The sequence below is a fragment of the Oncorhynchus kisutch genome, linkage group LG27 (genome assembly GCF_002021735.2).
Source record: "Oncorhynchus kisutch isolate 150728-3 linkage group LG27, Okis_V2, whole genome shotgun sequence".
Classification (NCBI taxonomy): domain Eukaryota; kingdom Metazoa; phylum Chordata; class Actinopteri; order Salmoniformes; family Salmonidae; genus Oncorhynchus; species Oncorhynchus kisutch.
Window position 1 is genome coordinate 38,772,634 of NC_034200.2, and position 144,179 is coordinate 38,916,812.

At 43.5% G+C, this 144,179-nt stretch overlaps 1 protein-coding gene across 3 annotated transcripts; it reads left to right on the top strand.

Annotated features, from left to right (window-relative positions):
* The first annotated feature begins 31,416 nt into the window (after positions 1–31,416).
* LOC109871900 (myosin heavy chain, fast skeletal muscle-like) lies at positions 31,417–99,067 on the top strand. 3 transcript variants are annotated; one of them, XM_031806367.1, is made up of 41 exons: positions 77,265–77,327; positions 77,820–77,866; positions 77,983–78,210; positions 78,558–78,701; positions 78,939–79,095; positions 79,313–79,340; positions 80,190–80,298; positions 80,425–80,517; positions 80,690–80,750; positions 82,574–82,672; positions 83,019–83,122; positions 83,375–83,513; positions 83,743–83,861; positions 84,020–84,169; positions 84,264–84,434; positions 84,662–84,965; positions 85,108–85,172; positions 85,266–85,353; positions 85,470–85,587; positions 85,758–85,881; positions 86,320–86,456; positions 88,168–88,423; positions 88,617–88,859; positions 89,194–89,370; positions 89,467–89,612; positions 89,787–89,877; positions 90,180–90,569; positions 90,691–90,817; positions 91,136–91,254; positions 91,389–91,585; positions 91,710–91,893; positions 92,027–92,192; positions 93,967–94,091; positions 94,417–94,725; positions 94,943–95,146; positions 95,254–95,379; positions 95,533–95,703; positions 95,996–96,100; positions 96,196–96,291; positions 98,542–98,673; positions 98,950–99,067. In XM_031806367.1, the coding sequence occupies exons 3-41, from the start codon at positions 77,995–77,997 to the stop codon at positions 98,968–98,970; spliced, it is 5,811 nt and encodes a 1,936-aa protein (XP_031662227.1). In that variant the 5' UTR covers positions 77,265–77,327; positions 77,820–77,866; positions 77,983–77,994; the 3' UTR covers positions 98,971–99,067. The 3 variants fall into 3 exon arrangements, with proteins under 3 accessions (XP_031662226.1, XP_031662228.1, XP_031662227.1); XM_031806366.1 differs by lacking the exons at positions 77,265–77,327; positions 77,820–77,866; positions 77,983–78,210; positions 78,558–78,701; positions 78,939–79,095 and adding exons at positions 31,417–31,455; positions 31,588–31,815; positions 32,153–32,296; positions 32,534–32,690; XM_031806368.1 differs by lacking the exons at positions 77,265–77,327; positions 77,820–77,866; positions 77,983–78,210; ... (36 more) ...; positions 98,542–98,673; positions 98,950–99,067 and adding exons at positions 31,600–31,815; positions 32,153–32,296; positions 32,534–32,690; ... (34 more) ...; positions 52,988–53,119; positions 53,437–53,557.
* Positions 99,068–144,179: the final 45,112 nt, after the last annotated feature.

A 144,179-nucleotide genomic window follows, 5' to 3' on the forward strand; every position in this document is an offset into this window, starting at 1 on the left:
AACAATATGACCCCACTGGGGAAACAATATAACAATATGACCCCACTGGGGAAACAATATAACAATATGACCCCACTGGGGAAACAATATGACCCCACTGGGGAAACAATATGACCCCACTGGGGAAACAATGTGACTCCACTGGGGAAACAATATGACCCCACTGGGGAAACAATATAACATTATGACCCCACTGGGGAAACAATATGACCCCACTGGGGAAACAATATGACCCCACTGGGGAAACAATGTGACCCCACTGGGAAAACAATATGACCCCACTGGGGAAACAATATAACAATATGACCCCACTGGGGAACAATATAACAATGTGACCCCACTGGGGAACAATATAACAATAAGACCCCACTGGGGAAACAATATGACCCCACTGGGGAAACAATATAACAATATGACCCCACTGGGGAAACATTATAACAATATGACCCCACTGGGGAAACAATATGATCCCACTGGGTTAACAATGTGACCCCACTGGGGAAACAATATAACAATATGACTCCACTGGGGAAACAATATGACCCCACTGGGTTAACAATGTGACCCCACTGGGGAAACAATATGACCCCACTGTTGAAACAATATGATCCCACTGGGGAAACAATATGACCCCACTGGGTAAACAATATGACCCCACTGGGTTAACAATATGACCTCACTGGGGAAACAATATGACCCCACTGGGGAAACAATATAACAATATGACCCCACAGGGGAAAACAATATGACCCCACTGGGGAACCAATATGACCCCACTGGGGAAACAATGTGACCCCACTGGGGAAACAATATGACCCCACTGGGGAAACAATATAACAATATGACCCCACTGGGGAAACAATACGACCCCACTGGGTTAACAATGTGACCCCACTGGGGAAACAATGTGACCCCACTGGGGAAACAATATGACCCCACTGGGGAAACAATGTGACCCCCACCGGGGAAACAATATGACCCCACTGGGGAAACAATATGACCCCACTGGGGACCAATATAACAATATGACCCCACTGGGGAAACAATATAACAATATGACCCCACTGGGAAAACAATATGACCCCACTGGGGAAACAATATAACAATATGACCCCACTGGGGAAACAATATGACCCCACTGGGGAAACAATATAACAATATGACCCCACTGGGAAACAATATAACAATATGACCCCACTGGGAAACAATACGACCCCACTGGGTTAACAATGTGACCCCACTGGGGAAACAATGTGACCCCACTGGGGAAACAATATGACCCCACTGGGGAAACAATGTGACCCCACCGGGGAAACAATATGACCCCACTGGGGAAACAATATGACCCCACTGGGGACCAATATAACAATATGACCCCACTGGGGAAACAATATGACCCCACTGGGGAAACAATATGACCCCACTGGGGAAACAATGTGACCCCACTGGGAAAACAATATGACCCCACTGGGGAAACAATATAACAATATGACCCCACTGGGGAAACAATATGACCCCACTGGGGAAACAATATAACAATATGACCCCACTGGGAAACAATATAACAATATGACCCCACTGGGGAAACAATTTAACAATAAGACCCCACTGGGGAAACAATATGACCCCACTGGGAAATAATATAACAATATGACCCCACTGGGGAAACAATATAACAATATGACCCCACTGGGGAACAATATAACAATGTGACCCCACTGGGGAACAATATAACAATAAGACCCCACTGGGGAAACAATATGACCCCACTGGGGAAACAATATAACAATATGACCCCACTGGGGAAACATTATAACAATATGACCCCACTGGGGAAACAATATGACCCCACTGGGTTAACAATGTGACCCCACTGGGGAAACAATATAACAATATGACTCCACTGGGGAAACAATATGACCCCACTGGGTTAACAATGTGAACCCACTGGGGAAACAATATGACCCCACTGTTGAAACAATATGACCCCACTGGGGAAACAATATGACCCCACTGGGGAAACAATATGACCCCACTGGGGAAACAATATGACCCCACTGGGTTAACAATATGACCCCACTGGGGAAACAATATGACCCCACTGGGGAAACAATATGACCCCACTGGGGAAACAATATAACAATATGACCCCACTGGGGAAACAATATGACCCCACTGGGTTAACAATGTGACCCCACTGGGGAAACAATGTGACCCCACTGGGGAAACAATATGACCCCACTGGGGAAACAATGTGACCCCACTGGGGAAACAATGTGACCCCACCGGGGAAACAATATGACCCCACTGGGGAAACAATATGACCCCATTGGGGACCAATATAACAATATGACCCCACTGGGGAAACAATGTGACCCCACTGGGGAAACAATATGACCCCACTGGGGAAACAATATAACAATATGACCCCACTGGGGAAACAATATGACCCCACTGGGGAAACAATGTGACCCCACTGGGGAAACAATATGACCCCACTGGGGAAACAATATAACAATATGACCCCACTGGGGAAACAATATGACCCCACTGGGGAAACAATATGACCCCACTGGGGAAACAATGTGAACCCACTGGGAAAACAATATGACCCCACTGGGGAAACAATATAACAATATGACCCCACTGGGGAAACAATATAACAATATGACCCCACTGGGAAACAATATAACAATATGACCCCACTGGGGAAACAATATAACAATAAGACCCCACTGGGGAAACAATATTACCCCACTGGGAAACAATATAACAATATGACCCCACTGGGGAAACAATATGACCCCACTGGGGAAACAATATGACCCCACTGGGGAACAATATAACAATGTGACCCCACTGGGGAAACAATATGACCCCACTGGGGAAACAATATGACCCCACTCGGGAAACAATGTAACCCCACTGGGGAAACAATGTGACCCCACTGGGGAAACAACATGACCACACTGGGGAAACAATATGACCCCACAGGGGAAACAATATGACCCCACAGGGGAAACAATATGACCCCACTGGGTTAACAATATGACCGCACTGGGGAAACAATATGACCCCACTGGGGAAACAATATAACAATATGACCCCACTGGGGAAACAATATGACCCCACTGGGGAAACAATATGACCCCACTGGGGAAACAATGTGACTCCACTGGGGAAACAATATGACCCCACTGGGGAAACAATATAACAATATGACCCCACTGGGGAAACAATTGGACCCCACTGGGGAAACAATATGACCCCACTGGGGAAACAATGTGACCCCACTGGGGAAACAATGTGACCCCACTGGGGAAACAATATGACCCCACTGGGGAAACAATATAACAATATGACCCCACTGGGGAAACAATATGACCCCACTGGGGAAACAATATGATCCCACTGGGGAAACAATGTGAACCCACTGGGAAAACAATATGACCCCACTGGGGAAACAATATAACAAGATGACCCCACTGGGGAAACAATATAACAATATGACCCCACTGGGAAACAATATAACAATATGACCCCACTGGGGAAACAATATAACAATAAGACCCCACTGGGGAAACAATATGACCCCACTGGGAAACAATATAACAATATGACCCCACTGGGGAAACAATATGACCCCACTGGGGAACAATATAACAATGTGACCCCACTGGGGAAACAATATGACCCCACTGGGGAAACAATATGACCCCACTCGGGAAACAATGTAACCCCACTGGGGAAACAATGTGACCCCACTGGGGAAACAATATGACCACACTGGGGAAACAATATGACCCCACAGGGGAAACAATGTGACTCCACTGGGGAAACAATATGACCCCACTGGGGAAACAATATGACCCCACTCGGGAAACAATGTAACCCCACTGGGGAAACAATGTGACCCCACTGGGGAAACAATATGACCCCACAGGGGAAACAATGTGACTCCACTGGGGAAACAATATGACCCCACTGGGGAAACAATATAACAATATGACCCCACTGGGGAAACAATATAACAATATGACCCCACTGGGGAAACAATATGACCCCACAGGGGAAACAATATGACCCCACTGGGTTAACAATATGACCGCACTGGGGAAACAATATGACCCCACTGGGGAAACAATATAACAATATGACCCCACTGGGGAAACAATATGACCCCACTGGGGAAACAATATGACCCCACTGGGGAAACAATGTGACTCCACTGGGGAAACAATATGACCCCACTGGGGAAACAATATAACAATATGACCCCACTGGGGAAACAATTGGACCCCACTGGGGAAACAATATGACCCCACTGGGGAAACAATGTGACCCCACTGGGGAAACAATGTGACCCCACTGGGGAAACAATATGACCCCACTGGGGAAACAATATAACAATATGACCCCACTGGGGAAACAATATGACCCCACTGGGGAAACAATATGACCCCACTGGGGAAACAATGTGAACCCACTGGGAAAACAATATGACCCCACTGGGGAAACAATATAACAAGATGACCCCACTGGGGAAACAATATAACAATATGACCCCACTGGGAAACAATATAACAATATGACCCCACTGGGGAAACAATATAACAATAAGACCCCACTGGGGAAACAATATGACCCCACTGGGAAACAATATAACAATATGACCCCACTGGGGAAACAATATGACCCCACTGGGGAACAATATAACAATGTGACCCCACTGGGGAAACAATATGACCCCACTGGGGAAACAATATGACCCCACTCGGGAAACAATGTAACCCCACTGGGGAAACAATGTGACCCCACTGGGGAAACAATATGACCACACTGGGGAAACAATATGACCCCACAGGGGAAACAATGTGACTCCACTGGGGAAACAATATGACCCCACTGGGGAAACAATATGACCCCACTCGGGAAACAATGTAACCCCACTGGGGAAACAATGTGACCCCACTGGGGAAACAATATGACCCCACAGGGGAAACAATGTGACTCCACTGGGGAAACAATATGACCCCACTGGGGAAACAATATAACAATATGACCCCACTGGGGAAACAATATAACAATATGACCCCACTGGGGAAACAATATGACCCCACTGGGGAAACAATATGACCCCACTGGGGAAACAATGTGACTCCACTGGGGAAACAATATGACCCCATTGGGGAAACAATATAACAATATGACCCCACTGGGGAAACAATATGACCCCACTGGGGAAACAATATGACCCCACTGGGGAAACAATGTGACCCCACTGGGAAAACAATATGACCCCACTGGGGAAACAATATAACAATATGACCCCACTGGGGAACAATATAACAATGTGACCCCACTGGGGAACAATATAACAATAAGACCCCACTGGGGAAACAATATGACCCCACTGGGGAAACAATATAACAATATGACCCCACTGGGGAAACATTATAACAATATGACCCCACTGGGGAAACAATATGATCCCAATGGGTTAACAATGTGACCCCACTGGGGAAACAACATAACAATATGACTCCACTGGGGAAACAATATGACCCCACTGGGTTAACAATGTGACCCCACTGGGGAAACAATATGACCCCACTGTTGAAACAATATGATCCCACTGGGGAAACAATATAACAATATGACCCCACTGGGGAAACAATATGACCCCACTGGGGAACCAATATGACCCCACTGGGGAAACAATGTGACCCCACTGGGGAAACAATATGACCCCACTGGGGAAACAATATAACAATATGACCCCACTGGGGAAACAATACGACCCCACTGGGTTAACAATGTGACCCCACTGGGGAAACAATGTGACCCCACTGGGGAAACAATATGACCCCACTGGGGAAACAATGTGACCCCCACCGGGGAAACAATATGACCCCACTGGGGAAACAATATGACCCCACTGGGGACCAATATAACAATATGACCCCACTGGGGAAACAATATGACCCCACTGGGGAAACAATATGACCCCACTGGGGAAACAATGTGACCCCACTGGGAAAACAATATGACCCCACTGGGGAAACAATATAACAATATGACCCCACTGGGGAAACAATATGACCCCACTGGGGAAACAATATAACAATATGACCCCACTGGGAAACAATATAACAATATGACCCCACTGGGGAAACAATACGACCCCACTGGGTTAACAATGTGACCCCACTGGGGAAACAATGTGACCCCACTGGGGAAACAATATGACCCCACTGGGGAAACAATGTGACCCCACCGGGGAAACAATATGACCCCACTGGGGAAACAATATGACCCCACTGGGGACCAATATAACAATATGACCCCACTGGGGAAACAATATGACCCCACTGGGGAAACAATATGACCCCACTGGGGAAACAATGTGACCCCACTGGGAAAACAATATGACCCCACTGGGGAAACAATATAACAATATGACCCCACTGGGGAAACAATATGACCCCACTGGGGAAACAATATAACAATATGACCCCACTGGGAAACAATATAACAATATGACCCCACTGGGGAAACAATTTAACAATAAGACCCCACTGGGGAAACAATATGACCCCACTGGGAAATAATATAACAATATGACCCCACTGGGGAAACAATATAACAATATGACCCCACTGGGGAACAATATAACAATGTGACCCCACTGGGGAACAATATAACAATAAGACCCCACTGGGGAAACAATATGACCCCACTGGGGAAACAATATAACAATATGACCCCACTGGGGAAACATTATAACAATATGACCCCACTGGGGAAACAATATGACCCCACTGGGTTAACAATGTGACCCCACTGGGGAAACAATATAACAATATGACTCCACTGGGGAAACAATATGACCCCACTGGGATAACAATGTGAACCCACTGGGGAAACAATATGACCCCACTGTTGAAACAATATGACCCCACTGGGGAAACAATATGACCCCACTGGGAAACAATATGACCCCACTGGGGAAACAATATGACCCCACTGGGTTAACAATATGACCCCACTGGGGAAACAATATGACCCCACTGGGGAAACAATATGACCCCACTGGGGAAACAATATAACAATATGACCCCACTGGGGAAACAATATGACCCCACTGGGTTAACAATGTGACCCCACTGGGGAAACAATGTGACCCCACTGGGGAAACAATATGACCCCACTGGGGAAACAATGTGACCCCACTGGGGAAACAATGTGACCCCACCGGGGAAACAATATGACCCCACTGGGGAAACAATATGACCCCATTGGGGACCAATATAACAATATGACCCCACTGGGGAAACAATGTGACCCCACTGGGGAAACAATATGACCCCACTGGGGAAACAATATAACAATATGACCCCACTGGGGAAACAATATGACCCCACTGGGGAAACAATGTGACCCCACTGGGGAAACAATATGACCCCACTGGGGAAACAATATAACAATATGACCCCACTGGGGAAACAATATGACCCCACTGGGGAAACAATATGACCCCACTGGGGAAACAATGTGAACCCACTGGGAAAACAATATGACCCCACTGGGGAAACAATATAACAATATGACCCCACTGGGGAAACAATATAACAATATGACCCCACTGGGGAAACAATATAACAATATGACCCCACTGGGAAACAATATAACAATATGACCCCACTGGGTAACAATATAACAATATGACCCCACTGGGGAAACAATATAACAATATGACCCCACTGGGGAAACAATATGACCCCACTGGGAAACAATATAACAATATGACCCCACTGGGGAAAAAATATAACAATATGACCCCACTGGGGAACAATATAACAATGTGACCCCACTGGGGAACAATATAACAATAAGACCCCACTGGGGAAACAATATGACCCCACTGGGGAAACAATATAACAATATGACCCCACTGGGGAAACAATATAACAATATGACCCCACTGGGGAAACAATATGACCCCACTGGGGAAACAATATAACAATGTGACCCCACTGGGAAACAATATAACAATATGACCCCACTGTGGAAACAATATAACAATAAGACCCCACTGGGGAAACAATATGACCCCACTGGGAAACAATATAACAATATGACCCCACTGGGGAAACAATATAACAATATGACCCCACTAGGGAACAATATAACAATGTGACCCCACTGGGGAACAATATTACAATAAGACCCCACTGGGGAAACAATATGACCCCACTGGGGAAACAATATAACAATATGACCCCACTGGGGAAACAGTATAACAATATGACCCCACTGGGGAAACAATATGATCCCACTGGGTTAACAATGTGACCCCACTGGGGAAACAATATAACAATATGACTCCACTGGGGAAACAATATGACCCCACTGGGTTAACAATGTGACCCCACTGGGGAAACAATATGACCCCACTGTTGAAACAATATGACCCCACTGGGGAAACAATATGACCCCACTGGGTAAACAATATGACCCCACTGGGTTAACAATATGACCTCACTGGGGAAACAATATGACCCCACTGGGGAAACAATATAACAATATGACCCCACTGGGGAAACAATATGACCCCACTGGGGAACCAATATGACCCCACTGGGGAAACAATGTGACCCCACTGGGGAAACAATATGACCCCACTGGGGAAACAATATAACAATATGACCCCACTGGGGAAACAATACGACCCCACTGGGTTAACAATGTGACCCCACTGGGGAAACAATGTGACCCCACTGGGGAAACAATATGACCCCACTGGGGAAACAATGTGACCCCCACCGGGGAAACAATATGACCCCACTGGGGAAACAATATGACCCCACTGGGGACCAATATAACAATATGACCCCACTGGGGAAACAATATGACCCCACTGGGGAAACAATATGACCCCACTGGGGAAACAATGTGACCCCACTGGGAAAACAATATGACCCCACTGGGGAAACAATATAACAATATGACCCCACTGGGGAAACAATATGACCCCACTGGGGAAACAATATAACAATATGACCCCACTGGGAAACAATATAACAATATGACCCCACTGGGGAAACAATACGACCCCACTGGGTTAACAATGTGACCCCACTGGGGAAACAATGTGACCCCACTGGGGAAACAATATGACCCCACTGGGGACCAATATAACAATATGACCCCACTGGGGAAACAATATGACCCCACTGGGGAAACAATATGACCCCACTGGGGAAACAATGTGACCCCACTGGGAAAACAATATGACCCCACTGGGGAAACAATATAACAATATGACCCCACTGGGGAAACAATATGACCCCACTGGGGAAACAATATAACAATATGACCCCACTGGGAAACAATATAACAATATGACCCCACTGGGGAAACAATTTAACAATAAGACCCCACTGGGGAAACAATATGACCCCACTGGGAAATAATATAACAATATGACCCCACTGGGGAAACAATATAACAATATGACCCCACTGGGGAACAATATAACAATGTGACCCCACTGGGGAACAATATAACAATAAGACCCCACTGGGGAAACAATATGACCCCACTGGGGAAACAATATAACAATATGACCCCACTGGGGAAACATTATAACAATATGACCCCACTGGGGAAACAATATGACCCCACTGGGTTAACAATGTGACCCCACTGGGGAAACAATATAACAATATGACTCCACTGGGGAAACAATATGACCCCACTGGGTTAACAATGTGAACCCACTGGGGAAACAATATGACCCCACTGTTGAAACAATATGACCCCACTGGGGAAACAATATGACCCCACTGGGGAAACAATATGACCCCACTGGGGAAACAATATGACCCCACTGGGTTAACAATATGACCCCACTGGGGAAACAATATGACCCCACTGGGGAAACAATATGACCCCACTGGGGAAACAATATAACAATATGACCCCACTGGGGAAACAATATGACCCCACTGGGTTAACAATGTGACCCCACTGGGGAAACAATGTGACCCCACTGGGGAAACAATATGACCCCACTGGGGAAACAATGTGACCCCACTGGGGAAACAATGTGACCCCACCGGGGAAACAATATGACCCCACTGGGGAAACAATATGACCCCATTGGGGACCAATATAACAATATGACCCCACTGGGGAAACAATGTGACCCCACTGGGGAAACAATATGACCCCACTGGGGAAACAATATAACAATATGACCCCACTGGGGAAACAATATGACCCCACTGGGGAAACAATGTGACCCCACTGGGGAAACAATATGACCCCACTGGGGAAACAATATAACAATATGACCCCACTGGGGAAACAATATGACCCCACTGGGGAAACAATATGACCCCACTGGGGAACAATATAACAATGTGACCCCACTGGGGAAACAATATGACCCCACTGGGGAAACAATATGACCCCACTCGGGAAACAATGTAACCCCACTGGGGAAACAATGTGACCCCACTGGGGAAACAATATGACCACACTGGGGAAACAATATGACCCCACAGGGGAAACAATATGACCCCACAGGGGAAACAATATGACCCCACGGGGTTAACAATATGACCGCACTGGGGAAACAATATGACCCCACTGGGGAAACAATATAACAATATGACCCCACTGGGGAAACAATATGACCCCACTGGGGAAACAATATGACCCCACTGGGGAAACAATGTGACTCCACTGGGGAAACAATATGACCCCACTGGGGAAACAATATAACAATATGACCCCACTGGGGAAACAATATGACCCCACTGGGGAAACAATGTGACCCCACTGGGGAAACAATGTGACCCCACTGGGGAAACAATGTGACCCCACTGGGGAAACAATATGACCCCCACTGGGGAAACAATATGACCCCACTGGGGAAACAATATGACACCACTGGGGACCAATATAACAATATGACCCCACTGGGGAAACAATGTGACCCCACTGGAGAAACAATATGACCCCACTGGGGACCAATATAACAATATGACCCCACTGGGGAAACAATAAGACCCCACTGGGGAAACAATGTGACCCCACTGGGGAAACAATATGACCCCACTGGGGAAACAATGTGACCCCACTGGGTAAACAATGTGACCCCACTGGGGAAACAATGTGACCCCACTGGGGAAACAATATGACCCCACTGGGGAAAGGAGAGACTGTCACAGGACATGATGATGTTCTCCATTTTGTTCTATGACCCCATCAGTGTCATGGGACTCGTCTGAAGGTATCCCATTAAAATGAATGGAAGTATGGATGTCGTTTCGGGCCTACAAAAATATGGGTTTAAATATTTGTAAATACTATACATATATCTTTTCCTGAGCTTTCTTATATCTCCTAGATATGGACAGACACTTTTTCACTGTCTTTTTTCCCATTCATGAATGTTATTCAATGCATTTCTCTGTGCTATAGTAGTAAAGGCCAGAAGCAAATATTTATTTTTTATTCCTAAATTGGTCCTAAAATTCTGAATCAAATTGCTAAATTATCCATGGTATGACCATCTTTAAACAATTCCATATGGTACCTTAGTAGAATCAAACCTACATTGCAAGCTCCATGTTCTACTAACCTCCTGAGCTACAGAGGACGTACAATATTATAGTATTTTGCACGTTGTAATACATTATTATAGACATAATAATACAAAACCAGTCAAAAGGTTGGACACACCTACTCATTCAAGGGTTTTTCTTTATTTACTATTTTCCTACATTGTCGAATAATAGTGAAGACATCAAAACTATGACATAACACCAAAAAATGTGTTAAACAAATTCTTCAAAGTAGCCAACCTTTGTCTTGATTTCTGAATTACCCTAGAGGCATCAACTCCACCAACTTTAAGCTCTTTTGGAGATCATTCCACATGAGAGGCGCAAAAAAAACTAACATCGGATTTACCGGTGGAGATTGAAGGGATTCGTCTCCAGGGTTAGCCATCCCTGAGTCCAGGTCTGGTAACTTACCTGTCTGAAGGTTAATAATGAGCTACGGTATGGCGGACGTTTATGCAAGAGGGCTTTATAGACAAAAAGAACGTAATGCATCGATCTATGCGACTTAAAGGAGGGCCAGCCTACTTGCTGATACCAAATGCAATGATGTTTACTGGACCTATCAGATGTAATAAAGAGCTATGATAAACTGAGTCCAAATGGCTTTAATACAGTGGCGTCTTCATTCATATCGACTACATTGCCATAGCCAATAACCGGAATGAATGTTGACTGAATGGTTTGTTTTCTGCTATTTAACAAAAGGCTGATCCCAGAGAAGAGGCCTATTTGAATGAGTACATTTCCGGTGGTGAGAAAAAGTACCCAATTGTCAAACTTGAGTAAAAGTAAAGATACCTTAATAGAAAAGTACGTGTTCTTGTTTTGTATCCCGTTAATAGAAAATTACTCAAGTAAAAGTGAAAGTCGCCCAGTAAAATACTACTTGAGTAAAACTCTAAAAAGTATTTGGTTATAAATACACTTAAGTATCAAAAGTACTTAAGTACTTTTTACCACTGGTTATTTCTTAACTGAGTTGACTAGGAAGTTGTCCCTGAGTGCTTGGTGTGTTCAGTAATAGTTCTATAGCCTTGACCGCTATGGCAGCTGTTGTTTCTGTTGGACACTGAGGATACCAGTTTGATTGAAGATGTGATGAAAGGATCTATTTAGTCCTGAAATCCACCCCACGAACAGAGCCAATTTCTGAGGGACTGACTGCCATTAACTGTTAAAACTGTCATAATAACTGTCAACGTAATTCAGCTACCATCTTAATTAATAATGTTATATGGAATAGATCGTGAAGATGAAGTGAGGTTCATTTGTTGGATCAGAATCAGATTTACTGCATTCATTGGTCTGTGATCTCTGTAAGGTTGTCCTAGTGTAGTAGTTCTAATAATGTGGGATACAATTCTCTACACTCTTAGAAAACTCTACACTCTCAAAACAGTTAATCAGCTGTCCCCATAGGATAAAGAAAAGAAAAGAAAATGTATTTATATAGCCCTTCTTACATCAGCTGATATCTCAAAGTGCTGTACAGAAACCCAGCCTAAAACCCCAAACAGCAAGCAATGCAGGTGTAGAAGCACAATGGGTAGGAAAAACTCCATAGAAAGGCCAAAACCTAGGAAGAAACCTAGAGAGGAACCAGGCTATGTGGGGTGGCCAGTCCTCTTCTGGCTGTGCCGGGTGGAGATTATAACAGAACATGGCCAAGATGTTCAAATGTTCATAAATGACCAGCATGGTCAAATAATAATAATCACAGTAGTTGTCGAGGGTGCAGCAAGTCAGCACCTCAGCAGTAAATGTCAGTTGGCTTTTCATAGCCAACCATTAAGAGTATATCTACCACTCCTGCTGTCTCTAGGGAGTTGAAAACAGCCGGTCTGGGACAGGTAGCACGTCCGGTGAACAGGTCACGGTTCCATAGACGCAGGAAGAACAGTTGAAACAGTTGAAACTGGAGTAGCAGCACGGCCAGGTGGACTGGGGACAGCAAGGAGTCATCATGCCAGGTAGTCCTGAGGCATGGTCCTAGGGCTCAGGTTCTCAGAGAGAGAGAAAGAAAAAAGAGAGAAAGAGAAAATGAGAGAGAGCATACTTAAATTCACACAGGACACCGGATAAGACAGGAGAAGTACTCCAGATATAACAGACTGACCCTAGCCCCCAGACTGGAGCACTGGAGTAATAAGATCACATTTTTTGGTTCTAGTCAGGATTCTAGCAGCCGTATTTAGCACTAACTGAAGTTTATTTAGTGCTTTATCCGGGTAGCCGGAAAGTAGAGCATTGCAGTAGTCTAACCAAGAAGTAACAAAATCATGGATTCATTTTTCTGCATCATTTTTGGACAGAAAGTTTCTGATTTTTGCAATGTTACGTAAATGGAAAAAAGCTGTCCTTGAAACAGTCTTGATATGTTCGTCAAAAGAGAGATCAGGGTCCAGAGTAACGCCGAGGTCCTTCAGTTTTATTTGAGACGACTGTACAACCATCAAGATTAATTGTCAGATTCAACAGAAGATCTCTTTGTTTCTTTGGTCCTAGAACAAGCATCTCTATTTTGTCCGAGTTTAAAAGTAAAACGTTTGCAGCCATCCACTTCCTTATGTCTGAAACACAGGCTTCTAGCGAGGGCAATTTTGGTGCTTCACCATGTTTCATTGAAATGTACAGCTGTGTGTCATCCGCATAGCAGTGAAAGTTAACATTATGTTTTCGAATGACATCCCCAAGAGGTCAAATATATAGTGAAAACAATAGTGGTTCTAAAATGGAACCTTGAGGAACACCGACATTTACAGTTGATTTGTCAGAGGACAAACCATTCACAGAGACAAACTGATATCTTTCCGACAGATAAGATCTAAACCAGGCCAGAACTTGTCCGTGTAGACCAATTTGGGTTTCCAATCTCTCTAAAAGAATGTGGTGATCGATGGTATCAAAAGCAGCACTAAGGTCTAGGAGCACGAGGACAGATGCAGAGCCTCGGTCTGACGCCATTAAAAGGTAATTTACCACCTTCACAAGTGCAGTCTCGGTGCTATGATGGGGTCTAAAACCAGACTGAAACATTTCGTATACATTGTTTGTCTTAAGGAAGGCAGTGAGTTTCTGCGCAACAGATTTTTCATATTTTTTTGAGAGGAATGGAAGATTCGATAGAGGCCGATAGTTTTTATATTTTCTGGGTCAAGGTTTGACACGCTCTGAGAAGGCTTCTACATGGATCCCAATATGGTTCTACCTGCAACCAAAATAGTTAATCGAAGAATAATCCTATGAGGATAGCCATATAACCTTTTTCAACAAGTGATGGTTCTCACACACACATTGTAAAGTGAGATGACCTAAAACAACAACCTTCAAACACCATGTGTTATTTTAACTACAACTGTCTGCTTGGCCTTGAAGACAACTCTTCCTGCCTCACTGGATTCTATGTTTAGCTTTATCTCATAAATGTCTGAAGTGTCCACTAAGTATGTGGCATAGTGGAGATCTGAGATCAGACAATTTTGATTTAATACTTGCTGACAAAGATCTACAGGCTGGGCTCATTGCAACTTGAAGCCCCCTATATACGTGTAACATTACTGAATACATGAATTGCTTTTATCTTGGTCTTAAACAGGTGTAGATTAATTGAAAGCTTGGGACAATAAGGTTCTTTCTGCATTTTTTTGTAAAAGCCTTGTTCTGGTCAATATTCTTACCCAAAATACCCAAATAAATACCCAAATAAAAACACCATTCAAACCAATCACGGTTACGAACTTTAAAGCCAATTATCTCAGAATCATATATTTTGAAGATAGAAACGTATAGTCCCAAGCTGTCATAATGTTGTCATTATAGGAGCTTGTTTCAAGTTGACAGCATAATTCCACCGTGTCTAGTTTTGATGAATGCTATAATAAATGTATCATCATTTTATAATTTATGGTCTGAGGACAGCGGAAGGCAAGTTGATGAATACATTTGTTGGGATAATTGAGAGTAACATTTAGGTTATGTCTCTGACTCACAGAAAGCCTGGAGGAGAGGTTATGTCTCTGATTCACAGACAGCCTGGAGGAGAGGTTCTGTCACTGACTCACAGACAGCCAGGAGGAGAGGTCCTGTCTCTGACTCACAGACAGCCAGAAGGAGAGGTTATGTCTCTGACTCACAGACAGCCAGGAGGAGAGGTTCTGTTACTGACTCACAGACAGCCAGAAGGAGAGGTTATGTCTCTGACTCACAGACAGCCAGGAGGAGAGGTTCTGTCTCTGACTCACAGACAGCCAGAATGAGAGGTTCTGTCTCTGACTCACAGACAGCCAGGAGGAGGGGTTCTGTTACTGACTCATAGACAGCCAGCAGGAGAGGTTATGTCTCTGACTCACAGACATCCAGGAGGAGGGGTTCTGTTACCTACTCACAGACAGCCAGGAGGAGAGGTTCTGATACTGACTCAAAGACAGCCAGAAGGAGAGCTTCTGTCTATGACTCACACACATCCAGGAGGAGAGGTTCTGTTACTGACTCACAGACAGCCAGAAGGAGAGGTTATGTTACTGACTTACAGACAGCCAGAAGGAGAGGTTCTGTCTCTGACTGACAGACAGCCAGGAGGAGAGGTTCTGTTACTGACTCACAGACAGCAGAAGGAGAGGTTCTGTCTCTGACTCAAAGACAACCAGGAGGAGAGGTTATGTTACTGACTCACAGACAGCCAGAAGGAGAGGTTCTGTCTCTGACTCACAGACAGCCAGGAGGAGAGGTTATGTTACTGACTCACAGACAGCCAGAAGGAGAGGTTCTGACTCTGACTCACAGACATCCAGGAGGGGTTCTGTTACTGACTCACAGACAGCCAGAAGGAGAGGTTCTGACTCTGACTCACAGACAGCCAGGAGGAGAGTTCTGTCTCTGACTCACAGACAACCAGGAGGAGAGGTTCTGTTACTGACTCACAGACAGCCAGAAGGAGAGGTTCTGTCTCTGACTCACAGACAGCCAGGAGGAGGGGTTCTGTTACTGACTCACAGACAGCCAGCAGGAGAGGTTATGTCTCTGACTCACAGACATCCAGGAGGAGGGGTTCTGTTACCTACTCACAGACAGCCAGGAGGAGAGGTTCTGATACTGACTCAAAGACAGCCAGAAGGAGAGCTTCTGTCTATGACTCAAACACATCCAGGAGGAGAGGTTCTGTTACTGACTCACAGACAGCCAGAAGGAGAGGTTATGTTACTGACTTACAGACAGCCAGAAGGAGAGGTTCTGTCTCTGACTGACAGACAGCCAGTAGGAGAGGTTCTGTTACTGACTCTCAGACAGCCAGAAGGAGAGGTTCTGTCTCTGACTCAAAGACAACCAGGAGGAGAGGTATGTTACTGACTCACAGACAGCCAGAAGGAGAGGTTCTGTCTCTGACTCACAGACAGCCAGGAGGAGAGGTTATGTTACTGACTCACAGACAGCCAGAAGGAGAGGTTCTGTCTCTGACTCACAGACAACCAGGAGGAGAGGTTCTGTTACTGACTCACAGACAGCCAGAAGGAGAGGTTCTGTCTCTGACTCACAGACATCCAGGAGGGGTTCTGTTACTGACTCACAGACAGCCAGAAGGAGAGGTTCTGACTCTGACTCACAGACAGCCAGGAGGAGAGTTCTGTCTCTGACTCACAGACAACCAGGAGGAGAGGTTCTGTTACTGACTCACAGACAGCCAGAAGGAGAGGTTATGTCTCTGACTCACAGACAGCCAGGAGGAGAGGTTCTGTTACTTACTCACAGACAGCCAGAAGGAGAGGTTCTGTCTCTGACTCACAGACAGCCATGAGGAGAAGTTCTGTCTCTGACTCACAGACAGCCAGGAGGAGAGGTTCTGTTACTGACTCACAGACAGCCAGAAGGAGAGGTTCTGTCTCTGACTCACAGACAGCCAGGAGGAGAGGTTCTGTTACTGACTCACAAACATCCAGGAGGGGTTCTGTTACTGACTCACAGACAGCCATGAGGAGAGGTTCTGTCTCTGACTCACAGACAGCCAGGAGGAGAGGTTATGTTACTGACTCACAGACAGCCAGAAGGAGAGGTTCTGTCTCTGACTCACAGACAGCCAGGAGGAGAGGTTATGTTACTGACGCACAGACAGCCAGGAGGAGAGGTTCTGTTCCTGACTCACAGACAGCCAGAAGGAGAGTTTCTGTCACTGACTCACAGACAGCCAGGAGGAGAGGTTCTGTTACTGACTCACAAACATCCAGGAGGGGTTCTGTTACTGACTCACAGACAGCCAGAAGGAGAGGTTCTGTCTCTGACTCACAGACAGCCAGGAGGAGAGGTCCTGTCTCTGACTCACAGACAGCCAGGAGGAGAGGTTCTGTTACTGACTCACAGACAGCCAGAAGGAGAGGTTCTGTCTCTGACTCACAGACTGCCAGGAGGAGAGGTTCTGTCACTGACTCACAGACAGCCAGGAGGAGAGGTTCTGTCTCTGACTCACAGACAGCCAGGAAGAGAGTTTCTGTTACTGACTCACAGACAGTTCTGTACCAGTTTGCTCTGTCAGTGTCCAATATTTCTTTCAGGCATGCCTAGGTGAAATAATTAGCAATGAACATCAGTCGTCATCAGCAGAACTAACACTGCCTTGTCCTCTCTTTCATGTTATGCTACCTGAATTCTGAGTGCTGGTGACACCAGGCAAACCTCTGTTCAACATAGATGCTGGCAACCAATGACAAGACACTGGAACTCATCATTGCTCTGGTTCCTCTGTCAGCACTGCGGGCTAGCGATGAGCTGTGGCCTGCCCAATTTAGCATTGGCACCGCTACAACTTCTCAAATCGGTCCCGTCTTCACCGGGCCCACGATCCTCTGCTGCTATAATGTTATGTTTGATTGATTGTGAGATTGTGGAAACTACATGAGTTCATGCAGTATTGCTATATGATCATGTTTGTGTCAGCCCTGTGTCCCAGTAGCTATGTTGCATAGGTAGAATAGCCTCATAGACCAAGATGACAGCTCATCCTGCCTTAGCCTAGCCAGCCGGTGATGCAGCTATATGGCAGGTGGTTGGCTAGGTTCATCGCAGGTGTGTTCATACACCTTACGGTTTCCAAGTTAGATAGGAAGAATATACCCATGTACCAAGATGACGGCCCATCTTGCCTCATCGAGGGCGGTGCGTCGCATTAGAAATACGTATGGCTGCTGATGCTAGCTGATGCTACATATAGTTAGTATTCACACATAGGCCTAGTACTCAGTCATGTAATATAATTAACTTAGCTGGTCTATAGAGAGCTCCTAAACGGAGTTTACATGGCTGTACCATGCCTCATTAAGCTAACTAGTGCATGAATAGCCGACATGTTGCCATCTTTGCTGTCTACTTGATATAAGTACATTGCATATATCAACAGGTGGTTGGGCTGGGTCATATTGCTTAAGGTTGCTTGTTAGATAAGGAGATATTTTAATATAGACCCTCCAGATGATTCGTCATTTAGTTTCAGCTACAGCACCCGGCAATGGGTCTCCAGGGCAACTGAGTTCGTACTCCTTACGGTTGCTAGTTAGATGGGTAGAATATTCCCATGTAACAAGATGACAGCTCATCTTGCCTCAAGTGAGGGTGGCCAGCGGGGAGTCATATGAGATGAGACATGCGTTGAAACTCTTACTATACATGGTAAATATTCACACAGAGTCCTGTAATGGTAGGATGACTTTAGCTGGTGTATAGTATACAGTCTTGTAATGGTAGGATGACTTTAGCTGGTGTATAGTATACCGTCTTGTAATGGTAGGATGACTTTAGCTGGTGTATACTATACAGTCCTCTAATGGTAGGATGACTTTAGCTGGTGTACAGTATACAGTCTTGTAATGGTAGGATGACTTTATCTGGTGTATAGTATACAGTCTTGTAATGGTAGGATGACTTTAGCTGGTGTATAGTATACAGTCTTGTAATGGTAGGATGATTCTACACGGTCTATAGTATACAGTCTTGTAATGGCAGTGGTGTATAGTACTTAATTCAAAATACTTTAAAATTCTACTTCAGTAGTTTTTCAGGTATCTGCACTTCACTATTCTATTTTTGACAACTGTTACTTCACTACATTCCTAAAGAAAATTACTTTTTACTCCATACATTTTCCCCTGACATCCAAAATGACTCGTTACATGTTGAATGCTTAGCAGGACAGAACACGGTCCAATTCATACACTTATCCAGCAGTGGGAAAAGTACCCAATATTGTCATAATTGAGTAAAAGTATAGATACTGTTAAGGTTTTCTTCCTTCGAAGGAGAGGATGACCAAAATGTAGCATGGTTATCTCGAGACAGCTTTAATAAAGAATATAACGAACAATACAAAAACACATAACGTGAAAAAAAAAAAAAAAATATTTAAAAAAGAATAAAAAAAATATTTAAAAAAAATAAAAATCTGTAAAAATAAAAATAAATAAAATCCTATCTGGTGAACAACAAACACAGAGACAGGAACAACCACCCACGAAACACTCAAAGAATATGGCTGCCTAAATATGGTTCCCAATCAGAGACAACGATAAACACCTGCCTCTGATTGAGAACCACTCTTGGCAACCATAGACTTTTCTAGACAACCCCACTAACCACAATCCCATAACCTACAAAAACCCCAAGACAAAACACACCACATAAATAACCCATGTCACACCCTGGGGCCTGTTGCACAAAACTAGGATAAGGGATTAAGCCAGGATATCTTGGTGATCCTGGCTCAATTGATCCGTAATCCGGTTGCACTAAAGATGGATAGGGGGCAGGAGGATATGTTATGGTATAAATTACCATGGAGATTTATTCTGTGGAGCTAGCCTGCTCCAGACCAGGCTAAATTCCAGGATCTATTTAATCTCATCCCTAATGTCAGTCAGCAGTCACCACAAATGGAAACCAATAGTTATTTCACTGCTCACTATACATTGTTATCACATATAACGAGACCCACTGTTATTAAACGTTTGTGATCATTAATTTCAATGATTTTGGATAAAAAATGATTTTTAGATGATGTTGCTATCATTAGATAATTTACAGTTTCCCATAGACTATAAGGCTATATATAAAATATTAGGGCCACAGAGGTGAAAAAAACACAAGTCATAATATTGTAACCAGTTGTTTTAAAGGAGGACAGTTGTTAAAATGACAGATGTGGGGCATTTCGTGAAATTGCACTTCAGTATGGTTTCATAAACAAAGACATGCTGATGTGCCAGAATATTAAGTATCACATTGTCATAAGTATCAAAACTGTAAAAACAATATGTAGCTTTTCTGCAGAAAGAACCAGCCTCATAAATTTATGACTTTATCCTTTTTCTTCAGTGTGGCCCTAGTACTGTCATATAAACAAATACACATTCCATATGAATATAAAAACACAATGTGTAACATTATGTTCCTTTATTGAATAAGGACAAAACAAAGCAGGTAAACCATCAGCTCCTTTCGAAACTGAAGTCACAGTGACTCTACAAGATGGAAAGCACAGAATCCAAGCATATTATACAAAATGATACATACACATTCAAAGGTCTGTATATAACACACCCTGCATGTCTGCACACTAAAATAAATGCAGGACAAATCCATACACATCAACTGAACAGACAAATGAATGGATGCAGTAGCCTCCCTGCAGCCTTGTATTACACACAGTATACCGCACAAACATCATAAGAGGCCAAATTCGTCAAAAAACGAACCCAAAAAAAACCAAATTCCTCTGCCACCGCAGGACATATTTAACCAAAATTGAAAGCACACATACTAAAATAATTCAACACATATTGGTCCCTCAGCAGCCGACCACTGTCGTCATCAGGGAAGATTGCCGGATTGTCCCAGTCCATGGCTGGTGGCACTCTGGGGGCCCTCTCCTTCCTCAGGCAGGCCACATTGTGGAGGACAGCACAAGCCACAGTAATATCACATGCCCTAACAGGGCTGACCCTTAATTTGTGAAGGCAGTGAAAGCGTGCCTTCAGGAGGCCAAAGGTCATTTCAACTCTGGCCCTGGTCCTGGCATGGGCATGGTTGTAGGCCTGCTGTGCTTCCTGGGGGTCTGTGAAAGGTGTCAGGAGAAAAGGCTGGCAGCCATACCCCCTGTCTCCCAGCAACACACCAGAGAATTCACCTGTCAACACAAAATCTCATCATTACTACCTCATAAACACAGTGATATTCTTGACACAGCCATGATGGTTATAAATAGGGGTTGTGTGGCTTACCTTGTGATAGGCACTGATAGATTTCAGAGGCCCGAAAGATTCTGGAGTCATGGACTGAGCCAGGCCATTTTGCCACAACATTGCTGATCACACAGTCAGCATTGCAGACCATCTGAAATCATAAGATGAGGAATATTACACCAATCAATGCACATCACTGGCAATGCAGAGTGTTCGTCAATGGACAATATCAAAAAGTTATGTTCACCTGAACATTAATGCTGTGAAAGGATTTCCTATTCACAAAATCGGCCTCATGGGCACCTGAGGGGGCTTTTATCCTTATGTGTGTGCAGTCCACTGCACCAATGACATTGGGGAAACCTGTCACACAAAGTAATGAGTATCCTACTATGTGTTAACAGTTGTCCTGTAATTTGTAGATCCTCTTACCTGCAATCCTATAGAACTCCTCTTTGATGTCACAGAGTCTTCTGTGGCCAGGGAAGGAGATGAAGACATCTGCTAATGCTTTGATAGCCAGACACACACTCCTTATTGTGCGGCAAATTGTGGCCTTGTTCAGCTGTTCTGCATCCCCCACTGAGTACAGGAAGGCTCCACTAGCAAAAAAGCGCAAGGCCACACAAACCATTTGCTCCACACTCAGTGCATGGCTCCGTGCAGTGCGGTGCTTAATCCTGGGACCCAGTAGTCTGCATAGATACCTGATGCCATCTGCAGAAAACCTGTATCTTTCATAGAGATGGTCATCAGGGAAGGCCAGTGGGTCCAACCGGTCCCTGAAGACCCTTTCTCGCCTGAAGGCTCTCCTCAGCACAAGTGCTTCTTCATCCAGCACATCTCGCACAAATGGGCATGCCATTGTCAGAGCAGAAAGGAACACACAATTTTGGGCCTTCATATAGGCTAGTGGCCACACCTGGTGCTGGGGGGGTGGGCAAAAGAGGGCGATGCCTTATAACGATGACTTGGTTGTACTGATTGCTGGGAAAATAAACAAAACCTTAGAAAGATGCCACCGTCCTGTGTGCTCACAATAAGAGCTCATATGTCATGGCTCTCTTGACTTTACGAGAATATACCTAATTTTTATTTTGAGCTGTGTCATCTTCTTGGAGCTGGGGGAGGAAAGAAAAATAATGATTAATACATTTGTGTTACAGTTAGCATACAGTGTACATTGAAGGCATATCTCACCTCCCTCTCAAGTTTTTTTTATTTCAAGGTCCAGTTTCCTAATTGTCCTCTTTTTTATTTCGAACTCCAGTGCAAGATTTTCCATCTTTTTCTTCTTGTACTGAATGTCTATGTCTGCCAGTTCTATTTGGCGCCGGAGGTGGTTGCCATACAACTTTCTGATAGCTTGTGAGCTCTGTGAACACAATACAATTAGCGCAGCTGGAATTTGGCAGGATGTGGTGTCCTTTTATTAATACGCACTATGTTGCCAGGCTGGTTTTCCCACTGTATAGCATCTGGGTCCTGTAAAAGAAATTAGATTTTTTGATTTTGATGAGGACTCCTCACCATTGTAGAGTAAATAGTACTTTCACAGTCTTAACATGATACCTCATGCCTTCTGGAATCCAGAGAGATGGTCTCCTCCTCATCATCATGTGCTGTTGCTGCTGCACTGGGGCCTTCACCCTATCACATTTAATCGGATTCATATTGAAGCTAGTAGACAAGACATGCCAGGCCTACAGTATGCCTTTGATGGAGTACTCACTGGATCAGCATCGTCTGGTGCTTGTGCTGGTGGCTCTAACAGGCAATAGGTAAGGCAATAGGTAAACCAAAGTCAGACAGTCCAAATTGATTCAATATGAATGTGGTTGTATCCCATGTAGAGATGGAAGGACATACCTTGAATGAAGCGGGTGGCATCTTGGGAGGAACCTATGCTCGTCTCTTTCCCCCCAGGGATCCCCTCTAAGACGGGCCTGCCTTTATTTAGCTCCAAGGCCATGTCCTCTGCTGGGGTAAGGTCAGCCTTTGGTGACCCACCACCCGTGCCTTGTCTGTGGGTATTCTTTTTCACTGCTAAAACAGTACAGACAATGTGTGAGCAGGCACCTTCTGGGTACAATATATGCTTGTGCTTTGTTAAATATTAGTCAGGGACCATACCATTCTGCAGAATGTTCTTGTATTTGATTTTGACCTGCTGCCATGTCCGTTTTGGCCCGTTCATGTTTAATCTATACACACACACACACACACACACACACACACACACACACACACACTTAATGGAGTCACACTGCAAAAAATTACTTGGTATTTTTGTCTTGTTTTCAGTAAAAATATCAAAAAATTTATCATAGCTTTATACAGTGTGATGGAGTTACTTTACACAATTTCACTCATATCTGCAGTGCATTTCAATAAAAAATTTAACCGTTTCATAATTACAGTACAACTGCATTTTTGGAGATGTGAATTAAATATTTGAATTGTAATTGTGATGTTTCAGCGGAGCGGTGAGTGTGTAATTGTGCACTACTTACGCATTCAGGCGGTCTGCAATACTTTGCCACGCTTTTTCTCTTTGCTTTATCACTGTGGCGGTGTTGCCTTTCTTCTTAATTATATCTTTTACCTCCTCGTATGCCTCCATGAGGATTTGTGCTTCCGACGGGGAAAAGTACGCGGCTCTAGTTGCCATGGTAAATCAGTTAATCTGTGATCTGTGGCGGGGTCTATTTGAGTGAGCCGTGAGCGCGCACCTATCCAGGATTGGTTTCACCTGGCTTAATGAATCCGTGTCTGCTCATCCTGGCTTGGTCTTTGTGCAACCAATTAAGCCTGGACGCACATGTTTTGGCTTCATTGAGCTCAGCTGAGTCATTTATCCCGGATGTCTTAATTCTACTTTTGTGCAACAGGCCCCTGGACTGACCAAAATAATGAAGAAAACACAAAATACTAAGAACAGGGCGTGACAGATATCTTAATAAAAAGTTACTCAAGTGAAAGATGAAAGTCACTCAGTAAAATAGTATTTGAGTAAATGTCTAAAAGTATTTGGTTTTAAAAATACTTCAGTATAAAAAGTACATGTAAATGCTAAAATATACTTAAGTATCAAAAATAATTTCAAATTCCTTATGTTAAGCAAAGCAGACGACGCCATTTTCTTGTTTTTAAAATGTACTAATAGCCAGGGTCACACTCACTCCAACACTCAGACATTATTTACAAAAGACGCATTTGTGTTTATTGAGTCCACCAGACCAGAGGCGGTAGGGATGACCACGTTTTCTCTTGATATCCGTGAATTTAGCCATTTTCCTGTTCTGCTAAGCATTCAAAATGTAACAAGTACTTTGGGTTGTCAGGAAAATGTACAATATTTTCTTTAGGAATGTAGTGAAGTAAAAGTAAAAGTTGTCAAAACTATAAATAATAAAGTAAAGTACAGATACCTCCCAAAAAATACATAAGAAGTACTTTATAGTATTTGTACTTAAGTACTATACACCATTGCACTTGTCAAGAGGACATCCCTGGTCATCCCTACTGCCTCTGATCTGGCGGACTCACTAAACACAAATGCTTCGTTTGTAAATGATGTCTGAGTGTTGGAGTGTACCCCTGGCTATCCGTAACTTTAAAAATATTGTGCCTACTGGTTTGTTTGTTATAAGTAATTAGAAATGTTTCATACTTTTACATTTACTTTTGATACATACTTAAGGATATTTAAAACAAAATACTTTTATTCAAGTAGTATTTTACTGGGTGACTTCCACTTTTACTTGTGTCATTTTCTATTAGGGTATACTGCTACTGCTTCTACTTCCTCCCTGATACTGTTGCTCACATGAAGACCTCCTCCTGCCCCTTGGACATGGTCCCTACAAGACTACTACAAGACGTTATGCATACTGTTGACCCCAACATTGGCTAATAAAAATAGTTCACTGACCTCTGGCTCCGTTCCAGTCCACTTTATAAATGTTTTGTTTAACTTCTCCTTAAAAAGTTATTTTCAAGCAATTGCTGGCTCATTTGAGCATTAACAACTTAGTCAAAAAAATTCTGTTGGGTTTCCGATCATTACACAGCAGAGAAACTGCTTCATTAAAAGTCCGTAATGATCTTCTGTTGGCTACCGGAACTGGTGAATTCAATATTCAAGTTATTTTGGATACTTTTGATTCTAACATTTTTGTTGACCGGCTGGAGAGGTGGGTGGGAATCTCCTGCACTGCATTGAACTGTTTCAGGTCATATTTGTGTGGCAGGCATTTCTCAGTGAGCATTGGTGTTTCAGGATCGTCCCCAGAACCTATTCACTATGGTGTACCTCAGGGGTCAAATCTGGGCACCATAATTTTTTTATCGTATATGTTTTCATTTGGTGACATCATCTGCAATCATAACATTCAGTTTCTCTGCTATGCAAATGATACACAGCTCTATTTACCAATCAGACCCAGTGACCAAGCTAGCGTAGCTACCCTTCATCATTGATCAAGCTAGCTTAGCTACCCTTCACCAGTGACCAAGCTAGTGTAGCTACCCTTCATCATTAACCAAGCTAGTGTAGCTACCCTTCACCAGTGACCAAGCTAGTGTAGCTACCCTTCACCATTGACCAAGCTAGCATAGCTACCCTTCATAAGTATCTTGCTGACATCAAATGTTAGATGTCTGACAGTTTTCTCCAGCTCAATGACAAGAAATCCGAGGTTGTTGTATTTGTTCCTCACCTTGAAGGGAGTCAGGTTGTAGATGACCTTAGAATTTTTCCCACCAACGTAAAGCATACGTTCGGAAACCTTGGTGTCTTCTTTGACCCTGACGTTAAACCTGGAGTTGCGTGTAAAGAAGGTTGGCCAATCTTGCTTTTATCATCTAAGAAATAGAATTCAAATCAAGACTTTCATCTCCGTCACTGATCTGGGAAACATGTAAATGCTTTAATTTCCTCATGTCTGGATTACTGTAACTCTTTGTATAAGTGTCTCAGTCAGAAATCAATCCATCGCCGACAGTCATGAGTGAATACTATAAATGTTTTACGTTTGGCTGGGGGTTCAGTATGTTAGTAGCTACAGCAGTTGTTGTGTATATCTGAGAGTCCTCTCCTGTGGTGTAGCTGGGTATTAGTGGAACACAGAGGAATCCAGTGCAGGATAGCACAATATTTTGAAAATGTATGTCGACCCTGTCCTCACATTGCTGACATTGGCTACTGTAAAAGATTTAACACTGAGATATGTTGCCTGGAAAACAAGCTCAGAATTTTAGCACAGTTATTGTCAGCTGGCATTTAACAACAGTATCAGGGTTTGGCAAAAGGTTCTGGACAGCTGGTGGTTAACAATAGCATCAGGGTTTGACACTGTGATATCGTTGATGTCCTTATGATGTTACCATCACGGTTCTGGGCAGCAGCAAGGTGTACAGACTTTTGTTCCACAGCAGCTCTACAACAGCTGATTCAGCGAATCAACTCCTCATAGTCCTGATTCAAATCAATCAGGTGTGTCAGCTCTATAACAGCTGATTCAGCGAATCAACTCCTCAAAGTCTTGATTCAAACCAATCAATTGTGTCAGCTCTATCACAGCTGATTCAGCAAATCAACTCCTCATAGTCTTGTTTCAAACCAATCAGGTGTGTTAGCTCTATCACAGTTGATTCAGCAAATCAACTCCTCATAGTATTAATTCGAACCAATCAGGTGTGTCAGCTCTATCACAGTTGATTCAGCAAATCAACTCCTCATAGTATTGTTTCAAACCAATCAGGTGTGTCAGCTCTATCACAGTTGATTCAGCTAATCAACTCCTCATAGCATTGATTCGAACCAATCAGGTGTGTTAGTGAAAAAAGCCTGTGCACACTGCCAGCAGCTCTACAGGCCCGGGCTTGGTCCACCGCCTTCATCTACAGCACACCTTAACCCTTTCCTGTCCAGCTACTGTTTTACCACTCAGTTACAGTGCTCACCTCAGTATGAGAAGCCTCAGCTTTGGCCTTTGTGGCCGAGTGTACAAGTGTGCCCTCTATCATGGAGTGTCAGGTAAGCACAGAATAACTTTGATATTGATCTAAAATCAATCTAATGATCTGTTTTATAATTTCCCCCGTAATGGTTAAGTTGAGGACTTGAGGGTAAACTGATTCTAAGGAAAGCTTATACCCAACTGTGGATCTAAGAGAAACATGTCCCGCAGATACAATGACAAGTGGTTAAATATCATGTAAAATATCTACACACCTACCCATTAAAATATATTTAATGTCATGTAATCCTTTTTAATAACCTTCATTGTAAGAAGACTCTCTCTACCCACAAACGTGTCTAGAAAATATGTTGTGGCAGCTGTTTGGAAGAGTTGGCCGTTACTCAATCACTTCAAAGGCTTTAAACAATAAGCCTCGACTGCTGAGATGAGAATAGCATAGCCTAAGAAATTAAAAGATTGTTTGCCTACTCATCATGTGTCTCCTGCAACGCCCCCTATGATGTTTCCAACAGTGACTTTATTAATACAGGACATTGTCACATTGTTGCTAATAAGTTGGGAGAACGTTGTGACATCATCATTTTGCTCATAGGGGGATGGAATGAGATGCTGCATCTGAAATAATCAGAATGCCACATTAATTCATCTGAACCAATTGGAAATAAATAACTTTTACACAGCAGATGTTTGACAGAAAATATACAATGGATATTAAAAGCTGTGACGTGATTGACTTGAAAAAAGAAGTGTTGATTTGATACCAAGAACCTATGTCTTTTAACAACTACAAAACTCAGAAGTATATATAATGTTAAGGATACATCTCACATGTAATCTCCAATTTGGAGAAACAAATGAATTGTTTCAGTATTAGTGGTTCTTTTGGTAACACTTTATTTGTAGGGGCTCATAACACTTTTGTGAAACCATCATTACACCTTTAAGCCTGTGTTGTAGTACCATTCATTACACCTTTAAGCCTGTGTTGTAGTACCATTCATTACACCTTTAAGCCTGTGTTGTAGTACCATTCATTACACCTTTAAGCCTGTGTTGTAGTACCATTCATTACACCTTTAAGCCTGTGTTGTAGTACCATTCATTACACCTTTAAGCCTGTGTTGTAATACCATTCATTACACCTTTAAGCCTGTGTTGTAGTACCATCATTACACCTTTAAGCCTGTGTTGTAGTACCATCATTACACCTTTAAGCCTGTGTTGTAGTACCATTCATTACACCTTTAAGCCTGTGTTGTAGTACCATTCATTACACCTTTAAGCCTGTGTTGTAGTACCATTCATTACACCTTTAAGCCTGTGTTGTAGTACCATTCATTACACCTTTAAGCCTGTGTTGTAGTACCATTCATTACACCTTTAAGCCTGTGTTGTAGTACCATTCATTACACCTTTAAGCCTGTGTTGTAGTACCATTCATTACACCTTTAAGCCTGTGTTGTAGTACCATTCATTACACCTTTAAGCCTGTGTTGTAGTACCATTCATTACACCTTTAAGCCTGTGTTGTAGTACCATTCATTACACCTTTAAGCCTGTGTTGTAGTACCATTCATTACACCTTTAAGCCTGTGTTGTAGTACCATTCATTACACCTTTAAGCCTGTGTTGTAGTACCATTCATTACACCTTTAAGCCTGTGTTGTAGTACCATTCATTACACCTTTAAGCCTGTGTCGTAGTACCATTCATTACACCTTTAAGCCTGTGTTGTAGTACCATCAATACACCTTTAAGCCTGTGTTGTAGTACCATTCATTACACCTTTAAGCCTGTGTTGTAGTACCATTCATTACACCTTTAAGCCTGTGTTGTAGTACCATTCATTACACCTTTAAGCCTGTGTTGTAGTACCATTCATTACACCTTTAAGCCTGTGTTGTAGTACCATCAATACACCTTTACGCCTGTGTTGTAGTACCATTCATTACACCTTTAAGCCTGTGTTGTAGTACCATTCATTACACCTTTAAGCCTGTGTTGTAGTACCATTCATTACACCTTTAAGCCTGTGTTGTAGTACCATTCATTACACATTTAAGCCTGTGTTGTAGTACCATTCATTACACCTTTAAGCCTGTGTTGTAGTACCATTCATTACACCTTTAAGCCTGTGTCGTAGTACCATTCATTACACCTTTAAGCCTGTGTTGTAGTACCATCAATACACCTTTAAGCCTGTGTTGTAATACCATTCATTACACCTTTACGCCTGTGTTGTAGTACCATTCATTACACCTTTAAGCCTGTGTTGTAGTACCATTCATTACACCTTTAAGCCTGTGTTGTAGTACCATTCACTGTAACAATCAAAACACATGAATTCAGCGTCATTCATAAGGAATCTTCAAAATACAAGTCTTTATTTTTACGGTGAAAACTTGTCATTTTTAAAGTCCATGTACCCAACACCCTGACAGACACTATTCAGTCAACAGGCTGGGGGTAGTGTAACAGGGTTGGTTTTGCTTCTACTAGACTCTTCAGAAATATGCATTATAACATTTATGTATTCAGAAAATAAGAATTTGTTCATAAATGACTTGCCTGGTTAAATAAAGGTAAAACAAATAGGAAAAAAAGAAATGTGTATTCTAACGTTTATAGTATTAAGATTGGTTGGTTGAATTTACATGTCAATGAGGTGTTATGCCATTGGCCAAACTTGTATATAGCGGGAGATCACATTTTCCCAGTCTGAGATTTACATGAAACCAGTAGTTCAAGTTCTAAACAAAATGATTGTGTTTTATTTATGTAAATGACAGTGTGTACATGTTTAGTATGTACAGCAGCTCAAGGTCAGCCACAGAGCTCTACTCTAGGAGCACGTTAGATGGACATGTCATTTGTAGACATTCCTGCAGTAGGCAACCTGATCCTCCTTAAGGTCTCAAAATAGTCTAGAACAATCCATGGTAAAAGAATAAGGAGTGTGGAGCTCCTCGAAGTGGGTGGGGCTAGAGATACACAGACACACAGAGGCCTCTCGTCCAATCCATTTCCTTTACCAGAGGTGTCCATAATTAACTTCTGCTTGGTTGTCCCTTCCAACCAGATATAAGGAGGCTGAGGCCCCTGTATCCATGAGTCAGATACCTTCTTCCTCTGTGGTAAGACTCCTTAGATTTTTACATTTGTCTCATATTTGTCCTCAGCATCTGAGGCGGTAGCTAACTGCATTGTTTGAGTTCATAATTGAATGTATTGTAAGGCTTTACAATATGCAATCAAGTGGCATTGATTTAAAATGTACTTTAAATGTGTTTTGCTTCAAATCTGTCACTTTCATTCAAGGTGAAAAGTGCTGCACCTGCATTAGTTTGTATTCAGGGGGTGGTCAAGAATGTAGCTGGATTGTCAGGGCTACTTGACAGAATGTACAGTAAAGTAGGAAAATGAATGTTACCAGTTGCAACTGTAGTTGAATAGGACATGGCTGTAATGATGGAGTTGAATGATGCCATTCAAAATGTTTCTTGCCCTTCAGGGGCCAAATTACAAGGTTTTAGACTTGTGTGTATTCACAACACCCTGATGTTTCACAGGATCCTCCAAGACATACAAATTAAACTGTAGGAGGGGAAAAAGGTGAGACATGGTTTGTCTTCACATAAAAAGTGCATAAAAAAATTCTGTGTGAGATACAGTACCGCTCACTCTGTTGACTGTGGAGGAAGCACCACAGAGTCAATCATGTTTCTTGGTTCATCTCTTTCCTAGTGAACCGTCACCATGAGTACGGACGCGGAGATGCAAATCTACGGCAAGGCAGCCTTGTACCTTCGTAAACCCGAGAGGGAGAGGATGGAGGCACAAGCCACACCCTTTGATTCAAAGAACGCCTGCTATGTGACAGATGTCAAGGAGCTGTACCTTAAGGGTTTGATCACTGGCAGGACAGAGGGAAAGTGTACTGTCAAAGTCACAAATGCTGACGGCACTACAATGGTAAGTATGATCTGAAAATTATTAAAGTAAAAAAATGATCCAAATTGTCAAAAACATGCCGAAAGCTAATATGAAATCAGTAACGAAAAAAAGATTAAGAAGCATTTCTTTGTTCTCCTTTTAAGCAGAATATAACCTTCAAACAAAGCATTTTTATTGCTGCTATTTAAAACTGTCATTGAATTATTGATAATGACAAGTCAAGAATCTCCATGTATTTGTCAGCGCGTGATAACAAAGTAGTTGGATTAAATGGGGGTAAGCATTTTAATGAGCAAAAAGCATTGAGTCATGACCAGTTCGATCCGTGTGAAATCTAGATTTCTGACTGTTTCAGGACAAAGAGTTCAAAGAAGCAGACATCTACCAGATGAACCCCCCTAAGTACGACAAGATTGAGGACATGGCCATGATGACCTACCTGAATGAAGCCTCTGTGTTGTATAACCTCAAAGAGCGTTATGCAGCATGGATGATCTATGTAAGAAACCTGCATAAACATACACACATACTGTAAATGAACATAAGAAATTCCTACATGCATGAACATGAGAAATACACACGTAAAGTACTACACTCAAATGAATAGTAGAAACCAAAACATACCAATACAGTAGACCCACATTAGTATACCATAGTACACCCACATCCTCACATAAATCCAGGTAAAAGTCAATCTAACTCAGCTAATCTCCTATTTGAAACCCATTTCATCCAGACCTACTCTGGGCTCTTCTGTGCCACGGTGAACCCCTACAAGTGGCTCCCTGTGTACGACGAAGTGGTTGTCAACGCCTACAGAGGGAAGAAGAGGATGGAGGCTCCACCCCATATCTTCTCCGTCTCTGACAACGCCTTCCAGTTCATGATGATTGGTACGAGCTCTCATGGAGAAATGGATGGATGGATGGATGCATGGATGGAATCTACTGTCTTCTAGTCTAAGTTAGAACAGTTTGCTGGGAATCTCTCATTTCACTAGCCTTGAATGGAAAATATTCCAAAATGAAATTCATGATGATGCTTTTGAATACAATTATGTACTCCAAATGTTGATTGGTAATAATAAGCAGCATTGTTTTTGGTTCCAGATAAGGAAAACCAGTCCGTCCTTATTACGTAAGTTGTATTTTATCATTTCACTTGAGAAGGTGTTTCTATTCTAATATTTTGGGTGACTTGGGTGTTATAAAATACAGGACATTATGAATGGATTAGGCTTTCTGTAGTAATGACTTGGGTGTTATAAAATACAGGACATTATGAATGGATTAGGCTTTCTGTAGTAATGACTTGGGTGTTATAAAATACAGGACATTATGAATGGATTAGGCTTTCTGTAGTAATGACTTGGTGTTATAAAATACAGGACATTATGAATGGATTAGGCTATGCTTAACAATGACTCGATGAGTGGGAATATTCATTAATTATTTACTTATGTTAGAAAACGTGTCTGCAGTGTATTTTTCAAAGCTATTTCCTAGTGAAAGCCAATCTGACATTCAAACATGTGACTAAACCAATCTTTCTCTGTTATATAAACCAGTGGAGAATCCGGTGCAGGAAAGACTGTCAACACCAAGCGTGTCATCCAGTACTTCGCCACCATTGCTGTTTCTGGTGTCAAGAAGGAAGTAGACCCCAGCAAAATGAAGGTAACACATTTTAGTTTGGTTTTCTGTGTAAACTTTGTTTTTCAAGCGGTGAATAGTGTTTTAATTAAAGTGTTTTCTAGTTTCTGAGCAACTTGTGTTTGTCTCAATCAGGGGTCTCTTGAAGATCAGATCATTGCAGCTAACCCTCTGCTGGAGTCTTACGGTAATGCCAAGACAGTGAGGAACGACAACTCGTCTCGCTTTGTAAGTATGAAGTGCATACTGTGGAAGTGACCTTCAATTGGAAAAAATATTTTAGTAGTTCCCTATAGGTGTCATAATACCCATAAAACCTAGCGGTCAAACAGGGAAATGCTTCCAATTGTTTTTCCACCTTTTATTTCTCCCATAGGGGATTTTAGAAATAAAGTAAAATGTTAGATGTATTTAGTTGACCTCTAACCCCCATGCTTTACAACAGGGTAAATTCATCAGGATTCACTTCCAAGGAGGAAAACTGGCTAAAGCTGACATTGAGACCTGTGAGTTGGTTTTCCTTGTTTCTCAATGCTTTCCTTAAATCACACAGAATATTTGTTGGAGATTGAATCATCAAATGTAATGTTATCTTATGTTCTCTCTCTCTCTCTCTCTCTCTCTCTCTCTCTCTCTCTCTCTCTCTCTCTCTCGCTCTCTCTCTCTCTCTCTCTCTCTCTCTCTCAGACCTGCTAGAGAAGTCCAGAGTGGCCTTCCAGCTGCCCGCTGAGAGAGGCTACCATATCTTCTACCAGATGATGACCAACCACAAACCTGAGCTAGTTGGTAAGGCAAAGTACAGGTTAAGGTGAAATTATTTACACCGCCATCTGTGGAACTTATTCAAATGTTTCCTAGTCCACACTGTTAATATTATTATAATGAGTACTTCCAAGGTAACAAGGCATCTAAACATGGGTCAGGTCTTTCAAGGTCTTTCATGGGAAAGATCAAGTAATGCACTGTGATGCACAAGTCCAGGAGCATCAGTCCCCCTCTTTTGATGCTATGCATTATATACTGCATGTATCCTTGAGTCCATCTATTGAGTAAAGGAGGGAGAGATACTGTAAAGGTAGGAAAGCAGAATTCTCAGTGATTTAACTGACAAGACATTCTCTGTTGTCCACAGAAATGACACTCATCACCACCAACCCTTACGACTTCCCCATGATCAGCCAGGGTCAGATCAGTGTGGCCAGCATTGACGACAAGGTCGAGCTGGATGCCACCGATGTGAGTGATACAAAGTGTGAACCAAACTCTAGATATGGAATGGGTAGGACCACAATACACACTGAATGCATTGCTCAAATCCAACTTGATGGCAGCTGGCCATCTTGTGTTAGTTAGTCATGTGCTTCAAGGCCATTCTTCATGCCTTCACACTTCACCTTGAGGCATACACATGTAAGACACCAGAGACTGCCACTAAGTCCCCTGTGGAACTGTGTAAAACTCATATTGTGCTGTCATATACTAGTGTGTTGGCCAAACGTAATCATGTGGAACTGAGAAGCCAGTTCATTCTAACCATCCCATTTGTTCTCGACTGAATACAGAACGGTAGTGTACTGTAACTGAGCAAACTACCGTTCAGTTCCTCACTGTTGTACTTCCTGTTTAATACCAGGATGCAATTACAATCCTGGGCTTCTCTAACGATGAGAAAATGGCCATCTACAAGCTGACAGGAGCTGTAATGCACCATGGCAACTTGAAATTCAAGCAGAAGCAGCGTGAGGAGCAGGCCGAGTCAGATGGAACCGAGGGTGAGTCCCACTCGTAAGACGTAATATATGGAAAGCATTAGTCCCATTAGTTCCCCAACGTAGAAATAACAACGTAAGAAGTTCAATCCACGGAAACGGATGTGTTGTGATTTTCATTTAAAATGTATGACTAACAAAAATCATACATTTTACAGTTTAACTCTATGTACAATGAACGCTTTTAACAATTTACACTGAACATGTCACAAAAACACATTTACTGGAAGATATGTGCAGATGCTAAGTTTGGTAACAAGATATTTGGTCAAATCTCCCTCAGTTTTTCTGTGCCCACTTTTTCCAAAAACACGCTTAAATATCTGCTCTGAATTAAGATTCAACAATGTCTGCAAATAGCACAACTGGTTGATTTGAGAAGTCATAGTAAATCAATAATATAATAATCCTCTTAGCAAAAATGTTTAATTTCACATTATTTAGAAACTGTGAGAATAAAAAGGTACTATACACTACTGTACTGAACTATACACTACTGTACTGTACTATACACTACTGTACTGTACTATACACTACTGAACTATACCCTACACTACTGTACTGAACTATACACTACACTACATTACTGAACTATACACTACACTACTGTACTGAACTATAAACTACTGAACTATAAAAAACCCAAACAGCAAGCAATTCAGGTGTAGAAGCATGGTGGCTAGGAAAAACTCCCTAGAAAGGCCAAAACCTAGGAAGAAACCTAGAGAGGAACCAGGATGTGAGGTGTGGCCAGTCCTCTTCTGGCTGTGCCGGATGGAGATTATAACAGAACATGGCCAAAATGTTCAAATGTTCAAAATTGACCAGCGTGTTCAAATAATTATCACAGTAGTTGTTGAGGGTGCAGCAAGTCAGCACCTCAGCAGTAAATATCAGTTGGCTTTTCATAGCCGATCATTAACCTTTCTCTACCACTCCTGCTGTCTCTAGAGAGTTGAAAACAGCAGGTTTGGGACATGTAGCACGTCCGGTGAACAGGTCAGGGTTCCATAGCCGCAGGAAGAACAGTTGAAACTGGAGCAGCAGCACGGCCAGGTGAACTGGGGACAGCAAGGAGTATTCATGCCAGGTAGTCCTGAGGCATGGTCCTAGGGCTCAGGTCCTCCGAGAGAGAGAGAAAGAAAGAAAGAGAGAAAGAGAGAATTAGAGAGAGCATACTTAAATTCACACAGGACCCCGGATAAGACAGGAGAAGTACTCCATATAAAACAGGCTGACCCTAGCCCCCAGATACATAAACTACTGCAGCATAAATACTGGAGGCTGAGACAGGAGGGGTCAGGAGACACTGTGGCCCCATCCGATGACACCCCCGGACAGGGCCAAACAGGCAGGATATAACCCCACCCACTTTGCCAAAGCACAGCCCCCACACTCCTAGAGGGATATCTTCAACCACCAACTTACCATCCTGAGACAAGGCTGAGTATAACCCACAAAGATCGCCATGGCACAACCCAAGGGGGGGGCGCCAACCCAGACAGGAAGATCACGTCAGTGACTCAACCCACTCAAGTGACGCACCCCTCCTAGGGACGGCATGGAAGAGCACCAGTAAGCCAGTGACTCAGCCCCTGTAATAGGGTTAGAGGCAGAGAATCCCAGTGGAAAGAGGGGAACCGGCCAGGCAGAGACAGCAAGGGCGGTTCGTTGTTCCATAGCCTTTCCATTCACCTTCCCACTCCTGGGCTAGACTACACTCAATCATATGACCTACTGAAGAGATGAGTCTTCATTAAAGACTTAAAGGTTGAGACCGAGTCTGCGTCTCTCACATGGAAAGGCAGACACTTCCATAAAAATGGAGCTCTATAGGAGAAAGCCCTGCCTCCGGCTGTTTGCTTAGAAATTCTAGGGACAATTAGGAGGCCTGCGTCTTGTGACCGTAACGTACGTGTAGGTATGTACGGCAGGACCAAATCGGAAAGATAGGTAGAAGCAAGCCCATGTAATGCTTTTTAGGTTAGCAGTAAAACCTTGAAATCAGCCCTTGCCTTAACAGGAAGCCAGTGTAGGGAGGCTAGCGCTGAAGTAATATGATCAAATGTTTTTGCTCTAGTCAGGATTCTGGCAGCCGTATTTAGCACTAACTGAAGTTTATTTAGTGTTTTATCCAGGTAGCCGGAAAGTAGTGCATTGCAGTAGTGAACTACTGTACTATACTATACACTACTGTATTGAAATATTCACATTCTATACTGTATAAACTTGTGAACCCAACTGTGGTTTATGACTACTATGATTTCCCATTGTAGCCAATTCAATTTCATTCAAGAAATTCTGTTACCGATTAATAATTCATAAACAAAATTGATATGAGTAAAAACACTAACTAACTAATCTACCTTTACTAGCTAAATAATCTCCCTTTACTAGCTAACTAATCTACCTTTACTAGCTAACTAATCTACCTTTACTAGATAACTAATCTACCTTTACTAGCTAACTAAACTACCTTTACTTGTTAATTCTGTAAAGTTTCATTGTTCTCCTGCGTCATGAGGTAGCAGAATTTTAAATGATTTGAATAATGGATGTGGGTGAAAATGAAAACTGAACCGATAAAAGATGTCAGAATCAAGTGATCTGTTGTTGTTGGTTTTCTCTCCAGTGGCTGATAAAATCGGCTACCTGCTGGGCCTGAACTCAGCTGAGTTGCTGAAATGTCTGTGCTACCCCAGAGTGAAGGTCGGCAATGAGTACGTGACCAAGGGACAGACTGTGCCTCAGGTAAAGCGGTTAAATACACAGCATCAAATATTTTCTGACCACCTGAATTATTTTGGGGACAATTGTATTTTCTTTAAAAAAATAATCATGTTGTCTCATGTATTAATTTGAGGTATTATCATTGAAGGTTTATAATGCAGTCATGGCTTTGGCCAAGTCCATCTATGAGAGGATGTTCTTGTGGATGGTCATCCGTATCAACGAGATGTTGGACACCAAGAATCCAAGACAGTTCTATATCGGTGTGCTCGATATTGCCGGATTTGAGATCTTTGATGTGAGTATGAGTCCAGAACAAGACATTTAGTTGTGATTGAGAAGGGTTACAGCCTTGTATCATGAAATGATCCCATCTGAAATTCCATCAACAGTACAACAGCATGGAGCAGCTGTGCATCAACTTCACCAATGAGAAACTGCAACAGTTTTTCAACCACACCATGTTCGTCCTGGAACAAGAGGAGTACAAGAAGGAGGGAATCGTCTGGGCCTTCATTGACTTCGGCATGGACTTGGCTGCCTGCATTGAGCTTATTGAGAAGGTAAGTTGTCTGTAAGGATTATAATGGGATGCAACATCAAAGCTCATATTGCATATTGAGAGATATTATCACAATGGTACAACATTTCTGACTGTTGAGAACTCAATATGTTTCCTATTATGTCCCCCTAAATGAATATAATCCTATAAAATGATGTTTGCTAAAGGAATAAATGTTATCCTAAATGTAAATTGACACTCTTTTGTTAAACATCTCTTTTTGTAAAGCCATTGGGCATCTTCTCCATCCTTGAAGAGGAGTGCATGTTCCCCAAGGCTTCAGACACTACCTTCAAGAACAAGCTGAACGACCAACATCTTGGCAAAACCAAGGCATATGAGAAGCCCAAGCCTGCCAAAGGCAAGGCAGAGGCCCACTTCTCCCTGGTGCACTATGCCGGCACTGTGGACTACAACATCACTGGCTGGCTTGAGAAGAACAAGGACCCCTTGAACGACTCAGTTATTCAGATGTACGGGAAGTCCTCAGTCAAACTGTTGGCTGCCCTGTATCCTGCTGCCCCACCTGAGGGTAAGACCAGCATCAAGTCAAAATATTAAATTAATAAGCAACAGTTACAACTCAGACCCACATTGTCTTTAAAGCACTGGCCACCAACCTTTTCTGATTCAAGATCACTTTGTGAGTCAAAATGCAAGCTAAGATCTACTGCTGAGAATTGTTTTAACAACGACTTAGAAAACACAAGCTTATGCAACATGAATCAATTAAAAACAGATCTGTAGCGAAGAGATTTGTGCAGTAGGCTATCGACCTGGTGATACTCAAGTCGCACTGCATTCTTTCTGCCTCATGCACCAATTCATGTTGTTACTGCGGTGACCAGAGACCTGAAATATTCCTCGATATTAAATAAGACACATGCCACTAATAATAACAACACAAGTGTATCAGAACACTTTGTTTTTCTCATTGTATGCAGCTACAGTGCAGGTTGTAGTCATTCATTACAGCTGCAGTGCAGGTTGTAGTCATTCATTACAGCTGCAGTGCTGGTTGTAGTCATTCATTACAGCTTCAGTGCTGGCTGTAGTCATTCATTACAGCTGCAGTGATGGTTGTAGTCATTCATTACAGCTGCAGTGCAGGTTGTCCTCATTCATTACAGCTGCAGTGCTGGTTGTAGTCATTCATTACAGCTGCAGTGCTGGTTGTAGTCATTCATTACAGCTGCAGTGATGGTTGTCCTCATTCATTACAGCTGCAGTGCTGGTTGTAGTCATTCATTACAGCTGCAGTGATGGTTGTAGTCATTCATTACAGCTGCAGTGCTGGTTGTAGTCATTCATTACAGCTGCAGTGATGGTTGTCCTCATTCATTACAGCTGCAGTGCTGGTTGTAGTCATTCATTACAGCTGCAGTGATGGTTGTAGTCATTCATTACAGCTGTAGTGATGGTTGTCCTCATTCATTACAGCTGCAGTGCTGGTTGTAGTCATTCATTACAGCTGCAGTGATGGTTGTCCTCATTCATTACAGCTGCAGTGCTGGTTGTAATCATTCATTACAGCTGCAGTGCAGGTTGTAGTCATTCATTACAGCTGCAGTGATGGTTGTCCTCATTCATTACAGCTGCAGTGCAGGTTGTACTCATTCATTACAGCTGTAGTGCAGGTTGTACTCATTCCTTACAGCTGCAGTGCTGGTTGTAGTCATTCATTACAACTGCAGTGCAGGTTGTAGTCATTCATTACAGCTGCAGTGATGGTTGTCCTCATTCATTACAGCTGCAGTGATGGTTGTAGTCATTCATTACAGCTGCAGTGATGGTTGTCCTCATTCATTACAGCTGCAGTGCTGGTTGTAATCATTCATTACAGCTGCAGTGCAGGTTGTAGTCATTCATTACAGCTGCAGTGCAGGTTGTAGTCATTCATTACAGCTACAGTGATGGTTGTCCTCATTCATTACAGCTGCAGTGCAGGTTGTACTCATTCATTACAGCTGTAGTGCAGGTTGTACTCATTCATTACAGCTGCAGTGCTGGTTGTAGTCATTCATTACAACTGCAGTGCAGGTTGTAGTCATTCATTACAGCTGCAGTGATGGTTGTCCTCATTCATTACAGCTGCAGTGATGGTTGTAGTCATTCATTACAGCTGCAGTGATGGTTGTCCTCATTCATTACAGCTGCAGTGATGGTTGTAGTCATTCATTACAGCTGCAGTGATGGTTGTCCTCATTCATTACAGCTGCAGTGATGGTTGTAGTCATTCATTACAGCTGCAGTGATGGTTGTCCTCATTCATTACAGCTGCAGTGCTGGTTGTAGTCACTCATTACAGCTGCAGTGCTGGTTGTAGTCACTCATTACAGCTGCAGTGCTGGTTGTAGTCATTCATTACAGCAGCAGTGATGGTTGTATTCATTCATTACAGCTGCAGTGATGGTTGTAGTCATTCATTACAGCTGCAGTGCTGGGTGTAGTCATTCATTACAGCTGCAGTGATGGTTGTAGTCATTCATTACAGCTGCAGTGCTGGTTGTAGTCATTCATTACAGCTGCAGTGCTGGTTGTAGTCATTCATTACAGCTGCAGTGATGGTTGTATTCATTCATTACAGCTGCAGTGCTGGTTGTATTCATTCATTACAGCTGCAGTGATGGTTGTATTCATTCATTACAGCTGCAGTGATGGTTGTAGCTTGAGTGGAAGTAGGGAGAACATGCATTTTATGTCTCATAAAAGTGTTGAACAAAATGTTGAATAACAACTTAAACATGAACTAACTCATTAAAACAGCACCCTCTGCTGTATTTGTCGAGTCTCTCTCTAGTCATAGTTTATATCGTTTTTACATCTCGAAGTAGTAACTTTGTTGTGGGTCCGATTCTTGTTTTCACAGTCTATGGCTCGAGGAAACTGTACAGGCACGGTGCTCTGAGCTATCTGATTGGCCAGCAGTAGGCCTATACGTGCAGTTGATTTGCTCTCTACCTTCAGACATGAAACGGTTTAAAATCCCGATCGACATGTTGGTGACCAATGCTTTAAATTCTTTGAATGAATCACAAATTATCAGGGTTATTTACTGGGTTCATTTACTCATTCAATAGGTGTTATTTTGCACAATCCCGTTGGCAGCATTTGATTCTCTTATTTCTAATGATCTTTTACTTACTTACATGTGACAGATACAACCAAGAAAGGAGGCAAGAAGAAGGGTGGTTCCATGCAGACTGTGTCGTCCCAGTTCAGGGTGAGCTTTTGAAACGTGTATATTCAGTCCTCCAAAAGGTGCATTGATTACCATAAATGATTTCTGAGAAAATGGTTTGTAACTCTCTTCCAGGAGAACTTGCAAAAGCTGATGACCAACTTGAGGAGCACTCATCCTCACTTTGTGCGCTGCCTGATCCCCAACGAGTCAAAGACTCCAGGTACAAGAAATATTAAGTTAAATATGATATCCTATCAGTACAGTATCAGTAACCTTAACAAGCCCAATCCTTTAATCTGTTAATAAGTATTAAAGAGACATGGTTTGTGTTTCCAGGTCTGATGGAGAACTTCCTGGTTATCCACCAGCTCAGGTGTAATGGTGTTCTGGAGGGTATCAGGATCTGCAGAAAGGGCTTCCCAAGCAGAATCATCTATGCTGACTTCAAGCAGAGGTACACTCACACAACACACATACACACACACTTAAACACAACACAGCACACACACACACCTGCTCCAAGGGTTTTCCCAGCATCAGAATAGGCTTACTTTTTATGTAATATAACCAACCTATTACAACTTGACATGTGTTAAAAATGTCTCCTCATTCAGGTACAAAGTACTGAATGCCAGTGTCATCCCCGAGGGCCAGTTCATGGACAACAAGAAGGCTTCTGAGAAGCTGCTTGGATCCATTGATATAAATCATGACGATTACAAGTTTGGACACACCAAGGTCAGTCAAATACCACCCCCCCCCCTGCTCCCGCAAATGCTGACATCCAAACACAACTTCAATGATAATTTAAACATGAACCATTCAAACATCTCTCCAGTTGATTTATCCATCCTTTCATTCTTTCTTCTTCATTTAAAGGGTCAATCAGCAGTTGCAACCATTTTTTTGGGAATGATACATTAATGATATTGAATGACATTAATGATATGTAGCCATTGATTCTTGAAGAATATAACGTATAAATGCCTCATGAGCTTAGTTCAACTGTGGAATCCGAAGGATAAGCTTGTTTTACTCTAATGGTGTGTAAACGAAGTAAATGTAAACTAACACTATATAGCCTCAAAAAATTGTTAAACCTATCATTTAATAGCATGGATGGTCAGTTCTTGCATCCTGTCTATGAATTTGAGAGTTGTTCCATCCCTCTTTTTTACTGAAATAGGGGCAGGGAGTACATTTTGTTATTTCTTCAACTGCTGATTGACATTTAAACTTGTGAAAAAGGTGGAAAAAGTTTTCAAATTCGTACAAATATTTATTATTATTTTTAAATATATTTTTTATTTCACCTTTATTTAACCAGGTAAGCTAGTTGAGAACAAGTTCTCATTTACAACTGCGAACTGGCCTAGATAAAGCAAAGCAGTGTGACAGAAACAACAACACATAGCTTCACATAATAAACAACCGTAAAATCAATAACACAATAGAAACAGAAAGTCTATATGCAGTGTGTACAAATGGCGTGAGGAGGTAAGGCAATAAATAGGCCATAGTAGCGAAGTTATTACAATTTAGCAGATTAACACTGGAGTGATAGATGAGCAGATGGTGATTTGCAAGTAGAAATATTGGTCTGCAAAAGAGCAGAAAAGTCAATAAAAACAATATGGGGATGAGGTAGTTAGATTGGGCGGCCTATTTACAGATGGGCTATGTACAGCTGCAGCTATCGGTTAGCTGCTAAGATAGCAGATGTTTAAAGTTAGTGAGGGAAATATGTCTCCAGCTTCAGTGATTTTTGCAATTCGTTACAGTCATTGGCAGCAGAGAACTGCTGTGTACATTATTCATCGACAACTCCAGAATAACTTCCAACTGACAAACAAGCTATCCCATGGTGTGTTAGTTAGCACTGCAATGTTAATGTTGTTCAAATGAATCTAGTGATGTTGTTCCCCTGTTCTGATCCAACCCTTTCTATCTGTCACCATCTGCCTCTGGTTCCAATGGCCATGTTGACCTGTGTCTCAGGTGTTCTTCAAAGCCGGTCTGCTGGGTGTCTTGGAGGAGATGAGAGATGAGAAGCTGGCTGTTCTGGTCGGCATGGTCCAGGCTCTCAGCCGTGGATTCCTCATGAGAAAAGAGTTCACCAAGATGATGGAGAGGAGGTGAGGAAGCGTAGACATCTTGGAAAAGCTTTCTGTGAACCACCTGAATGTAATGCATTATGATCACATACTGTATATGCTGTGAGTTGATCAGAATGAGAAAGTAGGTCTTATAATGCTCTATTAGTGCTGCAGTTTGGGATTTGGCAAAGCTGTTCAGTTGTCATTTATATTGGTGATATTTACCCATTCATTATTAAATAACATAAAATGCCTCCTGATTTAAGCATGACCTGTCAGTCCTTGCATCTAGAACTCTGTCTATGAATGTAAGAGTTGTTCCATTTCCTTAGCTCCGTTCCTCAGCTGTATACTCAAAGTGTTGGGGGGGGGGGTGTTGTTCTTCAAATCCCAGAATGTAGCTTTAAGCATGTCACTCACCATGTCACTCTATCCTCTCTGTCGACCAGAGATGCCATCTTCACCGTCCAGTACAACATCCGTTCATTCATGAATGTGAAAACCTGGCCATGGATGAAGGTGTACTTCAAGATCAAGCCCCTGCTGAAGAGCGCTGAGACGGAGAAGGAGCTGGCCAACATGAAGGAGAACTTTGACAAGATGAAAACAGACCTGGCCAAGGCTCTGGCCAAGAAGAAGGAGTTGGAGGAGAAGATGGTGTCCATTCTGCAAGAGAAGAACGACCTGGCACTCCAAGTTGCATCTGTGAGTGAGAAATGATCCTCATAAGGTCATATTTTCATACACATGAATACACCTTTTTTTTATTGCACATGTTAAACATATATTTTATGAATATTGATTTGCTCTGAACTCTATGACTAAATCATTTCCATATTTTGATAAACAAAGTGAGGAGGCTGATTTTTCTCCTGTTCTGAAATCAGGAATCAGAGAATCTGAACGATGCTGAGGAAAGGTGTGAGGGGCTCATCAAGAGCAAGATCCAGCTGGAGGCCAAAATCAAAGAGACGACTGAGAGGCTGGAGGATGAGGAGGAGATGAATGCTGAGTTGACTGCCAAGAAGAGGAAGCTGGAGGATGAGTGCTCTGAGCTGAAGAAGGACATTGATGACCTGGAGCTCACCCTGGCCAAAGTGGAGAAGGAGAAGCACGCCACTGAAAACAAGGTCTTGTGTCTTACCAAAGACAGTTTAACCAAACAATAACTCATACCATAATCAACACAAAACATAGCTCAACAGAAAATGGAAATCCAGATGTATTGTGGGTGGCGGAAACATGAAGACACAAAATAGTAGAATAGTGGTACTCTCCACATTTATTGTATGTTCAGCTGCCCCTCATTCTGAACTTCCATTCAGTACACTGGCATGGAGTACACTGCCACCTAGTGTTGAATCTATAGAACAGTACCTGTTGACACATTTCTAATCTGAATTAAATGAATGCAATACATATTATACTAAATCTCCCCTTTATGTGAAGTAACAAAAGGCTAATTATGTGGTGGCCGTTTTCAGGTTAAAAACCTGACAGAGGAGATGGCGTCTATGGATGAGAGTGTTGCCAAGCTGACAAAGGAGAAGAAAGCCCTCCAAGAGGCCCACCAGCAGACACTGGACGACCTGCAGGCAGAGGAGGACAAAGTCAACACTCTGACCAAGGCCAAGACCAAGCTGGAACAGCAAGTGGACGACGTGAGTGGAGTTTGACATTTTGGCCACGATAGTATTTAAGATGTTATTATCTTCAGTTGTTTAGATTTGAACAAGACATGTGTGTTTTTATCTTGTAGCTTGAGGGTTCTCTGGAGCAAGAGAAGAAGGTCCGTATGGACCTTGAGAGAGCCAAGAGAAAGCTGGAGGGAGATCTGAAACTGGCCCAGGAGTCCATAATGGACCTGGAGAATGACAAGCAGCAGTCTGATGAGAAAATCAAGAAGTAAGCAAACAATACCTGCCGGATTGACAATAATTGTTGATCTTGTCTAATTCTTGTAATTATGAATTAGCATTTACATGCGATATGTATGATACTCTCTATTGAACCGAAACCAACTTTGCAATCGACGTGTTTGTGTTTCTTAGGAAGGAGTTTGAGACATCCCAGCTCCTCAGTAAAATAGAGGATGAACAGTCTCTGGGAGCTCAGCTACAGAAGAAGATCAAGGAACTGCAGGTACAGTACAGGACCGAAGCTCCAGTACAGGAAAGAACACACCTGAAACATCTCCTAAAAATATATTCTGGTAGCACACATTTTTTGGAAGATGTGGTTTCTTACCGTAGTGGTTTTGGTTCCCACATGCGACGCTATCGACTGAATGTATTAGTGTAACTGGTTTTGTATGAACACATTTAAAAAATATATATACTATTATTGTTTAATGTATTGTAGTATCCATCAACTGTGCTCCTGCCCCCTGTTCTAGGCCCGTATTGAGGAGCTGGAGGAGGAAATTGAGGCTGAGCGTGCTGCCAGGGCTAAGGTTGAGAAGCAGAGAGCCGATCTCTCCAGGGAACTTGAGGAGATCAGCGAGAGGCTGGAGGAGGCTGGAGGCGCCACTGCTGCTCAGATTGAGATGAACAAGAAGCGTGAGGCAGAGTTCCAGAAGCTGCGTCGTGATCTTGAAGAGTCCACCCTGCAGCATGAGTCCACAGCCGCCGCTCTGCGCAAGAAACAGGCCGACAGTGTGGCTGAGCTCGGGGAGCAGATCGACAACCTGCAGCGCGTCAAGCAGAAGTTGGAGAAGGAGAAGAGTGAGTACAAGATGGAGATTGATGACCTCTCCAGCAACATGGAGGCTGTCGCCAAGGCTAAGGTGAGTAGTGATGTTTTGATCAAGCAGTGTTGAGGAGGGTCAACTACATTACCATTCAAGTGAACTGAAGTTGACAGGAGTCTCATATATAAAGTAATGATGGAACATGTTTCACTAACAGGGCAATCTGGAGAAGATGTGCCGTACTCTTGAGGACCAGCTGAGCGAGATCAAGACTAAGAATGATGAGAATGTTCGCCAGATCAACGACATCAGTGGACAGAGGGCCAGACTCCTGACAGAAAATGGTACCATCATCAACAATGAACAACAAACCAATTCATTATTCAGTAAAACACAATAACAACTATTGGGTGCTGTGTCCACGTATTCCAGTCCACAGAGTTTCTACTGTTCTGACTTAAACTGTAATGGTCGCACTTTAGAGCCATTTGTTACATTATCAGAAAAAATATTTTATTCAGATTACTAATACTTTTGAAAAACTAGATGATTACTTATTTGATTACTTTTAAATTCAGAAATAATGTTGGTCAAAAAATACATCGACTTCATTTAGTTTTCTAGCAAGTTTGTTAGTTCCACCTGATGGAGTCTACCCACAATTCAGAGACCACTATGATGACACACCAAATTGATTTGATGGATGCTTTCGACTGCTTCTAATGCCTCGTAAGGGAAAGTAATCCAAAAGTTATGAAAGGTAATCAGATTACATTACTGATTTTCGGTAATCCAAAAGTTACGATACTGATTACAATTTGACAGGTAACTAGTAACTGTAATGGGCTACATTTAGAAAGTAGCCTACCCAAGCCCGACTATCTAACACCTAACATTGCCCTACATTACCTTGAAATACATGTTCAATCTTAGAGAACAAAGACCCTTTTAACAAGATGTCCCTCTGTCCCTGCAGGTGAGTTTGGCCGCCAGCTGGAGGAGAAGGAATCTCTGGTGTCTCAGCTGACCAGAGGCAAACAGGCCTTCACCCAGCAGGTAGAGGAACTGAAGAGGCAGATTGAAGAGGAGGTCAAGGTAAAGCAATTTTGAAATCTCAATGTGGCCCTCGAGACAAAGTGATTACCCATACCTGATATAGACGGTAACCAGGCCACCCTCAGAGACTTCTACTGTCATATGTTTTACTATCTCTCTTAGTCTATATATTTCACTCTTTGTCTCGGAAAGGCTAAAAACGCACTGGCCCACGGTGTCCAGTCTGCCCGCCATGACTGTGACCTCCTGAGGGAGCAGTTTGAGGAAGAGCAGGAGGCCAAGGCAGAGCTGCAACGCGGCATGTCCAAGGCCAACAGTGAGGTGGCTCAGTGGAGGACTAAGTATGAAACTGATGCCATCCAGCGCACAGAAGAGCTGGAGGAGTCCAAGTGAGTCGCACGGAACAGCAAACTCAAATATATGGTGTGGATAGTGAGTGGTAGGGAACTCTAAAATAAGGTCACGTTGAGATGTATTGTAACGTTTGTAAACCCTCTGTCGTCAAACAGGAAGAAGCTGGCCCAGCGTCTGCAGGAGGCTGAGGAGACCATTGAGGCGACCAACTCCAAGTGTGCCTCCCTGGAGAAGACCAAGCAGAGGCTGCAGGGAGAGGTGGAGGACCTCATGATTGACGTTGAGAGAGCAAACGCCATGGCCGCCAACCTAGACAAGAAGCAGAGGAACTTTGACAAGGTGAAAATTACAGTGATATTTTCTGTCTGCTGTATGATCAAATGTAGCATAACTCCACCATATGTCTGATTCAAAACTCTTCATCAAGACCTAATGAAAATCCCATTGATTTCCTTAGGTTCTGGCAGAGTGGAAGCAGAAGTATGAGGAAGGCCAGGCTGAGCTGGAAGGAGCTCAGAAGGAGGTTCGCTCAATGAGCACTGAACTCTTCAAGATGAAGAACTCCTACGAGGAGGCTCTGGATCATCTGGAGACTCTGAAGAGAGAGAACAAGAACCTGCAACGTGAGCATTTGACAGCAGTTCTATTGGGCTCATGTTTGACTAGTGTAAACATCAACATTTACATTTTTTTCAACTTATAATCGATATTCCTTTGAACAACACAAAGGAGTGGGGGCATTTAGATCTACAAGAACCTATGAAGTGCTGATTAATTCATGAATCAAATTGTATTTGTTACCTGCTTGGTAAAAAACAGGTGCTTACGGCCCTTCCCAACAATGCAGTGAGAAAACAAGGAAATAATAGTGAAGAAATAACATGAGGAATAAACGCACAATGAGTAACGATAACTATGTACACAAGACACCAGTACCGAGGTGGATGTGTAGATGTGTACATCGTTACACAGTAACCAATAGCTACCCAGACTTATGGCTTGGGGTAGAAGCTGTTTAGGGTCCTGTCTGTTCCAGACTTGATGCATTGGTACTGCTTGCCATGTGGTAGCAGAGAGAACAGTCAATGATTTGGGTGGCTGGAGTCTTTGACAATATTTAGGGCATTCCCTGGCTGGTATAGAGGTCCTCGATGGCAGGAAGCTCGGCCCCAGTAATTATTATGATTCAATGTCAACTTCATTGCATTGACAATACCCACTGAAAATCTCCCAAGTCTAAACTGCTCCTGTGTTTGTGTGTGCAGAGGAGATCGGTGACCTAACTGAGCAGATCGGAGAGACTGGCAAGAGCATCCATGAGCTGGAGAAGGCCAAGAAAACTGTGGAGACAGAGAAGTCTGAGATCCAGACCGCTCTGGAGGAGGCTGAGGTACAAACTACAGCTGTTTGATGGGAAAAGCAGTGTTCATTTGATCATTTGGATCCCCATGAGCTTTTGCAGAACCATCAGCTAATTTTCCTGGGGTCCACAAAAAACACAAGACAACAAGTAACAAAACACTGATAGACAAGGACAGTCACACAAATGTAAAATACGATATACAAACAATACAACTAAAGTGGTACACTAGCCAACGCCAGCTACAGTCCCACACTCCCTGTATTGGTGTTTATTGTAGTCATATATATTTCATTCCTTGTGTTATACACATCCAAATGTATTGAACACAATTGGCCTGACTGCTTCTCTTTGTCCAGGGAACACTGGAGCACGAGGAATCCAAGATTCTGCGCGTGCAGCTGGAGCTGAACCAGATCAAGGGTGAGGTGGACAGGAAGCTGGCTGAGAAGGACGAGGAGATGGAGCAGATCAAGAGGAACAGCCAGAGGATGGTTGACTCCATGCAGAGCACCCTGGATTCTGAGGTCAGGAGCAGGAATGATGCCCTGAGGGTGAAGAAGAAAATGGAGGGAGACCTGAACGAGATGGAGGTTCAGCTGAGCCACTCCAACAGGCAGGCCGCTGAGGCCCAGAAACAGCTGAGGAACGTCCAGGGACAGCTCAAGGTAAAGGGACTGGGATATCAGGCAAAAAAATCTGAAGGTTGGGGAGAGATTTGTTTGTGAATCTGTAGGAATGAATAGAACAGAGAAATTGAATTGTGTTGACTAATATAGTGTAGAAAGGTAGAGATATTGGGGAAATTCTTATCAAATAACATTTTTTTCACTGACCCTATAACCTCTACTTCCACAACTCCTAATGAACCCATGTCATTGTGAACCCCAGGATGCCCTGTTGCACCTTGATGACGCCGTCCGCGCCGCAGATGACATGAAGGAGCAGGCAGCCATGGTGGAGCGCAGGAACGGTCTGATGGTGGCTGAAATCGAGGAGCTGAGAGTTGCTCTGGAGCAGACAGAGAGAGGCCGCAAAGTGGCTGAGACGGAGCTGGTAGACGCCAGCGAGCGTGTTGGACTGCTGCACTCCCAGGTATGGGTCAAAATCAGTTTCTAATGAAACTCAACCAAGCATACCGTTTCTGCCTTGTTACCTGAAAGTTGTCTTGAGAGTCGCATGTTGTTTCTTACTTCTCCTCCAGAACATCAGCCTTCTGAACTCCAAGAAGAAGCTGGAGTCTGACCTGGTGCAGGTGCAGGGAGAGGTGGAAGACATTGTCCAGGAGGCCAGGAATGCAGAGGAGAAGGCCAAGAAGGCCATCACTGACGTGAGTCCTTATGTTCAATTGCATTCACTTGACTTGTATCCAAAGACCAATGCTATCTGGGATGGTTTAACAGAACAAAGATCTCAGAGGAACGTTTTGATTGGTGCCAAATGGTGCATAAATTAAATAAACTACGATTCCAGGCGGCCATGATGGCTGAGGAGCTGAAGAAGGAGCAGGACACCAGCTCTCACCTGGAGAGGATGAAGAAGAACCTGGAGGTCACAGTCAAGGACCTGCAGCACCGTCTGGATGAGGCTGAGAATCTGGCCATGAAGGGAGGCAAGAAGCAGCTCCAGAAACTGGAGTCCAGGGTGAGTTAACAGCAGGGTGGATTAGGGTGGATTGAAATACTGATTGCTGGAAATGTATTTAATCATGCAAATACACAGGAACATTGTGTAATGACTTTCTCTCAATAACCCACATAGATAATGAAAATGTATCATTACAGATCCCTTTAATTAAAATTGTGAAAGAACAGAAAACAATTGTGCCTCCTGGACTGGGTAGAAGAATATACCTCTGTTGTACTAAGATTTGTTACATCTGATTTCACCACCACAAACAAACGCCTTTAATCCATAAAGGTGCGTGAGCTCGAGACTGATGTGGAGGCTGAGCAGAGAAGAAGTGTAGATGCGGTCAAGGGAGTCCGCAAGTATGAGCGCAAAGTCAAGGAGCTCACCTACCAGGTAACAGAAAGTGCCTTCATCCCAAACTTGACACTAACACAGACAGGTTTGTGTATAAAACTATGGGGCATTGATTCTTTGAACTTGTCCCACAGACTGAGGAGGATAAGAAGAATGTTGTCAGACTTCAGGACCTGGTAGATAAGCTGCAGATGAAAGTCAAGGCCTACAAGAGGCAGGCTGAGGAAGCGGTGAGTCACATACTTTGTCAGTATACATTGGTAAACAATTTTCTCCCCTTGTAGACATTACAACCCTTAATATCCAGACAGTTTAGTTTAGGCTTTAACCAATGCCTCGCAAAGAAGAGCACTGATTGGTAGATGGGTAAAAAAATTTGCAAAGGAATTAACATTTTATACTGGAATGCTTTTCATCTGCAAGTACTGGGGAGTATTTCAGGGTGAAGAAAAAACGGAATGTAGATAAGAACAGGCAAAATCCTAGAGAAAAAAACAGATTCAGTCTGCTTTTCAACAGACACTGGAAGACAAATTAATATTTCAGCTCGACAATAACCTAAAACACAAGGACACATCTACACTTGAGTTTCTTACCAAGAAAACAGGGAATGTTCCGGAGTGGCCTAGTAAGGAAACTAAAGGAAAGGAGGAACGGTGATATCAGGTGTGGCTAAAGTTGTTCATGGCCCAAATTCACCCTGTGAATGGGAGGATTTCCATCCCACTCGCCATCCACTTCTTTCGGTGTAGGTGGACCAGGAGTGGGGGATAATCTCCACCTTTGAATTTTGTCTGCTTTCAGCCATATTGATCGCTAAAATGGGCTACAAAAGCAACAAAAAAAACGAGTCTATCGTTCCGGACCTGTACAGGCCTTCAGTTTATTCACTTAACTAATTTTTTTTTTAACAGCCTATAAATTAAGATAAAATAGCTTACAGACAAATACTCGCACCAAACACATTCTTTAAACAGACACACTCATCCAGAGAAATTAGGGTTATGTGCCTTGCTCAAGGGAACACTGACAGACTTTCACCTAGTTGTCTGGGGGGTTTCAAACCAGCAACCTTTCGATTACTGGCCCTACGCTCTTAACCGCTAGGCTATCTGTGGCTCAGTGTTATCTGTGGCGTAGCATTAACTGTGGGTAGCTAATGAGAAGGATTTTTGACTTATATCTTCTTGAAAAATGATGGCGAGACTTTAAAAATGTTTGTATGGCAATGATCAACATCCAAATGGACAGATCTTGAAGAATTATGAAAGTATTGCACAATCCAGAGATTTAGACATAAAGACACAAAGACACAGCTAAAGATGTGAATACCTATCTAGTCCTGATATAGTTTTTATTTATTTATTTTTTATTCATACCAATGTTTTTCTTTTAAATTGTTCTTCTACTTTGGTATTATAGAGTATGTTTTGTAGATCGTTGACAACAACAAAACGAATTTAAATCCATTTTAATCTGAATTTGTAACACTATAAAATGTGATGTTATCCAAGGGGGTGTGAATACTTGTTTTAGACACCGAACATCCCTGGAGGCAGTGGTTTGATCCCTCATTTCACCACTCATTCTCTCTGCTGGATCCTCTATCTCCCTATATACATTGTTATCCTAAATCTGTCAACAACAAAAAACATTGAAATACCTTTTAAGAAAAAAACATATTCATTTGCTACCTGAAGCTTCAAACTTTGAACGCTGATTTTATGCTCCCCCTCTCTTTTCCGCAACCAGGAGGAACAAGCCAACGGCCACATGTCTAAGTTCAGGAAGGTTCAGCATGAGCTGGAGGAGGCTGAGGAGCGTGCTGACATCGCTGAGTCTCAAGTCAACAAGCTCAGAGCCAAGACCCGTGACACTGGAAAGGTACAGAGTTGCTACTAAACCTAAACCTGTTCAAATATGGCCACATCATCACCACTTATGAGTCGGTCCTCACAGAGGTCAATACCAAACTTTTACACTCACTAAAATGTATTTAAGATCTCTAAGAACCACATTTCAGGTAGGGTCAAAATAGATGAATTCAAAATAAGATGGTACTTCAACATTGAAAATCAAAGCTCAGCACTGAGCCTTTAATGCTTCACCCATTACATTATTTCTAACTGTTCATATATTCATATATTTTACATGTGCATTATTAATACTCATCCATTATTTTCTTTCTGTCTTCCTTACAGGGCAAAGAAGTTGCTGAATAAACAAGACCAAAGTCTTACATCATTTTCCTGTGTTGCATAAAATATGATTTTCACGGTGAAATGTTTAACTTGGATTAAAAACGTGTCGGCTTACATACTCTTTGTGACTGTGGACTCATTACTCAACAAACACATGTAGGCCTACATTTACACTTTTGTGACTGTGGGGAAAAAAACTGTATTGGAATACTCGTTGAAACGACTTAGTATCTCATTTGAATAACTTAATTAAAAAAAATACTTTGTAAAAAAAAAAAAGTTTAAATGAGATACTAAGTCGTTTTTTTTTGTGGCAACCGAATAGTCAATTGAAAATTAAAAAAGTGCCAGTGATACCCAGAGCTTGTGGCTGAGCAGTACCAGAGCGATATTGGAGTGGGAGACACCATTTAATTTTTTTATCCACTCGAATTACGCTCTGCTCCTCCTACATTCGCCCACTTATATACTCAGGCATTCAAAAGCAGCCCTTCTTTAGGCTTAAAAAAAAACTGTCAATGAATGATCATATCAATGGATGGACTCAGTAAATGAATGGCTGCAGCAACAATACAGTCTGAGAAGCTGCAATAACAAATGAGGCATAAATTAGACAAAATCATGTTTAAGTCGTTCAAACTACTTAGTATCTTGTTTGAACGACTTAGTATCCCATTTTAAATGTATTTTTCTACTAAGTCGTTCAAACGAGAATTCGCAATTTAAATTGCCTTGGGAATCTGGTCTCCCGTCATCAGATTATTCATATCATAAAATTTTACTTTCAAAAAAGCAATCTGGGGATTCTAACAACGAAGCGGTCACCCCAACGAAGCGGTCACCCCAACAAAGCGGTCACGCCAACAAAGCGGTCACCCCAACAAAGCGGTCACCCCAATGAAGCGATCACCTTTTTTGGTAAACAGCTGAGGGATGAGCCTGGAAAAATGTTACCACTCAAATTCATAGCTATGTAACTGTAACGGTTTTCGTAGGTGGAAGAAGGTGAGGACCAAAGCGCAGCGTGGTAAGTGTTCATGATTATTTAATAGAACACTGAATGACAAAAACAAGAGAACGAAATGAAACCGAAACAGTTCTGTCTGGTGCAGACACAAAACAGAAAACAGAAAATAACTACCCACAAATCCTAGTGGGAAAACAGGCTGCCTAAGTATGGTTCTCAATCAGAGACAACGATCGACAGCTGCCTCTGATTGGGAACCATACCAGGCCAAACACAGAAATACCAAACCTAGAACAAAAAACATAGAATGCCCACACCAATTCACGCCCTGACCAAACTAAAGTCATAAAGAAGGAACTAAGGCCAGGATGTGACAGATGGATGCAAGAACTGACCAGCAATAACATAAAAATGATTGTTTTTACCCTTTACACTTGGAGGAAATTGGCCAATATCACTTGTCAAACTCATTCCACAGAGGGCCGAGTTTCTGCAGGTTTTCATTCCTCTCTTGTACTTGATTGATGAATTAAGGTCACTAATTAGAAAGGAAATTCTCTCACTTGGTTGTCTAGGGATTAATTGAAAGGAAAAATCCGCAGACACTCGGCCCTCCATGGAATGAGTTTGACACCATTGGTCTATAAGGACAGGCCACAATTGAAATGTTTCATAAATATATGTATAATGAGAGAAGCATTTGCATAACCATGGTAGCAATTGAAAGGGCACTCTTTGGAGATTGTGGGGTTCTCAGGAAACAGACCAGATTTGTCACATTACGTGCACATTCATCTCTCGTGGACAGACTATGTCAACATAAATGGTAATTGAGCATCTGACCAAATTACGTGAGATTACGTGAGATTTAACTGACTATAAATGGGAAAAATTACAAACGTGATGTTGGTTTAGCATTAGCCAATTTGCATTTCCAATAGATTTTTCGGCAGATATACACTTCCAGAAAGTGGTCATTTCTGTTCCTCCTTGACCTCGAAGAAGGTTTATGAGAGGGTGATGGTGTCAACAAGGGCCATACGCAGTTCCTCAAACTCGGTTCAAATGCTGCTCCTCAAAACAGTAATACTGGGAGGGGAAAAGAGATAGGCGTATTTAATAGACAGACTCAATATGGAGGTCAATGTCTAAGATGACATTTATGTCAGGAGTCCACGCACCAAGCACAAAAACATGAGATGAAGCTGTATATGAGCTGCGGTACTTACCCAGAAAGTATTGCAGACTGATGATCAATGAAGAGATGATGAAATTTCCTTTGGAAAAATTGTTGCATTTGCTGTTTTGTTGATGGTGGTGGAAAACATTCTCTCTGGCAATGCTACAGAATCTCCTATAAGTGTTCAATTGGGATCTGGTGACACAGACACCCTTTAAACCCCCTATGCTCCTTTGAGACTCTTATTTTCAAGTCACTGAGATCTCTTCTTTTATCAGTGGTAGCTAAAATAATAGGAAACTGACCCGAAGCATGATGGGAAGTTAATTGCTTAATTAACCAAGGAAGCACACCTGCTTCCCCAAAAAATTTTGTATCCCTTATTTACTCAAGTGTTTCCGTTATTTTGGCATTTTACCTGTATCTTCCCCTAGGAGGTGGTATAATTGTATTCCAAATTATTCAAAGCTGTAATGGCCTGTCAAAAGTAATAACCTCGGTGGAATGAAAACAATAATTTAGGAAATGTTCTTAAATCTTTCTTTTACTTTGAAAATGTGGAGTAGGTTGTGTAGTTTGGTATAAATTCTTTAATTTAGTCCATTTTAAAGGTAACAACATTTGAAAACTGTTCAAAAGGTGTTTCGACTTTTACTCGGTACTGTATAACATTTACATCTCTACAAAGTGATCAAATTTATATGCAGGACCAATACATGCGTGTTGTGTTGCCTTCTGACAGTGTTACAGGTGCTTCTACACCTGCATTGCTTGCTGTTTGGGGTTTTAGGCTGGGTTTCTGTACAGCACTTTGAGATATCAGCTGATGTACGAAGGGCTATATAAATAAATTTGATTTGAAATTTGATTTGTTACGGCCATAGAAATAAAGCGAGTAGGACAGTCTTGGAACCTCTGATCTTGGCAATTTGACTGGTGACCTCATGGGTACACATAAAATAGCTGGAATTGTAATGTATACACAATGTGTAATTTTTGAAATGTGGTTTTGCATCAGTCACTCAATAAGCCCATGTCAGCTAAAAATGTATTAGACTTGTAAATTAGTCTAACGGCAAGCTACAGTATCTCAACTTGTAGTATGTCGAATCACATTAAAAGCTGCAAACATTTGCCTCCATCCTATAGCAAAAAGTGTCGAATTTTAATTTATTTAATTTAACCTTTATTTAACTAGTCACGTCAGTTAAGAACAAATTCTTATTTACAATGACGGCCTACCTCAGCTAAACCTGGACAACGCTGGGCCAATTGTCAACCGCCCCATCACGGCTGGCTGTGATACAGCCTGGAATCAAACCAGGGTCTGTAGTGATGCCTCTAGCACTGAGATGCAGATCACTGCACCACTCGGGAGCCCTTTAAGAAACGGCAACATTTTCTCTATTCTCCATGGCAAAATTTGGAGGGATTCTGTAAATATGGAGACAACTGGAAAAGGATGGATGAGATTGACCTGCGTGCCTACATAGGGCTGCTACTCTTAGCGGGTGTGTATAGGTCCTGAGGCGAAGCTACATGTAGTCTCTGGGATGCAGAGAGTGGAAGGGCGATTGTCCGTGCCACGATGCCACTGAAAGTCTTTCACACTTTCTCAAGAATACCACGATTTGATAACCGTGAGTCAAGACCTGCAAGATGTGTGAGAGACAAACTGGCGGCCATAAGAGAGGTCTGGGAGAAGTGGGTGGAGCGTCTGCCATACCACTACAACCCTGGGCCTGAAGTAACAGTGGATGAGCAACTGATTCATTTCATAGGTACATTTTTAAATGTCATATCTGTAACGTAAGTGATTTTCATTGTAAGTGATTTTCTTCACTTGCTATAAACTCAGCCAGCAGCTCCTGAGGAGGAAGATCACCATAGTTGGCACAGCTAGAGAGAACAAGCCTGAGCTCCCCCCTGCACTCCTCACAACAAGGGGGAGAGAGGCCTTCTTATCAAAGTTTGCCTTCATCCCCACCACCACTCTAGTTTCTTACCTCCCAAAGAGGAACAAGAATGTGGTCCTCCTGAGCACATTGCACAAAACAGCTCAGATCAGGGATCGTGAGGACAGGAAGCCAGCCATCATCCTGGACTACAACCACAACAAAGGAGCCATGAACAACCTGGACAAGGTGATTGGAACTTACAGCTGCAGGAGGATGACTGCCCGCTGGCCCCTGATCATCTTTCATAGCATCAATGATGTGTCCTCATACAATGCCTTCATGATATGGAACAAGATCAGCCCTATCTGGATGCCTGATAAGCGGAACTAGAGGAGGGTGTTCCTGGAGCAGCTGGGAAAGGCACTTGTAACCTCACACATTCAAAGACGGGGGTGCCTCCCCCGCACAGCAGCCTCTGCAGCGCTTGTGAAAGCTGTTCAGGAGGCTTTAACTTGTCCTGATCCACCTGAGGCTGCAGCTGGGGCAGGCAAGAGGAGGAGATGCCAATTCTGTCCCCAAAAGAAGGACTGTAAAACAAATACTATATGCTGCACATGTGAGAAATACATCTGCAAAGTCCATGCACACACACTTACATACTGTCCTTCATGTGCTAATTAGAGTTGATTGATTTATGTTCTTCACGTTTCTGTTTTGCATCTATTATCTTACTTTATTCTTAGTTATTGATGTTGTTTATACACTTTATGGGTGGGGCAGTGGTTAAAAAAAGGGAGAAGACTAGTATTTTGTAGTTGAATTCTACATTGTAGAATATATAAGAATATGTCAATATGTTGCCAAACAAGTTCAAGACTGTTATTGTTTCCATTCAATAAAATGCTAAAAGTACTATCTCTTGCTAAAAAAATTATGTTTACACCTATGCAATACCTTTAGCAATAATAATAATAATAATAAACCTCTACTTTAGTAAATAAAACAATTATGACTGGTGTGTTGTAATAAAAACAAGGGGTTCACTGATTAAATGCAGTCATTCTGCACTCCAATTTGCTCCAACAGATCCACAGATGATGCAATCTCTATTGCATTCAACACTGCCCTTTCCCACCTGTACAAAATCAACACCTATGTGAGAATGTTATTCATTGTCTACAGCTCAGCATTCAACACCACAGTGAACTCAAAAGCTCATCACTAAGCTAAGGATCCTGGGACTAAACACCTCCCTCTGCAACTGGATCCTGGACTTCCTGACGGGCCACCCCCAGGTGGTAAGGGTAGGTAACAACACATCCACCACGCTGATCCTCAACACGGGGGCCCCTCAGGGGTGCGTGCTCAGTCCCCTTCTGTACTCCCTGTTCAGTCATGACTGCATGGCCAGGCACAACTCCAACACCATCATTAAGTTTACTGTTGACGCACACCCCCATTATCATCAACGGGGCTGCAGTGGAGCAGTTGGAGAACTTTTGTTCACATCACCAACAAACTATCATGGTCCAAACACACTAAGACAGTTGTGAAGAGGCACGACAATGCCTATTCCCCCTCAGGAGACTGAAAATATTTGGCATGTGTCCTCAGATCCTCAAAAGGTTCTACAGCTGCACCATCGAGAGCATCCTGACTGGTTGCATCACTGCCTGGTATGTCAACTGCTCAGCCTCCGACTGCAAGGCACTACAGTGGATCGTGCGTACGGCCCTGTACATCACCCGGGCCAAGCTTCCTGCCATCCAGGACTTTTATACCAGGCGGTGTCAGAGGAAGGCCATACAAATTGGCAAAAGTCTCCTGAGACCCTAGTCATAGACTGTTCTCTCTGCTTCCACGCGACAAGTGGTACCGGAGCGCCAACAGCTTCTACCCCCAAGCCATAAGACTCCTGAAAGGGCTACCCAGACCCCTCTTTTATCCTGCTGCTGCTACTCTCTGTTTATTATCTTTGCATGGACACTTTAACTCTACCTACATGTACATATTACCTCAATTACCTCAACTAACTTGTGCCCCCGCACATTGACTCTATACTGGTACCCCTGTATATAGCCTCGCTATTGTTATTTTACTTATGCTGTTTAATTATTTTTTACTTTTAACAGGTTTTTCTTCTTAACTTCTTAAAGCATTGTTGGTTAAAACTTCGTAATGATCCGCCCCCTTTTTTTTATTTTTATGTTCACAAAAATGACCCAAATCTAACTGCCTGTAGCTCAGGATCTGAAGCAAAGATATGCATATTCTTGATACCATTTGAAAGGAAACACTTTGAAGTTTTTGGGGAAAAAAGTAGGTAATACAGTAGATAAGATAAGATAAGTAGAGTAGATAATACAAAGAAAAGAATATACATTTTTAAAAGTATTTTTTTTACCATCATCTTTGAAATGCAAGAGAAAGGACATAATGTATTCTTTCAGCCCAGGCACAATTTAGATTTTTGGATGGCAGCAGTGTATGTGCAAAGTTTTAGACTGATCAAATGAACCATTGCATTTCATTTTTAAAAAATTATCAAGTGTGCCTAATTAGTTTATTAATACATTTTCCAGTTCATAATTGTGTACTCTCCTCAAACATAAGACTAAAATACAATAGAATACAGTATATACATATGAGATGAAGAAAGCAGAAATATGTCAACATTATTAGAGTGACTAGTGATCCATTATTAAAGTGGCCAGTGATTTCAAGTCTATGTATATGGGGCGGCAGCCTCTAAGGTGCAGGGTTACCTAGTGGATTTGGGCTAATCACTTACCCTGCCTCTTCCAAACGCTTGGCTAGGATGAGTCCCCTGCTCCCCCAGACGCTTGTGTTCCAACAGCTGCAGCTGAAGGGATGGTGTGGGCTTCCCAGTTTTATTGATGCTCTCTCTTATGGCCTTTACTTTTCTTGTCCTCGACTGCATCTTCTTACAATCGGTGTTGTCTTGACATTTGAAAGTCTAAAAATAAAGCTGTCTAAAAAAGAAACATGTATTAATGGACATTTCAGGTCTTTATCCGCTGGTGCTCAAAATGGCAACAAAACAATAAAGAAATGCTATATTACTTATATTGATTAATATATTGATTATATTATAGATATATTGTTGTGGAAGCTGGATGTATTTCTCTCAGATGGGCTGTTCGTTTAGGTTTTCTTCAGTGGGCCTGTTTAACTTGGGTTTCTTGCACAAAATGTATTGTTATCTGGACTATATTAGGGGCCTAAATAAATAAAATGGGCCGGTGTGGGGGCCTTGAGGAAAACTACGGCCCGATGTGTTTGAAATGCCATGGCTGGTCCCAGTCCGCCCCTTGACACACCCATTTCTGAACATGACCATATTGGGCTTGTAAATAATTTGTTGCTATTGTAACTCTGACTGTAATGGGATCAAATTGGAGTTTGAAGAACAGCTCAGCAGATGTGGTTTGATACCATCTCCATGACACAGGGTCATAAAACAATCCTAAACAGCTTAAGGCTGCATGTATTTCTGACATCCAGTTTCGGGAACATGGCCATTGGCCAAGGAAAAGGTCACTGTCAGGGGGGTAAAAAACAACCAGATCAGTTGTTTTGTGGATCCATGCCACAGCATGTGACATTTCAAATCCAGATTTAGATGTTTGCGACTTGTGGCATTTGAATGGATGAAATCATGTAAAAAAAATGCTGACATGAGCCAAGGCGTTGGGGTGTCTCAGGCAAACTCCTGTCTGTGGCGATAAAAACTACTTTGCGAGACGCACAGACCAGGGGCTCGATTCAATCTGTATCACAGAACATATGAGTTGTAGCGCGGTTGACAAAACAAAATTTAATGATGCTATGATTGTGTCGACATGTGCAGCCTTTACAGTAAACGCAGTCTCACAGATTGCGGTAACATTGCCTTTACATGTCAATCGCACTACAACACAGATCTTATGGGCTACGGATTGAAGTGAGCACTAAATCCCTTAAAATGTGTAGGCTCAAGAGTTTATTGTTCAACCCTCCCAAGGCCCTGACAGAATACAGCAAATATATACTGTAGAACGCCAGTTGAATATTTAAGCAATAAGGCCCGAGGGGGTGTGGTATATGGCCAATATACCACGGCTAATGTTGGTTCTTAAGCACGACGCAACACAGAGAGCCTGGATACAGACCATAGCCGTGGTATATTGGCAATATACCACAAAACCCCTGAGGTGCCTTATTTCTATTATAAACTGTTTACCAATGTCATTAGAAATGTTTTGTCATACCCATGGTATATGTTCTGATATACCACAGCTTTCATATTAATGTGTTCTATTACTTTTATATTAATGCTATCTTCATTCATTCTTGAAGAATATAACTTATTAATGCCTCATGAGTTTAGTTCAACTGTCATACCCAATCAGAACCCAATGAGAACCCAATCAGAACCCGACCACTGTTTGTAAACAATGTCATTGTAAACAAACACCGTATAGCTTCAAAACATCATTAAAACTATTCATCTGATCTCATGGATGATCAATCCTTAGCGCCCATAGCTCTATCTATACATTTGAGATGAGTTAGGTTCAGTGTGAGTTAGGTTCAGTGTGTTAGTGCTGTGTTAGTGCTGGATTGGAACAAATACAATTCAGTTCAATCGGGAAGTAAACTGTTCACACTGCTTTGAATGAGAATCATTTCAGTTACGTTCCTGAATGGTTTTGAATTGAACCCATTATCAAGCATTTCAGAGTTGGAGTGCTGATCTAGGATCAGGTTTGCTGTTTAGATCACAATAAATAAAATGACATTGACATTGAGGACCTGATCCTAGATCAACACTCCTACTCCGAGACGCTTGATACATACCGGCCCTGATCTCGATACAGTGCTCAGTAGAATGTGAGAAGACCCATGGCTGTCAAGTCAGTTGATGAGGTCTGTTGTGGCCAAATACACAGTTGTCTAGTTGTGTATATCCTCTGACACTGAGTGTCAGCCCCACTATTAAAATAAGCCTGTGTGTCTATGTACGCTGATGATTCAGAATTATTACACATCAGCTACCACAGCTGGTGAAATCACTGTAACCCTAAACAACGAGTTGCAGTCTGTTTTGGGTTTCCAGTAATAAACTTGTTCTGAACATATCTAAAACTAAAAGCATTGTATTTGATACAAATAATTCCTTAAATTCTAGACCTCAGCTGAATCTGGTAATGATTGATTGGCTGTTGAGTAAGTTGAGGGGACTAAACGTTTTGGTGTCACCTTAGACTGTAGACTCCGTTCCAACTAACAACTTGCCTGTCATATATATGGCTCCCGAGACGTGCATCAACCAACAACTTGCCTGTCATATATATGGCTCCCGAGACGTGCCTCAACCAACAACTTGTCTGTCATATATATGGCTCCCGAGAAGTGCATCAACCAACAACTTGTCTGTCATATATATGGCTCCCGAGACGTGCTTCAATCAACAACTTGTCTGTCATACACAGTTGAAGTCGGACATTTACAAACACCTTAGTAAACAAATACATTTAAACTAAGTTTACAATTAAACGAATTCCTGACATTTAATCCTAGTAACAATTCTCTGTCTTAGGTCAGTCAGGATCACCACTTTATTTTAAGAATGTGAAATGTCAGAATAATAGTAGAGAGAATGATTTATTTCAGCTTTTATTTATTTCATCACATTCCCAGTGGGTCAGAAGTGTACATACACTCAATTAGTATTTGGTAGCATTGCCTTTAAATTGTTTAACTTGGGTCAAATGTTTCGGGTAGCCTCCCACAAGCTTCCCACAATAAGTTGGGTGAATTTTGGCCCATTCCTCCAGACAGAGCTGGTGTAACTGAGTCATGTTTGTTGATATTGTTGCTTATCATCCTGCATTTCGCTGTCACGGCTATTGAAGGAACTGGACCAAGGTGCAGCGTGGCGAGCGTACATTATCTTTAATTAAGAACATACGCCGAACAAAACAACTCACACTACAAAACATTGACGGTTAATGCTAAGTGCCATAAAGAAAGTCAACTTCCCACAAACACATGTGGGAAAAAGGGTACCTAAGTATGGTTCCCAATCAGAGACAACGATAGACAGCTGTCCCTGATTGAGAACCATACCCGGCCAAAACATAGAAATATAAAATCATAGAAACACAAAACATAGAATGCCCACCCCAACTCACGCCCTGACCAAAACCAAAATAGAGACATAAAAAGGATCTTGAAGGTCAGGGCGTGACATTCGCCTAAAGTTGTTCATGATCTAGTTCGGTTGTGGCCGGAACTAGATCAGATTTCAAATGTATCAAGAAATAATTGTATTTGTGTGCCTAGCAATCAACAAATTGTACATTGTTTAAAAGTACACATTACTACACAAGGCTGAGTCACAAATGATCGCTCCAATGAATAAGCTCCCCATGATGAACGACATGAGCCCCCATGATGAACGACATGAGAACCAGAGGTTTCTTGAATCCTGACTCTTTCAAGTCTTCAGTTCAACGTTCACCAGTAGGGGGGCATCAAATGAACAAAATGTATCGAAAGATATGTTCTCTTGACTGAAATAGTCTGGAAAAAATTGGAGAACCTCTCCTCCTGGACATCTGTGTGTCAGAGACAGAACCTCTCCTCCTGGCCATCAGAGGCAGAACCTCTCCTCCTGGCTGTCTGTGAGTCAGAGACAGAACCTAAATGTCCGTGAGTCAGAGACAGAACCTCTCCTCCTGGCTGTCTGTGAGTCAGAGACAGAACCTCTCCTCCTGGCTGTCTGTGAGTCAGAGACAGAACCTCTCCTCCTAGCTGTCTGTGAGTCAGAGACAGAACCTCTCCTCCTCCTGGTCATCTGTGAGTCAGAGACAGAACCTCTCCTCCTGGCTGTCTGTGAGTCAGAGACAGACACTCTCCTCCTAGCTGTCTGTGAGTCAGAGACAGAACCTCTCCTCCTCCTGGTCATCTGTGAGTCAGAGACAGAACCTCTCCTCCTGGCTGTCTGTGAGTCAGAGACAGACACTCTCCTCCTAGCTGTCTGTGAGTCAGAGACAGAACCTCTCCTCCTGGCTGTCTGTGAGTCAGAGACAGAACCTCTCCTCCTAGCTGTCTGTGAGTCAGAGACAGAACCTCTCCTCCTGGCTGTCTGTGAGTCAGAGACAGAACCTCTCCTCCTCCTGGTCATCTGTGAGTCAGAGACAGAACCTGTCAGTGTGTAGTAGGAGAATCACTGCAGTCGTCCGCATGCTGCCAGTGCTTCCCCTGGTACTTTACATTCTTGGTCTACCAGTGTGTGTGCCTGTCTGTGTGAGAGAGAATGTGCCTGCGTCGTACACTCTTTAGGGAACAGCATGACCAGTGCAGCATATTGGTTTGTGAAATTCCAATAAATGTTACCCTCAATGCTGCCATCAAATATATTTACCAACTTGCCTTCCACTGTCCTCATTATGATAATAGATTTATTATAGGATTTATCAAAATTAGATACGGTGGAATTATGCTGTCAGCGTTCACTTGAACCATACTCCTATAATGACAACATTAGTCTATACCAGTTTACGACCAAGATAAAAGCATTTCATGTATTCAGTATTTGTTACACTTATCTACATACCAGGGGCTTCAAGTTGCAATGAGCCAAGCCTGTAGATCTTTGTCAGCAGGTATTCAATCAAAATCGTCTGATCTCAGATCTCCACTATGTCTGCCACATGCAGTCAGGTCCAAAATGAAAACTGTTATATTATTTTATACTGATACAATTGCTCAGGTAAAGAGATTTTGTTTAACAAGTAATACATTTTTCCCTGAAAAGATATGGATAATTGTCACGTTCTGAACTTAGTTCCTTTGTTTTGTCTTTTGTTTTAGTAAGGTCAGGGTGTGAGTTGGGGTGGGTTGTCTATGTTAGTTGTTCTATGATTTTCTATTTCTGTGTTTGGCCTGGTATGGTTCTGAATCAGAGGCAGCTGTTAATCATTGTCCCTGATTGAGAACCATATTTAGGTAGCCTGTTTTCTATTGTGTTTGGTTGGTGGTTATTTTCAGTCTTTGTGTGTCTTCACCAGACAGAACTGTTTCGGTTGTTTCTTTGCTGTTTGTTATTCAGTGTTTAGTTTTTTCATTAAATAAGAAGAACACTTACCACCCTGCACTTTGGTCCTCACCTTCTTCCCAAGACAGCCGTAACAAAACCACCAAAGGACCAAGCAGCGTGGTAACGGGCAGCAGCAGCAGCGAGATCTGGACTATATTACAACATGGGACGAAATAGAGAGATGGTCGGTTGACCCAGGGAGAATGTCGGAGCCCGCCTGGGATTCTCGGGAACAATGTGAGGAGAGATACCGGCAAATGGAGTTGGCACGGCGATCAAGGAGGCCCGAGAGGCATCCCCAAAAATGTATTGGGGGGAGGCACACGGGGAGTGTGGAGAAGTCAGGTAGGAGACCTGTGCCAACTCCCCGTGCAAACCGTGGAGAGAGATGGACCGGGCAGGCACCGTGCTATGCCGTGAGGCGCACGGTGTCCCCGGTGCGCAGGCATAGCCCGGTGCGGTACATGGCAGCGCCTCGTATCGGCAGGGCTAGGTTGGGCATCGAGCCAGGTGCCATGAAGCCGGCTCAGCGCATCTGGTCTCCAGTGCGTCTCCTCTGGCCGGGGTACATGGCACCAGCACTGCGCATGGTGTCCCCGGTTCGCCAGCACAGCCCAGTGCGGGCTATTCCACCTCGCCACACTGGCCTGGCTACGGGGAGCATTCAACCAGGTAAGGTTGGGCAGGCTCGGTACTCGAGACCTCCTGTGCGCCTTCACGGTCTGGTCTATCCGGTGCCAACTCCAGGCACCAGCCCTCCGGTGGCAGCCCCCCGCACCAGGCTGTCTCTCCGTCTCCTTCCTACAGGTGCTCCCGCCTGTCCAGCGCTGCCAGAGCCTTCCTCCTGCCCAGCGCTGCCAGAGTCTCCCGTCTGTCCTGAGCTGCCAGAGTCTCCCGTCTGTCCTGAGCTGCCAGAGTCTCCCGTCTGTCCTGAGCTGCCAGAGTCTCCCGTCTGTCCTGAGCTGCCAGAGTCTCCCGTCTGTCCTGAGCTGCCAGAGTCTCCCGTCTGTCCTGAGCTGCCAGAGTCTCCCGTCTGTCCTGAGCTGCCAGAGTCTCCCGTCTGTCCTGAGCTGCCGGAGTCTCCCGTCTGTCCTGAGCTGCCGGAGTCTCCCGTCTGTCCTGAGCTGCCGGAGTCTCCCGTCTGTCAGCCAGGAGCTGCCGGAGTCTCCCGTCTGTCAGCCAGGCGCTGCCGGAGTCTCCCGTCTGTCAGTCAGGAGCTGCCGGAGTCTCCCGTCCATTCGGGACCCGTGGCTTGGGTACTCAGTCCGAGGTCAGCGGCGAGAGTCGCCGCGTTAAAGAGGCCACAGAGGCGGGTAGAGAGGCGGAGAAGGACTATGGTGGAGTGGGGTCCACGTCACGCACCAGAGCTGCCACCGTGGACAGACACCCACCCAGACCCTCCCCTATAGGTTTAGGTTTTGCGGCCGGAGTCCGCACCTTTTGGGGGTGTACTGTCACATTCTGACCTTAGTTCCTTTGTTTTGTCTTTTGTTTTAGTATGGTCAGGGTATGAGTTGGGTGGGTTGTCTATGTTAGTTTTTCTAAGATTTTCTATTTCTGTGTTTGGCCTGGTATAGTTCTCAATCAGAAGCAGCTGTTAATCGTTGTCCCTGATTGAGAACCATATTTAGGTAGCCTGTTTTCAATTGTGTTTGGTGGGTGGTTATTTTCAGTCTTTGTGTGTCTGCACCAGACAGAACTGTTTCAGTTGTTTGTTATTCAGTGTTCAGTTTTTTCATTAAATAAGATGAACACTTACCACCCTGCACTTTGGTCCTCACCTTCTTCCCAAGACAGCCGTTACAGTAATGTTATGGGTATGGGTATGTTCTTAGGAGGCTGAAACCTGGCCGTAAGTGGACCTTCCCAAATCAAATTGTATTGGTTACGTCGTAAACAACAGGTGTAGGCTAACAGTGAAATGCTTACTTACGGCCCTTCCCAATCATACAGAGAATAACATTGAGAAATAATAGAAAATAATAACACGAGGAATAAATACATAATGATATACTACTGGATACCAGTGCTGAGTCAATGTGCAGGGGTATGAGGTAATGGAGGTAGATATGTACATATAGGTAGGGGTAAAGTGACATAAACAACAGGTGTAGACTAACAGGTACCAGTACTGAGTCAATGTGCAGGGGTATGAGGTAATTGAGGTAGATATGTACATATAGGTAGGGGTAAAGTGACATAAACAACAGGTGTAGACTAACAGGTACCAGTACTGAGTCAATGTGCAGGGGTATGAGGTAATTGAGGTAGATATGTACATATAGGTAGGGGTAAAGTGACATAAACAACAGGTGTAGACTAACAGGTACCAGTACTGAGTCAATGTGCAGGGGTATGAGGTAATTGAGGTAGATATGTACATATAGGTAGGGGTAAAGTGACAGATGAACAGTAGCAGCAGTGTATGTGAAGAGTCAAAACAAAGTTAGTGCAGATGGGGTCAATGCAGAATGTCCAGGTAACTATTTAAATAACTATTGAGCAGTCTAATAGCTTGGGAGTAGAAGCTGTTCAGGGTCCTGTTGGTTCCAGACTTGGTACATCGGTACCACTTCCTGTGCGGTAACGGAGAGAACAGTATATGGTAGCTGGAGTCTTTGACCATTTTTAGGGCCTACCTCTGACACGGCCTGGTATAGAGGTAATGGATTGGCATTGAGCTCATCCCCAGTGATGTACTGAGCTTTTCGCACTACCCTCTGTAAGCGCCTTACGGTCAGATGCCAAGCAGTTGCCATATCAATCGGTGATGCAGCCAGCGGTGATGCTCTCGATGGTGCTTCTGTAGAACTTTCTGAGGATCTGAAGTCCCATGTTCTGAGGGGGAAATGGTTCATTAATCTCTGGACTTGTGGTTTGAATTCAAATGCAACATCAAAATCAAAATGTATAGGTCAAATACACATATTTAGCAGATGTTATTGCAGGAGTAGCGAAATGCTTGTGTTCCTAGCCCCAACAGTGCAGTAATATCTAACTAAATGCTTGTGTTCCTAGCCCCAACAGTGCAGTAATATCTAACTAAATGCTTGTGTTCCTAGCCCCAACAGTGCAGTAATATCTAACTAAATGCTTGTGTTCCTAGCTCCAACAGTGCAGTAATATCTAACTAAATGCTTGTGTTCCTAGCTCCAACAGTGCAGTAATATCTAACTAAATGCTTGTGTTCCTAGCTCCAACAGTGCAGTAATATCTAACTAAATGCTTGTGTTCCTAGCTCCAACAGTGCAGTAATATCTAACTAAATGCTTGTGTTCCTAGCCCCAACAGTGCAGTAATATCTAACTAAATGCTTGTGTTCCTAGCCCCAACAGTGCAGTAATATCTAACTAAATGCTTGTGTTCCTAGCCCCAACAGTGCAGTAATATCTAACTAAATGCTTGTGTTCCTAGCTCCAACAGTGCAGTAATTTCTAACTAAATGCTTGTGTTCCTAGCCCCAACAGTGCAGTAATATCTAACTAAATGCTTGTGTTCCTAGCTCCAACAGTGCAGTAATATCTAACTAAATGCTTGTGTTCCTAGCTCCAACAGTGCAGTAATATCTAACTAAATGCTTGTGTTCCTAGCTCCAACAGTGCAGTAATATCTAACTAAATGCTTGTGTTCCTGGCTCCAACAGTGCAGTAATATCTAACTAAATGCTTGTGTTCCTAGCTCCAACAGTGCAGTAATATCTAACTAAATGCTTGTGTTCCTAGCTCCAGTATCTAACAATTCACAACAATACACAAAAATCTAAAAGTAAAGAAAGGGAATTAAGAAAAATACACTACCATTCAAAAGTTTGGTGTCCCTTAGAAATGTCCTTGTTTTTGAAAGAAAAGCACATTTCTTTTCATTAAAATAACATCAAATTGATCAGAAATACAGTGTAGACATTGTTAATGTTGTAAATTAATTTTGTAGCTGGAAACAGCTAATTTTATATGGAATATCTGCATAGACGTACAGAGGCCCATTTATCAGCAACTCCTGTATTCCAATGGCACGTTGTGTTAGCTAATCCAAGTTTATCATTTTAAAAGGATAATTGATCATTATGCAATTATGTTAGCACAGCTGAAAACTGTTGTCCTGATTAAAGAAGCAATAAAACGGGCCTTCTTTAGACTAGTGGAGTGTCTGGAGCATCAGCATTTGTGGGTTAGATTACAGGCTCAAAATGGCCAGAAACAAAGACCTTTCTTCTGAAACTAGTCAGTCTATTCTTGTACTGAGAAATGAAGACTATTCCATGCGAGAAATTGCCAAGAAACTGAATATCTCGTACTTCCTTCACAGAGCAGCGCAAACGGACCCTAACCATAAAAGAAAAAGGAGTGGGAGGCCCCGGTGCACAACTGAGCAAGAGGAATAGTACATTAGTATCTAGTTTGAGAAATAGACGCCTCACAAGTCATCAACTGGCAGCTTCATTAAATAGTACCCGCAAAACACCAGTCTCAACGAAAACAGTGAAGAGGTGACTCCAGGATGCTGGCCTTCTAGGCAGAGTTCTTCTGTCCAGTCTCAACGTCAACAGTGAAGAGGCGACTCCAGGATGCTGGCCTTCTAGGCAGAGTTCCTCTGTCCAGTCTCAATGTCAACAGTGAAGAGGCGACTCCAGGATGCTGGCCTTCTAGGCAGTTCCTCTGTCCAGTCTCAACATCAACAGTGAAGAGGCGACTCCAGGATGCTGGCCTTCTAGGCAGAGTTCCTCTGTCCAGTCTCAACATCAACAGTGAAGAGGTGACTCCGGGATGCTGGCCTTCTAGGCAGAGTTCCTCTGTCCAGTCTCAACATCAACAGTGAAGAGGCGACTCTGGGATGCTGGCCTTCTAGGCAGAGTTCCTCTGTCCAGTCTCAACATCAACAGTGAAGAGGCGACTCTGGGATGCTGGCCTTCTAGGCAGAGTTCCTCTGTCCAGTCTCAACATCAACAGTGAAGAGGTGACTCTGGGATGCTGGCCTTCTAGGCAGAGTTCCTCTGTCCAGTCTCAACATCAACAGTGAAGAGGTGACTCCAGGATGCTGGCCTTCTAGGCAGTTCCTCTGTCCAGTCTCAAAATCAACAGTGAAGAGGTGACTCCAGGATGCTGGCCTTCTAGGCAGAGTTCCTCTGTCCAGTCTCAACATCAACAGTGAAGAGGTGACTCTGGGATGCTGGCCTTCTAGGCAGAGTTCCTCTGTCCAGTCTCAACATCAACAGTGAAGAGGTGACTCCAGGATGCTGGCCTTCTAGGCAGTTCCTCTGTCCAGTCTCAACATCAACAGTGAAGAGGTGACTCCAGGATGCTGGCCTTCTAGGCAGAGTTCCTCTGTCCAGTCTCAACATCAACAGTGAAGAGGCGACTCTGGGATGCTGGCCTTCTAGGCAGAGTTCCTCTGTCCAGTCTCAACATCAACAGTGAAGAGGCGACTCTGGGATGCTGGCATTCTAGGCAGAGTTCCTCTGTCCAGTCTCAACATCAACAGTGAAGAGGCGACTCTGGGATGCTGGCCTTCTAGGCAGAGTTCCTCTGTCCAGTCTCAACATCAACAGTGAAGAGGTGACTCAGATGCTGGCCTTCTAGGCAGAGTTCCTCTGTCCAGTCTCAACATCAACAGTGAAGAGGCGACTCTGGGATGCTGGCCTTCTAGGCAGTTCCTCTGTCCAGTCTCAACATCAACAGTGAAGAGGCGACTCTGGGATGCTGGCCTTCTAGGCAGTTCCTCTGTCCAGTCTCAACATCAACAGTGAAGAGGCGACTCTGGGATGCTGGCCTTCTAGGCAGTTCCTCTGTCCAGTCTCAACATCAACAGTGAAGAGGTGACTCAGATGCTGGCCTTCTAGGCAGAGTTCCTCTGTCCAGTCTCAACATCAACAGTGAAGAGGCGACTCTGGGATGCTGGCCTTCTAGGCAGAGTTCCTCTGTCCAGTCTCAACATCAACAGTGAAGAGGCGACTCTGGGATGCTGGCCTTCTAGGCAGTTCCTCTGTCCAGTCTCAACATCAACAGTGAAGAGGCGACTCTGGGATGCTGGCCTTCTAGGCAGAGTTCCTCTGTCCAGTGTTTGTTCTTTTGCCCATCTTAATCTTTTATTTTTATTGGCCAGACTGAGAAATGGCTTTTTCTTTGCAACTCTGCCTAGAAAGCCAGCATCCCAGAGTCACCTCTTCACTGTTTTCGTTGAGACTGGTGTTTCGTGGGTACTATTTAAGAGTGTGCAAAGCTGTCGTCAAGGCAAAGGGTGGCTACTTTGAAGAATCTCCAAAATAAAAAATAAAAAATATTTTGATTTGTTTAACACTTTTTTTTGGTTCCTACATGATTCCATATGTGTTATTTCATAGTTTTGATGTCTTCACTATTATTCTACAATGTAGAAAATATGAATGACTAGGTGTGTCTAAACTTTTGACTGGTACTTGTATATACACAGTTATGGAACCACTGCTCTAGAGGACTGTGATGTCACTCTTTCCTAAGGCTGTTCTGGACCAGTCCCCTGCTACCCAAGATGTATGTACACTCAACAGCTGCAGGACAACCCTAACCCTTGAGGGGAGGGGATGGGATTACCGCTTTCATCAATGTTCTCCTTTGTTATGAACTTGTCCTGTCTTAAAAGGATCTGAACATATATATAGCTGTCCAAAAAAAAAGAAGTGTGTATTTGACACTGGTCTGTATTTGACCATGTCTAGTCTGTATCCCACTGGTGCTCAAACGGCAGTAGATCTGGTTTGATACTATTAAATTTGACAGGGGGAGGGGGGGGGGGGGGTAATAAAGCCAAACGATGGTGTGGTGGTTACATTTACTCCTGACACCCAGTTTGTGAACATGGCAATATTGAAGACAAGAGCATTGATAGGGCTTGTAAATAATCTTGTTTTTTGCTCTTTGACCTCATGACATTGGACTGGAGTTCCAAAAACAAGGTTTAACAGATGTGTTTGATTGGGTGGTTATGGGGATGAAAATCTTTTAAAAAAGACACAATAACTGACTTTTAAGATTCATTTCTTCATACTTTTAAAAGCAATATATATTTTTTTAATTAGACATGTCATCCTTTCATAGACTTGCTGTTAAAGTAAAGCTCTGACAACCTATGCTGTGGAACACAGAGGAATCCGATGTAGGACAGCGCAATATTTTGACCATTTTGGTCAACCCTGTCCTCACTTTGACTGACATTGGCTACTGTAATAGATTTACCACTGAGATATGTGACCTGCATGGAAAATAAGTTCTGAGTGAGCTGAGCCCTTGCTCTGACGACTCCAAGTCTTTCAAAAGGATACCACGACTGTTATGTGGATCCCTGCCACTGCGTGTGACATTATACATCCCAATTTAGACCTTTACCGGGGGGACATTGTAATGGATTAAATCACGTTACAAAAAAACCCGCTGTTGTATGCCAATGGCGGAGGACTGGCAGGCAACTCATGCCTGTCACAATAACACTACTTTGTGAGATACAATACCCTTAAAGAGGCACTCCAGCTATTTATTTTATACTTTTCCTGTAGAAAAACAATATCCCAAGGTAAAAATACAGTAATGCACACATGCTTAAGGGTAAAGAAAATATAAGTTTTGAGCAAAATACAGTTTTTTAGACAAATGCAGACTTCAAGGAGTTGGTCTGATTTAAACATGATGGGCGATTTACATTTGTGAATTCCATTTTTTTATGTTCTTCCCATATGCCAACTCCCCCCTGAGAAACCCTTGTCAGTTCAGGGATTAGAACTATCAACCTTTCTATTATTAACACTATAATCACTATAAGCTACTTGCCACTCTGTGATATCATTGATGTCATTGTGATGTTACCATCAGGGTTCTGCAACAGTTCTGGACAGCTGGCAGTTAACAATAGCATCGCTGTTCTGAGACGGTTCCGGACAGCTGCAAAGGTGGTATAGACTGTTGTTCCACAGCAGCTCGATCACAGCTGATTCGGCTAATCAACTCCTCATAGTCTTGATTCAAACCAATCAGGTGTGTCAGCTCGATCACAGCTGATTCGGCTAATCAACTCCTCATAGTCTTGATTCAAACCAATCAGGTGTGTCAGCTCGATCACAGCTGATTCGGATAATCAACTCCTCATAGTCTTGATTCAAACCAATCAGGTGTGTCAGCCCTATCACAGTTGATTCGGCTAATCAACTCCTCATAGTCTTGATTCAAATCAATCAGGTGTGTCAGCCCTATCACAGTTGATTCAGTGAATCAACTCCTCATAGTATTGATTCGAACCAATCAGGTGTGTCAGCCCTATCACAGTTGATTCAGCTCAAGAACTCCTCATAGTCTTGATTCAAACCAATCAGCTGTGTCAGCCCTATCACAGTTGATTCAGCTCAAGAACTCCTCATAGTATTGATTCGAACCAATCAGGTGTGTCAGCCCTATCACAGTTGATTCAGCTCAAGAACTCCTCATAGTCTTGATTCAAACCAATCAGCTGTGTCAGCCCTATCACAGTTGATTCAGCAAATCAACTCCTCATAGCATTGATTCGAACCAATCAGGTGTGTTAGTGAAAAAAGCCTGTGCACACTGCCAGCAGCTCTCCAGGCCCGGGCTTGGTCCACCGCCTTCATCTACAGCACACCTTAACCCTTTCCTGTCCAGCTACTGTTTTACCACTCAGATACAGTGCTCACCTCATTTTGAGAAGCCTCAGCTTTGGCCTTTGTGGCCGAATGTACAAGTGTGCCCTCTATCATGGAGTGTCAGGTAAGCACAGAATAACTTTGATATTGATCTAAAATCAATCTAATGATCTGTTTTATAATTTCCCCCGTAATGGTTAAGTTGAGGACTTGAGGGTAAACTGATTCTAAGGAAAGCTTATACCCAACTGTGGATCTAAGAGAAACATGTCCCGCAGACACAATGACAAGTGGTTAAATATCATGTAAGATATCTACACTCCTGCCCATTAAAATATCTTTAATGTCATGAACTCCATTTTAATAATCTGCATGGTACGAAGACTCTCTCTACCCACAAACGTGTCTAGAAAATATGTTGTGGCAGCTGTTTGGAAGAGTTGGCCGATACTCAATCACTTCAAAGGCTTTAAACAATAAGCCTTGACTGCTGAGATGAGAATAGCATAGCCTAAGAAATTAAAAGATTGTTTGCCTCCTCAACATGTGTCTCCTGCAACGCCCCCTATGATGTTTCCAACAGTGACTTTATTAATACAGGACATTGTCACATTGTTGCTAATAAGTTGGGAGAACGTTGTGACATCTTCATTTTGCTCGTAGGGGGATGGAATGAGACGCTGCACCTGAAATAATCAGAATGCCACATTAATTCATCTGAACCAATTTGAAATAAATAACTTTTACACAACAATTGATTGCAGATGTTTCACAGAAAAATGTTGATATTAAAAGCTGTAAATTGATTGTTAAATGTTTTGATTTGATTTGATACCAAGAACCTATGTCTTTTAACAACTACAAATCACACTAGTACATCAAATCTTAAAGATGCATCTCACATGTAATCTCCAATTTGGAGAAACAAATGAATTGTTTCAGGATTAGCGGTTATTTTGTTTGAAGGGGATATACATGGGGTGGCAGGTAGCCTAGTGGTTAGAGCGTTGGACTAGGATCCGAAAGGTTGCAAGATCGAATCCCTGAGCTGACAACTTCGTTCTGCCGATTAATACATGGTTTATAGGTGCCTTAAATTAACATCTTATGAGTGATCTTATAAATCATTATTAAACAAGTTAAAATGTGTTTATAAATGTGTGAATAACTGGCTTACTAACATTCGTGAGTAATGATTAATAAATTCTGAATAAACTATTTAATAATAAATGATAAATGATTTATTACAAAGGTGTTGGTATTAAGTACCACCCCTATTCATTTCATATCAGTTTTATTGAAGCTCAGCTGCTAAGCGATTTAGTTCCTTCAGAGTGTCATAAAAGTTTGAGGCTGTCACACCCTGACCATAGTTTGCTTTGTATGTTTCTATGTTTTGGTTGGTCAGGGTGTGATCTGAGTGGGCATTCTATGTTGGATGTCTTGTTTGTCTATTTCTATTTCTGGCCTGATATGGTTCTCAATCAGAGGCAGGTGTTAGTCATTGTCTCTGATTGGGAACCATATTTAGGTAGCCTGGGTTTCACTGTGTGTTTGTGGGTGATTGTTCCTGTCTCTGTGTTTTGCACCAGATAGGGCTGTTTTTGGTTTTCCACGTTTATTGTTTTGTAGTGTTCGTGGTTATCTTTTTGTTATTAAAGATGAATCAAAGAAACCACGCTGCATTTTGGTCCGCTTCTACTTCACCTAAAGAAAACCGTTACAGAGGCAGCTATATTATATCTCTCTCAGCCATATGAGTGGATAGGAGTCATGAAATAGTGTACCGGTGTTATGGACCATCGGAATTTTAACTGTAACCTTAAGTCGTAAGAATTCTACTGGACTGTTTAAAGCGCCTGCGGCATCTTCATAATGTAGATGAATCACTACACATTGGAGTTAACAATGCTATAAGCTATATAAAAGTCTAAATGTGTCTGTTCTAGATTTTAAATATTTATTTCATATGGTTTCACCAAGGTCATAAATCAAACTAAACAAAAGCGTGAGGTAATGGCCAACTCCGTCAGAAGCATGAGGTGAGGAGAGGTTAAAAAAAGATATATAGTTATTGATAAGGATTAATTAATTACTGATATTCAACTAAATAAGGTCAGATTATATTTTCTAGAAAGAATTATAATGGTTGTGGAGGCAATGTGGACTCAGTCCATTACACTATTTGAGGAACATTTGGAATCAATCTGGAATACTATTGGAATCAATATGGAATACTATTGGAATCAATCTGGAATACTATTGGAATCAATCTGGAATACTATTGGAATCAATCTGGAATACTATTGGAATCAATCTGGAATACTATTGGAATCAATCTGGAATACTATTGGAATCAATCTGGAATACTATTGGAATCAATCTGGAATACTATTGGAATCAATCTGGAATACTATTGGAATCAATCTGGAATACTATTGGAATCAATCTGGAATACTATTGGAATCAATCTGGAATACTATTGGAATCAATCTGGAATACTATTGGAATCAATTTGATTAATAAAACATTGGCATAATTATTAGTTATGACATTTCTCATTTACGTAAAATTCTGTGAAATGTAATATTATATTATATTAAAGATAAGTATGTATTGGTTGGTTGAATTTACATGTCAATGAGGTGTTATGCCATTGGCCAAACTTGCATATAGCGGGAGATCACATTGTTCCCAGTCTGAGATTTACATGGAACCAGTAGTTCAAGTTCTAAACAAAATGATTGTGTTTTATTTATGTAAATGACAGTGTGTACATGTTTAGTATGTACAGCAGCTCAAGGTCAGCCACAGAGCTCTACTCTAGGAGCACGTTAGATGGACATGTCATTTGTAGACATTCCTGCAGTAGGCAACCTGATCCTCCTTAAGGTCTCAAAATAGTCTAGAACAATCCATGGTAAAAGAATAAGGAGTGTGGTGCTCCTCGAAGTGGGTGGGACTAGAGAGACACAGACACACAGGGGTCTCACATCCAATCCATTTCCTTTACTAGAGTGGTCCATAATTAACTTTTGCTTGGTTGGCACTTCCAACCAGATATAAGGAGGCTGAGGCCCCAGCATTCATAAGTCAGATTGATACCTTCTTCCTCTGTGGTAAGACTTTCTCCACTTCCTTAGTGTGTACATACAGTCTATTTTCACTCAGCATCTAAGGCAGTAGCTAACTGCATTGTTTGAATTCAGCATTTTTTTGTCTTTTGTAAGATTTTACATTACGCAATCAAGTGGCATTGATTTAAAAGGTTTTAGTTAAATGTGTTTTACTTCAATTGTAAGGTGTAACTTTCATTGTATAGTGTAACTTTCATTCACAGTAAAATGTGGTATTACTGCACCCTTTTTGTAAAATGAGGGGGTGGTCTAGAATGTAACTGGGTTTTCAGGGCTATTTTCTAGAATTCTTGAGAGAATGTAAAGTGAATTGCAACTAGGAAAATGAAAGTGTATGGTTGCATCTGTAGTTGAATTGGACATGGCTGTAATGATGGAGTTTAATTATGCCATTCAAAATGTTTCTTGTCCTTTGCGGGCTAAATGATAAGGCTTCAGACCTATGCTTATTCACAACAGCCTAATGTTTCACAGGATCCTCCAAGACGTACGAATACATCTGTAGGAGGGGTAAAAAGAAGGTGAAACAATAATCTGTGTGAAAATATTCTGTGTGAGATACAGTACCGCTCACTCTGTTGACTGTGGAGGAAGCACCACAGAGTCAATCATGTTTCTTGTTTCATCTCTTTCCTAGTGAACCGTCAACATGAGTACGGACGCGGAGATGAAAATCTACGGCAAGGCTGCCTTGTACCTTCGTAAACCCGAGAGGGAGAGGATTGAGGCACAAGCCGCACCCTTTGATTCAAAGAACGCCTGCTATGTGACAGATGTCAAGGAGCTGTACCTTAAGGGTTTGATCACTGGCAGGACAGAGGGAAAGTGTACTGTCAAAGTCAAAAATCCTGACGGCACTACAATGGTAAGTCTTTTCTGAAAAGTATTGAAATTAAAAAATTATCGAAAACATTCCCAAAGCCAACATGAAATCAGTAACAAAAAAAGATCAAGAATCATTTCTTTGTTCTTTTTTTTATAGCAGAAAATAACCCTCAAATAAAACACTTTTATAGATGCTGTTTAGAATTGGCATTGAATTATTGATAATGACAATTCAAGAATCACATGTATTTGTCAGTGGGTGATAACAAAGTACTTGGATTAAATGGGGGTAAGCATTTTTTAAAAAGATTTATCTTGTATTTAATCAGCAAAAAACATTCATGACCAATTTGATCCGTGTGAAATCTAGATTTTTTACTGTTTCAGGACAAAGAGTTCAAAGAAGCAGACATCTACCAGATGAACCCCCCGAAGTACGACAAGATTGAGGACATGGCCATGATGACCTACCTGAATGAAGCTTCTGTGTTGTATAACCTCAAAGAGCGTTATGCAGCATGGATGATCTATGTAAGAAACCTGCATAAACATACACACATACTGTAAATGAACATAAGAAATTCCTACATGCATGAACATGAGAAATACACACGTAAAGTACTACACTCAAATGAATAGTAGAAACCAAAACATACCAATACAGTAGACCCACATTAGAATACCATAGTACCCCCACATCCTCACATAAATCCAGGTAAAAGTCAATCTAACTTTGCTAATCTCCTATTTGAAATCCATTTCATCCAGACCTACTCTGGGCTCTTCTGTGCCACGGTGAACCCCTACAAGTGGCTCCCCGTGTACGACGAAGAGGTTGTCAACGCCTACAGAGGGAAGAAGAGGATGGAGGCTCCACCCCATATCTTCTCCGTCTCTGACAACGCTTTCCAGTTCATGATGATTGGTACGAGCTCTCATGGAGAAATGGATGGATGGATGGATGCATGGATGGAATCTACTGTCTTCTAGTCTAAGTTAGAACAGTTTGCTGGGAATCTCTCATTTCACTAGCCTTGAATGGAAAATATTCCAAAATGAAATTCATGATGATGCTTATGAAGACAATGATGTACTCCAAATGTTTATTGATTATAATAAGCAACATGTTTTTTGGGTTCCAGATAAGGAGAACCAGTCCGTCCTGATTACGTAAGTTGTTTTCTATCATTTCACTTGATTAAGTGTTTCTATTCTGATATATTGTGTGACTTGAGTGTTGTAAATATTCTGAACAAAAATATAAATGCAACATGTAAAGTGTTGGTCTAATATTAAGAATGGGACCATATTGGCATAATAAGAAGCTGATTAAACAACACGATCGATACATAGGTGCACCTTGCGCTGGGGACAATAAAGAATGTGCCGTTTTGTCACAGATGTTTTGATAATTGAATGTTCATTTCTCTACCATAAGTATCCAACATTGTTTTAGAGAACTTGGCAGTACGTCCAACCAGTTTCACAAGCACAGACCACATGTAGCACGTAGCCACACCAGCCCAGGACCTCCACATCCGGCTTCTTCACTAGCGGGATCTTCTGAGACCAGCCACAGCTGATGAGCCTGAGGAGTGTTTCTGTCTGTACAAAAGGCCTTTTGTGGGGAAAAACTCATTTTGATTGGCTTGGCCTGGCTCCCCAGTGGGTGGACCTGCCTCCCAAGTGGGTGGGCCTATGCCCTCCAAGGCCCACCCATGGCTGCGCCCCTGCCCGGTCATGTGAAATCCATAGATTAGGGTCTAATTCATCTTTTTCAATTGACTGATATCTTACATGAACTGTAACTCATTGAAATTGTTCCATGGCGCATTTATATTTCTGTTCAGTCATTACATTACATTATAAATGGATTAGGTTGTGTGTTATAATGAGCCAATGAGGGGAAATATTTAGTTAATAATTGACTTTTGTTAGAAAACAGGTGAACAGTGTATTTGTCAATGCAGATTAGCAAAAACCAATCTGACACTCAAACCCGTCTGTCATATTAACCAGCGGAGAATCCGGTGCAGGAAAGACTGTCAACACCAAGCGTGTCATCCAGTACTTTGCCACCATTGCAGTTTCTGGTGTCAAGAAGGAAGTAGACCCCACCAAAATGCAGGTTGGTTGTGCTTTTATAACATATTTCATTTTGTTGTACTGTGTAAACTTTGTTTTTTAACCGGTGAATACTGTTTTAAGAAAAGTGTTTGCTAGTTTCTGAGCAACTTGTGTTTGTCTCAATCAGGGGTCTCTTGAGGATCAGATCATTGCAGCTAACCCTCTGCTGGAGTCTTACGGTAATGCCAAGACAGTGAGGAACGACAACTCGTCTCGCTTTGTAAGTATGAATGGCAAACTGTGGAAGTTACCTTATATTGGGTGGAAAAATTTCAGTAGTTCCCAATAGTTTTATCATCAACTGTCCAACAAACTGTAACATTTCAAGTGGTCTATCAAAGTAAAATGTTAGATGTATTTAGTTGACCTCTAACCCCCATGCTTTACAACAGGGTAAATTCATCAGGATTCACTTCCAAGGAGGAAAACTGGCTAAAGCTGACATTGAGACCTGTGAGTTGGTTTTCCTTGTTTCTCAATGCTTTCCTTAAAGACATGCTGTGGAACTTTGAAGACTAGCAAGCATTTTTTCAACCTCCCGCTTTGGACTAGATGTGTCAATATGTAGTTCATACATGCACAATCTCTCTTACCTTAATTAGCCAGGAAATGTTTTCTGGAAGTTATGTGGCGTCATTTTCTCAAAATGTTCCCCCATGTGGGTCAGCCCCCTTAGTAATTCAAGTTTCAGCCAATGAGCTTCAGCCCTATTTGAGTGACAGCTAGCAAGTTGCACTCACAACAGAGCAAAAGATAAAGCAATGACTTGGTGCCTCATATCTGCACCAATGTGAGGTAGTACGTAATAGTCAGGGACCACTTTTGACTCGTGAGAGTTCCAGAACTATGAACTATGAACTATGAACTATTGGCTATGAAGTATACACAAGTACTGGAGAATCTCTTTAAATTCAAACACAACATTTTGGGGAGATCATATCATCAGACGTAATATCTATATCGTTATATCTATATATCTATATCGTTATATCTATATATCTATATCGTTATATCTATATATCTATATATCTATATCGTTATATCTATATATCTATATCGTTATATCTATATATCTATATCGTTATATCTATATATCTATATCGTTATATCTATATATCTATATATCTATATCGTTATATCTATATATCTATATCGTTATATCTATATCTATATATCTATATCGTTATATCTATATATCTATATCGTTATATCTATATATCTATATATCTATATCGTTATATCTATATCGTTATATCTATATATCTATATATCTATATCGTTATATCTATATATCTATATATCTATATCTATATATCTATATCGTTATATCTATATATCTATATATCTATATCGTTATATCTATATATCTATATATCTATATCTATATATCTATATCGTTATATCTATATATCTATATATCTATATCGTTATATCTATATATCTATATCGTTATATCTATATATCTATATATCTATATCGTTATATCTATATCGTTATATCTATATATCGTTATATCTATATCGTTATATCTATATATCTATATATCTATATCTATATATCTATATCGTTATATCTATATATCTATATATCTATATCGTTATATCTATATCGTTATATCTATATCGTTATATCTATATATCTATATCGTTATATCTATATATCTATATCGTTATATCTATATATCTATATATCTATATCGTTATATCTATATATCTATATCGTTATATCTATATATCTACATATCTATATCGTTATATCTATATATCTATATCGTTATATCTATATATCTATATCGTTATATCTATATATCTACATATCTATATCGTTATATCTATATATCTATATCGTTATATCTATATATCTATATATCTATATCGTTATATCTATATCGTTATATCTATATATCTATATCGTTATATCTATATATCTACATATCTATATCGTTATATCTATATATCTACATATCTATATCGTTATATCTATATATCTATATCGTTATATCTATATATCTACATATCTATATCGTTATATCTATATATCTATATCGTTATATCTATATATCTATATCGTTATATCTATATATCTATATATCTATATATCTATATCGTTATATCTATATCGTTATATCTATATCGTTATATCTATATATCTATATCGTTATATCTATATCGTTATATCTATATATCTATATCGTTATATCTATATATCTATATCGTTATATCTATATCGTTATATCTATATCGTTATATATCTCTCTCTCTCTCTTTCTCTCTCAGACCTGCTAGAGAAGTCCAGAGTGGCCTTCCAGCTGCCCGCTGAGAGAGGCTACCATATCTTCTACCAGATGATGACCAACCACAAACCTGAGCTAGTTGGTAAGGCAAAGTACAGGTTAAGGTGAAATTATTTACACCGCCATCTGTGGAACTTATTCAAATGTTTCCTAGTCCACACTGTTAATATTATTATAATGAGTACTTCCAAGGTAACAAGGCATCTAAACATGAGTCAGGTCTTTCAAGGTCTTTCATGGGAAAGATCAAGTAATGCACTGTGATGCACAAGTCCAGGAGCATCAGTCCCCCTCTTTTGATGCTATGCATTATATACTGCATGTATCCTTGAGTCCATCTATTGAGTAAAGGAGGGAGAGATACTGTAAAGGTAGGAAAGCAGAATTCTCAGTTATTTAACTGACAAGCCATTCTCCGTTGTCCACAGAAATGACACTCATCACCACCAACCCTTACGACTTCCCCATGATCAGCCAGGGTCAGATCAGTGTGGCCAGCATTGACGACAAGGTCGAGCTGGATGCCACCGATGTGAGTGATACAAAGTGTGAACCAAACTCTAGATACGGAATGGGTAGGACCACAATACTCACTGAATGCATTGATAAAACTCATATTGTGCTGTCATATACTAGTGTGTTGGCCAAAAGTAATCATGTGGAACTGAGAAGCCAGTTAATTCTAACCATCCCATTTGTTCTGGACTGAACACAGAACGGTAGTTGAGTAACTGAGCAAACTACCGTTCAGTTCTTCACTGTTGTACTTCCTGTTTAATACCAGGATGCAATTACAATCCTGGGCTTCTCTAACGATGAGAAAATGGCCATCTACAAGCTGACAGGAGCTGTAATGCACCATGGCAACTTGAAATTCAAGCAGAAGCAGCGTGAGGAGCAGGCCGAGCCAGACGGCACTGAGGGTGAGTCCCACTCATAAGACGTAATATATGGAAAGCATTAGTCCCTTTCCCAGTCCCAAGCACGTAAGACAGACAGTGCCACATGAAAGTCAGGCAGGAGATACAAACTCAAAACCCCATAAAATATTTTAAATAATATACGTGGGTTAAAATCAAAAGAGTTGACCAAACTATATTGTCAGTGTGACATCAGAAACAAGCGATCTGTTGTTGTTGGTTTTCTCTCCAGTGGCTGATAAAATCGGCTACCTGCTGGGCCTGAACTCAGCTGAGTTGCTGAAATGTCTGTGCTACCCCAGAGTGAAGGTCGGCAATGAGTACGTGACCAAGGGACAGACTGTGCCTCAGGTAAGGTGGTTAAACACAGCATCAAATATTTTCTGACCACATGCATTATTTTGGGGACAATTGCATTGCTTTTTATGAATACTTAGGTTGTTTTTCCCAACTTTATCACTGGACTTGGTCAATATATCATGTATTCATTTGAGGCATTATCATTGAAGGTTTATAATGCAGTCATGGCTTTGGCCAAGTCCATCTATGAGAGGATGTTCTTGTGGATGGTCATCCGTATCAACGAGATGTTGGACACCAAGAATCCAAGACAGTTCTATATCGGTGTGCTCGATATTGCCGGATTTGAGATCTTTGATGTGAGTATGAGTCCAGAACAAGACATTTAGTTGTGATTGAGAAGGATTACAGCCTTGTATCATGAAATGATCCCTTCTGAAATTCCATCAACAGTACAACAGCATGGAGCAGCTGTGCATCAACTTCACCAATGAGAAACTGCAACAGTTTTTCAACCACACCATGTTCGTCCTGGAACAAGAGGAGTACAAGAAGGAGGGAATCGTCTGGGCCTTCATTGACTTTGGCATGGACTTGGCTGCCTGCATTGAGCTTATTGAGAAGGTAAGTTGTCTGTAAGGATTATAATGGGTTGCAACATCAAAGCTCATAGGGAGCGCATTGATAGATATTATCACAATGATAAAAATGTTCTGACTGTTGAGAACTCAATATGTTTCCTATTATGTCCCCCTAAATGAATATAATCCTATAAAATGATGTTTACTAAAGAAATCAATGTTATCCTAAATGTAAAATCACTAATTTGATACACATCTCTTTTTGTAAAGCCATTGGGCATCTTCTCCATCCTTGAAGAGGAGTGCATGTTCCCCAAGGCTTCAGACACTACCTTCAAGAACAAGCTGAACGACCAACATCTTGGCAAAACCAAGGCATATGAGAAGCCCAAGCCTGCCAAAGGCAAGGCAGAAGCCCACTTCTCCCTGGTGCACTATGCCGGCGTTGTGGACTACAACATCACTGGCTGGCTGGAGAAGAACAAGGACCCCCTGAACGAATCAGTTCTTCTTATGTACGGGAAGTCCTCAGTCAAACTGATGGCTACCCTGTATCCCGCTGCCCCACCTGAGGGTAAGACTAGCATCACATCAAATGCACTTGTTACAATTCAGACCCACATTGTTTTTAAAGTCAATAGTTATTTTTCACAATCTCATTGGCAGCATTTGATTCTCTTATTTCTAATGATCTTTTACTTACTTACATGTGACAGATACAACCAAGAAAGGAGGCAAGAAGAAGGGTGGTTCCATGCAGACTGTGTCGTCCCAGTTCAGGGTGAGCTTTTGAAATGTGTATATTCAGTCCTCCAAAAGGTGCATTGATTACCATAAATGATTTCTGAGAAAATGGTTTGTAACCCTCTTCCAGGAGAACTTACAAAAGCTGATGACCAACTTGAGGAGCACTCATCCTCACTTTGTGCGCTGCCTGATCCCCAACGAGTCAAAGACTCCAGGTACAATAAATATTGAGTTGAATATGACATCTTATAAGTACAGTATCAGTAACCTTAACAAGCCCAATCCTTTAATCTGTTAATAAGTATTAAAGAGACATGGTTTGTTTTACCAGGTCTGATGGAGAACTTCCTGGTTATCCACCAGCTCAGGTGTAATGGTGTTCTGGAGGGTATCAGGATCTGCAGAAAGGGCTTCCCCAGCAGAATCATCTATGCTGACTTCAAGCAGAGGTACACTCATGCAAACACACATGCACACAACACACACAACATACAACACACACACAACCACAGAAAGATCTGCTCCAAGGGCATTCGCAGCATCAGAATAGGCTTACTTTTTATGTAATATAACCAACCTATTACAACTTGACATGTGTTAAAAATGTCTCCTCATTCAGGTACAAAGTACTGAATGCCAGTGTCATCCCCGAGGGCCAGTTCATGGACAACAAGAAGGCTTCTGAGAAGCTGCTTGGGTCCATTGATATAAATCACGACGATTACAAGTTTGGACACACCAAGGTCAGTCAAATACCCCCAGCAAAATCTGACAACAAAAAATAACTTCAACGATAATTTAAACCCTTAGAGTCGTTTGACGGTGTGAGGTACATAACAAAAACATCTCCATCCTTTTTTTCTTTCTTCAAAAGGATGTGTAATTTTTGGGGGGGTATTTTTTTCTTCAAATTCATACAAGTATAGGAACTCAACTCATTATCATGTGCATTGTGTTAGAGTGGTATGGCTTCAGTTATCTGTATCTGTGTAGATTATTCATCTACAACTCTGCAAAACTTACAACTTTTAAACAAGCTATTTCATGGTGTGTTTGTAAGAATTGCAATATTTATGTTGGTCAAATGAATCTAGTGATGTTGTTCCCCTGTTCTGATCCAACCCTTTCTATCTGTCACCATCTGACTCTGGTTCCAATGGCCATGTTGACCTGTGTCTCAGGTGTTCTTCAAAGCCGGTCTGCTGGGTGTCTTGGAGGAGATGAGAGATGAGAAGCTGGCTGTTCTGATCGGCATGGTCCAGGCTCTCAGCCGTGGATTCCTCATGAGAAAAGAGTTCACCAAGATGATGGAGAGGAGGTGAGGAAGCGTAGACATCTTGGAAAAGCTTTCTGTGAACCACCTGAATGTAATGCATTATGATCACATACTGTATATGCTGTGAGTTGATCAGAATGAGAAAGTAGGTCTTATAATGCTCTATTAGTGCTGCAGTTTGGGATTTGGCAAAGCTGTTCAGTTGTCATTTATATTGGTGATATTTACCCATTCATTATTTTGTATTTTTTGGGGAGTGGGGGGGGGGGTAGATCAGCATTAATATTGTGGATAGATTGTGGCTTCCATCGTTGTAATTGTCTACATAATTTCCAATCCCCCATATTTAATATAATATATATTTAAAGCATATATATATATTTAGCTTCTTTATTCTTTCCCCCTAACATCCCTCCCCTCATTGGATTTATGTTAGCCATATATTGTTCAACTGTGGTGTGATGTTTCACATAGTCCTGAACCCTGCTGTGACCATTTAACCAAGCACCTCGATGCAGTCAGACCATTCAATTATTTTGTCCTGCCAGGGCCATAATAATAGACAAATGGTCCCTTTGTTCGATAATGTCCTTCTTTATGTCCCAAAGATGTCAATTTATTTGCTGCAATTGATTCAGAAATACACCGGTTTCAACTTGCCCAACACGCCTATAAAGTATCTAATAAGTTACCTGTAAACTTGGTCCAAACATTTCAAAAAACGTTCCTAATCCAACCTCAGGTACCCTAAAATGTAAATCATTAATACAATTTAAACTGTTTTTAACACAGAATAAAAACAACGTGAAGCGCACTCCAGTTTACTCATACCAAAACAGTAGAGTCCACCTGGAGTGACACTTACAATGAATAGCACTACCTCTTCATTTCTCAAAAGAAAAACATCAAACAATTTCTAAAGACTGTTGACATCTAGTGGACGCCATAGGAACTGCAACCAGGTTCATGGGGCGGCAGGGTAGCCTAGTGGTTAGAGCATTGGACTAGTAACCGGAAGGTTGCAGTTCAAATCCCCGAGCTGACAAGGTACAAATCTGTCGTTCTGCCCCTGAACAGGCAGTTAACCTACTGTTCCTAGTCTGTCATTGAAAATAAGAATTTGTTCCTAACTGACTTACCTAGTTAAATAAAGGTAAAAAAAATAAAAAAATAAAAAAATGAATAATGGAGTCCCATTTTCCCTGTATGGGTTGTCCTCAGGGTTTTGCCTGGCAAATCAGTTCTGTTATACTCAAAGACATTATTTCAACAGTTTTTAGAAACTTTAGAGTGTTTTCTATATCCTAGCTTCTGGGCCTGAGTAACAGGCAGTTTACTTTGGGCACGCTTTTCATCCAGATGTCAAATGCAGCCACCTACCCCAAAGAGGTTAATTGAAAATTAACAAAAATAGCTTCTTAGCAAAGAGCAATTTCTCAAGCAAGAATTTATCTATGACTGTCTGGGGGGAGGTCATAAGTGGGGAGGCGAAAAATTGAAAACTATCTGTTATTGGCAGAGGGGTTTGTAAAGCTCTTTCTTATTGGTATATTAACTAGTTTACATTACCAATTTCAGGCAATCGTTTCAAACAAAGCTTACACTTAAAAGGGCATTATCATAATCTTCACAATTTCAGCGTATTATTCCCAACTCATAGTGTGGAAATATACATAAAAAAGAGGACAATCCTGTTTTTGACGGCACTGGGCCTTGTCACTCACCATGCCACTCTATCCTCTCTGTCGACCAGAGATGCCATCTTCACCGTCCAGTACAACATCCGTTCATTCATGAATGTGAAAACCTGGCCATGGATGAAGGTGTACTTCAAGATCAAGCCCCTGCTGAAGAGCGCTGAGACGGAGAAGGAGCTGGCCAACATGAAGGAGAACTTTGACAAGATGAAAACAGACCTGGCCAAGGCTCTGGCCAAGAAGAAGGAGTTGGAGGAGAAGATGGTGTCCATTCTGCAAGAGAAGAACGACCTGGCACTCCAAGTTGCATCTGTGAGTGAGAAATTATCCTTATAAGGTCATATTTTCATACACATGAATACACAAACGATCACCATTTTTTTTATTGCCCTTGTTAAATACATATTTCATGAATGTTGATTGGCTCTGACCTCTATGACTAAATCAAGTCTATATTTTGATAAACAACGTGAGTCTGCAAATATTTATCCTGTTCTGAAATCAGGAATCAGAGAATCTGAACGATTCTGAGGAAAGGTGTGAGGGGCTCATCAAGAGCAAGATCCAGCTGGAGGCCAAACTCAAAGAGACGGCTGAGAGGCTGGAGGATGAGGAGGAGATGAATGCTGAGTTGACTGCCAAGAAGAGGAAGTTGGAGGATGAGTGCTCTGAGCTGAAGAAGGACATTGATGACCTGGAGCTCACCCTGGCCAAAGTGGAGAAGGAGAAGCACGCCACTGAAAACAAGGTCTTGTGTCTTACCAAAGACAGTTTAACCAAACAATAACTCATACCATAATCAACTCAAAACATAACTCAACAGAACATGGAAATCCAGATGTATTGTAACGAAATAGTAGAATAGTGGTACTCTCCACATTTATTGTATGTTCAGCTGCCCCTCGTTTATAACTTCCATTCAGTACACTGGCATGGAGTACACTGCCACCTAGTGTTGAATCTATAGAACAGTACCTGTTGACACATTTCTAATCTGAATTAAATGAATGCAATACATATTATACTAAATCTCCCCTTTATGTGAAGTAACAAAAGGCTAATTAAGTGGTGGCCGTTTTCAGGTTAAAAACCTGACAGAGGAGATGGCGTCTTTGGATGAGAGTGTTGCCAAGCTGACCAAGGAGAAGAAAGCCCTCCAAGAGGCCCACCAGCAGACACTAGACGACCTGCAGGCAGAGGAGGACAAAGTCAACACTCTGACCAAGGCCAAGACCAAGCTGGAACAGCAAGTGGATGACGTGAGTGGAGTTTGACATTTTGGCCACGATAGTATTTAAGATGTTATTATCTTCTGTTGTTTAGATTTGAAAAATACATTTGTTTTTATCTTGTAGCTTGAGGGTTCTCTGGAGCAAGAGAAGAAGCTCCGTATGGACCTTGAGAGAGCCAAGAGAAAGCTGGAGGGAGATCTGAAACTGGCCCAGGAGTCCATAATGGACCTGGAGAATGACAAGCAGCAGTCTGATGAGAAAATCAAGAAGTAAACAAAAACAAATTACTACAATTTTACCTGCAATATTGAGCAAATGAACGGTTGTTCTTGTCTAATTCTTGTAAATATGAATTAACATTTGCATGTGATTCGTACAATACTCTCTCTTTACACTATTGAACCCAAAATGTGTTTGAAAATGTCTGTGTTTGTGTTTCTTAGGAAGGAGTTTGAGACATCCCAGCTCCTCAGTAAAATAGAGGATGAACAGTCTCTGGGAGCTCAGCTACAGAAGAAGATCAAGGAACTGCAGGTACAGTACAGGACCGAAGCTCCAGTACAGGAAAGAACACACCTGAAACATCTCCTAAAAATATATTCTGGTAGCACACATTTTTTGGAAGATGTGGTTTCTTACCGTAGTGGTTTTGGTTCCCACATGGGACGCTATCTACTGAATGTATTAGTCTAACTGGTTTTGTATGAACACATTTTAAGTTAACATTTATGAAAAATATACACAGACTCTTATTATTTTGTTTATTATTTATTTGGTTCAGTTGTTTCAACTGTATTGTAGTGTTCATCCCTCCCTGCTCCTGCCCCCTGTTCTAGGCCCGTATTGAGGAGCTGGAGGAGGAAATTGAGGCTGAGCGTGCTGCCAGGGCTAAGGTTGAGAAGCAGAGGGCCGATCTCTCCAGGGAACTTGAGGAGATCAGCGAGAGGCTGGAGGAGGCTGGAGGCGCCACTTCTGTTCAGATTGAGATGAACAAGAAGCGTGAGGCAGAGTTCCAGAAGCTGCGTCGTGATCTTGAAGAGTCCACCCTGCAGCATGAGTCCACAGCCGCCGCTCTGCGCAAGAAACAGGCCGACAGTGTGGCTGAGCTCGGGGAGCAGATCGACAACCTGCAGCGTGTCAAACAGAAGTTGGAGAAGGAGAAGAGTGAGTACAAGATGGAGATTGATGACCTCTCCAGCAACATGGAGGCCATCGCCAAGGCTAAGGTGAGTAGTGATGTTTTGATCAAGCAGTGTTGAGGAGGGTCAACTACATCACCATTCAAGTGAACTGAAGTTGACAGGAGTCTCATATATAAAGTAATGATGGAACATGTTTCACTAACAGGGCAATCTGGAGAAGATGTGCCGTACTCTTGAGGACCAGCTGAGCGAGATCAAGACCAAGAATGAGGAGAATGTTCGCCAGATCAACGACATCGGTGGACAGAGGGCCAGACTCCTGACAGAAAATGGTACCATCATCAACAATGAACAACAAACCAATTCATTCTTCAGTAAAACACAATAACATGTATTGGGTGCTGTATCCACGTATTCCAGTCCACAGAGTTTCTATTATTCTGACTTAAACTGTAATGGTCGCACTTTAGAGCCACGTGTTACATTATCAGAAAAAATATTTTATTCAGATTACTAATACTTTTGAAATATTATATATATATATATATTCCACAGTTTCACACCTAACATTGCCCTGCGATACCTTAAAATACATTTTCAATCTGAGAGAACAGAGACCCAATTAACAAGATGTCCCTCTGTTCCTGCAGGTGAGTTTGGCCGCCAGCTGGAGGAGAAGGAAGCCCTGGTGACTCAGCTGACCAGAAGCAAACAGGCCTTCACTCAGCAGGTGGAGGAGCTGAAGAGGCAGATTGAGGAGGAGGTCAAGGTAAGGAACTCAAAATGAACTACAGAGTTTCGATCTTCATATAGACAGTGACTACGCCACCCTCTGAGACTTTTACTGTAATTTGTTTAACTATCTCTCTTATCTCCCTTTGTCTTTCACTTTCTCTCTCGCAGGCTAAAAATGCACTGGCCCACGGTGTCCAGTCTGCCCGCCATGACTGTGACCTCCTGAGAGAGCAGTTTGAGGAGGAGCAGGAGGCCAAGGCAGAGCTGCAACGCGGCATGTCCAAGGCGAACAGTGAGGTGGCTCAGTGGAGGACTAAGTATGAAACTGATGCCATCCAGCGCACAGAAGAGCTGGAGGAGGCCAAGTGAGTCGCATGGAACAGCAAAAACTCAAATATACGGTGTGGATGGTGAGGGCCGTAGGGGACTCTAAGAAATTATTATTTCGCTAAGTATTTTAACATTTGTACACATTCTGTCGTACAACAGGAAGAAGCTGGCCCAGCGTCTGCAGGATGCTGAGGAGACTATTGAGGCAACCAACTCCAAGTGCGCCTCCCTGGAGAAGACCAAGCAGAGGCTGCTGGGAGAGGTGGAGGACCTCATGATTGACGTTGAGAGAGCCAACGCAATGGCTGCCAACCTCGACAAGAAGCAGAGGAACTTTGACAAGGTGAACATTAATAATTCTCAACCTAGAGTGATATTTTCTGTCTGCTATATGATCAAATGCAGAATAATTGTAGCATATTTCTGATTCAAAACTCTTCATCAAGACCTAAAGAAAATCCCATTGATTTCCTTAGGTTCTGGCAGAGTGGAAGCAGAAGTATGAGGAGGGCCAGGCTGAGCTGGAAGGAGCTCAGAAGGAGGTTCGTTCAATGAGCACTGAACTCTTCAAGATGAAGAACTCCTACGAGGAGGCTCTGGATCATCTGGAGACTCTGAAGAGAGAGAACAAGAACCTGCAACGTGAGCATTTGACAGAATCTTTATTGGGCTCATGTTTGAATAGTGTTTTGAAAATGGAGGGAACTGTAATCATCAACACCATTTTAAAATGGAGGGAACTGTAATCATCAACACCATTTTAAAATGGAGGGAACTGTAATCATCAACACCATTTTAAAATGGAGGGAACTGTAATCATCAACACCATTTTAAAATGGAGGGAACTGTAATCATCAACACCATTTTAAAATGGAGGGAACTGTAATCATCAACACCATTTTAAAATGGAGGGAACTGTAATCATCAACACCATTTTAAAATGGAGGGAACTGTAATCATCAACACCATTTGAAAATGGAGGGAACTGTAATCATCAACACCATTTGAAAATGGAGGGAACTGTAATCATCAACACCATTTTAAAACAGTATTATAAATACTTTATGATTTGGACTTGAACAATCCAAAGATTTATGCCAACTACTTTAATGATTTTTTCATTAGCAAGATCAGCAAACTTAGACGTAACATGTCAGCAACAAATGCTGACTCTACACATCCATGTGTATCTGACCAAATAATGAAACACAAGCACTGTAATTTTCAATTCTGTAAAGTTAGTGTGGAAGAGGTGATGTTTTTTTTGTTCTCTATCAACAATGACAAGCCGCCGGGGTCTGACAATCTGGATGGAAAATTACTGAGGATAATAGCGGACAATGTTCGACATCTTCAATTTAAGCCTACTAGAAAGTGTGCCCTCAGGCTTGGAGGGAAGCAAAAGTCATCCCACTACCTAAGAATAGTTAAGCCCCCTTAACTGGCTCAAATAGTCGACCAATCAGCCTGTTACCAACCCTTAGTAAACCTTTTGAAAAAATTGTGGCTGACCAGATACAATGCTATTTTATTGTAAACAAACTTTCAGCATGCTTATAGAGAATGACATTCAACAAGCACAGCACTTACACAAATGACTGATGCTTGGCTGAGAGAAATTGATGATGAAACGATTGTGGGGACTGTTTTGTTAGACTTCAGTGTAGCTTTTGACATTATCGATCATTGTCTGCTGCTGGCAAAACTTGTGTTATGGCTTTATACCCCCTGCTTTCTTGTGGATAAAGTGATACCTGTCTAACAGAACACAGAGGCTGTTCTTTAATGGAACATAATCCAGGTAGAATCAGGAATTCCCCAGGGCAGCTGTCTAGGCCCATTACTTTTTTCAATCTTTACTAACGACATGCCACTGCCTTTGAGTAAAGCTAGTGTCTATGTTTGCGGAAACTCAAACTATACACGTCAGCTACTACAGTAACTGCTGGCCCTTGGATGCACACAGAGAGCTAACATTAATAATATGCATACCAATCTCTCCTGGCTCAAAGTGGAGGAGAGATTAACTTCATCACTGCTTGTATTTATGAGAGGTATTGACATGAATACACCGATCTGTCTGTTTGAACTACTGACACAGCTCGGACACCCATGCATACCACACAAGACGTGTCTTCACAGTCCTCAAGTCCGACAGACTATGGAAGGTGCACAGTACTAATTAGAGCTATGACTACATGGAACTCTATTCCACAGTACTAAATAGAGCTATGACTACATGGAACTCTATTCCACAGTACTAATTAGAGCTATGAGTACATGGAACTCTATTCCACATGCAAGACCAATTCTGATTAATTCATTAATTATTATGATTCAATGTCAACTTCAGTGTATTGGTGGTATCCACTGAACATCTCCCAAGTCTAAACTGCTCCTGTGTTTGTGTGTGCAGAGGAGATCTCTGACCTGACTGAGCAGATCGGAGAGACTAGCAAGAGCATCCATGAGTTGGAGAAGGCCAAGAAGACCGTGGAGACAGAGAAGTCTGAGATCCAGACCGCTCTGGAGGAGGCTGAGGTACAAACTACAGCTGTTTGATGGGAAAAGCAGTGTTCATTTTGATCATTTTGATTATTTGGATGCAGAAGCGTCAGCTACTCTTCCTGGGGTCCACAAAAAACACAAGACAACAAGTAACAAAACACTGATAGACAAGGACAGTCACACAAATGTAAAATATGATATACAAACAATACAACTAAAGTGGTACACTAGCCAACGCCAGCTACAGTCCCACACTCCCTGTATTGGTGTTTATTGTAGTCATATATATTTCATTCCTTGTGTTATACACATCCAAATGTATTGAACACAATTGGCCTGACTGCTTCTCTTTGTCCAGGGAACACTGGAGCACGAGGAATCCAAGATTCTGCGTGTGCAGCTGGAGCTGAACCAGATCAAGGGTGAGGTGGACAGGAAGCTGGCTGAGAAGGACGAGGAGATGGAGCAGATCAAGAGGAACAGCCAGAGGATGATGGACTCCATGCAGAGCACCCTGGATTCTGAGATCAGGAGCAGGAATGATGCCCTGAGGGTGAAGAAGAAGATGGAGGGAGACCTGAACGAGATGGAGGTCCAGCTTAGCCACGCCAACAGGCAGGCCGCTGAGGCCCAGAAACAGCTGAGGAACGTCCAGGGACAGCTCAAGGTAAAGGGACTGGGATATCAGTCAAAAAAATCTGAAGGTTAGGGAGAGATTTGTTTGTGAATCTGTAGAAAATAAAGAGGAATTTGAATAGCGTTTACTAATATGCTGTAGACAGGTAAGAATATTGGGAAATTCTTACCAAGGAGCATTTAAATCAATGACCCAATCACCTCTACTTCCACAAATCCTAATGAACCCATGTCATTGTGAACCCCAGGATGCCCTGTTGCACCTTGATGACGCTGTTCGCGTCGCAGATGATATGAAGGAGCAGGCAGCCATGGTGGAGCGTAGGAACGGTCTGATGGCGGCTGAAATCGAGGAGCTGAGAGTTGCTCTGGAGCAGGCGGAGAGAGGCCGCAAACTGGCTGAGACTGAGCTGGTAGACGCCAGCGAGCGTGTTGGACTGCTGCACTCCCAGGTATGGGTCAAAAGCCATTTCGAATGAAATTCAACCAAGCATACCGTTTCTGCCTTGTTACCTGAAAGTTCTCTTGATAGTCCCAAAAATTGTTTTAACTCCTTCAGAACACCAGCCTTCTGAATACTAAGAAGAAGCTGGAGTCTGACCTGGTGCAGGTGCAGGGAGAGGTCGAAGACATCGTCCAGGAGGCCAGGAATGCAGAGGAGAAGGCCAAGAAGGCTATTACTGATGTGAGTCCTTATGATCTATTCAATTACATTCACTTCATTTGTATCCATGGGCCAATGGTTGGATAGCTGAGCTGGTTTACCACAACAAAGTCCTCAGAAGGATGTTATGATTGGTGCCAATTGGTGCATAAATTACAAAAACTACCATTCCAGGCGGCCATGATGGCTGAGGAGCTGAAGAAGGAGCAGGACACCAGCTCTCACCTGGAAAGGATGAAGAAGAACCTGGAGGTCACAGTCAAGGACCTGCAGCACCGTCTGGATGAGGCTGAGAATCTGGCCATGAAGGGAGGCAAGAAGCAGCTCCAGAAACTGGAGACCAGGGTGAGTTAACAGCAGGGTGGATATGGGTGGATTGAAATACTGATTGCTGGAAATGTATTTAATCATGCAAATACACAGGAACATTGTGTAATGACTTTCTCTCAATAACCCACATAGATAATGAAAATGTATCATTACAGATCCCTTCAATTACAATTGTAAAAGTACATAGGAACAGACAACAATTGTGCCTCCTTGACTGAGTAGAAGAATATACCTCTGTTGTACTAAGATTTGTTACATCTGATTTCACCACCTCAAACAAATTCCTGTGTTAATTTCTTCCACAAAGGTGCGTGAGCTCGAGAATGAGGTGGAGGCCGAGCAGAGAAGAGGTGCAGACTCGATCAAGGCAGTCCGCAAGTATGAGCGCAGAGTCAAGGAGCTCACCTACCAGGTAACAGAAAGTGCCTTCATCCCAAACTTGACACTAACACAGCCAGGTTTGTGTATAAAACTATGGGGCATTGATTATTTGATCTTGTCCCACAGACTGAGGAGGATAAGAAGAATGTTGTCAGACTTCAGGACCTGGTAGATAAGCTGCAGATGAAAGTCAAGGCCTACAAGAGGCAGGCTGAGGAAGCGGTGAGTCACATACTTTGTCAAATACTTTGAAAGCATACATTCAAAAACATTATTTCCTTCGTAGACATTCAAATTTGAATTCAGTTCTACTACTGCGCATCAGTAAACAATGACTCAATTTATAGTGCAAGTACTGGGGACTGGTATAGTGGTAGTACTGTACTGGGGGCTGGTCTAGTGGTAGTACTGTACTGGGGGCTGGTCTAGTGGTAGTACTGTACTGGGGGATGGTCTAGTGGTAGTACTGTACTGGGGGCTGGTCTAGTGGTAGTACTGTACTGGGGGATGGTCTAGTGGTAGTACTGTACTGGGGGCTGGTCTAGTGGTAGTACTGTACTGGGGGATGGTCTAGTGGTAGTACTGTACTGGGGGCTGGTCTAGTGGTAGTACTGTACTGGGGGCTGGTCTAGTGGCAGTAGTGTGCTGGGGACTGGTTTAATGGTAGTGCGACCACCCCTGAATCACACACTGTGCCTCTCATAAGTATTCACCCCCTTTTGGATTTATTTTCACTGTTAGAAAGTGGGATTGAAATTAATTTAATTGTGATGTTTTTGTCATTGTTCTACACAAGATAATCCACAATGTCACACTGACTAGAAAATTGGATACAAGTAGGATATAAGTAGTATGTCATACATTGCAGTTGAGGAACAATGTGAAAGTAAATATGATTTGAAAGGTGATAAACCTGTATCCCAACTATTGAGAAAATGGCCCCTTGAATGTCTTGGTACACATACAGGGGAGCTCTTTGTCTACACCCATTCAGCATTGTTCACACCCTCTGAACCCCACCCATCTCTTTAAGGATTCACATGTGAGACCATGTGCTAAACAGAGTGAATACGGTAGTGTAGTAAACAACCAAAGATTTCAAGACTAAAAGTGGTGAAAAGTAGTAGTGAAAATAAACTTTAACTAGTGGGCCTTTATCCTAATCTGACTTTGGTGCAGGTCATGTTGTTCTTCACATTACCGTCTCTGGTAAACACGCACTATATCAAATAAAATCAGAGTTTATGTGTCACAGGTACAGGTTACAGAAGGTGTAAATGGTACAGTGAAATGGTTACTGGCATATTTGCAATATCAAAAATAGAAAGTGTCCAGATAAAATATATTTTATAATTATTTTATAATTATTAGATAATGCTAACGCAGACGCACTTGTCTAAATTGATGGGTCATATGAAAGAAATACTATAAGCACCCTCCAGCCACATCTAGATAAGTGGTTGGGTCACTATTGTCTCGACATGTATACGTGTTCATGAAATACAATAGATGGATGTAATCACGCCGAGACACACATGGCTAATGTTGATGGATCATGTAATCCTCTGGCGAAGTGGAGTCTTTTGTTTAGACATGTAGCTAGCTAGCTAGCTAAACAATGAACCATAATCCCAACCCATACTACTATCAATACAAACTGATTGTCATTGCTAGCCACCATGCATGAAATGCTGTAGTATGAATCTGCAGGTAGCTAAAGATAACCAACTAGGTTCAGGACAGCAATGTTGTTGATAGCAGTAGCAAAACTTTTGCAGTTCTCCGTGGCTAATGTTATATCTTTCAAAAAAGCCACAGTAGCAAGGATTATCTACACATACTGAGCAGCTCATGTTATAGACAGAAGCATGCTACATGGCAGGCCAATCAGAACTCATCTCTCAACATGTACAGCCTATCCATAATCTCAGCCAATCATGGCTAGCGGGAAGGTTCCTGACTTTTTCCCTGGCTAAACCAACTAGGTTCGTAATTTAACTATTTATTTGTATTTACAGATGGCATATAGAAGTTTGCTATTAAGGTACTTGAAAGTTCACATGTTCCAGAAGGCATTTCTGAGAATAAACACATTAGTCCAGATATATTAGTGTTTTATTTTTCATTAAAAAAAATGTAAATTCCACATTGACATTCCAGAGTATTTTGTATTCATCATTGAACAAAAAAACAGAAATTTAAATCCATTTTAATCCCAATTTGTAACACAATAAAAGGGGGTGTGAATACTTGTTTTAGACACTGAACACCCCTGGAGGCAGTGGTTTGATCCCCCATTTCACCACTCATTCTCTCTGCTGGATCCTCTATCTCCCTATATACATTGTTATCCTAAATCTGTCAACAAAAAGCATTGAAATACCTTTTAAGAAAAAATAATATTATTTTGCTACCTGAAGATTCAAACATTGAACGCTGATTTTACGCTCCCCCTCTCTTTTCCGCACCCAGGAGGAACAAGCCAACGGCCACATGTCTAAGTTCAGGAAAGTTCAGCATGAGCTGGAGGAGGCTGAGGAGCGTGCTGACATCGCTGAGTCTCAAGTCAACAAGCTCAGAGCCAAGGCCCGCGACACTGGAAAGGTACGGAGCTGCTGCTAAACCTGTACCTGACTCATGTTCAAATATGTCCACATCAACACCACCTATGATATAGTCTTCTCATTTTACACTCACTGAAATGTATTTAAGATCTCTAAGAATCACATTTCAGGTAGGGTTAAAATAGATTCATTCAAACTAAGTTGGTACTTCAAAATTGAAAATCAAAGCTCAGCACTGAGCCATTTAATGCTCTAATATCTCTAACATGTTCATTATTAATACTCATCCATTATTTTCTTTCTGTCTTCCTTACAGGGCAAAGAAGTTGCTGAATAAACAAGACCAAAGTCTTACATCATTTTCCTGTGTTGCATAAAATATGATTTTCATGGTGAAAATGAGCTTCGATTAAAAACATGTCAGCTTACATACACTTCCTTTGTGACTGTGGACTCATTACTCAGCTAATAGCTGTTTCATATCATACAAATATTGTAGGTTAATTTAAGGTGCAATCTGGAATTCCAACAAAAACGATGTGGTCAACCCAACGAATTTAAGGTGTCACCTTAGGGTGAGGCTGGAGAAATGTAACCACTGTCAAATTCATAGACCTTTAGAATTGATTGGGATTCTCATTAGCCAACTCCAAATGGCAACAGCTCGTCTTCCAGGGGGTCTGACAGATAACAAAGATATTTCTTGGAGAAAAAAAACTTTACAATTGACAGTACATTTAAAAACGTTGACATGAACAAAACAACTAGGTGAGATAGAGAGGCATTGTTTTTTTTTTTAACCCTTTAAATCCACTATAAATAGTAAAGCTCCCTTTGCTGGCTCTAAACAGCCGTCCAATCAGTTTGCTTCCTGTTCTTAGTAAACGGATGGAGGATGTTGACATGTATAACAAATGTGAATCTAAAATAATAAAAAAATAATAATAATCGAGAAATAATCAAAGTTAGCATATTGATGACATTGTGTGGCCTCCTTTAAAACAGTTTGTTTCTAAAGGAATCACTACAGTATAGTAATCTGAAATGCAGTGGAAAAGGGAAGCAACCAGGATAATGATTTAATGTATCAAGTTTTAATAATCAAAAGTTTAATTCATGAATATTCATATATCAAATAACTTTACATAAATAGGAAATACGTCTCTGATTGAATTTTCTCTAAATAACAAAATATAATTGACCTTATACAAAATAACAAAACACAATTCAGTATTTCAATCTCAGCCATGAACACATGAACAACTTTCATGTAATGTTCCAGTCTTGTATAGCAAAGCATCAGCAAGAGACACCAGTATAAAAGGATACTAATAGAACCATGACAGTGTTTAACTATAAAACTACCCCAACTCTGCATCTCCCTTAATCTGTGTGATACAGTGCATTCAGAAAGTATTCAGACCCCATTGACTTTATTTTTTAAAGTCTTATGAAAACAGCCTAACCAGCTCTGCTGGCAACAATTTGGGAATAACGCTCTCGGTAGTCGATGTGAGCAAGACCTTTAAACATGTCAACATTCACAAAGCCGCGGGGCCAGATGGATTACCAGGACTCAAAGCATGCACGGACCAACTTCCTGATGGAGTCTGCAATATCTTTTTAACCAGGTAGGCTAGTTGAGAACAAGTTCTCATTTACAACTGGGACCTGGCCAAGATAAAGCAAAGCAGTGTGACATAGACAACAACACAGAGTTACACGTGGAATAACATTAAATAAAAAATAAACAAGCCAATGACACAGTAGAAAAAAAAGAAAGTCTATATACAGTGTGTGCAAAAGGCATGAGGAGGTACATAAATAGGCCATAGTAGCAAAGGATTACAAGTTAGCTAGCTAACATTAGACTCAAACTAGAAAAGTAAACGGCTCTGGGAAACACATAATAACATCAGCTAGGGAGCCAGCCAGCTTACGTTAGCTAACTAGCTAACAGTACACTTTACGTTAGCTAACTAGCTAACAGTACACTTTACGTTAGCTAACTAGCTAACAGTACACTTTAGCTTGAAATGAAACCACTTCCTGTCAAAATTAGAAACGTGTAATATATGAAAATGTAGCTAGCTGATGCTAGACATCAACATGCATCATGGATGCATCTCCCTGTCACGAATGCCATACCATGGTTGCCCTTAGTTTGAAGATGTAATCCGGAGACAGGTGTTTTCTCCATATCTTTAGCTATCATACTCTAATTCCACTGATTTCAAAACTTGGTCCTCCAGAAAATGGAAAGCAAGAATAATGCAGTTTTACCACACAATACATTTTTTTTAAAGCAGCGTTCGACAGGATTACCAACACAGACTGACGAGCTCAAATAGACAGACATCTTCAATATGGCAGACCAATCCAAACTCCTCTATCGGCATGTCCAGCCCACTCATTATCTCAGCCAATCATGCCTACTGGGACGGTTGCTGACTTTTTCTTTGGCTTAACCAACAAGGCTCGTAAATTAACAATTTATCATACTTACATATGGCATGGAAGTTTGTTAATAAGACACATGACAGTTCACATGTTAGAGATTTCATTTCTGGCAAAAAAAATGCATTTAGATAAAAACATATTTTTTTTATGTTCAAAAGGCTCTCCTGTGAAGTCCTGTGAAGTCGTGACTTCTATGAATGGACAGTTTCCTGCATCGGGTCAAATTTTGTTTTTTAAAAATGAATTATGCTAGACCGTTTCTTGCAATGGCTGCAGCTCAATCCCCTCTTTCCACAGATGTAAATCTTTTGACTATTCCACAACATTGGGCTTGTGAAAGCGGTGTTTTCTACATGAGTGGATCCAGACAAGAAAATCTGTCAGGGTAGGTTCTCTTCTGCGCTGTTCAACCAATCCAGTAAATGTGGAGGAGGAGTTAATATGGAGTGTCTCCTTGTTAATGTCCAAAAGTGAAAGTAGCTTTAAATGCTCTCTTTGCATTTTCCCTGAAATGTTATAGACACCTTTGTGTTTAAGCCTCGGATTTCTAAGCCCTTAATTCATTAGGGTACGGGGCACTATTTTCACCTCCGGATGAAAAGCGTGCCCAAAGTAAACTGCCTGTTACTCAGGCCCAGAAGCTAGGATACGCATATAATCGGTAGATTTGGATAGAAAACACTCTAAAGTTTCCTAAACTGCTAAAATAATGTCTGTGAGTATAACAGAACTGATATGGCAGGAAAAAACCTGAGAAAAAACATCCAAGAAGTGGGATTTTTCATGTTTGTATTTTTTTATTGAATGACATTAGAATTGTACTTCCAATGGCTTCCACTAGATGTCAACAGTCTTTAGAAATTGTTTCAGGCTTGTATCCTGAAAAATTAGGGATTAAGACCACTCTGAATGGGTGGACCACTCTGAATGAAATAACATTTGACATGTTTCTACGAACTTTACTGATACTTTTAGAATTTTTCATCTGTCTGTTATTAAGACTACCTTTGAGCCTGTGTATTACTGAACAAAATCCGCGAACAAAACTGAGGTTTTGGATGTAAAGAGGGACTTTATCAAACAAAACAAAAATGTATTGAGGCAATGGGAGGCTTGTGAGTGCAACCATATGAAGATCATCAACGGTAAGTGCTTAATTGTATCTCTATTTCTGACTTGTGTAACTCCTCTACTTGGCTGGTAACTGTTTGCAATGATTTGTCTGATAATCGCATGGTATGCTTTCGCTGTAAAGCCTTTTTGAAATCTGACACCGTGGTTGGATTAACAAGAAGTTAATCTTTAAACCGTTGTATAACACTTATATGTTTTATGAATTTTTATAATGAGTATATATCTGCTTTTGAATTTGGTGCTCTGCAATTTCACTGGATGTTGGCTAGGTGGGACAGTAGCGTCCCACACCCCCTAGAGAGGTTAATGTTCTCATAGGATCTGATTTTAATAGCTAGCATTTTGATGGCCATAATGAATAGATACGGTCACAACGGACAGCCCTGGCTATTACTATTTTACATCTGGGTTGCTATACATATATTCGTGGCCAAAAGTTTTGAGGATGACACAAATATACATTTTCACAAGGTTTGCTGCTTCAGTGTCTTTAGATATTTTTGTCAGATGTTACTATGGAATACTGTAACATAATTACAAGCATTTCATAACTTTCAAAGCCTTTTATTGACAATTACATGAAGCTGATGAAAATAGTTCATATTTGCAGTGTTGACCCTTCTTTTTCAAGACCTCTGCAATCTGCCTTGGCATGCTATCAATTAACTTCTTGGCCACATCCTGTCTTATGGTAGCCCATTCTTGCATTATCAATGTTTGGAGTTTATCAGAATTTGTGGGTTTTTGTTTGTCCACCCGCCTCTTGAGGATTGACCACAAGTTCTCAATGGGATTAAGGTCTGGGGAGTTTCCTGGCCATGACCCCAAAAAATCGATGTTTTGTTCCCCGGGCCACTTTTGCCTTATCACTTTTGCCTTATGGCAAGGTGCTCCATCATGCTGGAAAAGGCATTGTTCATCACCAAACTGTTCCTGGATGGTTGGGAGAAGTTGCTCTCCTGAGCAAGCGCTGTACTGATGGTGCCCTGATACCGCAGCTGAATCAATTTTAGGAGACGGACCTGGCGCTTGCTGGACTTTCTTGGGTGCCCTGAATCCTTCTACACAACAATTGAACCGCCCTCCTTCAAGTTCTTGATGATCCGATAAATGGTTGATTTAGGTGCAATCTTACTGGCAGCAATATCCTTCCCTGCGAAGCCCTTTTTGTGCAAAGCAATGATGACGGCACATGTTTCCTTGCAGGTAACCATTATTGACAGAGGAAGAACAATGATTCCAAGCACCACCCTCGTTTTGAAGCTTCCAGTCTGTTATTCGAACTCAATCAGCATGACAGAGTGATCTCCAGCCTTGTCCTCGTCAACACTCACATCAGTCTTAACGAGAGAATCACTGACATGATATCAGCTGGTCCTTTTGTGGCAGGGCTGAAACTCAGTGGAAAAGTTTTGGGGGGATTCAGTTCATTTGCATGGCAAAGAGGGACTTTGCAATTAATTGCAATTCATCTGATCACTCTTTATAACATTCTGGAGTATATGTATATGCAAATTGCCATCATACATCATACAGCAGACTTTGTGAAAATTAATATTTGTATCATTCAGAAAACTTTTGACCAGAACTGTACACTACCGGTCAAAAGCTTGGACACACCTACTCATTCTTCTTTATTTTTACTATTTTCTACATTGTAGAATAATAGTGAAGACATCAAAACCATGAAATAACACTTATGGAATCATGTAGTAACCAAAAAAGTGTTAAACAAATCAAAATATATTTTATATTTGAGATTCTTCAAATAGCCACCCTTTGCCTTGACGACAGCTTTGCACACTCTTGGCATTCTCTCAACCAGCCACATGAGGTAATCACCTAGAATGTATTTCAATTAACAGGTGTGGAATTTCTTTCCTTCTTAATGCATTTGAGCCAATCAGTTGTGTTGTGACAAGGTAGGGGTGGTATACAGAAGATAGCCCTATTTGGTAAAATACCAAGTCTATAAATGGCAAGAACAGCTTAAATAAGAAAAGAGAAACGACAGTCCAACATTATTTTAAGACATGGAGGTCAGTCAACCTGAAACATTTCAAGGACTTTGGAAGTTTCTTCAAGTGCTGTCACAGAAACCATCAAGAGCTATGATGAAACTGGCTCTTATGAGGACCGCCACAGGAAAGGAAGACCAATAGTTATATTATTATTTTTATTTATTTCATTTTTTAAAGGATTTGTATTAGTCTTGACAGTACAGTGGCAAATGTAGAGAGGGAGTCGGAGCACAGAGGGTGGCTTCAACACCTGGTCCAGGCTTAGATTTCTACACCAGAATCTGGCACTAAGGAGTAGACTCGATTTAGAGAATAGTTGTAAACTTGTTGTAATGTGCAACATCTGGTAAGGTCTCTCTGTGCTGTAGGACCTGGTGAAAGTCCATAAGAGTGGAGGTGCAAGACTCCATTCTCAACAAGAACACCTTAAACCTCTATAAGATCTACATCGCCTATAAGGACAGGTATTTATTAATATGAATCAATTTACATTATATGTAATAGTTTTACACACAGTACACACATCGATTCCTTAAAATTCATAGTTTGCTGTAACACAATGTAAACAACTTAATGTTGGCTTCAATTGCCCTCCATAATGATACTTATCACCTTAAAATTGTAGGTTACTCATTTATGGAATCTATTGCAGCCAAGTTGAGATACCCATTGCTGTTTTGGATTGTATCTAAAGCTAGAGGTAAGAAGACACTATAATGGTGATAATAATAATAATAATAATGACTTTAGGATTTCTATTACGGGGTCATTTGAAGTGTTGTGGCCCTCTAGTGTCCAATTAAGAAATCACAGCATATTCAAACCATGTGTGTTCTAAGAAAGAGAACAATGGGAAGTTTACCCAGAGATCTACTGATCTACCTCCCCATGCAGAAAGTCCTCAAGTATCATCTCCTACTACAGGTATGTTTACCACAGACAGTGTACAGATACACTCACAGCCAATGGGACTGGGACAAGATTATATTATAAATGACCACTAGGGGGAGACATCCACCACATATTTTCTCTCTTCCTGGACGCTCACACTTCCGTAGTGGAGAGGAGTGAGAGGAGGAATGGGGAGAGATGGGGATGAAAGAAAGGAGAGAGGAGAAGAAGAGAGGATGGAGGAGAGAAGATGGTGGAGTAGAGAGGATATGGGGGGAGAGGTTTGGTTCTAGAGAAACAGAGCCTGCCAGTCCACACCTGTCCCTGGGTTAATCTCATCAAAGTTAGTTATTCATCATAGCCTTGGACTTCAATTGCTCTTTGTTCAACTGTGAAATCACCTGCCATTATTTGTTTTTGTTGCTGTTTGTTTGGGGGCTGGTTTTCAGCAAAGAAAGAGAGAGAACAAAAGCTCAGATCTCAAACAACTGGACAGATTTGAGTCTTGGCAGGTGACTGACTCCAACGTGTTCAGTGTATTTTAGCTGGGACTGACTCCAACGTGTTCAGTGTATTTTAGCTGGGACTGACTCCAACGTGTTCAGTGTATTTTAGCTGGGACTGACTCCAACGTGTTCAGTGTATTTTAGCTGGGACTGACTCCAACGTGTTCAGTGTATTTTAGCTGGGACTGACTCCAACGTGTTCAGTGTATTTTAGCTGGGACTGACTCCAACGTGTTCAGTGTATTTTAGCTGGGACTGACTCCAACGTGTTCAGTGTATTTTAGCTGGGACTGACTCCAACGTGTTCAGTGTATTTTAGCTGGGACTGACTCCAACGTGTTCAGTGTATTTTAGCTGGGACTGACTCCAACGTGTTCAGTGTATTTTAGCTGGGACTGACTCCAACATGTTCAGTGTATTTTAGCTGGGACTGACTCCAACGTGTTCAGTGTATTTTAGCTGGGACTGACTCCAACGTGTTCAGTGTATTTTAGCTGGGACTGACTCCAACGTGTTCAGTGTATTTTAGCTGGGACTGACTCCAACGTGTTCAGTGTATTTTAGCTGGGACTGACTCCAACGTGTTCAGTGTATTTTAGCTGGGACTGACTCCAACGTGTTCAGTGTATTTTAGCTGGGACTGACTCCAACGTGTTCAGTGTATTTTAGCTGGGACTGACTCCAACGTGTTCAGTGTATTTTAGCTGGGACTGACTCCAACGTGTTCAGTGTATTTTAGCTGGGACTGACTCCAACGTGTTCAGTGTATTTTAGCTGGAACTGACTCCAACGTGTTCAGTGTATTTTAGCTGGAACTGACTCCAACGTGTTCAGTGTATTTTAGCTGGAACTGACTCCAACGTGTTCAGTGTATTTTAGCTGGAACTGACTCCAATGTGTTCAGTGTATTTTAGCTGGAACTGACTCCAATGTGTTCAGTGTATTTTAGCTGGGACTGACTCCAACGTGTTCAGTGTATTTTAGCTGGAACTGACTCCAACGTGTTCAGTGTATTTTAGCTGGAAGAGCTGGGGACACTGTGGAAAAAATAAGTATACATTCAAAACTAAGGCTTGAATGAAAACATAAAGATGTTTATTAGAACATCTGTGTCCTAAAAATCAAGAAATGAATCACTGCAAATGTAAACCCCATGCTGTGTTAAGAAACAAAACTGTGGAATAAATTTCCATGTCCTCTAGTCATCAACTAAGATGTGGTATCAAACTGTGTTCAAGCACTGTAATCCAAATGAAAATAATTGAAAGTAGAAACTCAATTTAATGGGAGACTTTCTTTAAAAAATGAAACGTTTCGAAGTGTTATGAATTGTCACCTGACTTCTATTTTCAAGGAGAATTGCATGTCACATGATCAAGCAAGAAACTACATCAGAAAATCTATGAATCAGTATCTAGATTATATACAAAATATACCGATACGGACAGAGAAATATCATCAATAATTGCATTTACATATACAATGTAAACATCTCCTCAGCATAAATAACAAAAGACTGTGAGCTAGAGAGACCACTAGATGGGGGTATCGAACACCATTAAGAGAAAATATACCAGTCCCAGAAACTACTTAATTCATGCCTGATGGACAAGCCTTAAACACAAGGCCAGATCTACACTAGAGTTGAAATAAGACAGGGAATGTTCCTGACTGGCTGACTTACAGTTTTGACTTATGTCTACTTGAAAATATAATAGCAAGAACTGAAAATGGATGTGTAGCAATGATCAAGAACCGATTTAGAAAATAATCTTTGTGATTTACCCAGAAAGACTCTGTAATCGCAGCCAAAGGTGCTTTTACAAAGTATTGACTTGAAAAATGTCTCTTTCATTAGCATAAATAAATTAGCAAAAATATCTTAAAAACATGTTTTCACTTTGCCATTGTGCGTTTTTGAGTGTAGATGGGTGAGATAAAACAAATATATTTAATAAGTAAGTCGAGTGGTATGAATACTTTCTGAAAGCAATGTAACTCCAAATTAAATCAAATGTTATTAGTCACATGCACATGAATACAACAGGTGTAGGCCTTACAGTGAATGTCTTACTTACAAGCCCCTAACCAACAGGTGTAGGCCTTACAGTGAATTTCTTACTTACAAGCCCCTAACCAACAATGCAGTAAAAAAAAACATGACTAAGAAATAAAAGTAACAAGTTGTTAAAGAGCAGCAGTAGAAAAAACATAGAGGAGGCTATATACAGGGTGTTACGGTACAGAGTCAATGTGGAGGCTATATACAGGGTGTTACGGTACAGAGTCAATGTGGAGGCTATATACAGGGTGTTACGGTACAGAGTCAATGTGGAGGCTATATACAGGGTGTTACGGTATAGAGTCAATGTGGAGACTATATACAGGGTATTACGGTACAGAGTCAATGTGGAGGCTATATACAGGGTATTACGGTACAGAGTCAATGTGGAGGCTATATACAGGGTATTACGGTACAGAGTCAATGTGGAGGCTATATACAGGGTGTTACAGTACAGAGTCAATGTGGAGGCTATATACAGGAGGTACCGGTACAGAGTCAATGTGGAGGCTATATACAGGGGGTGCCAGTACAGAGTCAATGTGGAGGCTATATACAGGAGGGTACCGGTACAGAGTCAATGTGGAGGCTATATACAGGGTATTACGGTATAGAGTCAATGTGGAGACTATATACAGGGTATTACGGTACAGAGTCAATATGGAGGCTATATACAGGGTATTACGGTACAGAGTCAATGTGGAGGCTATATACAGGGTGTTACGGTACAGAGTCAATGTGGAGGCTATATACAGGGTGTTACGGTACAGAGTCAATGTGGAGGCTATATACAGGGTATTACGGTACAGAGTCAATATGGAGGCTATATACAGGGTATTACGGTACAGAGTCAATGTGGAGGCTATATACAGGGTGTTACGGTACAGAGTCAATGTGGAGGCTATATACAGGGTGTTACGGTACAGAGTCAATGTGGAGGCTATATACAGGGTGTTACGGTACAGAGTCAATGTGGAGGCTATATACAGGGTGTTACGGTACAGAGTCAATGTGGAGGCTATATACAGGGTATTACGGTACAGAGTCAATGTGGAGGCTATATACAGGGTGTTACGGTACAGAGTCAATGTGGAGGCTATATACAGGGTATTATGGTATAGAGTCAATGTGGAGGCTATATACAGGGTGTTACGGTATAGAGTCAATGTGGAGGCTATATACAGGGTATTATGGTATAGAGTCAATGTGGAGGCTATATACAGGGTGTTACGGTATAGAGTCAATGTGGAGGCTATATACAGGGTATTACGGTACAGAGTCAATGTGGAGGCTATATACAGGGTGTTACGGTACAGAGTCAATGTGGAGGCTATATACAGGGTATTATGGTATAGAGTCAATGTGGAGGCTATATACAGGGTATTACGGTACAGAGTCAATGTGGAGGCTATATACAGGGTGTTACGGTACAGAGTCAATGTGGAGGCTATATACAGGGTATTACGGTACAGAGTCAATGTGGAGGCTATATACAGGGGGTACCAGTACAGAGTCAATGTGGAGGCTATATACAGGGGGTACCAGTACAGAGTCAATGTGGAGGCTATATACAGGGGGTACCAGTACAGAGTCAATGTGGAGGCTATATACAGGGTATTACAGTACAGAGTCAATGTGGAGGCTATATACAGGGGGTACCAGTACAGAGTCAATGTGGAGGCTATATACAGGGGGTACCAGTACAGAGTCAATGTGGAGGCTATATACAGGGTGTTACGGTACAGAGTCAATGTGAGGCTATATACAGGGGGTACCAGTACAGAGTCAATGTGGAGGCTATATACAGGGGTACCAGTACAGAGTCAATGTGGAGGCTATATACAGGGGGTACCAGTACAGAGTCAATGTGGAGGCTATATACAGGGGGTACCGGTACAGAGTCCAATGTGGAGGCTATATACAGGGGGTACCAGTACAGAGTCAATGTGGAGGCTATATACAGGGGGTACTCAGTACAGAGTCAAATGTGGAGGCTATATACAGGGGGTACCAGTACAGAGTCAATATGGAGGCTATATACAGGGGGGTACCGGTACAGAGTCATGTGGAGGCTATATACAGGGGGGTACCGGTACAGAGTCAATGTGGAGGCTATATACAGGGGGTACCGGTACAGAGTCAATGTGGAGGCTATATACAGGGGGTACTGGTACAGAGTCAATGTGGAGGCTATATACAGGGTATTACGGTACAGAGTCAATGTGGAGGCTATATATACAGGGGGTACCAGTACAGAGTCAATGTGGAGGCTATATACAGGGTATTACGGTACAGAGTCAATGTGGAGGCTATATACAGGGTGTTACGGTACAGAGTCAATGTGGAGGCTATATACAGGGTGTTACGGTACAGAGTCAATGTGGAGGCTATATACAGGGTATTACGGTACAGAGTCAATGTGGAGGCTATATACAGGGTGTTACGGTACAGAGTCAATGTGGAGGCTATATACAGGGTATTACGGTACAGAGTCAATGTGGAGGCTATATACAGGGTGTTACGGTACAGAGTCAATGTGGAGGCTATATACAGGGTGTTACGGTACAGAGTCAATGTGGAGGCTATATACAGGGGGTACCGGTACAGAGTCAATGTGGAGGCTATATACAGGGTGTTTACGGTACAGAGTCAATGTGGAGGCCTAAATACAAGGGTGTTACGGTACAGAGTCAATGTGGAGGCTATATACAGGGTGTTCGGTACAGAGTCAATGTGGAGGCTATATACAAGGGTGTTACGGTACAAGAGTCAATGTGGAGGCTATATACAGGGGGTACCAGTACAGAGTCAATGTGGAGGCTAATATACAAGGGGGTATCAGTAAAGAGTCAATGTGGAGGCTATATACAGGGTGTTACGGTACAGAGTCAATGTGGAGGCTATATACAGGGGGTACCGGTACAGAGTCAATGTGGAGGCTAAATACAGGGGGTACCGGTACAGAGTCAATGTGGAGGTTATATACAGGGGGTACCGGTACATGAGTCAATGTGGAGGGCTGTATACAGGGGGTACCGGTACAGAGTCAAATGTGGAGGCTATATACAGGGGGTACCGGGTACAGAGTCAATGTGGAGGCTATATACAGGGGTACCAGTACAGAGTCAATGTGGAGGCTATATAACAGGGGGTACCAGTACAGAGTCAATGTGGAGGCTATATACAGGGGGGTACCAGTACAGAGTCAATGTGGAGGCTATATACAGGGAGTACCGGTACAGAGTCAATGTGGAGGCTATATACAGGGAGTACTGGTACAGAGTCAAGTGGAGGCTGTATACAGGGGGTACCAGTACAGAGTCAATGTGGAGGCTATATACAGGGGGTACCAGTACAGAGTCAATGTGGAGGCTATATACAGGGAGTACCGGTACAGAGTCAATGTGGAGGCTATATACAGGGGGTACAGTACAGAGTCAATGTGGGAGACTATATACAGGGGGTACCGGTACAGAGTCAATGTGGAGGGCTATAATACAGGGGGTACCAGTACAGAGTCAATGTGGAGGCTATATACAGGGGGTACCGGTACAGAGTCAATGTGGAGGCTATATACAGGGGGTACCGGTACAGAGTCAATGTGGAGGCTATAGTACAGGGGGGTAACCGGTACAGAGTCAATGTGGAGGCTATATACAGGAGGGTACCGGTACAGAGTCAATGTGGAGGCTATATACAGGAGGGTACCGGTACAGAGTCAATGTGGAGGCTATATACAGGAGGGTACCGGTACAGAATCATGTGGAGGCTAAATAACAGGGGGTACCGGTACAGAGTCAATGTGGATGTTATATACAAGGGGGTACCGGTACAGAGTCAATGTGGAGGCTATATACAGGGGGTACCGGTTCAGAGTCAATGTGGAGGCTATATACAGGGGATACCGGTTCAGAGTCAATGTGGAGGCTATATACCAGGGGGTACCGGTTCAGAGTCAATGTTGAGGTTATATACAGGGGGTACCGGTACAGAGTCAATGTGGAGGCTATATACAGGGGATACCGGTTCAAAGTCAATGTGGAGACTATATACAGGGGGTACCGGTACAGAGTCAATGTGGAGGCTATATACAGGGGGTACCGGTACAGAGTCAATGTGGAGGCTATATACAGGAGGTACCGGTACAGAGTCAATGTGGAGGCTATATACAGGGGGTACCAGTACAGAGTCAATGTGGAGGCTATATACAGGGGGTACCAGTACAGAGTCAATGTGGAGGCTATATACAGGGAGTACCGGTACAGAGTCAATGTGGAGGCTATATACAGGGGGTACCAGTACAGAGTCAATGTGGAGGCTATATACAGGGAGTACCGGTACAGAGTCAATGTGGAGGCTATATACAGGGGGGTACCAGTACAGAGTCAATGTGGAGACTATATACAGGGGGTACCAGTACAGAGTCAATGTGGAGGCTATATACAGGGTGTACCAGTACAGAGTCAATGTGGAGGCTATATACAGGGGTACCGGTACAGAGTCAATGTGGAGGCTAATACAGGAGGGTACCGGTACAGAGTCAATGTGGAGGCTATATACAGGAGGGTACCGGTACAGAGTCAATGTGGAGGCTATATACAGGAGGGTACCGGTACAGAGTCAATGTGGAGGCTATATACAGGAGGGTACCGGTTCAGAGTCAATGTGGAGGCTATATACAGGGTATTACGGTACAGAGTCAATGTGGAGGCTATATACAGGGGGTACCAGTACAGAGTCAATGTGGAGGCTATATACAGGGTATTACGGTACAGAGTCAATGTGGAGGCTATATACAGGGTGTTACGGTACAGAGTCAATGTGGAGGCTATATACAGGGTATTACGGTACAGAGTCAATGTGGAGGCTATATACAGGGTGTTACGGTACAGAGTCAATGTGGAGGCTATATACAGGGTGTTACGGTACAGAGTCAATGTGGAGGCTATATACAGGGGGTACCGGTACAGAGTCAATGTGGAGGCTATATACAGGGTGTTACGGTACAGAGTCAATGTGGAGGCTATATACAGGGTGTTACGGTACAGAGTCAATGTGGAGGCTATATACAGGGTGTTACGGTACAGAGTCAATGTGGAGGCTATATACAGGGTGTTACGGTACAGAGTCAATGTGGAGGCTATATACAGGGGGTACCAGTACAGAGTCATGTGGAGGCTATATACAGGGGGTACCAGTAAAGAGTCAATGTGGAGGCTATATACAGGGTGTTACGGTACAGAGTCAATGTGGAGGCTATATACAGGGGGGTACCGGTACAGAGTCAATGTGGAGTCTAAATACAGGGGGGTACCGGCACAGAGTCAATGTGGAGGTTATATACAGGGGGTACCGGTACAGAGTCAATGTGGAGGCTATATACAGGGGGTACCGGTTCAGAGTCAATGTGGAGGCTATATAGAGGGGGTACCGGTACAGAGTCAATGTGGAGGCTATATAACAGGGGGGTACCGGTACAGAGTCAATGTGGAGGCTATATACAGGAGGGTACCGGTACAGAGTCAATGTGGAGGCTATATTTATTTATTTTATTTATTTTACCTTTATTTAACCAGGTAGGCAAGTTGAGAACAAGTTCTCATTTACAATTGCGACCTGGCCAAGATAAAGCAAAGCAGTTCGACAGATAAAACGACACAGAGTTACACATGGAGTAAAAACAAACATACAGTCAATAATGCAGTATAAACAAGTCTATATACAATGTGAGCAAATGAGGTGAGAAGGGAGGTAAAGGCAAAAAAAGGCCATGATGGCAAAGTAAATACAATATAGCAAGTAAAATACTGGAATGGTAGTTTTGCAATGGAAGAATGTGCAAAGTAGAAATAAAAAAAAATAATGGGGTGCAAAGGAGCAAAATAAATAAATAAATAAAAATTAAATACAGTTGGGAAAGAGGTAGTTGTTTGGGCTAAATTTTAGGTGGGCTATGTACAGGTGCAGTAATCTGTGAGCTGCTCTGACAGTTGGTGCTTAAAGCTAGTGAGGGAGATAAGTGTTTCCAGTTTCAGAGATTTTTGTAGTTCGTTCCAGTCATTGGCAGCAGAGAACTGGAAGGAGAGGCGGCCAAAGAAAGAATTGGTCTTGGGGGTGACTAGAGAGATATACCTGCTGGAGCGTGTGCTACAGGTGGGAGATGCTATGGTGACCAGCGAGCTGAGATAAGGGGGGACTTTACCTAGCAGGGTCTTGTAGATGACATGGAGCCAGTGGGTTTGGCGACGAGTATGAAGCGAGGGCCAGCCAACGAGAGCGTACAGGTCGCAATGGTGGGTAGTATATGGGGCTTTGGTGATAAAACGGATTGCACTGTGATAGACTGCATCCAATTTGTTGAGTAGGGTATTGGAGGCTATTTTGTAAATGACATCGCCAAAGTCGAGGATTGGTAGGATGGTCAGTTTTACAAGGGTATGTTTGGCAGCATGAGTGAAGGATGCTTTGTTGCGAAATAGGAAGCCAATTCTAGATTTAACTTTGGATTGGAGATGTTTGATATGGGTCTGGAAGGAGAGTTTACAGTCTAACCAGACACCTAAGTATTTGTAGTTGTCCACGTATTCTAAGTCAGAGCCGTCCAGAGTAGTGATGTTGGACAGGCGGGTAGGTGCAGGTAGCGATCGGTTGAAGAGCATGCATTTAGTTTTACTTGTATTTAAGAGCAATTGGAGGCCACGGAAGGAGAGTTGTATGGCATTGAAGCTTGCCTGGAGGGTTGTTAACACAGTGTCCAAAGAAGGGCCGGAAGTATACAGAATGGTGTCGTCTGCGTAGAGGTGGATCAGGGACTCACCAGCAGCAAGAGCGACCTCATTGATGTATACAGAGAAGAGAGTCGGTCCAAGAATTGAACCCTGTGGCACCCCCATAGAGACTGCCAGAGGTCCGGACAGCAGACCCTCCGACTTGACACACTGAACTCTATCAGAGAAGTAGTTGGTGAACCAGGCGAGGCAATCATTTGAGAAACCAAGGCTGTCGAGTCTGCCGATGAGGATATGGTGATTGACAGAGTCGAAAGCCTTGGCCAGATCAATGAATACGGCTGCACAGTAATGTTTCTTATCGATGGCGGTTAAGATATCGTTTAGGACCTTGAGCGTGGCTGAGGTGCACCCATGACCAGCTCTGAAACCAGATTGCATAGCAGAGAAGGTATGGTGAGATTCGAAATGGTCGGTAATCTGTTTGTTGACTTGGCTTTCGAAGACCTTAGAAAGGCACGGTAGGATAGATATAGGTCTGTAGCAGTTTGGGTCAAGAGTGTCCCCCCCTTTGAAGAGGGGGATGACCGCAGCTGCTTTCCAATCTTTGGGAATCTCAGACGACACGAAAGAGAGGTTGAACAGGCTAGTAATAGGGGTGGCAACAATTTCGGCAGATAATTTTAGAAAGAAAGGGTCCAGATTGTCTAGCCCGGCTGATTTGTAGGGGTCCAGATTTTGCAGCTCTTTCAGAACATCAGCTGAATGGATTTGGGAGAAGGAGAAATGGGGAAGGCTTGGGCGAGTTGCTGTTGGGGGTGCAGTGCTGTTGTCCGGGGTAGGAGTAGCCAGGTGGAAAGCATGGCCAGCCGTAGAAAAATGCTTATTGAAATTCTCAATTATGGTGGATTTATCAGTGGTGACAGTGTTTCCTATCTTCAGTGCAGTGGGCAGCTGGGAGGAGGTGTTCTTATTCTCCATGGACTTTACAGTGTCCCAGAACTTTTTTGAGTTAGTGTTGCAGGAAGCAAATTTCTGCTTGAAAAAGCTAGCCTTGGCTTTTCTAACTGCCTGTGTATAATGATTTCTAGCTTCCCTGAACAGCTGCATATCACGGGGGCTGTTCGATGCTAATGCAGAACGCCATAGGATGTTTTTGTGTTGGTTAAGGGCAGTCAGGTCTGGGGAGAACCAAGGGCTATATCTGTTCCTGGTTCTAAATTTCTTGAATGGGGCATGTTTATTTAAGATGGTTAGGAAGGCATTTTTAAAAAATATCCAGGCATCCTCTACTGACGGGATGAGATCAATATCCTTCCAGGATACCCCGGCCAGGTCGATTAGAAAGGCCTGCTCGCAGAAGTGTTTCAGGGAGCGTTTTACAGTGATGAGTGGAGGTCGTTTGACCGCTGACCCATTACGGATGCAGGCAATGAGGCAGTGATCGCTGAGATCTTGGTTGAAGACAGCAGAGGTGTATTTAGAGGGGAAGTTGGTTAGGATGATATCTATGAGGGTGCCCGTGTTTAAGGTTTTGGGGAGGTACCTGGTAGGTTCATTGATTATTTGTGTGAGATTGAGGGCATCAAGTTTAGATTGTAGGATGGCTGGGGTGTTAAGCATGTTCCAGTTTAGGTCGCCTAGCAGCACGAACTCTGAAGATAGATGGGGGGCAATCAGTTCACATATGGTGTCCAGAGCACAGCTGGGGGCAGAGGGTGGTCTATAGCAGGCGGCAACGGTGAGAGACTTGTTTTTAGAGAGGTGGATTTTTAAAAGTAGAAGTTCAAATTGTTTGGGTACAGACCTGGATAGTAGGACAGAACTCTGCAGGCTATCTTTGCAGTAGATTGCAACACCGCCCCCTTTGGCAGTTCTATCTTGTCTGAAAATGTTGTAGTTTGGAATTAAAACTTCAGAATTTTTGGTGGTCTTCCTAAGCCAGGATTCAGACACAGCTAGAACATCCGGGTTGGCAGAGTGTGCTAAAGCAGTGAATAGAACAAACTTAGGGAGGAGGCTTCTAATGTTAACATGCATGAAACCAAGGCTATTACGGTTACAGAAGTCGTCAAAAGAGAGCGCCTGGGGAATAGGAGTGGAGCTAGGCACTGCAGGGCCTGGATTCACCTCTACATCGCCAGAGGAACATAGGAGGAGTAGAATAAGGGTACGGCTAAAAGCTATGAGAATTGGTCGTCTAGAACGTCTGGAACATAGAGTAAAAGGAGGTTTCTGGGGGCGATAAAATAGCATCAAGGTATAATGTACAGACAAATGTATGGCAGGATGTGAATACAGTGGAGGTAAACCTAGGTATTGAGTGATGAAGAGAGAGATATTGTCTCTAGAAACATCGTTGAAACCAGGAGATGTCATTGCATGTGTGGGTGGTGGAACTAATAGGTTGGATAAGGTATAGTGAGCAGGACTAGAGGCTCTACAGTGAAATAAGCCAATAAACACTAACCAGAACAGAAATGGACAAGACATATTGACATTAAGGATAGGCATGCTTAGTCGAGTGATCAAAAGGGTCCGGTGAGTGGAGAGGTTGGTTGGTGATTTAGACAGCTAGCCAGGGCATCGGTAGCAAGCTAGCATAGGATGGAGGTCTGTTAGCCACCCCTTACGTTCCGTCAGTAGATTAGTGGGGTTCCGTGTGGTAGAGGGGATTAATCCAAATCACACAACAACAACAAAAATAAAAACAATAGATATAGTTATAGAGGCCCAAGAAGAAAATATAATAATAATAATTAAAAAAAAAAAAAAATAATAAAAAAATTGTCCGATTGTCTATTCAGATAGCAGCCGGTAAGACAGCTAACGGTTAGCAGGCCGCAGATGGGCGTTCAGGTAACGTCGCGACGGAGGAGCCGGCCGAATAACTCCTTCGGGTAGATAACGTCGGCAGTCCAGTTGTGAAGGCCCGGTGGGGCTCCGCGAAGGGCAGTAAAACGGGTCCGGATAGGTGACTGCAGCCCAGGTGTGATTGATGGAACTCAGGAGTGATTGACGGAGCTTGCTAGCTCCGATGGTCACACGGATAGCAGCTAGCTAGCTGTGAGATCCGGGTATGAATGTCCAGGGACATGGAGAGAAAAATTGGTCCGGTATGTTCCGTTCCGAGCCGCGCTGCGCCGTACAGAACTGGCGATAGATTTTCGAGCTAAAGGATAGCTGATGACCACAAAACGATTTGCCAGTAAAGGAGCTAACTAGCTTCTGAACTAGCTTCTGGATTAGCTTCTGGCTAGTTTCAGGCTAGCTTCTTGGAGTTTCTGGCTAGCTTCTTGGAGGATTACAGATCTGAGGTAAATAATACTTTTTTATAAATATACATTGGTGAGGCGGGTTGCAGGAGAGTGTTTTGAAGATGAGTTGATGGAAAATAAAAATAAAATGTATGTGAAAAAGTTGTAAATATATATATATACAGGACACGACAAGACGAGGACAAAAGACGTCTGAACTGCTATGCCACCTTGGAGACTTATACAGGAGGGTACCGGTACAGAGTCAATGTGGAGGCTATATACAGGGGGTACCAGTACAGAGTCAATGTGGAGGCTATATACAGGGGGTACCAGTACAGAGTCAATGTGGAGGCTATATACAGGGAGTACCGGTACAGAGTCAATGTGGAGGCTATATACAGGGAGTACTGGTACAGAGTCAATGTGGAGGCTATATACAGGGGGTACCAGTACAGAGTCAATGTGGAGGCTATATACAGGGGGTACCAGTACAGAGTCAATGTGGAGGCTATATACAGGGAGTACCGGTACAGAGTCAATGTGGAGGCTATATACAGGGGGTACCAGTACAGAGTCAATGTGGAGACTATATACAGGGGGTACCGGTACAGAGTCAATGTGGAGGCTATATACAGGGGGTACCAGTACAGAGTCAATGTGGAGGCTATATACAGGGGGTACCGGTACAGAGTCAATGTGGAGGCTATATACAGGGGGTACCGGTACAGAGTCAATGTGGAGGCTATATAGAGGGGGTACCGGTACAGAGTCAATGTGGAGGCTATATACAGGGGGTACCGGTACAGAGTCAATGTGGAGGCTATATACAGGAGGGTACCGGTACAGAGTCAATGTGGAGGCTATATACAGGAGGGTACCGGTACAGAGTCAATGTGGAGGCTATATACAGGAGGGTACCGGTACAGAGTCAATGTGGAGGCTAAATACAGGGGGTACCGGTACAGAGTCAATGTGGAGGTTATATACAGGGGGTACCGGTACAGAGTCAATGTGGAGGCTATATACAGGGGGTACCGGTTCAGAGTCAATGTGGAGGCTATATACAGGGATACCGGTTCAGAGTCAATGTGGAGGCTATATACAGGGGGTCCGGTTCAGAGTCAATGTGGAGGTTATATACAGGGGGTACCGGTACAGAGTCAATGTGGAGGCTATATACAGGGGATACCGGTACAGAGTCAATGTGGAGGCTATATACAGGGGGGTACCAGTACAGAGTCAATGTGGAGGCTATATACAGGGGGTACCAGTACAGAGTCAATGTGGAGGCTATATCAGGGGAGTACCGTACAGAGTCAATGTGGAGGCTATATACAGGGGGTACCAGTACAGAGTCAATGTGGAGGCTATATAACAAGGGGGTACCAGTACAGAGTCAATGTGGAGGCTATATACAGGGTGGTACCAGTACAGAGTCAATGTGGAGGCTATATACAGGGGGTACCGGTACAGAGTCAATGTGGAGGCTATATACAGGAGGGTACCGGTACAGAGTCAATGTGGAGGCTATATACAGGGGGTACCGGTACAGAGTCAATGTGGAGGCTATATACAGGGGGTACCGGTACAGAGTCAATGTGGAGGCTATATACAGGAGGGTACCGGTACAGAGTCAATGTGGAGGCTATATACAGGAGGGTACCGGTTCAGAGTCAATGTGGAGGCTATATACAGGGTATTACGGTACAGAGTCAATGTGGAGGCTATATACAGGGGGTACCAGTACAGAGTCAATGTGGAGGCTATATACAGGGTATTACGGTACAGAGTCAATGTGGAGGCTATATACAGGGTGTTACGGTACAGAGTCAATGTGGAGGCTATATACAGGGTATTACTGTACAGAGTCAATGTGGAGGCTATTACAGGGTGTTACGGTACAGAGTCAATGTGGAGGCTATATACAGGGTGTTACGGTACAGAGTCAATTGGAGGCTATATACAGGGGGGTACCGTACAGAGTCAATGTGGAGGCTATATACAGGGTGTTACGGTCCAGAGTCAATGTGGAGGCTATATACAGGGTGTTACGGTACAGAGTCATGTGGAGGCTATATACGGGTGTTACGGTACAGAGTCAATGTGGAGGCTATATACAGGGTGTTACGGTACAGAGTCAATGTGGAGGCTATATACAGGGGGTACCGGTACAGAGTCAATGTGGAGGCTATATACAGGGGGTACCAGTACAGAGTCAATGTGGAGGCTATATACAGGGTGTACGGTACAGAGTCAATGTGGAGGCTATATACAGGGGGTACCGGTACAGAGTCAATGTGGAGGCTAATACAGGGGGTACCGGTACAGAGTCAATGTGGAGGCTATATACAGGGGGTACCGGTACAGAGTCAATGTGGAGGCTATATACAGGGGGTACCGGTACAGAGTCAATGTGGAGGCTATATACAGGGGTACCGGTACAGAGTCAATGTGGAGGCTATATACAGGGGGTACCGGTACAGAGTCAATGTGGAGGCTATATACAGGGGGTACCGGTACAGAGTCAATGTGGAGGCTATATACAGGGGGTACGGTACAGAGTCAATGTGGAGGCTATATACAGGGGGTACCGGTACAGAGTCAATGTGGAGGCTATATACAGGGGGTACCAGTACAGAGTCAATGTGGAGGCTATATACAGGGGGTACCAGTACAGAGTCAATGTGGAGGCTATATACAGGGGGTACCGGTACAGAGTCAATGTGGAGGCTATATACAGGGGTACTGGTACAGAGTCAATGTGGAGGCTATATACAGGGGGTACCAGTACAGAGTCAATGTGGAGGCTATATACAGGGGGTACCGGTACAGAGTCAATGTGGAGGCTATATACAGGGAGTACCGGTACAGAGTCAATGTGGAGGCTATATACAGGGGGTACCGGTACAGAGTCAATGTGGAGGCTATATACAGGGGGTACCGGTACAGAGTCAATGTGGAGGCTATATACAGGGGTACCGGTACAGAGTCAATGTGGAGGCTATATACAGGGGGTACCGGTACAGAGTCAATGTGGAGGCTATATACAGGGGGTACCAGTACAGAGTCAATGTGGAGGCTATATACAGGGGGTACCGGTACAGAGTCAATGTGGAGGCTATATACAGGGGGTACCGGTACAGAGTCAATGTGGAGGCTATATACAGGGGGTACCGGTACAGAGTCAATGTGGAGGCTATATACAGGGGGTACCGGTACAGAGTCAATGTGGAGGCTATATACAGGGGGTACCGGTACAGAGTCAATGTGGAGGCTATATACAGGGGGTACGGTACAGAGTCAATGTGGAGGCTATATACAGGGGTACCGGTACAGAGTCAATGTGGAGGCTATATACAGGGGGTACCGGTACAGAGTCAATGTGGAGGCTATATACAGGGGGTACCGGTACAGAGTCAATGTGGAGGCTATATACAGGGGGTACCGGTACAGAGTCAATGTGGAGGCTATATACAGGGGGTACCGGTACAGAGTCAATGTGGAGGCTATATACAGGGGTACCGGTACAGAGTCAATGTGGAGGCTATATACAGGGGTACCGGTACAGAGTCAATGTGGAGGCTATATACAGGGGTACCGGTACAGAGTCAATGTGGAGGCTATATACAGGGGGTACCGGTACAGAGTCAATGTGGAGGCTATATACAGGGGGTACCGGTACAGAGTCAATGTGGAGGCTATATACAGGGGGTACCGGTACAGAGTCAATGTGGAGGCTATATACAGGGGGTACCGGTACAGAGTCAATGTGGAGGCTATATACAGGGGGTACCAGTACAGAGTCAATGTGGAGGCTATATACAGGGGGTACCGGTACAGAGTCAATGTGGAGGCTATATACAGGGGTACCGGTACAGAGTCAATGTGGAGGCTATATACAGGGGGTACCGGTACAGAGTCAATGTGGAGGCTATATACAGGGGGTACCGGTACAGAGTCAATGTGGAGGCTATATACAGGGGGTACCGGTACAGAGTCAATGTGGAGGCTATATACAGGGGGTACCGGTACAGAGTCAATGTGGAGGCTATATACAGGGGGTACCGGTACAGAGTCAATGTGGAGGCTATATACAGGGGGTACCGGTACAGAGTCAATGTGGAGGCTATATACAGGGGGTACCGGTACAGAGTCAATGTGGAGGCTATATACAGGGGGTACCGGTACAGAGTCAATGTGGAGGCTATATACAGGGGGTACCGGTACAGAGTCAATGTGGAGGCTATATACAGGGGGTACCGGTACAGAGTCAATGTGGAGGCTATATACAGGGGGTACCGGTACAGAGTCAATGTGGAGGCTATATACAGGGGGTACCGGTACAGAGTCAATGTGGAGGCTATATACAGGGGTACCGGTACAGAGTCAATGTGGAGGCTATATACAGGGGGTACCGGTACAGAGTCAATGTGGAGGCTATATACAGGGGGTACCGGTACAGAGTCAATGTGGAGGCTATATACAGGGGTACCGGTACAGAGTCAATGTGGAGGCTATATACAGGGGGTACCAGTACAGAGTCAATGTGGAGGCTATATACAGGGGGTACCGGTACAGAGTCAATGTGGAGGCTATATACAGGGGGTACCGGTACAGAGTCAATGTGGAGGCTATATACAGGGGGTACCGGTACAGAGTCAATGTGGAGGCTATATACAGGGGGTACGGTACAGAGTCAATGTGGAGGCTATATACAGGGGGTACCGGTACAGAGTCAATGTGGAGGCTATATACAGGGGGTACCAGTACAGAGTCAATGTGGAGGCTATATACAGGGGGTACCGGTACAGAGTCAATGTGGAGGCTATATACAGGGGGTACCGGTACAGAGTCAATGTGGAGGCTATATACAGGGGTACCGGTACAGAGTCAATGTGGAGGCTATATACAGGGGGTACCGGTACAGAGTCAATGTGGAGGCTATATACAGGGGTACCGGTACAGAGTCAATGTGGAGGCTATATACAGGGGTACCGGTACAGAGTCAATGTGGAGGCTATATACAGGGGTACCGGTACAGAGTCAATGTGGAGGCTATATACAGGGGGTACCGGTACAGAGTCAATGTGGAGGCTATATACAGGGGGTACCGGTACAGAGTCAATGTGGAGGCTATATACAGGGGGTACCGGTACAGAGTCAATGTGGAGGCTATATACAGGGGGTACCGGTACAGAGTCAATGTGGAGGCTATATACAGGGGGTACCGGTACAGAGTCAATGTGGAGGCTATATACAGGGGGTACCGGTACAGAGTCAATGTGGAGGCTATATACAGGGGGTACGGTACAGAGTCAATGTGGAGGCTATATACAGGGGGTACCGGTACAGAGTCAATGTGGAGGCTATATACAGGGGGTACCGGTACAGAGTCAATGTGGAGGCTATATACAGGGGGTACCGGTACAGAGTCAATGTGGAGGCTATATACAGGGGATACCGGTACAGAGTCAATGTGGAGGCTATATACAGGGGGTACCGGTACAGAGTCAATGTGGAGGCTATATACAGGGGGTACCGGTACAGAGTCAATGTGGAGGCTATATACAGGGGTACCGGTACAGAGTCAATGTGGAGGCTATATACAGGGGGTACCAGTACAGAGTCAATGTGGAGGCTATATACAGGGGGTACCGGTACAGAGTCAATGTGGAGGCTATATACAGGGGTACCGGTACAGAGTCAATGTGGAGGCTATATACAGGGGGTACCGGTACAGAGTCAATGTGGAGGCTATATACAGGGGGTACCAGTACAGAGTCAATGTGGAGGCTATATACAGGGGTACCGGTACAGAGTCAATGTGGAGGCTATATACAGGGGGTACCGGTACAGAGTCAATGTGGAGGCTATATACAGGGGGTACCGGTACAGAGTCAATGTGGAGGCTATATACAGGGGTACCAGTACAGAGTCAATGTGGAGGCTATATACAGGGGGTACCAGTACAGAGTCAATGTGGAGGCTATATACAGGGGGTACCGGTACAGAGTCAATGTGGAGGCTATATACAGGGGGTACCGGTACAGAGTCAATGTGGAGGCTATATACAGGGGGTACCGGTACAGAGTCAATGTGGAGGCTATATACAGGGGGTACCGGTACAGAGTCAATGTGGAGGCTATATACAGGGGGTACCGGTACAGAGTCAATGTGGAGGCTATATACAGGGGGTACCGGTACAGAGTCAATGTGGAGGCTATATACAGGGGTACCGGTACAGAGTCAATGTGGAGGCTATATACAGGGGGTACCGGTACAGAGTCAATGTGGAGGCTATATACAGGGGTACCGGTACAGAGTCAATGTGGAGGCTATATACAGGGGGTACCGGTACAGAGTCAATGTGGAGGCTATATACAGGGGGTACCGGTACAGAGTCAATGTGGAGGCTATATACAGGGGGTACCGGTACAGAGTCAATGTGGAGGCTATATACAGGGGTACCGGTACAGAGTCAATGTGGAGGCTATATACAGGGGGTACCGGTACAGAGTCAATGTGGAGGCTATATACAGGGTGTACCGGTACAGAGTCAATGTGGAGGCTATATACAGGGGGTACCGGTACAGAGTCAATGTGGAGGCTATATACAGGGGGTACGGTACAGAGTCAATGTGGAGGCTATATACAGGGGGTACCGGTACAGAGTCAATGTGGAGGCTATATACAGGGGGTACCGGTACAGAGTCAATGTGGAGGCTATATACAGGGGGTACCGGTACAGAGTCAATGTGGAGGCTATATACAGGGGGTACCGGTACAGAGTCAATGTGGAGGCTATATACAGGGGGTACCGGTACAGAGTCAATGTGGAGGCTATATACAGGGGGTACCGGTACAGAGTCAATGTGGAGGCTATATACAGGGGGTACCGGTACAGAGTCAATGTGGAGGCTATATACAGGGGGTACCGGTAAAGAGTCAATGTGGAGGCTATATACAGGGGGTACCGGTACAGAGTCAATGTGGAGGCTATATACAGGGGGTACCGGTACAGAGTCAATGTGGAGGCTATATACAGGGGGTACCGGTACAGAGTCAATGTGGAGGCTATATACAGGGGGTACGGTACAGAGTCAATGTGGAGGCTATATACAGGGGTACCGGTACAGAGTCAATGTGGAGGCTATATACAGGGGGTACCGGTACAGAGTCAATGTGGAGGCTATATACAGGAGGGTACCGGTACAGAGTCAATGTGGAGGCTATATACAGGGGGTACCGGTACAGAGTCAATGTGGAGGCTATATACAGGGGGTACCGGTACAGAGTCAATGTGGAGGCTATATACAGGGGGTACCGGTACAGAGTCAATGTGGAGGCTATATACAGGGGTACCGGTACAGAGTCAATGTGGAGGCTATATACAGGGGGTACCGGTACAGAGTCAATGTGGAGGCTATATACAGGGGTACCGGTACAGAGTCAATGTGGAGGCTATATACAGGGGGTACCGGTACAGAGTCAATGTGGAGGCTATATACAGGGGGTACCGGTACAGAGTCAATGTGGAGGCTATATACAGGGGTACCGGTACAGAGTCAATGTGGAGGCTATATACAGGGGTACCGGTACAGAGTCAATGTGGAGCTATATACAAGGGTACCGGTACAGAGTCAATGTGGAGGCTATATACAGGGGGTACCGTACAGAGTCAATGTGGAGGCTATATACAGGCGGTACCGGTACAGAGTCAATGTGGAGGCTATATACAGGGGTACCGGTACAGAGTCAATGTGGAGGCTATATACAGGGGTACCGGTACAGAGTCAATGTGGAGGCTATATACAAGGGGTACCGTATAAGAGTCAATGTGGAGGCTATATACAGGGGGTACCGGTACAGAGTCACATGTGGACTATATACAGGGGGTACCTGTATGTAGTCACATTGACTATGTACCGGTACCCCCTGTATATAGCCTCCACATTGACTCTGTACTGTACCCTGTATATAGCCTCCACATTGACTCTGTACTGGTAACCCTGTATATAGCCTCCACATTGACTCTGTACTGGTAAACCCTGTATATAGCCTCCACATTGACTCTGTACTTGGTACCCTGTATAAAGCCTCCACATTGACTCTGTACCGGTACCCTGTATAGCCTCCACATTGACTCTGTACCGGTAACCCCCTGTATATAGCCTCACATTGACTCTGTACTGGTACCCCCCTGTATATAGCCTCCACATTAACTCTGTACCCGGTACCCCCCTGTATATAGGCCTCCACATTGACTCTGTACTGGTACCCCCTGTATAAAGGCCTCCACATTGACTCTGTACCGTACCCCCTGTATATAGCCTCCACATTAACTCTGTACCGGTACCCCCCTGTATATAGCCTCCACATTGACTCTGTACTGGTACCCCCTGTATAAAGCCTCCACATGACTCTGTACCTGTACCCCTGTATATAGCCTCCACATTGACTCTGTACCTGTACCCCCTGTATATAGCCTCCACATTAACTCTGTACCTGTACCCCCTGTATATAGCCTCCACATTGACTCTGTACCGGTACCCCCTGTATATAGTCTCCACATTGACTCTGTACCAGTACCCCCTGTATATAGTCTCCACATTGACTCTGTAACGGTACCCCCTGTATATAGCCTCCACATTGACTCTGTACCTGTACCCCCTGTATATAGCCTCCACATTGACTCTGTACTGGTACCCCCTGTATAAAGCCTCCACATTGACTCTGTACCTGTACCCCCTGTATATAGCCTCCACATTGACTCTGTACTGGTACCCCCTGTATATAGCCTCCACATTGACTCTGTACCGGTACCCCCTGTATATAGTCTCCACATTGACTCTGTACCGGTACCCCCTGTATATAGCCTCCACATTGACTCTGTACCCGGTACCCCCTGTATATAGCCTCCACATTGACTCTGTACCGGTACCCCCTGTATATAGCCTCCACATTGACTCTGTACTGGTAACCCTGTATATAGCCTCCACATTGACTCTGTACTGGTAACCCTGTATATAGCCTCCACATTGACTCTGTACTGGTACCCCTGTATAAAGCCTCCACATTGACTCTGTACCGGTACCCCCTGTATATAGCCTCCACATTGACTCTGTACCGGTACCCCCTGTATATAGCCTCCCACATTGACTCTGTACTGGTACCCCCCTGTATATAGCCTCCACATTAACTCTGTACCGGTACCCCCTGTATATAGCCTCCACATTGACTCTGTACTGGTACCCCCTGTATAAAGCCTCCACATTGACTCTGTACCGGTACCCCCTGTATATAGCCTCCACATTAACTCTGTACCGGTACCCCCTGTATATAGCCTCCACATTGACTCTGTACTGGTACCCCCTGTATAAAGCCCACATTGACTCTGTACCTGTACCCCCTGTATATAGCCTCCACATTGACTCTGTACCTGTACCCCTGTATATAGCCTCCACATTAAACTCTGTACCTGTACCCCCTGTATATAGCCTCCACATTGACTCTGTACTGGTAACCCTGTATATAGCCTCCACATTGACTCTGTACTGGTAACCCTGTATTATAGCCTCCACATTGACTCTGTACTGGTACCCCCTGTATAAAGCCTCCACATTGACTCTGTACCGTACCCCCTGTATATAGCCTCCACATTGACTCTGTACCGGTACCCCCTGTATATACCTCCACATGGACTCTGTACCGGTACAGAGTCAATGTGGAGGCTATTACAGGGGAGTACCGGTACAGAGTCAATGTGGAGGCTATATACAGGGGGTACAGTACAGAGTCAATGTGGAGGCTATATACAGGGTTACCAGTACAGAGTCAATGTGGAGGCTATATACAGGGTTACCGTACAGAGTCAATGTGGAGGCTATATACAGGGGTACCGGTACAGAGTCAATGTGGAGGCTATATAAGGGGTACGGTACAGAGTCAATGTGGAGGCTATATACAGGGGGTACGGTACAGAGTCAATGTGGAGGCTTTATACAGGGGGTACCAGTACAGAGTCAATGTGGAGGCTATATACAGGGGGGTACCGGTACAGGAGTTAATGTGGAGGCTATATACAGGGGGTACCGGTACAGAGTCAATGTGGAGGCTTTATACAGGGGGTACCAGTACAGAGTCAATGTGGAGGCTATATACAGGGGGGGTACCGGTAACAGAGTTAATGTGGAGGCTATATACAGGGGGGTACCAGTACAGAGTCAATGTGGAGGCTATATACAGGGGTACCGGTACAGAGTCAATGTGGAGGCTATATACAGGGGGTACCGGTACAGAGTCAATGTGGAGGCTTTATACAGGGGGTACCAGTACAGAGTCAATGTGGAGGCTATATACAGGGTTACCAGTACAGAGTCAATGTGGAGGCTATATACAGGGTTACCAGTACAGAGTCAATGTGGAGGCTATATACAGGGGTACCGGTACAGAGTCAATGTGGAGGCTATATACAGGGGGTACCGGTACAGAGTCAATGTGGAGGCTATATACAGGGGGTTACCGGTACAGAGTCAATGTGGAGACTATATACAGGGGGTACCGGTACAGAGTCAATGTGGAGGCTATATACAGGGGGTACCAGTCCAGAGTCAATGTGGAGGCTATATACAGGGGGTACAGGTACAGAGTCAATGTGGAGGCTTTATACAGGGGGTACCAGTACAGAGTCAATGTGGAGGCTATATACAGGGGGTACAGGTACAGAGTCAATGTGGAGGCTATATACAGGGGGTACCGTTACAGAGTCAATGTGGAGACTATATACAGGGGGTACTGGTACAGGTCAATGTGGAGACCTATATACAGGGGGTACCGGTACAGAGTTCAATGTGGAGGCTATATACAGGGGGTACAGGTACAGAGTTAATGTGGAGGCTATATACAGGGGGTACAGGTACAGAGTCAATGTGGAGGCTATATACAGGGGGTACAGGTAACAGGTCAATGTGGAGGCTTTATAACAGGGGGTACCAGTACAGAGTCAATGTGGAGGCTATATACAGGGGGGTACGGTACAGAGTTAATGTGGAGGCTATATACAGGGGGTACCGGTACAGAGTCAATGTGGAGGCTTTATACAGGGGGTACCAGTACAGAGTCAATGTGGAGGCTATATACAGGGGGGTACCGGTACAGAGTTAATTGTGGAGGCTATATACAGGGGGTACCAGTACAGAGTCAATGTGGAGGCTATATACAGGGGTACCCGGTACAGAGTCAATGTGGAGGCTATATACAGGGGGTACCGGTACAGAGTCAATGTGGAGGCTTTATACAGGGGGTACCAGTACAGAGTCAATGTGGAGGCTATATACAGGGTTACCAGTACAGAGTCAATGTGGAGGCTATATACAGGGTTACAGTACAGAGTCAATGTGGAGGCTATATACAGGGTTACCAGTACAGAGTCAATGTGGAGGCTATATACAGGGGGTACGGTACAGAGTCAATGTGGAGGCTATATACAGGAGGGTACCGGTACAGAGTCAATGTGGAGGCTATATACAGGGGGTACCGGTACAGAGTCAATGTGGAGGCTATATACAGGAGGGTACCGGTACAGAGTCAATGTGGAGGCTATATACAGGGGGTACCGGTACAGAGTCAATGTGGAGGCTATATACAGGGGTACCGGTACAGAGTCAATGTGGAGGCTATATACAGGGAGTACCGGTACAGAGTCAATGTGGAGGCTATATACAGGGGGTACCGGTACAGAGTCAATGTGGAGGCTATATACAGGGGGTACCGGTACAGAGTCAATGTGGAGGCTATATACAGGGGGTACCGGTACAGAGTCAGTGTGGAGGCTATATACAGGGGGTACCGGTACAGAGTCAATGTGGAGGCTATATACAGGGGTACCGGTACAGAGTCAATGTGGAGGCTATATACAGGGGGTACCGGTACAGAGTCAATGTGGAGGCTATATACAGGAGGGTACCGGTACAGAGTCAATGTGGAGGCTATATACAGGGGGTACCGGTACAGAGTCAATGTGGAGGCTATATACAGGGGTACCGGTACAGAGTCAATGTGGAGGCTATATACAGGGGGTACCGGTACAGAGTCAATGTGGAGGCTATATACAGGGGGTACCGGTACAGAGTCAATGTGGAGGCTATATACAGGGGGTACCGGTACAGAGTCAATGTGGAGGCTATATACAGGGGTACCGGTACAGAGTCAATGTGGAGGCTATATACAGGGGGTACCGGTACAGAGTCAATGTGGAGGCTATATACAGGGGTACCGGTACAGAGTCAATGTGGAGGCTATATACAGGGGTACCGGTACAGAGTCAATGTGGAGGCTATATACAGGGGGTACCGGTACAGAGTCAATGTGGAGGCTATATACAGGGGGTACCGGTACAGAGTCAATGTGGAGGCTATATACAGGGGGTACCGGTACAGAGTCAATGTGGAGGCTATATACAGGGGGTACCGGTACAGAGTCAATGTGGAGGCTATATACAGGGGGTACCGGTACAGAGTCAATGTGGAGGCTATATACAGGGGGTACCGGTACAGAGTCAATGTGGAGGCTATATACAGGGGGTACCGGTACAGAGTCAATGTGGAGGCTATATACAGGGGGTACCGGTACAGAGTCAATGTGGAGGCTATATACAGGGGTACCGGTACAGAGTCAATGTGGAGGCTATATACAGGGGTACCGGTACAGAGTCAATGTGGAGGCTATATACAGGGGGTACCGGTACAGAGTCAATGTGGAGGCTATATACAGGGGGTACCGGTACAGAGTCAATGTGGAGGCTATATACAGGGGGTACCGGTACAGAGTCAATGTGGAGGCTATATACAGGGGGTACCGGTACAGAGTCAATGTGGAGGCTATATACAGGGGTACCGGTACAGAGTCAATGTGGAGGCTATATACAGGGGTACCGGTACAGAGTCAATGTGGAGGCTATATACAGGGGTACCGGTACAGAGTCAATGTGGAGGCTATATACAGGGGGTACCGGTACAGAGTCAATGTGGAGGCTATATACAGGGGGTACCGGTACAGAGTCAATGTGGAGGCTATATACAGGGGTACCGGTACAGAGTCAATGTGGAGGCTATATACAGGGGGTACCGGTACAGAGTCAATGTGGAGGCTATATACAGGGGGTACCAGTACAGAGTCAATGTGGAGGCTATATACAGGGGGTACCGGTACAGAGTCAATGTGGAGGCTATATACAGGGGGTACCGGTACAGAGTCAATGTGGAGGCTATATACAGGGGGTACCGGTACAGAGTCAATGTGGAGGCTATATACAGGGGGTACCGGTACAGAGTCAATGTGGAGGCTATATACAGGGGGTACCGGTACAGAGTCAATGTGGAGGCTATATACAGGGGGTACCGGTACAGAGTCAATGTGGAGGCTATATACAGGGGGTACCGGTACAGAGTCAATGTGGAGGCTATATACAGGGGGTACCGGTACAGAGTCAATGTGGAGGCTATATACAGGGGGTACTGGTACAGAGTCAATGTGGAGGCTATATACAGGGGGTACCGGTACAGAGTCAATGTGGAGGCTATATACAGGGGTACCGGTACAGAGTCAATGTGGAGGCTATATACAGGGGGTACCGGTACAGAGTCAATGTGGAGGCTATATACAGGGGGTACCGGTACAGAGTCAATGTGGAGGCTATATACAGGGGGTACCGGTACAGAGTCAATGTGGAGGCTATATACAGGGGGTACCGGTACAGAGTCAATGTGGAGGCTATATACAGGGGGTACCGGTACAGAGTCAATGTGGAGGCTATATACAGGGGGTACCGGTACAGAGTCAATGTGGAGGCTATATACAGGGGGTACCGGTACAGAGTCAATGTGGAGGCTATATACAGGGGGTACCGGTACAGAGTCAATGTGGAGGCTATATACAGGGGTACCGGTACAGAGTCAATGTGGAGGCTATATACAGGGGTACCGGTACAGAGTCAATGTGGAGGCTATATACAGGGGGTACCGGTACAGAGTCAATGTGGAGGCTATATACAGGGGTACCGGTACAGAGTCAATGTGGAGGCTATATACAGGGGGTACCGGTACAGAGTCAATGTGGAGGCTATATACAGGGGGTACCGGTACAGAGTCAATGTGGAGGCTATATACAGGGGTACCGGTACAGAGTCAATGTGGAGGCTATATACAGGGGGTACCGGTACAGAGTCAATGTGGAGGCTATATACAGGGGGTACCGGTACAGAGTCAATGTGGAGGCTATATACCAGGAGGGTACCGGTACAGAGTTCAATGTGGAGGCTATATACAGGGGGTACCGGTACAGAGTCAATGTGGAGGCTATTATACAGGGGGGTACCGGTACAGAGTCAATGTGGAGGCTATATACAGGGGGTACCGGTACAGTGTCAATTTGGAGGCTATATAACAGGGGGGTACCGGTACAGTGTCAATTGTGGAGGCTATATACAGAGGGTACCGGTACAGTGGTCAATGTGGAGGCTATATACAGGGGGTACCGGTACAGGTCAATGGGGGCTATATAAGCGAGGGTACCGGTACAAGTGTCAGTGTGAGGCTATATACAGGGTGGTACCGGTACAGAGTCAGAGTGTGGAGGCTATATACAGGGGGTACCGTACAGGTGTCAATGTGGAGGCTATATACAGGGGGTACCGGTACAGAGTCAATGTGGAGGCTATATACAGGGGGTCCCGGTACAGAGTCAATGTGGAGATATATACAGGGGGTACCGGTACAGAGTCAATGTGGAGGCTATATACAGGGGGTTACCGGTACAGAGTCAATGTGGAAGACATATACAGGGGGTACCGGTACAGAGTCTATGTGGAGGCTATATACAGGGGGTACCGGTACAGAGTCAATGTGGAAGCTATATACAGGGGGTACCGTACAGAGTCATGTGGAGGCTATATACAGGGGATACCGGTAACTGAGTCAATGTTGGAGGCTATATACAGGGGATACCGGTACAGAGTCAATGTGGAGGCTATATACAGGGGGTACCGGTACAGAGTCAATGTGGAGGATTTATACAGGGGGTACCGGTACAGAGTCAATGTGGAGGCTATATACAGGGGGTACCGGTACAGAGTCAATGTGGAGGCTATACTACAGCGGGTACCGGTACAGAGTCAATGTGGAGGCTATATACAGGGGTACCGGTACAGAGTCAATGTGGAGGCTATATACAGGGGATACCGGTACTGAGTCAATGTGGAGGCTATATACAGGGGATACCGGTACAGAGTCAATGTGGAGGCTATATACAGGGGGTACCGGTACAGAGTCAATGTGGAGGCTATATACAGGGGGTACCGGTACAGTGTCAATGTGGAGGCTATATACAGGGGGTACCGGTACAGAGTCAATGTGGAGGCTATATACAGGGGGTACCGGTACAGAGTCAATGTGGAGGCTATATACAGGGGTACCAGTACAGAGTCAATGTGGAGGCTATATACAGGGGGTACCGGTACAGTGTCAATGTGGAGGTTATATACAGGGGGTACCGTACAGAGTCATGTGGAGGCTATATACAGGGGGTACCGGTACAGAGTCAATGTGGAGGTTATATACAGGGGGTACCGGTACAGAGTCAATGTGGAGGCTATATACAGGGGGTACCGGTTCAGAGTCAATGTGGAGGTTATATACAGGGGGTACCGGTTCAGAGTCAATGTGGAGGTTATATACAGGGGGTACCGGTACAGTGTCAATGTGGAGGCTATATACAGGGGATACCGGTACAGTGTCAATGTGGAGGCTATATACAGGGGGTACTGGTTCAGAGTCAATGTGGAGGTTATATACAGGGGGTACCGGTTCAGAGTCAAGGTGGAGGCTATATACAGGGGATACCAGTACAGAGTCAATGTGGAGGCTATATACAGGGGGTACCGGTACAGAGTCAATGTGGAGGCTATATACAGGGGGTACCGGTACAGTGTCAATGTGGAGGCTATATACAGGGGGTACCGGTACAGAGTCAATGTGGAGGCTATATACAGGGGGTACCGGTACAGAGTCAATGTGGAGGCTATATACAGGGGATACCGGTACAGAGTCAATGTGGAGGCTATATACAGGGGATACCGGTACAGTGTCAATGTGGAGGCTATATACAGGGGTACCAGTACAGAGTCAATGTGTAGGCTATATACAGGGGGTACCGGTACAGTGTCAATGTGGAGGCTATTTACAGGGGGTACCGGTACAGAGTCAATGTGGAGGCTATATACAGGGGGTACCGGTACAGAGTCAATGTGGAGGTTATATACAGGGGGTACCGGTACAGAGTCAATGTGGAGGCTATATACAGGGGGTACCGGTTCAGAGTCAATGTGGAGGTTATATACAGGGGGTACCGGTTCAGAGTCAATGTGGAGGTTATATACAGGGGGTACCGGTACAGTGTCAATGTGGAGGCTATATACAGGGGATACCGGTACAGTGTCAATGTGGAGGCTATATACAGGGGGTACCGGTTCAGAGTCAATGTGGAGGTTATATACAGGGGGTACCGGTTCAGAGTCAATGTGGAGGTTATATACAGGGGGTACCGGTTCAGAGTCAATGTGGAGACTATATACAGGGGATACCAGTACAGAGTCAATGTGAGGCTATATACAGGTGGTACCGGTACAGAGTCAATGTGGAGGCTATATTCAGGTGGTACCGGTACAGAGTCAATGTGGAGGCTATATACAGGGGGTACAGGTACAGAGTCAATGTGGAGGCTATATACAGGGGTACCGGTACAGAGTCAATGTGGAGGCTATATACAGGGGGCACCGGTACAGAGTCAATGTGGAGGCTATATACAGGGGTACCGGTACAGAGTCAATGTGGAGGCTATATACAGGGGGTACAGGTACAGAGTCAATGTGGAGGCTATATACAGGGGGTACCGGTACAGAGTCAATGTGGAGGCTATATACAGGGGGTACAGGTACAGAGTCAATGTGGAGGTTATATACAGGGGGTACCGGTACAGAGTCAATGTGGAGGCTATATACAGGGGGTACCGGTACAGAGTCAATGTGGAGGCTATATACAGGGGGTACCGGTACAGAGTCAATGTGGATGCTATATACAGGGGGTACAGGTACAGAGTCAATGTGGAGGCTATATACAGGGGATACCGGTACAGTGTCAATGTGGAGGCTATATACAGGGGGTACCAGTACAGAGTCAATGTGGAGGCTATATACAGGGGGTACCAGTACAGAGTCAATGTGGAGGCTATATACAGGGGGTACCGGTACAGTGTCAATGTGGAGGCTATATACAGGGGGTACCGGTACAGAGTCAATGTGGAGGCTATATACAGGGGGTACCGGTACAGAGTCAATGTGGAGGTTATATACAGGGGGTACCGGTACAGAGTCAATGTGGAGGCTATATACAGGGGGTACCAGTACAGAGTCAATGTGGAGGCTATATACAGGGGGTACAGAGTCTTTGACAATTTTCATGCCTTCCTCTGACACCGTCTGATATAGATGTCCTGAATGACAGGAAGCTTGGCCCCAGTGATGTACTGGGCCGTACGCACTACCCTCTGTAGTGCCTTACGGTCGGAGGCCGAGCAGTTGCCATACCAGGCAGTGATGCAACAAGTCAGGATGCTCTCGATGGTGCAGCTGTAGGACCTTTTGAGGATCTGAGGATTCTTGCCAAATCTTTTCAGTCTCCTGAGGGGGAATACGTTTTGTAGGTTTTGTCGTGCCCTCTTCACGACTGTCTTGGTGTGCTTGGACCATGTTCGTTTGTTGGTGATGTGGACACCAAGGAACTTGAAGCTCTCAGCCTGCTCCACTACAGCCCCGTCGATGAGAATGTGGGCGTGCTCGTTCCTCCTTTTCCTTTAGTCCACAATCATTTCCTTTGTCTTGATCACGTTGAGGAAGAGGTTGTTGTCCTGGCACCACACGGCCAGGTCTCTGACCTCCTCCCTATAGGATGTCTCGTCGTTGTCGGTGATCAGGCCTACCACTGTTGTGTCATCAGCAAACTTAATTATGAGGGGCCCAGGTGTCGAGGATCAGTGTGCCAGATGTGTTGTTATCTATCCTTACCACCTTGTGGTGGCCCGTCAGGATGTCCAGGATCCAGTTGCAGAGTGAGGTGTTTAGTCCCAGGGCCTATGGCTTATTGATGAGCTTTGAGGGCGCTATGGTGTTGAACGCTGTAGTCAAATAATAGCATTCACATATTTTGTCCAGGTGGGAAAGGGCAGTGTGGAGTGCAATAGAGATTGCATCATCTGTGGATCTGTTAGGGAGGTATGCAAATTGGAGTGGGTCTAGGGTTTCTAGCATAAGGGTGATGTGAGCCATAACCTTTTAAAGCACTTCATGGCTACAGACGTGAGTGCTACGGGTCGGTAGTCATTTAGGCAGGTTACCTTGGGCAGAGGGACTATTGTGGGACTATTGTGGTTTGCTTAAAACATGCTGGTATTACAGACTCGGCCAGTGAGAGGTTGAAAATGTCAGTGAAGACACTTTCCAGTTGGTCAGCGCATGCTTGCAGTACATGTCCTGGTAATCCATCTGTCTCTACTGCCTTGTGAATGTTCGGCTGTGTAGAGCGTGATCACACAGTCGTCCGGAACAGCTCGTGCTCTCATGCATCTCGACTGTGCTTCCCTTTGTAGTCTGTAATGGTTTGCAAACCCTGCCACATCCGATGAACGTTGGCGCCAGTGTAGTACTATTCGATCTTAGTCCTGTATTTGACACTGCCTGTTCGATGGTTCGTCGGGGGATTTCTTAAAAGCTTCCGGGTCCCACTCCTTGAAAGCGGCATCTCTAGCCTTTAATTCAGTGCAGATGTTGCATGTAATCCATGGCTTCTGGTTGGGGTACGTACGGTCACTGTGGTGATGACGTCATTGATGCATTTATTGATGAAGCCAATGACTGATGTGGCGTACTCCTCAATGCCATAGGAAGAATCCCAGAACATATTCCAGTCTGTGCTAGCAAAACAGTCCTGTAGTTTAGCATCTGCTTCATCTGACCACTTTTTTATTCACTGAATCACTGGTGCTTCCTGCTTTTCATTTTTGCTCTCAAGCAGGAATCAGGAGGATAGATTTGCCAAATAGAGGTTGAGGGAGAGCTTTGTAGGCATCTCTGTGTGTGGAGTAAATGTGGTCTAGAGTTTTTATCCCTCTGGTTGCACATTTAACATGCTAATAGAAATTTAGTAAAAGAGATGTAAGTTTCCTGCATTAAAATCCCTGGATGATCATTTTCCTGTTTCCTTACAGCTCATTGAGTGCGGTCTTAGTGCCAGCATCTGTCTGTGGTGGTATGTAGACAGCTACGTAACATACAGATGAAAACTCTCTAGGTAGATAGTGTGGTTTACAGCTTATCATGAGATACTCTACCTCAGGCGTGCAAAACCTTGAGTCTTCCTTAGATATCGTGCACCAGCTGTTGTTTACAAATATACATAGTCCGCCACCCATGTCATACCAGACGCCGCTGTTCTATGCTGCCGATACAGTGTATAACCAGCCAGATGTATGTTGATAATGTCGTCGTTCAGCCACGACTCCGTGAAATATGTACTAAATACATATTACAGTTTTTAAAGTCGTAGGTTGTCAATTTTATTTTCCAATGATTGCACGTTAGCTAGAAGAACAGAAAGCAGGTGGTGTTTATTCGATCGCCTATGTTTTCTCAGAAGGCTCCTTCCTCTTTTTCTCCATTGTCTCTTCACGCAAAGGACGGGGATCTGGGCCTGTTTCCGGGAAAGCAGTATGTCGTTCACGTCGGTCGGGCTTGTCGGACTCATAAAAAAAAAAAGCTTCTGCCAGTTCGTGGTGAGAAATAACTGTTCTGATGTCCAAAAGTTATTTTCGGTCATAAGATACGGTAGCAACATTATGTACACTTCTTCCGAAGAGGAGAGGCGAAAAGGATCAGAGGACCAATATGCGGCGTGGTAAGTGTCCATGGTTCCTTTAATACGTAAACGTACACATGAACAACTGATTACAAAAAACAAGAAACGTGTGAAACCCTAAACAGCAAAACACAGAGACAGGAACAATCACCCACAAACACACAGTGAAACCCAGGCTACCTATGTATGATTCTCAATCAGAGACAACTAATGACACCTGCCTCTGATTGAGAACCATACTAGGCCGAAACATAGAAATACCCAAATTATAGAAAAACAAACATAGACTGCCCACCCAACTCACGCCCTGACCATACTAAATAAATACAAAACAAAGGAAATAAAGGTCAGAACGTGACAATAGTTTCCATAATAGAAGTTGATTTTAGAGTATTAAAGAGTAACTGTCATCAAGCCCCTGAGTTTTTCCCCGGACTGAAAACATTTAATAATATCAAAAAGTTCCTCCTCTGTAATTTAGCCAACACACATTTTTTTTGCAGTGTAAATCAAGGCTAATTGTCTAAACTTAATCTTATTCTTAATCTTAACAATCTGAGGCTGAGCCTGTGTGCGATTACTATGCATGATTTCCCTTACGGTGCGGCCAACATGGCACTGATAGGCTTGTGTCTTAAATTCCCTATATAGTGAACTTCTTTTGACTAGAACCTATGTGCTGATCTCTCTCTCTCTCTGTATCTCTCTGCATCTCTCTCACTCTCTCTCGGGTTTTCACTCTTCACTTGATTGATTCATTCTGATCACTAATGTGTCACGACTTCTGCCGACGTTGATGCCTCTCCTTGATCGGGTGGTGCTCGGTGGTCGACGTTACCGGTCTTCTAGCCATTATTGATCTATTTTTAATTTTCCATTGGTTTTGTCTTGTCTCCCTACACACCTGGTTTCAATCCCAATCATTACCTGTTGTGTATTTAACAATATGTTTTTAACAATTCTCCTCGTCATCTGAGGAAGAGTAGTCAAGATCGGACCAATGCGTGGTAAGTGTCCATGTTAAATTTATTCAATAACTGAACACTGAAACACAAAGTAAACAAAAGCTCAACTGAAACAGTCCTGTCTGGTAGAGACACAGAGACAGAAAACAACTACCCACCAAAACGCATGTGGGCAAGAGCTACCTAAGTATGGTTCTCAATCAGAGACAACGATAGACAGTTGTCCCTGATTGAGAACCACACCCGGCCAAACAACACAGAAATCAAAAACATAGAAAATGAACATAGAATGCCCACCCTAGTCACACCCTGGCCTAACAACAATAGAGAATAAAAAGCCTCTCTATGGCCAGGGCGTGACAATGTTTCCCATCATGTCTTTGTCAGAGATTGTATCTTGTTTCAGTTTCGTGTTGTTTATATTTGGTGCGCGATGGGTCCTCCTAATTGGACCTAATTTGTTTCATTTCTATTTTAAGGTTTTGGAGTTATGTTTAGTTTTATTTAATTACTCCATTTACCGAGTTTATTCTCCTGCGCCTGACTTCCCTGCCACCTATACACACATTTGTGACAGAATCTCTGACCACCAATGAAGTCAGCAGGAGAAGGTACCCCGACCAAGGAGGTGGAGGAGCGCGTCATGGAACATACTGCAATGATTTCCAAACTGAGCGTCGCCATGGATCGCGTTGTCCAGAATATGGACCGCTGGGAACACAGGGAGTTTTCCCAGCGCCTCCACCAGCACAACCAGGGTCTCCCTTGAACGCCTCTTTCCCACCTGAACAAAACAGGATCCAGCTATCCATGCCACAGGGATACGACGGAGATGCTGCCAGGGTTTCCTTCTTCAACTAAGCCTGTACCTGGCCACGGTCCACCCAGCTCCATTGGACCCTGAGAGGAGTTTTGCCCTCGTCTGGTGACTCACCGGGAAAGCCCTGGAGTGGGCCAGCGCTGTGTGTGGAGGGGGAGATTGGATGATTGTGAGGAGTTCACCCGCTGTTTCCAGACAGTATTCAACCACCCACCTAAGGGCAGAGCGGCGGGTGAGCGCCTCTACCATCTGAGGCAGGAGAAGAGGAGCGCTCAGGAGTTTGCACTGGAGTTTAGGACCCTGTCTGCCGGAGCTGGATGGAGCAACCGGGCCTTAATCTACCATTACTACTGTAGTCTACGTGAGGACGTCCGTCGGGAGCTGGCTTGCAGAGACACAACCCTCACCTTCGACCAGCTGGTGGACCTGTCTATCCGGCTGGACAACCTGCTGGCTACTCGCGGACGTCCAGATATGGGTCTGGTTGTTCCATCCTCCCGCACACCCTCTCCGATACCTATGGAGCTGGGAGATGCGGTGCACAGGGAGAACGGAGGGGGTTCCCGCTCGTGCACCATATGTGGCCACAGGTCACACTGCTGGTCGGTGCCAGGTTGGTTCCTCTGCATATCGAGGCGACAGGCAGGGCACTTTGGCGTCACCCCAGGTGAGTAGGCACCATTCTCATCCAGAGCCCTCTATTGCACATATGTTTGTCTCTGTTACCTTTCCTGTGCATAAGGCACTAGTAGATTCCGGCGTGGCTGGGAATTTCAGTAATAAAGGATCAGTTCATAGTTTAGGGATTCCCATTGTTCCTGTAAATAGGCCTTTCCCCGTTCATGCCTTAGATAGTCGACCATTAGGGTCAGGGTTTATCGGGGAGGCCTACCCTGGTTAGCTTGTCGTAACCCTACTGTTTGGTGGCCACAGAGGGCTCTCACGGGGTCGTCGCGAGAGTGTTCAGGTAGGTGATTAGGGGTTTCCATTGGTGCTACTACGGTAGAAAGTCCAGACCAGATCTCCACCGTGCGCATCCCCCCAGAATATGCCAATATCGCTCTCAATTACCACCCCATTGAAAGGGGGATTGTGCGATAGATCTCCTGGTAGACGCTGCACTTCCCAGGAGTCAAGTGTATCCCCTGTCACAAGCGGAGACGGTGGCTATGGAGACTTATGTCTCTGAATCCCTGTGGTACATTAAGCCCTCCATTTCTCCCGTCTCCTCAAGTTTCTTTTTTTGTGAAGAAGAAGGATGAAGGTTTGCGCCCGTGCATTGATTCTCAATAAAATCACGGTGAGGTATAGTTACCCGTACCTCTTATCGCTACGGCGATTGAGTCAATGCACGGGGCGCGCTTCTTCACTAAACTGGATCTCAGGAGTGCATACAATCTGGTGCGTATTAAGAGGGGAGACGAGTGTAAGACGGCATTTAGTACCACCTCAGGGCATTATGATTACCTAGTCATGCCGAATGGGTTGATGAATGCTCCATCAGTCTTCCAATCATTTGTGGATGAGATTTTCAGAGACCTGCACGGTGTAGTGGTATATATCGACGACATTCTGATATACTCTGCCACACGCGCCGAGCATGCTCCCTGTTGGAGCATGACCTGTACGTCAAGGCTAAGAAATGCTTGTTCTTCCAACAGTTCGTCTCCTTCCTGGGGCATCGGATTTCCATGTCAGGGGTGGAGATGGAGAGTGATTGCATTGCAGCCATGAGTAATTGGCCAACTCCCACCACGGTAAAGGAGGTGCAGTGATTCTTAGGGTTTGCCAACTACTACCAGAGATTTATCCGGGGTTTTGGTCAGGTTGCTGCTCCCATTACCTCACTGCTGAAGGGGGGCCCGATGCGCTACAGTGGTCAGCGGATGCGAACAGGGCTTTTAGGCACCTGAAGGCTCTGATTACCTCGGTTCCTGTGTTGGCTCATCCGGATCCCTCTTTGCCGTTCATAGTGGAGGTGGACGCATCCGAACAAGGGATAGGAGCAGTGCTCTCTCAGTGCTCGGGTACGCCACTGAAGCTCCGCCTCTGTGCCTTCTTTTCGAAGAAGCTCAGCCCGACGGTGCGAAACTATGATGTGGGGGACCGGGAAGCTGTTGGCTGTCGTCAGGGCCGTGAAGGCGTGGAGACATTGGCTTGAGGGGGCTAAACACCCTTTTCTCATCTGGACTGACCATCGCTATCTGGAGTACATCCGGGAGGCGAGGAGACTGAATCCTCGCCAGGCAAGGTGGTCATGTTTTTTACCCGTTTTGTGTTTACCCTCTCTTACAGACCAGTTACCCAGAACGTGAAGGCAGACAAACTGTCCCGGCTGTATGACACAGTCGAGTGGTACATGGATCCCACTCCCATACTCACAGCCTCTTGTTTGGTGGCGCCGGTAGTGTGGGAGCTGGACGCGGACATTGAGCGGGCGTCACGTGCAGAGCCCTCTCCTCCTCAGTGTCCAGCTGGGCGTCTGTACGTTCCGTCTGCTGTCCGCGACTGACTAAATCGTGAGGATTTATGTTTCCTCCTGCTCGGTGTGTGCCCAGAGCAAGGCTCCTAGACACCTGCCCAGAGGTAAGTTACAACACTTACCTGTTCCACAACGGCCGTGGTCAAACCTGTCGGTGGATTTCTTAACTGATCTTTCACCTTCACAGGGTAACACCATGATCCTAGTCGTTGTGGATCGTTTTTCTATGTCCTGTCGTCTCCTCCCTTTGCCCGGTCTCCTACGGCATTTCAAACTGCGGAGGCTCTGTTTACACACGTCTTCCGGCACTATGGGGTGCCTGAGGATATAGTGTCTGGTTGGGGGTCCCCAATTCACGTCAAGGGTCTGGAAGGCGTTCATGGAACGTCTGGGGGTCTCGGTCAGCCTTACCTCAGGTTTTCTCCCCGAGAGTAATGTGCAGGTGGAGAGAGTTAACCAGGATGTGGGTAGGTTTCTGCGGTCTTATTGCCAGGACCGGCCGGAGGAGTGGGTGAAATTCGTGCCCAGGGCAGAGATGGCCCAGAACTCACTAGGTCACTCCTCCACTAACCTTTCTCCCTTTCAATGTGTATTAGGGTATCAGCCGGTTCTGGCTCCGTGGCATCAGTCAGACTGAGTCTCCTGCGGTGGACAATTGGTTCCGGAGGAAACCTGGGAGGCCGCCCACGTCCACCTTCAGCGCGCCAGACCGTCACCGCAGTGAGGACCCAGTTTGCACCAGGGGACAGGCTCTGGCTCTCCACCCGAAACCTGCACCTCCGCCTGCCCTGCCGGAAGCTGGGTCCGCGGTTTGTGGGGCCGTTTAAAGTCCTGAGGAGAGTGAACGAGGTATGTTATAGGTTACAGCTACCCACTAAATACCGTATTAATCCCTCGTTCCATGTGTCTCTCCTCAGGCCGGTGGTGGCTGGTCCGTTCCTCCATTGAGGGGGACCCGACGTACTCCGTTCGATCCATTTTGGATTGAAGCGAGGGGCCTTCAAGTGAGGGGATTCGGCGAGGGGATTCAAGCGAGGAGATTCGGGAGAGGGGCCTTCAGTACCTCGTGGACTGGGAGGGGTACGGTCCGGAGGAGAGATTCTGGATTCCAGTGGAGGACGTATTAGATCTTTCCATGCTGCGAGAATTCAACCGTCTCCATCCGGATCGCCCTGCGCCTCGCCCTCCGGGTCGTCCCCAAGGCCAGTGTTGACCCGCTGCTGGAGCCGCGCGTCAGGGGGGGGGGGGGGGGGTTACTGTCACGACTTCTACCGAAGTCGATGCCTCTCCTTGTTCGGGTGGTGCTCAGCGGTCGACATCACCCGTCTTCTAGCCCTCATTGATCCATTTTCCATTTACCATTGGTTTTGTCTTGTCTTCCTACACACCTGGTTTCAATCCCAGTCATTACCTGTTGTGTATTTAACCCTATGCTGTTTCCCATCATGTCTTTGTCAGCGATTTGTTTCTTGTTTAAGTTTGTGTTTGTATTTGGTGCGCGACCCAATTTGTTTAATTTGTATTTTATGGTTTTGGAGTTATGTTTTATGAAATTACTCCATTTACCGAGTTTATTCTCCTGCGCCTGACTTCCCTGCCACCTATACACACGATTGTGACAATTAGTAAGGAACTTCCTTCACCTGATTGTCTAGGTCTTAATTGAAAGGAATAAAAACATAAACCAGCAGACACTAGGCCCTCCACGGAATGAGTTTGACACCCCTGCTTTAAACAATAAATGCATTTGACTTTGTGAAAATACATTTTTATTTTCCTAACTTGCTTACCACTTTTTCCATTTGGTTTCTTCCTTCACAGACTCAATGAAATGATGGCCTCTTCATAAATAATTGTTCAAATTATACAGTTTGTTTATGGTTTCCTAGAAACAAGCAGTGGTGGGGAAAGTACCCAGTTGTCATACTCGAGTAAAGGTAAAGATACCTTAATAGAAAATGACTCATGTAAAGGTCATCCAGTAAAATAGTACATGAGTGAATATCAAAAATTATTTGGTTTTAAATATACTTAATTATCAAAAGTTAATGTAATTGCTAAAATATTCTTAAGTCTCAAAAGTAAAAGTATAAATCTTTAAATATTCTTATATTAAGCAAACCAGATGGCACGATTTAAATGTGTTTTTTTACAGATAGCACGCTTCAACACTCAGACACCATTTACAAACTAAGCATTTGTGTTTAGTGAGTCCGCCAGATCGGAGGCAGTAGGGATGACCAGCAATGTTTCTTG

What these genes read in the sequence shown, in the direction of transcription:
- LOC109871900 (XM_031806366.1), top strand. Translation starts at nt 31,600, where the DNA reads ATGAGTACGGACGCGGAGATGCAAATCTACGGCAAGGCAGCCTTGTAC. An exon ending in TCGAGCTGGATGCCACCGAT is followed by an intron (nt 83,123 to 83,374) that starts GTGAGTGATACA and finishes GTTTAATACCAG; the next exon opens with GATGCAATTACAATCCTGGG. An exon ending in ACAAGTTTGGACACACCAAG is followed by an intron (nt 85,882 to 86,319) that starts GTCAGTCAAATA and finishes CCTGTGTCTCAG; the next exon opens with GTGTTCTTCAAAGCCGGTCT.